The sequence below is a fragment of the Crocodylus siamensis genome, chromosome 4 (assembly GCF_052110815.1).
Source record: "Crocodylus siamensis isolate JL-2025a chromosome 4, ASM5211081v1, whole genome shotgun sequence".
NCBI classification, from domain to species: Eukaryota; Metazoa; Chordata; order Crocodylia; family Crocodylidae; genus Crocodylus; species Crocodylus siamensis.
Genome location: NC_143398.1, coordinates 88,186,569 through 88,323,507, shown reverse-complemented (window position 1 = coordinate 88,323,507; position 136,939 = coordinate 88,186,569). Strand labels below are relative to the sequence as shown.

Genomic DNA, 136,939 nt, shown 5'->3' with positions numbered 1-136,939 from the left:
GGTTTGATTCATGTTTTTGCTTTTAGTCTTAAGACCCTGTAGAGCATAATGGTGTCTGTAGTGTTCCCTGAAACTAACAGCTTACGGGTGCTTTCTTGTAACCCCAAGGAGACTCGGTTTCCTTGTTTCGGCTGCATACAGTACTTGCTATGCAGTACTGCACTTCCTCCCTTCCCTCCCCTCACCCCCGTCAAGTAAGAGGCTGGGGTGCTTCACACTTAAATATCGGTGTCTTAACTATTCCTGTGGTTGAGTAGTAGCAGTATGTGTAGTATATGACCTGCCGTGTAAAATATGGGTGATGCGAGGTTTTCCGTTCCTTACGGTTTTATAGGCTAGGAAACACAATGAATGAAACCGCAGGTTTCTAAATTATATGCACCGTGAGCGTATTGTAACGCCCCGGATAGCTTTGGGAGGGGGCAGGAGGACGTGTGGGAGACTCGCGAAATAACCTGTTTGGGAAATGCTGTTTGATCCCCGAATCTGAGAGACTTGCGCTTCAGCCACCAGAGCAAGGACCGCGGCGGTGTCCTTGGCTGCTCTGCTCTCAGCAGCGAAGGCCACTTCGCATCTCCTCCTATATCAGTCCTGGGGTCTAGTACAGGGCGACCAGCCCTGTTTTCACTGCTCACTTTTTTCATCCCTTTCACTTTTTTTGCCTACAGCCACAACTACCAAGCGTTGGGGGTGGAGAGGGTGACGCTGTGTTCCCTGGAGTCACCCGGGACCAATAATTTAAAAAGCAGCTGCAAATTCGAGGCTTTCTTCCCCACTCGCATCGGTTTCCCAAGATGAACAATAAAACTGCTCATCCTGATGAGCCTGATGTGTATACCGTGCTTCCTCAAGGAGGAAAACGCGTCCTATTTAGAAGGTGACACTGAAGGTAATTCCTATATTAAAAAGGAAATGCAGTTTTTTCCGTAGTCGGGATTGTAGCAAATGTTACCTCAGGAGAACTCTTTCTAATCGGGATTTTTATTTGCGTCCTCCGACTCCCTCTGCCCTCCAGTACTTGTAGGTTGTGCAACCCGGTCAGTCATGCATGCTAGTGAGCACGCTAAAACCGTCTTGTGTCGCCGTCTACCATAAAATAACTCTTTTCTGTGAAATTAAGTTAAAAAAAAATCAAGTGCTGCCCCAGGTGCTCTTGTCATGTGAGGGACAGGTTCGGCTGTATTGTAAGTGGTTTAGATTGAAATCTCCCATTAAGAAGCCGTGAGACAATACATGTAACTCGGAATCTGGTTCCTCCATGTTGGTGGCTGACGCACGGGCTTAGGGGCTTGTTGCTGCCGTCTCGATTCAGCTTCTGTTTCAGGTCCCTGCACCAAATTCTGACCAATCAAGTCTCCCGACGCACCATCTTCTTTCTCCATCTTCCTCGTGTAGCCCTCGCCATTTTCTAAAAAGGAGACAGAGAGAGTTAATCTGCAGTGTGAGAGTGTGTGTGTGGGCGGAGCGGGAAGGGAGGGGAGAGGAGGAGGGAAATGAACCCTTTTCAAACAGCCCCTTAGTCTGTGTGATCTAACTGTTTCCTTCTGATCGCTGCAGCATGTGTCTTGATGGCACAACATGACTGTGGATATATGGTTGCAGAAATGAGCACGGACAAAACCAGGTTCGTTATCTGTGTCTGTGAGATCGATCTAATAAAGCATAAACTGATACTGAAAGGGGAGAAAAGGTATGGCAGTGTTTTGATATCTAATGTACATTTACTAACTAAATAAAGGGTAACCTTTTAGGAGGTGGCTGTATGGGCAGCCTCCAGCATTCAAAAGCAACACAGGAATAATTTTGGAAGATTGTGGATTTTGCTGTGTCTTTACTAACTTATAAAATAAGTACAGGGATACCTCGGAGATATGGCGGGTTTGGTTCCAGACCACTGCAATAAAGCAAATATCGCAATAAAGAGAGTCACACACATTTTTTGGTTTCCCAGTGCATATAAAAGTTAATAGACTACAGTATAGTGTAAACATAAGTGTGCAATAGCATTATGTCTAAAAAAACCAATTAGCTAGATCTTCTGGATAACTTGCTGCAGCTTCTACATCAGCACTTGCTGCTTCACCTTGCACTTTTATGTGATGGAGATGGCTTCTTTCCTTAAACCTCATGAACCAACCTCTGCTAGCTTCAAACTTTTCTTCTGCAGCTTCCTCACCTCTCTCAGCCTTCATAGAATTGAAGAGAGTTAGGGCCTTGCTCTGGATTAGGCTTTGGCTTAAGGGAATGTTGTGGCTGGTTTGATCTTCTATCCAGACCTCTAAAACTTTCTCCATATCAGCAATAAGGCTGTTTCGCTTTCTTATCATTCGTGTGTTCACTGGAGTAGCACTTCTAATTTCCTTCAAGAACTTTTCCTTTGCATTCACAACTTGGCTAACTGTTTGGCGCAAGAGGCCTAGCTTTCGGCCTGTCTCGGCTTTCTACATGCCTTCCTCACTAAGCTTAATCATTTCTAGCTTTTGATTTAAAATGAGAGATGTGTGACTCTTCCTTTCACTTGAACACTTAGAGGCCATTGTAGGGTTATTAATTGGCCTAATTTCAATATTGTTGTGTCTCAGGGAATAGGGAGGCCCATGGAGATGGAGAGAGACGGGGGAACGGCCGGTCGGTGGAGCAGTCAGAACACACACAACATTTATCGATTAAGTTTGCCGTCTTATATGGGTGCAGTTCGTGGCGCCCCAAAACAATTACGATAGTAACATCAAAGATCACTGATCACAGATCACCATAACAAATATAATAATAATGAAAAAGTTTGAAATATTGCGAGAATTACCAAATTACCAAAATGTGACACAGAGACACGAAGTGAGCTGTTGGAAAAATGGCGCCGATAGACTTGCTCAACGCAGGGTTGCCACAAACCTTCAATTTGTAAAAAATGCAATATCTGCGAAGCACAATAAAGCGAAGCGCAATAAAACGAGGTATGCCTGTATATAAATACAGGTAACATGTAGGAGGTGGTTGTATGTGCAGGCTCTAGCTTTTTGTATTCAAAAGCAACACACACAATTCTGGAAGATTGTGGATTTTTCTTGGTCTTTGAGCAAGTTCCAAATATACTCCCATAATTATCTATAATAATTAAATTGTTTTGAAAGTCTAAATCACCCCACACTCATGTTCTACAATTATGAAACCCAATTTAAGGGTGAGAGATGCTGAAAATGGAAATGGTGCTGCTTATTGGTGGATGGTGGGGGAACATTTTTTGAGGCTGGCATGTTTTGCACAAAACCCAAAATGCTGGTACCATAATCAGAATTATTCCTATTGAATTGGCCTGGCTTGATTCAGAATGGCCATATTCTAATGTATGAGAAGCAAGGGGTGTTTTTTTTTATATCTTTTAATAGATACTCTTAGGGAAGGGGTTTGACAAACTTGTGTGCCCATTGCCTTCCATTATGTTAGGGAGAAGGCCAGTGGGTGCCCAAATGCTTGTTAAACTTCCCAACTATTATACAGTTGTCTCAATAAAAGATATCTGAGGAGGAAAAAATAAAAACTTTACTTGTATACTTTCTGGACTATCAGGGCTAAAACAATCCAGCTCCATGTAATTTAGTATAGCATTTTTGTTGTTGCTGTCTCTCCATTGGTACGACACATCTTTGTGGCACTGAGATTCAGAAGCTGGAAGGGGAGGCATTCCTCCCTCTGTGCCCCCCCCTTCCTTTTCAGAAACTGTACCTTTCAATTCCCCTTTGCAATTTTGTTTGAATATTGTTCTGTATAGTTCATCATCATCATTTAAAATGTGTATGGTTAGCAGGTGTGGTGGCACTCTTCTAAAGTTTTTACTCATGGTGCTGATCACCTGGTGCCTGCCAAATTTTAACAAAAAGGGAAGATTCCGCCAGGCAAAGTTTGTATTGCTATATAAACAAACCCAAGGTACTCAACACAAACTAGTAAACAAAAATTTAAGATTAAGATTAAGAATTGGCAAGAAACTCATTATGTTATCAAGATCAACAGCATTAATTGGGATCAAGATACCTCATGATCTTGAGCAAACTGCAACTACATAAGTTAAAAATACAAGGGGCCTCTTAACAAGGAAAAGAGCATGTTACAAGCTGCATTTTGGATGGAACAATGCCATGCACTGGTACAGGCTGGGGGCTGACTGGCTGGGCAGCAGCTCTACAGAAAAGGACCTCGGGGTTACAGCGGGCAGCAAACTGAATATGAGCCAGCAGTGTGCCCCTGTTGTGAATAAGGCTAACAGCATACTGGGCTGCATCACCAGGAGTGTTGCCAGCAGATTAAAGGAAGTGATTATTCCCCTCTATTGAGCACTGGTGAGGCCACAGCTGGAGTACTGTACCCAGTTCTGGGGCTCCCACTACAGAAAGAATGTGGGGAAATTAGAAAGGGTCTAACTGGAGGGCAATGAACATGGTGAGGGGGCTGGGGCACATGATTTATGAGAAAAGACTAAGGGAACTGGGCTTATTTAGTCTAGGGAAGAGGAGACTGAGAGGGGATTTAATAGCAACCTTCAACTACCTGAAGGGGGGTTCAAAAGAGGGTGGAGCTAAACTGTTCTCAGTGGTGGCAGACGACAGAACAAGGAAATTAGGTTAGATATTAGGAAGAATTTTCTCACTAGGATGGTAGTAAAGCACTGGGACAGGCTACTCAGAGAGGTGGCAGAATCTCTATCCATGGAGGTTTTTAAGATCCAGCTCAACAAAGCTTTGGCTGGGAGGATCTAGTTGGGAACGATCCTGCTTTGAGCAGTGGGTTAGACTAGATGACCTTCTGAGGTCCCTCCCAACTGTCATTTTCTATGATTCTAAATTTTCTAGCAGCCTAAGAAATGACAAATATGTAAGCAGGTGAGATTGCTCATTGCCATTTGTAGCACAAATGTGAATATATACAGCAGCCATAACTTCTCTAGATCCCCTTGAACCCAGAGTCCAGATGACTTTCCTCCTGTACAAACTGGTACAGAAGTCTGTTGTTGTCATCCATGGTCTGCTCCATATAAAAATATAGCTTCACAGATGCTGTACAACAGTGCTTCTCAAACTATCTGATGTGGTGGACCAGCAATTTTTTTCCCAGTGGGCCAGGGACTGGTGCCCGGGTCAGCCAGTGGCAGCAACTGCATGTAACAGCGCTACACAAATGCACGACTGGCTGTTTCTTTCTCTTTCCTGGCAACTTGCTGTGGACCAGCGACTGGTGGCTCATGGACCGGCACCAGTCTGTGGACCACCACTTTGAGAAGCACTGCTGTACAAGAAACAGGAGGCTACAACCATATATACAGAATGACACTGTCATCCAACCAGCTTTTGCAGCAAGACCGTATTTGCCTCCAGTCTTCTAAACACATTCCACCACTGTTTTACATTTCAGAGTGTAATTGCATGTCTTACTTGGCCCAAATGTTGTTTGGGTGTGTCCTCAAAAGCCATGACAAGAGTAGTTTCATAGTTTCATAGTTGGTAGGGTCAGAAGGGACCTGAGCAGATCATTAAGTCTGACCCCCTGCCATGGCAGGAAAGATTACTGGGTTTAAACGACCCCAGGAAGGTGTACATCCAGCCTCCTCTTAAAGACCCCCAGGGTAGGAGCCAGCACCACTTCTGTTGGAAGTTGGTTGCAGATCCTAGCCACCCTGACAGTGAAGTAGTGCCTCCTGATATCTAGCCTAAATCTACCCTCTGCCAGCTTGTGACTTATTTCTAGTCACTCCTGGTAGTACTCGGGGGAACAGGGACTCTCCCAATGCCTGCTGGTCCCCCCTGACTAGTTTGTAAATAGCCACTAGTTCCCCCCTCAGCCTTTTCTTGTGGAGGCTGAACAGGTTCAGGTCCCTCCTCCTAGGGCTTGTCCTGCTGCCCCCTGATCATGCGAGTGGCCTTCTCTGGGCCCTCTCCATGTTGTCCACATCCCTCTTGAAGAGCGGCGCCCAGAATTGGACACAGTGCTCCAACTGCAGCCTAACCAGTGGGGGAGTATCACCTCCTTGGACCTGCTTGAGATGCATCTGTGGATGCATGACAAGGTACGGTTGGCCTTCCTGACTGCCTCCCCACGCTGCCAGTCCATGTTCATCTTGGTATCAATGATGACTCGAAGATCCTTTTCTGCCTCTGCACTGACAAGAAGAGAGTTCCCCAGCTTGTAGGTATGATGCTGGTTGTTCCTCCCCAGGTGCATCACCTTGCACTTGTCAGTGTTGAATCCCATCCTGTTTTCATCCGCCCACCCCTGTAACCTGTCTAGGTCTGATTGTAGCCTATTCCTCCTTTCTAGCGTGCCAACTTCCCCCCGCATCTTAGTGTCGTCTGTGAATATGAACAGGGTGCTTTTTACACCCCTTGTCCTAGTCACTGATGAAGCTGTTGAACAATGCAGGCCCGAGAACCGAGCCCTGCAGAACCCCACTGCCCACATCCCTCCAGGTCAAAATGACGCATCCACCACCACTCTCTGGGTGTGGCCCTCCAGCCAGTTGGTGACCCATTTGACTGTGTAGGTGTCGACACCACAGTCCCCCAGTTTTTTAATGAGAATGGGGTGAGAGATGGTGTTGAAGGCCTTTCGAAAGTCCAGAAAGACTATGTCCACTGCTACCCCTGCATCCAAGGATTTGGTGACCTGGTCATAGGAAGCCACCAGGTTGGTCTGACAGGACCTGCTGCTAATGAACCTGTGTTGGTTGCCCCTAAGCATAACCTCCCCTGTTGGCCCCTCGCAAACATGTGCCAGGATAATTCTCTCAAAAAGCTTACCCAGGATCAAGGTTAGACTGACTGGCCCATAGTTTCCTGGGTCCTCCTTCCTCCCTTTTTTTGAAAATGGGAACCACATTGGCCATCTTCCAGTCCTCTGGTACCATGCCAGAGCACCATGAGTGCTCATAAAGCTGTGCCAGGGGTCCTGCAATGACCTCTGCTAATTCCCTCAGCACTCTGGGGTGGAGATTTGTGCAGACTTCCAAAATAATCATGGACAGTTGCAGTATATCAGTAACCAGCTTATTGCTGTGGCATGGACAGAGGTTAGTGGTGGGACATAAAAAAGGCAGATCCTCTAGACCTTGAATGTCACAGAACAGTAGTTTTCAACCTTTGGTCCACGGACCTCTGGGGGTCTGCAGACCATGTCTAAGGAGGCTGTGAACAATTACTATAATCAATCAAAAGCGTGTGAATACCCACACTTACAATTCAAAGGGGTTTGCACCTTAATTTAATTTTTTTAGGGGTCTGCAAATTAAAAAAGGTAGAAAACAACTGTTAAAAATCACAGAGAAACAGGGATGGAAAGGAGTCCCAAAGAGCATTCTAGTCTAATCCCCTGTCTGAGGCAGGACCTTTCCTATCTACCATCCTATACAAAATCATAATCTAACCTCTTAGTAAAACTACAGTCAACCCTGATGCAGCACAAGACATGAACTCTCTAACTTACCACAGGCACAGCAGGAGGGGCATGACATCCAACATCCTGCTTGTGTACAAGGTTGTTAATAAGGACTCAAGAGATCCCAGGTAGAGAGAGGGCATGCCTCTTAGTACAGAGCAAGGCAAAAAAAAACAAAAAACACCAACAAAACAAAATAAGCAAAACAAGAAAAACCAATGTAGCAGTGGTACATGTGTTGCAGCTGTTTGTCCCTGGGGAAATGCATGTGCCTGCACATCTGGATCTAGGCCATTACTCATACTCTTTGGATTTTTCTTACCATGTATTTGTTCCCTGGATTCAGACTGGAAGTTACCTGTCACTGTGCATTGGTCTGGCAGAGGCATAGCTAACTATTACTGAGTTCTAGGTGGTGGCAGCATAACATGCAAGGGCAGCAGCTAGAGGTGCACTACTGTCGGGTGTGATGTATCCCCCCATTTTTTTTTTGTACTGACTCATGTGTCAAGTGACTAAAAAATCCATTTATTTTTGCTGGCAAAAATTTCAGTGCATCTTTCCTGTTTCAAACACCTTCAATGATGGAGATTTTGCAACCTCTCTAAGGTAATTTACTACCTTAACTAACTCCATGATTAGAAAGTTCTTCCTAATATCTTAATCTCACTTGCTGGAGTGTATATCCATTATTTCTTGTCCTGTTCCTACAAAGAACACAATGTGAAACTTTAATATAGGAAGAAAGACATTTCAAACAGCCAAATACTGTAATTATGAATCCCCACTCTATCTCTTCCTGTTATTTTAGCATTGGATTTTTTAATATTGATATAACCTTTCCTTCTGAACCAAGGATGTGTGAACATATAGCCCTCATTATTTTCCTGTGTGTTGTGAACCCAGCCTCAATAAACACAATGGTATGTTAAAGGAAGGATAGATAAGCACCTTATAAACTAACCAAAGTGTGTGTGTTCATGTGGGCATGAGCATGCATCATGTTGCACTAGTTTTTGTGGGCTGAAGCTCATTTCATCTGATGTCTTGATATACATATGAAAACAAAGTACCTAGGTGTGAACATTTGTAACATAGAATATCCTCAATGTGTACTTTTGTCTATGCATCCCACATAGGTATAAGAACAACACTATAGTTTATCAAGGCCTTTCCCCTAAAGGTAAGCATGTGTTCTCTTCTAGGTTGGCGGACCTCCTCCGGCAGGCTTTAAACTAGGCTCGTCGGGGGAAGGGAAAGGTAAGGGCAGAGAAAACATCAGACTGCCAGACCAAACAGCACCCACAACTACAGCTCAGCCCAGACCAACAAGCAAAGCGAACAAACAGGTGAGAGAGGGGCCAGGGTAACGCTGGGACTAGGGGGTCAGTACACACACCCACAGGAGGCCTCAAATGCCTCTACACAAACGCTCGTAGCATGGGCAACAAGCAGGAGGAACTCACCCTCCTGCTGGCTGGCACCAGCCCGGACATAGTGGGGATCATGGAAACGTGGTGGGATGAAACTCATGATTGGGCGGTGAATGTCAAGGGCTATAGGCTGTACAGGAGGGACAGGATAGGAAAGAGAGGTGGGGGCGTGGCGCTCTATATTAAGGAGGAATACACGTCCTCGTTAATTAGCAAGGAGTCAGGGGAGGGGCACTCTGAACTGCTTTGGGTTAGAGTAACAGGCAGTCGAGGGGAAAGGGACTTAATGGTGGGAGTCTACTACAGACCTCCCAACCAGGGAGAAGAGCTTGACCAGGAATTCTTGGGTCAGCTCACAGAGGTAGTGAAGGCTAAGGATGTGGTAGTCATGGGGGACCTAAACTTCCCAGACATCTGCTGGGAAGAACAGTCAGCCAGGTCTGAACTCTCACGTAGGTTCTTGGCCAGAGTGCAGGACTTCCATCTAACCCAGGAGGTGCACAGCCCCACCAGGGGAGACGCCTTGTTGGACCTAGTGCTGGCCACGGGTGATGACCTGGTGAGGGGGCTGCGGGAGCTCGACCACCTGGGCGACAGCGATCATCACCTGCTGGAATTCACCATCCAGCGCAAGGTGGCAAAGGCATGCAGTAAGGCAGCAGCCCTAGATTTCAGGAGGGCAACCTTCAACGAGCTAAGGAGGATAGTTGGGGATGCGCTAAGGTCCCAGAGGGGAGGGGAGCCAGATGTCCAAGGACAGTGGTCGCTCCTTAAGGAGGCGATCCTCCAAGCCCAAAGGAAGGTAATCCCAATGAGGATCAAAGGGAGCAGGAGAGCACACAAGCCTCCGTGGCTCACCAAAAGCATCCGGAAATGTCTCCTTGCTAAAAAGGAGGCTTACACCCAATGGAAAGAAGGGGTCATCACCAGGGAGGACTATTCTGTAGTAGCTCGGGGATGTAGGGGGGTAGTTAGGAAGGCCAAGGCAGAGATGGAACTGGGGCTAGCTTCCCAGATTAAGGACAATAAGAAGTCCTTTTTTAAATATGTAGGGGGTAAAAAGAAGGTCCCGGGTAATGTGGGGCCCTTGCAGGACACCATGGGAAACTTGGTTGTCACACCAGACGGCAAAGCTAACATGTTTAACGATTTCTTTGCCTCCGTCTTCCTAAGTAGGGACCAGAACAGCCACCTCCCTGCTGGGCCCCCCTCGGGCCCCGGGGAAGGCACACCTGGGCCATGGGTTAACGAGGATTTAGTTAGGGAGCTTCTGGAGGGGTTGGACGTATTCAAGTCAGCTGGCCCAGATGATCTCCACCCTAGAGTTCTAAAGGAACTGGCCGAGGTCATTGCAAGTCCCCGGCACAACTTTATGAGCACTTGTGGTGCTCTGGTGAGGTACCAGAGGACTGGAAGAGGGCCAACGTGGTCCCCATCTTCAAAAAAGGGAGGAAGGAGGACCCGGGAAACTATAGGCCAGTTAGTCTTACCTCGATCCTAGGCAAGCTGTTTGAGAAAATTATGCTGGCACACATCCATGAGGGACCAGCAGGGGACTGCATGCTTAGAGGCAACCAACACAGGTTCATCAGTGGCAGGTCCTGTCAGCCCAACCTGGTGACCTTTTACAATCAGATCACCAGATCATTAGATGCAGGGGTAGCAGTGGATATAGTCTTCCTGGACTTCCGGAATGCTTTTGACGCTGTCTTTTACCCCATTCTCATTAAGAAACTGGGGGGCTGTGGTGTAGACACCCACACAGTCAAATAGGTCGCCAACTGGCTGGAGGGCCGCACCCAGAGGGTGGTAGTGGATGGGTCCTTCTCATCCTGGAAGGACGTGGGCAGTGGGGTTCCGCAGGGCTCGGTCCTCGGGCCCGCACTGTTCAACATCTTCATCAGTGATTTGGATGAGGAGGTAAAAAGCACCCTGCTCAAATTTGCTGATGACACTAAGATGTGGGGGGACATGGGCACACTGGAAGGATGCAACAGGCTACAATCAGACCTGGACAGGTTACAAGGGTGGGCGGACGAGAATAGGATGGGTTTCAACACAGACAAGTGCAAGGTGATGCACCTGGGGAGGAACAACCGGCACCATACCTACAGGTTAGGGAACTCCCCTCTTGTCAGCACGGAGGCGGAAAGGGATCTGGGGGTCATCACTGACTCCAAGATGAACATGGGCCGGCAGTGTGGGGAGGCAGTCAGGAAGGTCAACCGCACCTTGTCATGCATCCACAGATGCATCTCGAGCAGGTCCAAAGAGGTGATCCTCCCCCTCTATGCGGCACTGGTCGGGCCACAACTGGAGTATTGCATCCAGTTCTGGGCGCCGCACTTCAAGAGGGATGTGGACAGCATGGAGAGGGTCCAGAGGAGGCCACTCGTATGATCAGGGGACAACAGGGCAGGCCCTATGAGGAGAGGCTATGGGACCTGAACCTGTTCAGCCTCCAAAAGAGAAGGCTGAGGGGGTATCTTGTGGCCTGTTATAAACTAGTCAGGGGGGACCAGCAGGCATTGGGGGAGTCACTGTTCCCCCGAGCACCGCCAGGAGTGACCAGGAATAATGGTCACAAGCTGGCAGAGGGTAGGTTCAGGTTAGATATGAGGAGGCGCTACTTTATGGTCAGGGCGGCTACGGCCTGGAACCAGCTTCCAAGAGAAGTGGTGCAGGCTCCTACCCTGGGGGTGTTTAAGAGGAGGTTAGGTGCACATCTTGCTGGGGTCATTTGACCCCAGTATTCTTTCCTGCCATGGCTGGGGGTCGGACTAGATGATCTGCTTAGGTCACTTCCGACCCTAGAAACTATGAAACTATGAGGCCTGCAAAAGAAGTGAGCAATACCCCTTCCTGTTTATACAGCCTTGTAGACAGCAGAAAATGAGCACTGGTGTGTCAACAATAGTCCCACAACCATTTAAGAAACGCATTCCCTAGAACAATGAAATTATTTCAAGAACATTGCCCACCTTCACTGCCTGATTATGTGACATCAAGATTGTTGCTTGGCACACATTGAGATCTAAAGCACCCCATCAGTTGATTTGTTAACAGCTAACTGATTAGCCTTTAGACATTATAGCAGTGACCTTTGGTGGTACCAGCCGCGGGTTCTCCACTGGGTGTGTGGGATGTTTGGTTCTGGCTTTCCTGCTGTTCAAGCAGAAACTCCGTGACTGCCCCCAATCTCCCCAGAGTAACAGCATGAACACACAACTGTCCCTTTATTTATCCATTACTTTTATAACTTTCTCATCCCAAATTGTCGAATCCTCAAGTTCCTTACATCATCTTTTTATATAAGGTACTCCAATCCTATTCAGTTTTTGGATTAATTTCCTTTTAGGGAAACTGATATACCTGGTTCACTGGCTGTACCAGTCACAGCACTCAGTTCTTCCACTGCCTTATAAGGCACTCTGTACAATTGTATTGCTTAGTTCTGGGAAGGCCTAAACTATGGCTAAGAGATTTAGCATAACTCAGGTTGCCTGCTACACTCTTGATTGTTCCATGCATGTGTGATAATGCAACTCATTGGCTTAATGAAATGTAAGACCTCCACATAGATCTAATCAGTTAGGTATTGACAATGAACTGATGGTTTTGAGGGGTCACAAAATGACATTACCCCTCTTTTTTCCCCATGTGTGAAATAGGGATAATGATATAGACCATCTTTGTAAAAGGCTTTAAGGCCTTGTGATTAACTGTGCTATATCAGTCTTTGAATACAGAAAACAGATTCTGCTCAATCTTTTTTTTACGAAGGCAACAGATTTCGCTAACACAATATATTTGGGTCATATATATATATATGTCTAGATGAGGAGGAAGCCATTTCATTATAAATATGTGCTTGAGGAAGGCCTTTGTAACCTTAAACATAGTATGCTCAATCTATCCCATGAACAAAAAACAACCCAGAACTTCAAAGTGATGATCAAGTGTTTGGCATCAGGTAAGATGGATTCCAGGTGATGTGCTCAAAGGGATCATTCAGACCCAAATGTGTGTTTGTAAATAAATGGTTTCTGAGTTAGATATGTACTGCTATAACCCAGCCATTCTTGTCAGATCATCTACTGCCTCAATAAACAAACACCCAAAGCACTTTATCAGGATTTTCAAAGACTAATAACAATATTTTTCATGAATACACCCTAAAGTATTTTACAAAGACAGTGATTAATATGAACCCTATTATGCCCAGGGCCTTGGAAGATATGTTGTTTTGAAATACTCACCTCTACACACTTTCAATGGGAGTGGAAGGGCTGTATTGAACTTTGGGACGTTTCTTTTGGTATTGACCATATTCTTAAGGCTCAAATACAATGCTTCAGCAGACTGACTATTGGAGTTCCAAAGCATGCCCTTTTGACCTCTGGATACTGTTGAAAGATGACAAGTAAGTTATGCTTTTCTCTTTTAAAAATATACATTTTATTGTAAAAGGGAATTAAGACCATACTTCATTATTATTTTCATTAGCACCTAGAAAGGTGCTACAATGAAGAGAGTAATTATTTTTCTGTAGAAGCAGCACAGTACATTCAATAGAATGTTCAACTGAGGCTTTGGTTTTACCCACAGCTGTGCTAGCTTCATGCCACTTCCTTCTCTTCTGTATCTTTCTTGTTTCAAACATTCTGTCCTCCCTACAGTTTAAATAATATTATCTGGCATTTACAGTGCACTTTTCACCAGTCAATCTCAAAACAGTACATGAAAGAAGTCCACACCAGGGAAAATGCGGGGTCCTTGCAGAATGGGACGGGACAGCTGATAACAGACAGTCAGGAGAAAGATAAACTCTTTAATGAATACTTTACATCCATGTTCCTTCATACAAATGGTGGTCGCTCGACTGGTTGGATACTGGGTGGATGCTGGGAAGGGAAGCATTGCCAACCAATGGTCAGTGTCAAACTGGTGAGGGAGCACTTAGAGCAGCTGAATGTCTTTAAGTTAGCAGAACTGGATGGACTACACCTGGGAGTACTGAGGGAATTGGCTGGAGTCATTGTGGAATCATTGGTGAAGGTATTTGAAGACTCATGGTGCTTGGGAAAGGTCCTAGAAGACTGGAAAAAGGCCAATGTGGTGCCACTCTTTAAAAGGGAAGAGGGAGGATCTGGTAATCTATAGGTCAATCAGTTTGACCTCAATACCAGGTACAATTTTGGAAAAAAATTATCAAGAAGCCCATTTGTGAGAGACTGGCCCAACAAAGGTTTTGGAAACAACTGAAGCCCCAGGTGCGGGTGGATGATGTTTGCTGGTAGTAGGGCCACTTATGGTTCTGGACACTTGGATTTGGAATCAATTTTGACTATTTTGTCCGTGGACACAAATTAAATAAAAAATAAAATTGAGAGAGACTGGCAGAAGGCAGGACTATCAAGGATAGCCAGGTTTTGTTGCGGGCAGGTCATGTCTGACCTACCTCGTCTCCTTCTATGATCAAGTAACAAACTGCTTGCATGTGGGAGACAAGGTTGATGTCATATACTTGGATTTGAAAAAGGTATTTGAGATGGACTCCCATGATGATCTTATAAAAGAACTACGGGATTGTGATTGTTGGCTGACAGAGTCCACTGTCAGGTAGGTTGGGAACTGGGTAAGGGGTCAAACCTAGAGTGTGTTAGTGGACGGGTCTGTATCATCTTGGTGGGAGGTGGCCAGTGGTGTCCTGCAGGGTTCAGCTCTTGGCCTTGTACTGGTCAACATCTTTATCAGTTATTTAGATGAGGATGTGGAAAGTTTGCTGGCCAAGTTTGCAGATGATACTAAGTTATGGGGAAAAGCGGTCATGCTAGAGGATATGATATGGTTCCAAGTGGACCTGGACAAGCTGGTAAGGTGGGTGGAGCGGAACCAAATGCAGTTCAATAAGGATAAATACAGGGTGCTTCATCTGGGGAGAAGTAACCAGTGACAAGAATATAGGTTAGGTGGAGATGTCCTGGCCAGCGCAATGACTGAAAGGGATCTCAGGTTATGGTTGATAATGGGATGAACATAAGCTGCCAGTGCAATGCTGTAGTCAACAGAACTTATAGCATACTGAGATGCATTAGCCAATATATCACAAGCAGGGCTAAGGAAGTGATACTTCCTCTCTACTCGGCATTGATGAGACCCCAGCTGGGGTACTGTGTCCAGTTCTAGGTGCCACCCTTCAAAAAAGACATGGAGAATCTTGAAAGGGTCCAGAGAAGGGTCACAAGAATGATTAAGGGCCTGGAGGACAAACCTTATGAGGAAAGACTAAGGGATCTGGGACTGTTCAGCCTGGGGAAGAGAAGACTGAGGGGGAATGGTGGCCACCTGTAAGTATGTAAGTGGTGAATATTGGGAGCTAGGAGAAAAAACTTTTTACTAGGGTGTCCCAGGGGAGGACAAGAAGCAATGGCCATAAACTGTTAGAGGATGGTTTCAGGTTGGCCATAAGGAAGAACTTCTTTACAATAACAGTAACCAGAATCTAGAATAGACTTGCCAAGGAGGTGGTGCAGTCCCTAACCTTGGGCTTCTTCAAGAGGAGACTGGACAGCCACTTTGCTGGGATCATTTGATTTCAGCAGTTTTCCTGCCCAGAGCCTGTGTGTTGGATTCAATCTTTCATGGTCCCTCCCAGCCCTTAATTTCTATGATTCTGAGCAGGGGGTTGGACTTGATGATCTTTTGAGGTTCCTTCCAGGCCTTAGTTTCTATGATCATTATCTCCATTTTACAAAGAAGGAAACAGAGGCCTAAGAGGCAAAGAGCTTTGCTCAAGGCCACCCACCCTAAGCTGGGAATTTCTATCTCTCTGACTGCCATTGCAGTATATTGGTCCATTCATTAGAGATCACGCTCTCTTTTTTTAGGACAAATGTTAAAACTAAACTGTCTCAGCATCATCTAGCATTCTAGTGCAAGTATGCTAGTGCTGCTAGTGCTATATAAAAAGAGTCAACATACACCTATGCAAGTGGAAGATATATAGTTATAGGAAAAGAATATTGTATTATATTTTATATTCCTAAAATAGCCTTTGTTCTGACCCAGGTTTGCCTGTATTTCAATAAGTTATCTTTTAATTATAACCAAATAGTAAATGAGGACACACACTTAAGTCTATGACATTGTATAATAAAACTGAAAGGAACTACCATACATTACTTTTCTTACAATTACATCACATAATAAAGTAACTATAAATACATTTTAAAAGTTAAATTTATTTGTTTCTTTATGTCAACCTGTGGATCAAACACTTTGTGTTGTTGCACTGTGATCACATAATAACAAACACACACACACTGATGTGGCTACTGAATCACTGCAGGAAGCTTATCTTTTTGTTTCCTGTATTTTGCACAATTAAATAAACACCATTACACATATCTTATAAAGTAATTATTTTATATCAGGCATTCTCCCACCCAGCCCATATATTAAATTGGGTTCAGAACAAATGAAAGCTAAGAATATTCACTTTTTATAAAATGCTACTAAGAGACTCCCTGTGCCTGATGAAGGGTGACTGTGCCCAAAAGCTTGCTAAGAACTTTTTTCCAACTACTCAGGTGGTCTAATAAATATCACATCTACTCAAAGAACCTTGCCTGACTAAGAAATACACACATACATATACAGCCTTTGATCTGAAAAAATAAGGCTAAGAATATTCACCTTTTATGAAATGTCACTAAGAAAAATATATTTATATTAATACCAATTCCATTATCTTTGTTTTGTGTGACCTTCTAGTTTTAAAGCAGTGAGGGCCAATCTTTTTGGCAGGTGTGCCTTAAATTGAAGTCCATGGCCTCCTTAGTGCTACTCAGCTTCTCTTCCTCTGCTTTCTGCTTCCTGCTTGATCTACAACAGGCTACACACACTGGCTGCCTGTGATACCATGGCGTGGGTGCAGCAGGCTGCTCCAACTCTCTTGTCAACAGCTTTGTAACACAGAAAATGTATTTAAGCAAGTCTCCTGACTTGGCCATGAGGAAAAACAAGAGCTAGGGCAGTTCATTGTGAAAAAAAGATACAGTGAAGGGCAAAAGAAACTTGCCAGGAACACATCCTTTCTTGCTGCCAAAACTTTATTGTCAGCAGAGCTTAGGGAAAAAGGTCCAATCAGAAAATCATTTGTAATCTCTGGATTCTCGTGGCACCTAATTCAGTTTGGGTTTGAGAGAGACCGGATTAAAAACAGCGGGGGGATCGGTCCCTTGGCCTCGGAAAGGGATTTCTCCAGTCATGTCGAGGAAAGGTCGTTAGCCCCCTCCCCGCACCCTTCCTGAGTGAAGGGGGGCGATGCCGGTCAGGGAGAGCTCTAGCGAGGTTAGCGAGAACGACGAATAAAGCGACTGCTTCCCTGCCCACGCGTGTATCTGTGCGGGGCCGCGGCGCGGAGGGGCACGAGCCTGGTCGGCTTTCAGCAGCGGGCGCCCAGGAGCTGCCTTCAGAAAGGCTGGTCTCGGCCCGGCTGCGTGGCCCGCGACAGGGCTGAGAGCGTCAGTGTGTGACACCGCCCCGGGAGCCCCCACCCACCGCTTCCCAGCACGCGCTGCCTCGCGCGCCAAGGGCGGACACCTCCTCGCCGGCCCAGCCTAGGCCCCACCCCCGAGAACCAGAGGGCGCCGCGGGGACCCGCAGCCCCACGAGAAGTCTCGGCCGCCCCCAGCCGCCCCAGCGAGGCCGAGACGGGCAGCGCGACAGCGGCCCAGGCCTTGACTCCGCTCCGCAGCGAAATGGCGGCGGCCGGGGGGAGGAGAGGGGGAGCGGGGGGGGGGGGCGATGTGGCGAGGCTCCTGATTGGTCCGATTTTGCCGCAGCCTCTCGGTTCCCGGGGAAGCGCCCCCCCCTCCCAACTCCGCACGCACCCCGCCGCTCCCCGCCATAAACGCGCCTCGAAACCCGCTCCCCGCGAGCGGGAAGGCCTGGGACGGGCAGGCCCCGCACACACGAGTAAACCGGGGGACAAAGTCCAGGGCAAGCGGCTCTTAGCTGCACTGGGGAGGAGGGGGTGGCAGGGCGCCCAGGACGGCACGGCGGGCTTCACCTGCCAGAGCCCGGGACAGAGTGAGAGTCGGGCAGCGAGTGGCGCGCGAAGCGTGTCCCAGCTCTCTCTCTCAGTCTGTCTCTTGTCTTCCCCGCGGGGCGCGGGGGGTGGCAGAGTGAAAACCGAGTCGCAAACAAGCAAGGCAGAGCTAGGGGCGGGAGAGGAGGAGCCGCGGGCCTCGCTCTCCCCCCCTCCCGCCGGGCTCGCTCCCGCCCTCTTTTCTTTCTCTCAGTTTTCAATCAGGTCGGCTCCCAGGGAATATACGCACACGTCACCCAGCCAGCAGCACACTCTGTAGCTTGCGCTTTACGTGATCATGTCGGGTCGCGGCAAAGGAGGCAAGGGGCTGGGGAAAGGCGGCGCCAAGCGCCACAGGAAGGTGCTGCGGGACAACATCCAGGGCATCACCAAGCCGGCCATTCGGCGCCTGGCTCGGCGCGGCGGCGTGAAGCGCATCTCCGGCCTCATTTACGAGGAGACCCGCGGGGTGCTCAAGGTCTTCCTGGAGAACGTGATCCGTGACGCCGTCACCTACACGGAGCACGCCAAGCGCAAGACCGTCACCGCCATGGACGTGGTCTACGCGCTCAAGCGCCAGGGCCGCACCCTCTACGGCTTCGGCGGCTGAGCTGCCCGTTCCAAATCCTCAGCAAAACATCTGTATCTAAGGCTCTTTTCAGAGCCACCCACTTTTTCACAATAAGAGCTGTTCCGCATTTTTTTCTTATAAGCAAAAGCCTTACATCAATCTGAAGTTAGAAAAAGAACTTCTACATAGTATTACTGTTCCTGAAAATATACAGGCCTTTATCGATACTCGTTTTATACCAAAATTAATTGGAAATTAACATAACTCTAGTTTAATACAATTAGTTAAAATGTATTATCTTTACCAATTAGTCCATGATTGTTTAAAATAAAAATGAGAAAGTTTTGTGCAATGTCTTTCACTAAATACAAGTGGATGCTAAATCAGCTGAGCAGTGAAAATCTTACCAGATCTTTTGTTCAGGTACAAAGGGGTTTTTCAAATAAGTGCTTCCCCAGTATTGATAGTCAGTCACTGTTCTGGGATACCGGCTTCAAGCAAGGGTGAATGGGAAAACGTCTGTAATGACGCGATTTCTTTTCACCAATGGGAACGCTGAATGTAGAATACCCTAATTTGCATAACACCCATATAAATACAGGAGCAGCTCCTCTTGCTGTCACGTTGTTGTTCAGCAACTGGGAAGTCTTGAAAAAATCTTTGGAATGCCGGAACCGGCAAAATCTGCTCCTGCTCCCAAGAAGGGCTCAAAAAAAGCTGTGACTAAGACCCAGAAGAAGGGCGACAAGAAGCGCAAGAAGAGCCGCAAGGAGAGCTACTCCATCTACGTGTACAAGGTGCTGAAGCAGGTGCACCCGGACACCGGCATCTCGTCCAAGGCCATGGGCATCATGAACTCCTTCGTCAACGACATCTTCGAGCGCATCGCCGGCGAGGCCTCCCGCTTGGCGCACTACAACAAGCGCTCCACCATCACGTCCCGGGAGATCCAGACCGCCGTGCGCCTGCTGCTGCCCGGGGAGCTGGCCAAGCACGCCGTGTCCGAGGGCACCAAGGCTGTCACCAAGTACACCAGCTCTAAGTAGCCACGTTCTATTAGCAGCACTGTTAATACCGAACCAAGTAAAAGGCTCTTTTAAGAGCCACCCAAGACCTCTCTGAAAGGGTGTAATTGCTGATGACAGATCAGACAGAGAGAACTTTGTTCAGGCTCCTAGGTAGTAAAATTTGTGAAAAGCACCTACTATTCACGGAACCATCTGTATTATTTAGAACAGTATTCTCCACTGCGTAAACGTTACGAAATAGTATGTTGGACTAATAATAATAAAATGCCTTCTTAATTAGGAAGCTTATCCTTACACAGAAGTGCTGGCTTGTCTAAAAGCACAACAGTAGTGAACAGCTCTTATTGTGAAGAAGTGGGTGGCTCTGAAAAGAGCCTTAGGTACAGATGTTTTGCTGAGGATTTGGAACGGGCAGCTCAGCCGCCGAAGCCGTAGAGGGTGCGGCCCTGGCGCTTGAGCGCGTAGACCACGTCCATGGCGGTGACGGTCTTGCGCTTGGCGTGCTCCGTGTAGGTGACGGCGTCACGGATCACGTTCTCCAGGAAGACCTTGAGCACCCCGCGGGTCTCCTCGTAGATGAGGCCGGAGATGCGCTTCACGCCGCCGCGCCGAGCCAGGCGCCGAATGGCCGGCTTGGTGATGCCCTGGATGTTGTCCCGCAGCACCTTCCTGTGGCGCTTGGCGCCACCTTTCCCCAGCCCCTTGCCTCCTTTACCGCGACCCGACATGACCACGTAAAGCGCAAGCTACAGAGTGTGCTGCTGGCTGGGTGACGTGTGCGTATATTCCCTGGGAGCCGACCTGATTGAAAACTGAGAGAAAGAAAAGAAGGCGGGAGCGAGCCCGGCGGGAGGGGGGGAGAGCGAGGCCCGCGGCTCCTCCTCTCCCGCCCCTAGCTCGGCCTTGCTTGTTTGCGGCTCGGTTTTCACTCTGCCACCCCCCGCGCCCCGCGGGGAAGACAAGAGACAGACTGAGAGAGAGAGCTGGGACACGCTTCGCGCGCCACTCGCCGCCCGACTCTCACTCTGTCCCGGGCTCTGGCAGGTGAAGCCCACCGTGCCGTCCTGGGCGCCCTGCCACCCCCTCCTCCCCAGTGCAGCTAAGAGCCGCTTGCCCTGGACTTTGTCCCCCGGTTTACTCGTGTGTGCGGGGCCTGCCCGTCCCAGGCCTTCCCGCTCGCGGGGAGCGGGTTTCGAGGCGCGTTTATGGCGGGGAGCGGCGGGGTGCGTGCGGAGTTGGGAGGGGGGGGCGCTTCCCCGGGAACCGAGAGGCTGCGGCAAAATCGGACCAATCAGGAGCCTCGCCACATCGCCCCCCCCCCCCGCTCCCCCTCTCCTCCCCCCGGCCGCCGCCATTTCGCTGCGGAGCGGAGTCAAGGCCTGGGCCGCTGTCGCGCTGCCCGTCTCGGCCTCGCTGGGGCGGCTGGGGGCGGCCGAGACTTCTCGTGGGGCTGCGGATCGTCGCTGCTGGAGTCGCGCTGCGCCGAGCGCCCCCCGCCATTGGCCGGGGCTGTGCGCTGCGGGTCTCGCACGGCGGCTGCCCGACTGGCAGGAGCCTTGAAACGCGGGGCCGGGGGTTAAGCGCCGCAACGGAGCTCCTCTCGTGGCCGCCGCGTGTCGTGGCGCTTGCGGAGTGACCGCTAATAACGGGGATGAGCCTCACGCAGGGGCCGGAGCGGGGCGTCCGGGACCGGAACTGAAACAAAGGCGGGGCGGAGGACCGGGCAGGAGCAGCCGCTGGCCGGTGTTGTCTGCTGCCGCCTGCAGGCCATGGCCGCCGAGCCCCGCTCTCCCGGCTTGTGACCCGCCGGTTGTGGAAGGTGGACATGGTTTAGACCAGCGAGCAGCTTGTTCCCTTTTTATATTTATTATGATTATTCTCAGTATTAATATTAGTAGTAATAGTGGTTCAATATAATAATGCTTTCAGGGTGAGGAGTGGAATGCTATTTTCTGGTCTCGAGAAAAAAAGCAGGGAAATCTGTTATAGTGTCTACAATTAGGAAATGTAATATGTGATGCTTGTAACATAATATAATGTAATACGGTGTACTGTGCTAAGGGAATATATAATGTAGTAGGAATACAAGTCTCTTCCCCTTTGATATATAAACAATGTGCAGTATGTTTGGCATGGTCACTAGTTTCATGTTTAAATGCAGTCAGCCTGTGTTCTGCAGGGCCCTATTTGGACCAGAAAAAGAGTGAGAGAAAAAGGGAAAAAAAAAATGAATTAGTTATTTTTCAATCTGTCATTTAAAAGGTTGTTGGCCTGGCACGGAAATATAATGTTTATGTATAAGCATATCATGAACATAGGATACTTATTTTTATGAAATTCTTGTTGCTGTTTTTTGCCATTCAGATTTCCCTTCCCTGTCTTCCTTGCCCCATTCTACTTCACACATTTAATTATACCATTTTTTATATTTGTGTTTTGATAAATCTTTTCAGCAAAAGGAACACAGTCAAATCCAGGCCCTCCTATCCAATCTTTATCTGTTCTTACTGTTTTCCAGTTTAAGCATTTGTTACATCTACACACACGCACACACACACACCCTGCTGATTTGGCAATCACAGGTAAAATAAATATTCAGCTGAAGAAAGTGATTTGATAATATTTACCTCCTTTCTTGATTTTTCAATTAATTTTTCTTAAATAAATGCATTAACATTTGATACAGGAAGAGAAGCCACTGGACAGCTTCTTGTATCAATTGATCCCTACATGTTTAGTGCATGTTCTTAATTTGCACTTCTGTTGCTGCTTGTACCTTTCTTTCCCTTGCTGCTGAATTCAGTGGGGAGGGACATGAGAACATAAGTGCCATCCTAGGTTAGACCAATGGTCCATCTGGCCCAGTATCCTGTCAGCAACAATGGCATAAGTGGATGCTATACCTACAGGGAGGACACAGAACCTGGTATCTTTGAAGTAATCTACTCTTATTCAATACTTTCCCTAGCATCCACCACCTATTGGGTTATTGCTGCCAGAGGGAACATTTCCAACCATTCCACAGGCAGAAGGAGGAGAAAACCAAACAGTGGCAGTGTTCACCCGCTAGATTCCAGAGCCTTGGAAAGCAAGGGGCTCCAGCCATATCCTGACCAGATCAGCTGGTGAGCTCAGAGCTCACTGCTCATGCAGACTCAGGCAGAAGCCTGTGTGGACCAGGAAGTGGGCTCACACCTCACTGTACATGTGTAGATAAAGTAGTGGGCATCACTCCACCTTGCTTCTTTCTTAGATTCACTACTGCTTTCTTATCAGTTGCCTAATAACCATAGTTTCATAAATTATAGCGTCAGAATGGACCCAATGGATCATTGTGTCCGACACCCTGCCCCTGGCAGGAAAGAGGACCGAGGTCAGACCACCCCAGCCAGGTGATTGTCAAGCCTCCTCTTGAAGACGTCCAAGTTAGGTGACAGCACCACCTCTCTTGGAAGCCCATTCCAGACTCTGGCCACCCTTATTGTAAAAAAATTCTTCCTAATGTCTAACCTAAATCTACTCTCCACTAGTTTGCACCCATTATTCCTAGTTACTCCCTGAGGCGCTCTGGTAAACAGGACACCCCCAATTCCCTGCTGTCCACCCCTGATAAATTTATAGGTGGCCACAAGTTCACCTCTCAGCCGTCTTTTGTATAGGCTGAAGTGATCCAGATGTCTCAACCTCTCCTCATAGGGTGTTTCATGGAGACTACTAATTATGTGGGTGGCCCTCCTCTGAAACCTTTCCATATCCTCCGTGTCTCTTTTCAAGTGCGGTGCCCAAAACTGGACACAGTACTCCAACTGTGGCCTGACTAGTGCTGCATAGAGGGGGAGCATCACCTCCCTCAATCTGTTGGTCATGCATCTGCTAATACATGACAACGTGCGATTGGCTTTGTTGATGGCCTCATTGCACTGTTGGCTCCTGTTCATCTTGGAGTCAACTATGACTCCAAGATCTCTCTCAGCCTCTGAGCTGCTGAGGAGGACACCCCCCAATCTGTAGGTGTGCTGGGGATTCCTCCTTCCTAGGTGGAGTGCCTTGCATTTATCTTTGTTGAATTGCATCCTATTATGTTCCGCCCATTGATCTAACCTGTCCAGGCCGGCTTGTACCTGCTCCCTGCCCTCTGGTGTATTAACTTTGCTCCATAATTTGGTATCATCTGCAAACTTGGAGAGGGTGCTCAACACATCCTCGTCCAAATTGCCGATGAAGATATTAAATAATACAAGCCCAAGGACTGAACCCTGTGGGACCCCACTGACCACCTCCTTCCAGGTTGAAAATGACCCATCCATCACCACTCTCTGGGTGCAGTCCCTAAGCCAGTTGACCACCCACCTGACTGTGTAGGCATGCACTCCACAGCCCATTAGCTTCCCTATGAGAATAGGATGTGAAACTGTGTCGAAGGCCTTCCTAAAATTCAGGTAGATGACATCAGCCTCTTCTCCTGTGTCAAAGCAGTGTGTGACCTGGTCATAAAAGGCTATAAGGTTTGTCAGGCAGGATCTACCTGCGACGAACCCATGCTGGTTTCCATTCAGCATTATTTCCCTTGCTGGGCTTTCACAAATACACTCTTTGATGATTTTTTCTAGTATTTTCCCAGGGATAGAGGTAAGACTGACTGGCCAAAAGTTACCCATCTCCCCTTCTTAAAAATGGGCACCACATTGGCCTTTTTCTGGTCTTCAGAGACCTGTCGGGAGCACCATGAGAGCTCAAACAGCCGTGCCAGCGGCTCAGCAATGACACTGGCCAATTCCTTCAGCACCCGTGGATGGAGGTCATCCAGGCCAGCTGACTTGTTCCCATCCAGTCCTTCCAAGTTCTCTTTAACTAAGTCAGCACTAACCTTTGGCGGTCTGGTGCCTTTTGGACATCTGTCTGTGTTCAAGGTGGAGGGATTGTTTTGGTCAGTATTAAGGAATATGTTGAAGAGCTCTGCCTTTTTGTCTGCATCAACCACCAATTAACCTGATTTGTCCAGTATTGCTTCCTTTCTCTAGCATGACTTTTCTCTCGTTGTGGTTACCTCCTCTTCTTCCCCAGTATGGGTTCTGTGTATTTATTTTGCCTTTGTCCTCGTGTTGATTTCTGAGGGGTTTTATGGAGGGATACAAAAGGCTGTTGCATACCATTCTATACAGTTATATTTGGCCCTAAGGCAGCTATTGGATTATAAGACCCTGGGTGGATGGGAGGCTCACTCAGTTGCAAATAACTGAATTCTCATTCCTATTCTGTTAGGTTTCATTGCAGTGGGAGAGCAAGGCCTGTCATGATGTGCTTTCCTATGTTGGACTCCCAGTGGCTGCTCAGCCTCCAGTGCACTTGGTGAGGTGAGCCAGAAGATAGGCAGGTCTAGATACAAATCACAGGGGCCAGGGACAGACATCACACTTTTACTAGTATAACTGATCAGAGACCAGTTTATACCTGTAATAGAACAGAAGTTTAGCACACAAAGACTGGTTTAAAAATAGCAAAACCCAGTTTAAGATTTCCCTCCCACCCCACCAAAGGGGGAATGTGTGTTCTGTTCTCTTATCTAAATGACACCACTTACAGAAGACTGTATAACTTAGATTGATTTTGCCTTGGACTTCTTGAATGTCTGTACTTAGCCTGGATGTCCCTGATTTCCATCCAGCTAGGCTGCTGGAGGCCTATGTATGGAACTGGGTAGGTGAGGCTTCTTGCTGTGTGCTATCAGAAAGCAGCTTTAATTTGTGTTTTGGCACCTACTGGATTGTAACTGACCTGAGGGGCTCTCTGAATTCCATTGTCCCTCACTGAGTATCAGTCAGTCTAGTTCCCAATAGATTTTCAGTACATGGCCCGTGAATGGGTGAGCCACTCACTCAATTTCTGCAGTAGAAAAGCTGAGAGACCATAAAGCTCCCTCTTTCCTTGCTGTAGAAAAAAACTACAAACTCCTGGTTTCTGTAGTGTGTGAACTTTATCAAATATTTAACATGATTTAAACAAACAATGAAGGAAACATGGAGCTGGGAGAATAGAAAGGGGCAAGTGGAACATGAAAGGCTGAGAGTCTAAATGAAGATGCATGCATGCACAAAACTCCAGGCCTGAAAAATGATGAGAAAACTTCTGACCCAGAATGGAAATGTACCAAGACATAAACTATATAAAGGGCAAAAATCAAATAATAAATAAGGTATATACAAGGCACAGAAAATAACAATAAATAAACTATGTACAACCTGAAATGAGAACCAATACATAAAGTATTTACAAGGAGAAGTCAAACATATGGACTAAGGTAAATGGTAAAACCAAAGCTACAAGTAAGTTAAGTGCCAAGGGAGAGCTCAGAAAACAGGTAATACAAACAGGCCACAAAGAAACAACTCTCTGTGCAACCAAGCAAAACCTGAGCCAGCACACCAGTGGACCTGAACTCATAAATTACAGTGCTCTGGAGGAAAAAGTACTGGGCAAGGATTTGCAGCAAGGGTGCAGGAACGAATAGGCAGAAGCAGAAACGTCTCTCATGGCTTGGCTAAATCACCTTCTGAAGTGACAAGTCCTCCTGGGAAAAGCCTTATTTTGCCTAATACACCCAGCAGGCTGCCACCCTCCCAGGAGTCCCCTCACTACCATGGCTAAAGCTCCTTTCTATGGCAACATCCAGCCAGGGTTGTACTGCAAGCACCACTGTAGGCTTGTGAAAGGATTCTCCCATCAGCAATCCCAACTCTTGAAGCAAGGTGTGGGGCAGGGTGCCCCCTTTCCATCCACTGAGATGGCGAAGGGAAGCTACTCTTCTTCTCCCCCAACTTTATGCCCTAGAGGAGTGCCTTGCATTGAGTAGGCTAGATGTTAGACTTTGAGGTACACTTGCTTTGCAGGGAAAAGAGCTGTTCTGCGCCATTGCCTGCCAAAGCTATGAGAGCTGCACAGAGGACTCCCAGGCATGAAGCACTGAGCTACATGGGGCCAAGTGCCTTGGGTGAATATGAGGCTCCATAATGTTCATTTCAAGGAAGGTGGGGAGGAAAGAACACTACTAGCCAGGAGCTGATCTGAGTAGCCCAAGATGCATGGAATAGACAGGTCTCAAAGCAGGGACCTCAGCAATGACAGGTCAAAAACACTGCCCTGGTAGTACCACCCTGGAATATGCCTTTTTCTTTTTCCCCCTGCCTCAGCAGCCCCCTTTCACTTTGGCCATGACTAGAACAGGGCCTTAAGCTGCCAGGTTATGTCCCTTTAGGTCTGGCAGCTAAGGTTACTGAAGAGTCTTAGTTTGAAGCAAGGCTTAGGGTGGAGGAAAAAGAGAAGGATCCCCTGAGAGGAGGGCCAGTGTGGGGGAGGAGTGACCCTCCAAGATGGAGCACTACTACATGGCCATCCTCCAGGCTGGAAGAGCTGATAGCCTTTGGTCTTAAAGGATTCCTGGAGGAGAGGGACACTATTTCTCTGGCAAAAGGGGACACTGAGCTTCTCAGGAAGAATCTGGGGGAGAGGAAGGTGCAAGCCTACATTTCCCAGGCTCTTCATCTGCCAGAGTCCAGAGAGGCAGCACTTTGTCCTCTCCTTGGCTGTTGGAATTCCCTCAACATTCCCTATGCACCCTCAACAACCTTGTCCCACACATGCCACCTCCCATAGTACTGGGAGAAGTTCTGGGGGGTGGCAGCAGCCTTTGGAAGATCATATTCAATTCTTTCAAACCCCATTGTGGCCTGCTGCTGCAGAGTTCTCGTGCAAATGACCTGGGGTGAGTGGCAGCTACACCACTGAATCTACATGGCTTCCTATCTTTATAGTTTCCTCTTCCCCTAGTTCTTTCCCACTATTTTAAATGGTTTATTATGGGCTTAATTATTCAATAAAAGCAACCATTTATATTCAGCAGGTTTTAATGAACATACCCTCTTACAACATGCATTAGAACAGCGATGGCCCTCTCATTCCTGAGCCCCTTCTTCCTGCTCAAAGTAGTCTGCCAATGCCTCCCTGACAAGAGTCCCCTGTTGGCTGTAGTTTTCAAGAAGTACTGGCTCTGGCTGCTCATAACGCTGAGAAAGTCTCTCAGCCTCCATCACCCACCCAACCCCCAGAGTCTCACCCTTCGTCTCACAGATGTTGTGTAGGATGCAGCAGGCCACCACCATGCTCGAAAGGTAACGTTCAGATGCATCCAAGCGGACATTGAGGGCTCTCCACCTGGCCCTGAGGCGTCCAAATGCATGTTCTACCATCAGCCAGCAGTTGCTTAGACGATGATTGAAAAGTTCTTTCCGGGGATCCAGGTACCCTATGAATGGCTTCATGAGCCATGGTAGGAGGGGGTAAGCTGGGCTACCAATAATCAGTGGAGGGATTGTCACTCCATTGATTTCAATGCTGGAAGCATCCCCAGCAAAATCTCCCCTCCTCATCAGGGGGACAAGGCTAGAATTACGGAAGACCCTAGCATCATGCATTTTGCCAGACCATCCAGCAGTGATGTGTGTGAATCTCCCACAGTGATCCACAAGGCCCTGCAGCCCAATAGAAAAGAAGCCCTTTCTGTTCATATACTCTGAGCTACGGTGGGGAGGGCAAAGGATGGGAATGTGTATGCTGTTGATCACACCAATGCAATTTGGGAACCCCATGTGGGCAAATCCATTGATGACCTCCTGGGGATTGAAGAGCCCAAGGAAACGTGGGGCAAGCACCTTCCTGATTGCTGTGCACACCTCACGAATAGCCGATCCAGCAGTGGATTTGCCCACGCCAAACTGGTTGGCCACAGACCTTTGGCAGTTGGGGGTTGCCAGTTTCCAAATGGCAATTGCCACCCGCTTTTCAACACTCAAAGGGACTCGCATGTTGGTAGTTTGCCTCCTCAGCTCTGGTGTCAGCTCTGCACAGATCTCTAGGAATGTGGCCTTTGACATCCTAAAGTTTTCACGCCACTGTTGATCACCCCATGTCTGCAGCACTATCCTCTCCCACCAGTCTACACTTTTCTCCTGTACCCAGAACCGACGGTCAACAGTCTGAAGACGTTCCCAAAGCAGGCCATCCTTGTTCGTGTCTTCAATATCATCTTCTTCTGGCAGGTCGCAGTCACCTGCTGAGAGCATGCCATACAGTTCAAATGTTCTCCTTGTGAGAGCTTCAGACACTGCAGCCTCGCTTACATGGGTTTGGAAAAGCAAGTCACACAGCTGGGTGATCAGGCTGGTGAGAGTCATGAGGAGATTACGGACTCGCCGCCGTGAGTCCAAGTACATTATAAGGACCTGACGGCGTTGAGCATTCAGTGCCTGCAGGAGCTCTAGGTGGGAGGCATCCATGCTGTATCTTTGCACGGCATGGAAGATCTTCACAACCGTTGGAGTGGTCTTCTGGCCTGACTAGTATCTAAAGGAATGACAACCTGAGACTTCTGAATACCTTGGGGCTAACTTCTCAAAAGATACCGAGGCACATCCTAGAAAGCACAGGGAAGCAGGGCCACAAGGGGAAATGGGATATATGACTCCTCACAGCCTAGTAGAGACAGAGCTTATTCACTGCTTCCCATGAGAGGACTAACCTGGCATACGAAGATGACTACTGAAAGTCTGTTAGCACCTATCATAGTTCAGTTTTACACTGGTATAACAAATTTCTTTAAAGTATACCATTTCTGCCTTTGGCCGTCTTCTCCCCCTGAGTCAGACAAGAGTCAGGATTTCAAGCAGACCATTCTCGCAGATTTGTCTTCTATGGACAGGGCACAGAAAGGGACACAATGAACATACTGACCTGTAGATTATGCAAACAAAATGTGTGTTTTGGTGAATTACACCATAGTTTACAGATTATCATAGTTTTTAAATAAAAAAATCTTTGAAGGATTTATTTTCATTGTCTGTATCACATGCAACTGTACCATTCCTACCTAGAATCACCAAGCAAATAAAAACCCCTTGGAACTTCAGTTCACTTGTTTAGGGACTTACTATTTAGGATTAACTGCTAGGGATTTAGTAAAAAGGCATCTTAGAAGGTGAAGGTTTTCAAAAAGGCACTTACTTATTCAGTAGTGTATTCAATTTACTAATCACCAGTGATCAAGAATGCTGGATGCTACCTTGATCACTGGAAAAGGAGGGTAGTTGGAGACCAGACAACTGGACTAGTCAAGTCACTTCGAAAAACTGAGTGGCACAATGGACAAATGTTGACCTTCTAGTATACCAGCTGACAGCTAGGGTGAGATTCATGGCCGTACTCCAGTGATTCTCAAACAGGGTACCATGTTACCTGTTTGGTGACTTGAGATCCTTTCAAGGGTGCTGTTGGGTGACATGCAAAATTAGCACTGGTAGGTGTGCAAACATGATTCACAAAATAAATCCAGAGATTTCAAATAGGAATCCATAGCGTTAAAAAAATTCTGACCCTCTGTGGTCTGAGTTCTCTGAAACAGAAGGATTGCTCTATTATTTTTCTGTAGTAAAAAAAACTAGGGAAAACCAAGAACTGACAGTTTCTGAAGGGTGCTTCAGCCTAAAAAGGGGTGCCTTGAGTCTAAAAAGGTTGAGAACCATCGTCTTACTTATTAAATTCCAGAGGAATTTAGGAAGCAGTCCCGCCCCCCTAAGTGAATTGAAACTCTTGTTCTATTATTTTCCCAGGGTTAAGGGTATTTGGTAATGCAAGTCTTGAGGGAAGGTTCACCTTGGCATAACTATTTTCTAATATGTTTGAAGTGTTACAAAATATCCTATATACACGTTACACTAGGAGTCCGTGCAAGACGAGCAATAATGTGGACAAAGGGCAGGCCCCAAACTGTTTTAATTTCTGCCAAAAAGAACACTCGCCTCCCCCCACCCCTCAAAAAAGAGACCTAGACAAATGAAAAACGTTGGCTCCCAAAATGTATATTTAAACTGGTGTTATTTTCTTTGTCGATTTAAATTGCCATAAGCAGAAAAAAACAACAGCAAAACCTTTTAAAGTTTGTTTCATTGCATTGATTGATGAATTGGAAAAAAACAGAGGTTTTGCAAGCTCCCGTTAATTAAATTTTTACTGCAATCTCAGCTACCTCTGGCTCAATTTCAGCCACATCTTAAGAAAAAAAATACTTCAGGCACCTTAAGTTCCAGTTTTTTTAAAGGACAAACAATGCATGACCTTCTTCTTACTGTACTTACTTTACATGAAGGCTTCCTGTATGCCTGCAGCGATTCTGGATTACTCAACATGATGAGCGACGACAGTGTTCTGTCAGTCACAGGACTAAACATTCCCCACTTCAATTACAAAAGGAAGTGAAGTATTTCTTGGGAGCCTGAAAATAAGATGAAGTTGTTTTTTGATATGACACAGTCCAAAAGAATTTAATACCACTCTTGATCAATATTTATGTAAGCAACAGAAAATCTTCTACATGAGAGGAAGAAAGTTGGCACCTACTACAAGCATGTACAGCATAAGGAGCCACTGGATCTGAAGCTTGATATATTAAGTCAGGCTACGGTAGGCACAATGATCAATTCAGACATACTCTGTACACATTTCTTCAAAGTGTGGAAAGGAAAATGGAAACAAGTTATACAGGTAACAGTTGTTCTACAGGAAGAAATCAATACAGTAAACAGTAAACATTACCAGCCGGAGTTACTGCTTGTGCTGCCAGTGATTTTGTCTTTATTTAGCAGGTTCAAGGTCCCTTCTAATCAGTATTCTGATTCAAAATGTGTATGCTAGTATTTAGGGGCTTCCAGAGGAGTGAACTTAGGGATCTATACTTTAAAGGAGTTGAAAAGGTTTTTTTCAACTCAATATCATTGTTTGCTTTATTTGGGAAGGCTTGGCTTTCTTGTCATCATTGTCTTCTTCATTATTTTTATTTGTATATTTAGATTTATCTCTCAACCTCTAAAGCTACAGGTTTATTTTCACCACTATCTCTGTGTTTTGTGAATGGAGGAAAGGAAGAGCAAGTAGGAGAGATCTGTGCAAGTATGAACTCCCTTCACTCTTTTTCCAGCAGCACCAGTTGGCTTAGAGTCATCACACTTAGATCACAGAATCATAGGAATCAGAAAATTAGGGTTGGAAGGGACCTTGGGAGGTTATCTAGTTCAACCACTGCTGAATGCAGGACCATTCCCAACTATATCATCCCAGCCAAGTCTTTGTCTATCCAGGTCTTCAAAACCTTTAAGGATGGAGATTTCACAACTTCCCTGGGTAACCTGTTTCCAGTGCTTTACTACCCACCCAGGGATAAAGTTTTTTTCCTGATATCTAAACTAAACTTCCCTTGCCCAACTGCAGGCTCTCCTGCTGTTCTAAGGGCTGTGCCACAAAGTAGCACACTAGCCCCTGGGAAGGGGCAGGAAGTGGAAGCTGGAGGAGGGAAGTGCCGGGAGCCCTGAGACCCTAGCTGCCGCACCCAAACTACTGCAGGGAGATGTGGCTAGGTGAGGGCTGGGGACTGCACACTAACCCCTCATGGGTCACAGGCAGCTTCTTGGCTGCCAGTAGGACAGGTGTGGCAATTATTTGGGCCTGTGGGCCACATAGGGAGTTTTGCTAAGCTGTCATGGGCCAGGTCAGTAGCACCTTTCACCCCACATGTGCAAAGGCCCACAAAAACTCCCTATGTGGCCCGTAGGCAGGCAGAGAGCTGTGTTCAGGAGTAGGACAGGTGGGTGAGGCTGGATCATGGTGCCGGGTCATGGGACAGTGACAGTGTCGGGCTGGGGCTGGAGCAGAGCTGCAATCTGCTGCCTGCACGCCCTGTGACGGGTGCAGATTCCGCAAGCAGGGGCCTGCCTTGGGCTCTGTAGCATGTGGCCCAAGAGCTAAAGCTGGTGTGCTTGGTCTATGGGCTGTGTGGCCCCTTCTGCTGTGACAGTGGGTATGGGGCAGAAGAGCTGGGATGCCTGGGCAGAGGCCCCAGGTCCAATGAAGATGGTGGTCAGAAAGAGACATCCCCACCAGGGGGGAAATGGAGGTCCGCAACCATGTCGGCCCAGGTCTGCTGTGTGCCCGGAGCAAAGAAGCTGGCAGCATGTGCCATGGCCCAGGTTGCCTCTGTGCTTGGGCTGGGCAGGACTGAGGGACCTGCTGCAGGCTGGACAAAATCCCTTGTTGGGCTGAATCTGGCTCATGGCCTGTATTTTGCCCACCCCTGGTCTATATGGTGTCACACTGCTCAATCTTTTACCATTCAGCTTGCAAAAAAGGTCCCGATCACAGATGGGCTCTAGTCTTGCCTTTCTGAACAAAGACTGAATGATCCTGGAGTTTTTTTGCAACATAATGGCTAGTACACTCATGAAATCACCAGTCACTAGGTTTAGGTTTTTGCAGTTCAGAGGTTCTGATTTGTGCCAGTGGATATACTGTTCAGTAGCAGACAGCAATTATTGATCCTTTTTCTTTGGCTCCAGCCCCAGGCATATCTTAGCAGTATTTGGGACCAGCCCCAAATACAGGATGCTTATCAATCAACTAAATTAAAAATGCATAAGGTTTGCAGAATATCATGAAGTTATTGTTTATGAAAGCTTATGCATCTCCAATTTATCCTGCCTTTTGACTAAGATCACTGAAAAGTAGATAGTGCAATGTCACAAAAAACAAACACACAATTAATGAATTAAAAATAAAAAGGTCCAGTGACAATTTTTAGGGGCCTAGAAAATGTTACGGAGAGATTTAAACCTTAATTTAGCACATTTAACAGACAATTAGAACATTTTAAATCACATGTGGTACTTAGCTAGCTGTACTTATTATAAAGTGCATCTATACTTTGCTTTCTAGCTGCTTTTCTGATAGTAATTAGATTTTGTCTAGCAGAAAAAAGCAAACAAACCCCCCAAACCATAAGCTAATTGCTGGGAGCTTAATCTTTATATAGTTAGGATAGAAACAATCTATTTATTTTCTGGAACAGTTTACAAAGGGCTGTAGTGGTTTCTACTACGATGAAAGCAAGATCAAATCTTTTACATTGCACCCTTTGCTTGAACCATTTTTCCTCCACACCAGAGCCCAAAATAAAAGAACAAGTGCAGAGAAATTTTAAAATTGCAAATACTTTATCTGCCACCAGGTGTATGAGTTGGGGGAGGGGAGGGGTGCTTTAAAAGAATAGTGTACATGACAAACCTAGTCCCTAAAGCAGTCCCTAAAATCCAAATGACTTGTTGTGACAAACCTAGAGAAACAGAAGCAATTCAAAGAGCAGACACCTCCCTCCCAAGGCCCCAAAGGTTCTCAGTTGGGACACAAATCCCACTGAGGAGGGTGGAAGGGGTTGTACCGATGGTCTAAATAAAGTTCTATAAGGAACATTCCAGTTTTAATGAGGCTCAAGGGACAGATCCTCCGGCTCAGTCTGAAGAGAGAGCGGTGGCAGGCGGCAGGAAGTTACAATTCACATCAGATCGGCACTCTGGGAGGATGAGCAACCCTCCTCGGAGCTGGAGCAGCGGATGGGGACGGCTTTCCCGGGGAAGCAGGAATGTCCTCCCCCCTAATACCACAGCCAAAGACTGTCCACGTAGACTCAATTTCTCCCCACGAGGCTACTCACCTCCCCGGCTCATGGCGGGAGCGGCGACGGAGAGCGATGCATGGGGGGAGGCCGGGCGCGCTGGGGAAGACCAGGGAGACGATCAGAAGTTAAAGGCCGGGCGAGGGCACGCTGCACACGGGCCCGGACGAGCCACTGGCCCCCGGGGAGGCAGGCACGGCCCCCCCGCTGCGGCAGGCTGCGGCCACCGTGGTTCAGAGGCGCTGCAGGTCACTCTCTCAGACGTGCCAGCGGCGACCACGATCCCGCAGCCGGAGGCAAAGCGAGCGACCCCACGAGCTGTCACGGAGGCGGCCCGGGCAAGCGGCCGCGTCTCTTCGGGGCGGCCGCGAGGAAAGGGCTGAGGGCCCGGGCTGACGATGCCAAGAGAGGGGAAGGGAACATGGCCGATCCCCGGCCGGCGACAACGGCCGCCGGTTTGAAAAACCCGCCCAAAGCTGGGATTTAAGAGCGCTGCAGCTCGTTTCCTCTAGGGGCAGCGGCGCCGCTAGCAGCCTCGCCCAGTCCCCGCGCGGCGCCTCCCTCCTCTCGCTTCCCCGAGTTCGTCTCCCCGCGGCCCGCACAGAGCCCGGCAGCGCCGTGCACCCCAGCCAGGCCGGGCCGGGCCGGGCCCCGGCAGCATCACCCCTCTCCGCTCATCGCCACTCCGTGCCGTTTGCCTCCACGCACCTCGTGCTTCAGGCCCTAAGCAGCGTCCTCCCCCGCCCGGCGCCCCCACGCCCAGCCCAGTCTCGCGCCTCGTCCCCGCGCCCGGCCCGGTCTCGGCGGGAAGGATTCCCCGAAAACCCCCAAGAGCTGCAGAACGAAGGAGGGGAACGGACACCTGTCTCCTTTGTACTGCTCCGGTCCCGCCCACTCCAGGCACCCTCCGAAAGGGAAACAAAACAAGTGCTAATTTACAACCACTGCCAAACACAGGTCAGGCGCCGAAACCGGGTGATCTTTAGGCTAGAACAAAGCAGTATAGGGCGAGCCTTCCTAATTTTTTTGCACGTGAGAAAAACAAAACATGCCAGGAATTAATGAAGTGACGCAAAAGCCCACTTACTTGGGGACGTGATTATTACAAAGTGAACAGCTCTTTTCTGATCATGTGGGTGGCTCTGAAAAGAGCCTTTGGGGTGTGTTTTTCGCAGTTTAGACCTCTCGTTTCTCAGAGGCCATTTTTACTTGCTCTTGGCCTTGTGGCTCTCGGTCTTCTTGGGCAGCAGCACGGCCTGGATGTTGGGCAGGACGCCACCCTGCGCGATCGTCACTTTGCCCAGCAGCTTGTTGAGCTCCTCGTCGTTGCGGATGGCCAGCTGCAGGTGGCGGGGGATGATGCGCGTCTTCTTGTTGTCCCGCGCCGCGTTTCCTGCCAGCTCCAGGATCTCGGCCGTCAGGTACTCCAGCACGGCCGCCATATAAACCGGGGCTCCGGCTCCGACCCGCTCGGCATAATTACCTTTCCGTAGCAACCGATGCACACGGCCTACAGGAAACTGCAGCCCGGCTCGCGAGGAGCGCGACTTGGCCTTGGCCCGCACTTTGCCTCCCTGCTTTCCCCGGCCTGACATAGCAACAGATTTCTTATCACAACCTCCTCCTTCTAAAACAAGACTAAAAAATCGTGCTGACGTAACTATTCTTCCCTTTTTATCCCTTCTCCGGGAGGGCCTGCTGTTTCGTGATTGGCTAAAAACTGTCCCTGTGTTATCAACCAATGGGACGGCGGATCTTACTTTGGCCAATCAGAGGATAAAAGCGCCACAAGGACGGTCCAATAGAGGGACACATTCTAGAGTCCTCTAATTTGCATAAGCACCCTATAAATAAAGGGCACAGCAGCCATTTTAGCGATACTGTCGGTATTGATCTGCGGGAGGTAAGCTGCCAAGATGCCGGAACCCGCCAAATCAGCTCCCGCCCCCAAGAAGGGCTCGAAGAAAGCGGTCACCAAGACGCAGAAGAAGGGCGACAAGAAGCGCAAGAAGAGCCGCAAGGAGAGCTACTCCATCTATGTGTACAAGGTGCTGAAGCAGGTGCACCCAGACACCGGCATCTCGTCCAAGGCCATGGGCATCATGAACTCCTTCGTCAACGACATCTTCGAGCGCATCGCCGGCGAGGCCTCCCGCCTTGCGCACTACAACAAGCGCTCCACCATCACGTCCCGGGAGATCCAGACCGCCGTGCGCCTGCTGCTGCCCGGGGAGCTGGCCAAGCACGCCGTGTCCGAGGGCACCAAGGCTGTCACCAAGTACACCAGCTCCAAGTAAAATATCCCGGTGTTAATATTTTAAATTCAACGGCTCTTTTAAGAGCCACCCACATCCACGACAGAAGAGCTGTATGACTGTCCCATATTAATACAGTCCTTAAATAGAAATGTTTCGAGGGGCGGCGGGAATGTGTAATAGGCGTGACTGGTTATGTTCGCCTAAAATCCTTTTCCAGTTTTTCGCTGCTCAGGCTAAAAGTCAACGGAATAAAAGCTTGTTTTTTCTCAAAAATCAATCGTTAAGTATCGATAATGGGGGTGGGGGGCAGGGAACAAAAATAAGCGGAGAGGAGGGGAGACAAGGTGGTGTGTTTTATGGGATGGGGTTCAAAGAGCATCCAGAGGCTTGCGGCGTGCGAATACCAGAAAGATGGTTGAAAACGAAAAAGAATTGGGAGCGAATGCTGGATAAAATTCCGCACCAGGGAGGCGGGCTTTTCAAAGCCTTGGAGCTGCCCAATGCGCTCTCCCTGTTCACTCTGTAACCAGTCAGGGAAAGGACCCCAGGCAACCGCAGAGGAAAAAGAGAGCAGCTGCAGCAGAAGCCTAGTAGTCTTTTGCCGTGGGCAAAAGAGTTGGCTTTCGAGTTTCTCCGAATAGCGGCCTTACTGCTAAGAAATGCTCGATGCTTACTGGGCCACTATGCCCCTGTGGGAGCTATATATAAATTGCCAGTTCCCATACCTTTCTCGGCCTGAAGATTAGCAGCTGAATGCTCTACTCACCTTTAGAGTTTTGCATAACAATCGAGCCACGTGGGGAGAGCGGGGGAGGACTAAAGACACCCTGATCTTGTAAAGAAAGTAGCTGTTAGGAGCCGGGACTGCAGCCTACCGAGCACAGTCCGGGTAGCAGAGGTATGTAGCCTAGGGCAGCGGGTGAAGGGTGATATTAAACGGGTCTCTGGAGAAATACGACACTTTAAGGATCTCTACTGGCCTATTGCTTTTTTCATTTTCAGTTAAATGCATTCCTTTTAATTCCCCAATTTAAAAGGGACACAAAACAAAATGGTTTTAACAATCGGCACAAGCAGCTTCTCCACAGCTTAATGGGCAAAGTGTAACTAGAAAGACGGCTCCAGGATTGCAGAGCTGCACCAGGTCGCCGCCTGGACTCTTACCTCTTCTCCTATTGAAGCTATTTTAGTCCACTTGCTCCGATGGGCAGTCAAGGAAGAGTCTGTGAAAGCAGGGTATCAGCTCTTTCTGGAAAATGTGGGTGGCTCTTAAAAGAGCCGTTGAGTGCATAGATGCAAGCATCTTCAAATCAGCTTACTTCTTCTTGGGCGCCGCCTTCTTGGCCTTGGCTGCCTTGGGCTTGCTGGGCTTGGCAGCCTTGGGCTTCACCGCCTTGGTCTTGGCCGGGCTCTTGGCGGCCCGCTTGGGCTTGGCCGCCTTGGCCTTCTTGGGGCTCTTGGCCGCGCTCTTCTTGGCCACGGCGGCCGCCGGCTTCTTGGGGCTCTTCTTCACGGCCGCCATGCTGGCGGGCTTCTTGGGCGCCGCCTTCTTGGGCTTGGGCGCCGCCACCGCCTTCTTCTTGGGCGCCTTCTCCTTGGCCTCGCCCGGCTTCTTACCCAGCTTGAAGGAGCCCGAGGCGCCGGTGCCCTTGGTCTGCACCAAGGTGCCTTTACTCACCAAGCTCTTAAGCCCCACTTTGATGCGACTGTTGCTTTTCTCCACATCGTAGCCGCCGGCTGCCAGCACCTTCTTCAGCGCGGCGAGGGACAGCCCCTTGCGCTCCTTGGAGGCGGACACGGCCTGGGTGATCAGCTCGGTCATGCTGGGCCTCGCAAGCTTGCGGGCCTTGGAGCCGCGCGCCGCCTTCTTGGCTGGGGCCTTGGCTCCGGCGGCGGCGGGCGCCACTTCCGACATGGCAGCGGGGGTCCAAAAACCAGAAAAAAAAATGCTAGTGCTACAGTAGGTGTGACGCCGGCTTTATAGAGAAGAGCTGCTCTGTGATTGGCACATTACAGAACCTGCCCACCTGCAAGTCAGGAAGGTCTCTTTCTTCCCTTCTGTTTGTGTTTGTTCAGAGGAGAAAAAAGTGTAAATTTTGCCCAGCGCCTGCCTCCGTCCGTCTCACCCGATTTCTCCTCCGAGCCCAGAGCAAAGCTTGCCTGTTCATTCAGGAGAAGCTTCCCCATGTAAAGACCCGCCATGAGTACAAGAAAGAGGCAATAAAAGCTGCGGGCTCTGTCCGGAGAGAGCTTGGGAGAAGGCAACTTTTCTTTTTCCTCCTAAATTAAAACCATGTCGTCCCCAATCGAAGGGCAAACAATGCGGCACTTTATTCTTTAGAGGGCTTTCTTTTTCTCGGGGGAGAAAGCCAATCACTGGAGTTGATGTTTTCCTCCTAAAATAATTTCATAGGGAAGCAAGTAACACAATCCAGTCCCTCAACTCATTCTTTCAAATGGCGTAAGAACTGGCTCTCATAGCCAAGTGTTTTACCTCTGAAAAGCACTACCTTTTGTTGAAAAATGCATCCTGCGGCATTACAAAGAGGTCATGAGAAGCTCATAGAAGAGTATTTAAGCTCCTGAAATGCAGGTTGAAATAGTTGCCTCGCTGCACTTTTCCAGGTACTGTAGAAAAAAAAGTTTGGTTTTATCCTGTAATTTTTTTTACTCATGCATGTAACTGAAAATTTACAGCAGAACAGCATATTTTTGTTCTTTAAATGCAATAGTGAAGCTACTGTAATGTTTGGGTCTCAAAGGAAACAGATGTGATTTGATACCAGTACATGATATTAAGTGAGAAATTGCCTTTAAGTAAAAAGCATGTAAAATAGAGATCATATATTAAACAGTATAAAACAGCGGATAATATTCTTTTCTTTCTCCATCAAAAATATTATACTGGCTTTGGTTCCATGTACGGGGTAATTGACAAGAAATGTTATTTAGTCTTTTAAGTACAGTATCTTCATTATGCATTGAATGCTTCATGCAACATATACCACTTTTTCTGAATTAAAAAAGGAGCCCTTTAGAAACCTTTAATATATTCTGCAGTAGAAATACAGCATAAAACAGGGAAAAAACATGAGCATCTTATCTAGTGTTTCCCAAATTGTGCAGCGTGAACTACCTGTCATTTAAAACAAGGTATATAGTCCCCAGGTGTCCAAATAAATGTACAAGGTCTTCAAACATTTTCAAATAAAATGTTGGTGCCTAAAGTGCAACATGGTGGCTATTTTGAGGATGGACAGTGGATTGTGAGTCCAAAAAAGTTTTGGAAACAATATTCTAAACCAATGTTTAAAAAAAAAAGGGAAGGAAGAAAAAATGGTTTGTTAGGAAGAGGTGATTAGCACCTATTACAAAATCTTGAAATGGGTGAACACATGAATAGACACAAAAAAGCAAGGAAACAATATATTATTTTTGTTATGTAACAGTAACTAGATGTTGCTTTTGATGACCTTGGGATTAAATGGGATACTTAGGCCCTAAGTAACGTGTGTAAAGAATACCTAGCCTTATATTTGATCAGCATGTTAGTAGGACATTTTTATTATTTAGTATCTCTTTTGATTAATTTGGAAAAGTAGGTTTCCTGCCTCTCACACATACACATAAGAGTGGATAGCTCAACTAGTTAGGATCATGGGAAAGTAGAGCTAGAATAGACCTCTGGGCCATGTCCACATGAACTTGGACATTTGTTTCCCTAGGGGCAAGAAGCAGTGACATACCTTGTACTGCTGCTACTTGACCCTGGGGACTGCCCTCTGGCAAGCAGCAGATTACCCCAGGTGGGGTAGGAGAGGCTGGTCCCAGCAGTCTTACCTGAGATCCTGGGGGCTGGGGAAGCTGCAGCTCTGGTGCTTCTGCAGCTGTGAGCCCAGCCAGCAGCTGGAGCATGGCTCAGGCTGGCCAGGCTCTGGTTGCGGGTGGTGTGCTCTGCCACCACATGTGCTGCCCCAGTTTTTTCAGAGGTCAATCCCCACCCCCCGTGATGCAAGGTAGCAATGTGGGGGATGTCTGAAATCCACATGTTTTTTCTCCAGGCTGAACAGTCCCATAACTATCAGCCTTTCCTCTTATGGCTTGCTCTTCAGGCCTGTGGCCAATGGCTCTGAAATTACTTCAATCAATTTCTTTAGTATGCTAGGGTGCATCCCATCTGACCCTGTTGACTAGAAATAATATTAATCCCCCCGTCCCTCCCATCTCCAAGATCCATGCAGAGAAAGGCATACATCTGTTTTAGTACAGGTCTCGCATTGTTTATATTACAAAAACAAAACAACAGCAAAAAACCCTCTGTGCCATAATAAAATGGGAACTTCTTTCAACAAATGAAACAGTAAATGTAAGCTTTTTTAATTTGCATGTGATGCTGCTTTCATTCTATTTCAGTTGAATGTAATGAAGAGAATGAGATAGAGAGAGAGAAAGAGAGAAAGCAGTAGAGTGGGATAATTCTGAGCTTCGTAATGGGTGATCAAATTGATGGTCACCTTGAAAACAGCTTATTGGGTTACCTCTGGATGCGGCATAAGGGACTGATTATAAAACTGAAATAGAACAAGGGAAATATGCTGGGATGGAAGATGTGGGTTAGCAGAACAATGACTGTTTAGAGCAGGGACTAAAACCAAGCTGGACTCTGTGAGCTAGCTGGAGGCCTGCAGCAAACTAAGGGAGAAGAGAATTCTTAAAGCTGGAAGGGATTCCTGGTAGTTCTCCTTGGATCAACTGTAGATGCAGACCTGGGGACACCATTGCTAGGTCTTTAAAGAAAGAAGTCCCAAAAAGAAATGGTGAGGCCTTCTCCCTTGATTTTGACATATCTAGGTAAGGTGAGACTGCTTTGGCATCAGGGACCTGTTCTCACAGAAGGACCTGTGTTATGAGGGCCCATGCCCGGACTGTCTCCTGAAAGAGCCATAGGGCAAATGTAGGTAGCCCTCTCAGGGTTGAAGCAGCTAGTTAAATAGATATGGTGAGTCTGATCTAGGAGCGTGGCTTACAAACAATTGAAATGTACATGTCTCTGGAGCAGGGATGAGCTGGCTGGTTAATCAGTAGTGGAGGTCCAGGGAATGTAAAGGTCTGTAGAATCAAAATAAAGCTTCTGCCCCAAGAAGAAATAGCTATAACCTGGCTCTGAACACCATTAGAATGGGAAGTGAAAGAAGCTCATAAAGTATTAGAAGAGCAATTTTTTTCTAACAATTTTCTGGTATGGGTAGTAGGATAAAGAAAATGAAACTAGATTTAAGGTGGAGGTTGGTAAATGAGTTGCCAAATTTATGGCCAAAAAGAATTCTTCCACCTAGATTAGATTGGCACAGAATGTAAGGTATGTACTTTCCTCTGTGACATGGGGAATGGTTTCTTTCCTCTGATCATCTGAGCAATATATTAACTATATACATAATTGTTATAGGGTATTCTTGGTCTTTTAGATATTCTTCCTTGCAGCAGGAGTGATGATTCGAAGTGGTGATTTAGGGGATTCCTTTGTTTAACTATAACTGGTGAATGCCAGGGACTGGTTTTACTGGCCCAGGAGCCCCTTCAAGATGATGTTTCTAGATTTATAAATGTGTGACATGGAAGCCTATGTTAACAGTAGAATAGATTCAATAACACAGGAGCACCGTCTCTGTCCGGGGTCATATGTTCCTTTGAAAGACAGAGAATGTATTTTGATTGAAACTATGCACCTTGAAGGAGAATATCCATCAGAGGGCAGTAAAAGATCAAAAGAAAGAGTGAGAGAATTCTTCAGAACTTCTGGAAACCCATTTCAGTCATTTTTATCTGTTCTTGCAAAAATTCCCTTTATTATTAATTTGTGCTATTATATACTTTATAATGCCTACCCCATTACATCCTTGAAGTTTTGCACTTTAATTTCTTTCCTTTCTCCTCCCTTAGCCTTTAATATAATAGGTATTAATTTCCAAATATAAAATGAGTGTTTTTGCCTAGTATTTAAAATATTGTGTCCTGCTCTCTGGAACAACATCTTTTTTGTTTGTTTGTTTTTAATCCCCCTGATAGTTTTAATTTGTAGTTAACCTGGTCAAAAGCCATACTATTCTATATATGCTATAGAAGGTGATGCAATAGTTGATATATAGATATAGATACACACAAACACACACAGATAAGATAGTTTAAAGAATGGAGAAAGGCCTATAGTTTTCAATTCTGTAAGAGGGCTTTGTTTTACTTCAACTTACTTTGTTCAGTTTCATTTACTGGCAATCACACTAACCATCACTATATAAGCTATGGCAAATACTAGCAAGAGTAGGGAGGAGAAATACATGATGATGTGTTAGAAAACCTTATTAGTTGGATTTTGCCACCAACTAATAAATTAAAACTTGGAGGTGATCTATTGAAACCAATGAGCCATGGACCTGACTCAGCACTTTTGGAAAACTCTCAGGAAAAGGAAAAAATAGGACATGATCATGAAAATTGTAGCCTGAAATTTGTTCTGTATTTTGGCCATTAGCTAAGGGATCCCTAATAGGAGGAAAAAAGGGCATCTCATAGACAAAAAATGGCATTCTCTGTGAGCAAATGGTAGTATTTAACCCTGTTGATCTGAAGTCAGGCAGAAGACAGGACACTAAATAAAGGAGACATGCATATGCATTCATGAACCTGGCTGACTTTATTAGATGCCGTGAAAGGATATGCACAGAACAGTATTAAAAATACAAGTAGTTCCTTTCTTGTCAAAAACAACTAGCCGGAGAATTGGACAAGGTGTCTCATATCTGTAAATAACACTCCCCCTCCCCCCCACCGCCGCACCACACACACACTCCTAACGTAGAAACATCAGTAGTATTGCTTGCAAAAGGACTGGGGGAAAGAGAAGAAAGGCATCAAGCCCGAGAGCCCGCCTCTTTCAGGAACCTAGGTCATCACAGGAAGAAAGGCCATGAAAAAAAGAGAAAAAAAACACAATGGAGCCACACCCTACCCTGTTTATGCAGGCAGTTCGCAATCAGGTCGGCCCCTGGCCTATATATACACAACAGGGAGCCCAGCTAGGCACTTGGCAGTTTTGCTTGCTGATCATGTCTGGTCGCGGCAAAGGAGGCAAGGGGCTGGGGAAAGGTGGCGCCAAGCGCCACAGGAAGGTGCTGCGGGACAACATCCAGGGCATCACCAAGCCGGCCATCCGGCGCCTGGCTCGGCGCGGCGGCGTGAAGCGCATCTCCGGCCTCATCTACGAGGAGACCCGCGGGGTGCTCAAGGTCTTCCTGGAGAACGTGATCCGCGACGCCGTCACCTACACGGAGCACGCCAAGCGCAAGACCGTCACCGCCATGGACGTGGTCTACGCGCTCAAGCGCCAGGGCCGCACCCTCTACGGCTTCGGCGGCTGAGCGGCTTCCCATAGCACCGCCTCCTAGAAACTCAAAGGCTCTTTTTAGAGCCACCCACCTTGCCGTGAAAAGAGCAGTCCTTCCGCTTGCAAGTGCAGTTTTGCCGATCCTGACCAGGTGGCAGCATTTTTCTCTTTCAGGGGCTTGATTGTGAACGATGTGATTCTGCAGCAAACCGTAGATGGCTGTACTTGCCAGCATGCGGCTCTGCCTGCCCTGGCGGTAGCTTGTCTGGGTGCTTCCCTATTGTGTGACATGGAAACAGCAGTTTTCTCTTCCAGAGAAACCAGTGTCTGATCGGGGTCGGGAACGGCTGCATTACCGGGAGAAGCCGGGCCACAGCGGGGAAAACCTCTCTCGGAGCTCCGCGCCGCCCGGCGCCTTCTGTCCGCCCGTGCTGATGAGCAAGACCGGGGGAGAAGAGGAAAGGGCTGGGACTGACTGGAAACACGGATCGGGCTTCACCTTCTCGTGGGGCCAGTCCAAGGCGGGAGGGGCAGCCCACCCGAAATGGGGAAGGAAAAGGTGCCTAAATCCGGTGGCTGTCTCTGAGAAGCCCGTGCCTTGTGGGGACTGGTGCGTGGCCAGGACGGGTGTGTAGGGGCTGAAACCAGGTCCTTCCCTCAGTGTCTTCACCCCTTGGAAAGCCGAAATTCTCTCTTTCTCACACACACCTATATCGATATGTGTGAATGCATAATATAGATAGGTTTTCACTTTCCATCTCCTCACGTATTTCTGTAGATGGGGGGGCGCATGACAGCTCAGTAGTTGGGCAAGTTTGAAACAATGTAACCTAAGTCAGTTACATCGTTTTAAAGATCATCCCATCCCTTTCCCAATTCCTGGAGCAAGCTCTGGGGTCCCCTCGGTGTTAGCACTGTTATTTATGCCAGCATGATTCACAAGACAAACCCAGGGATCTGTAGTATGAAAACCATTCTGACCTGCTGCGGTCCTTCTGAGTTCTTTGCAGCAGAAAAGCTGTTCTTATCCTGTAGTCTAAAGCTAGTGACAACAACAACTGGCAATTTCCAAGAGGTGCCTTGAATCTCAAAAGGTTGAGAACCACTGCTATAGGGGGAGGGGGCGCTGGGTGTGGTGGGCGGGGGAGAAAGGATGCTTAGAACAGTGGGCGAAGCACAGGAAGCTGCGAGGAGGTAACTGTGGCAGGAACCTGTTGGCTATTGCAAAGCAAGGGAAGACTGAAAGAGAGAGACCACAGACAATGATAAAGTCTCACATGAAGGGTGTTGAGAGTGGTGAAATTATCCTACCCATCTTCAAGAACTGTTGCTGCCAGACATGCCTAGGGCCCATGAAGTCCTCAAATGTCCCCATGAAAGCGTGATTGAGGCTCCGTGGGTACCCTGTAAGCACTTACCATTTAATTCAGTGTTATTCCGCTGCTGTCCTCCATCTGCATCTCTCAGATGGTCAACAATTATGACGCATCAAAAGTGAAACTAGTTGCAAATCATGTCAACTTCAGCATTATGCTGTAAGTATAAATGGAGGGTAAATTACTTACTGTTCTAGATGAACTAAGACTGATATTTTTGGGCAACTCTTCCTAGACCAGTTCTTCTTAACCTTCTTAGATTCAAGACACCCCTTTGAAAATGTTAGCTCTTATTTTCACTCTTTTCTTGACTACAGAAAAATAACAGCTATTCTTCCTCTGCAAATTGTTGAGAAAGGCCACAATAGGGCAGAATGGTTTGGATACTATGGGTTCTTATTTGAAATCTCCGGGTTTATCCTGTGAATTATGTTCACAGACCTAACAGTGCTACCACTGTGTGGCACCCCTGTGGTACCCTTGAAAACATCTCAAGACACAACAGGTTTCCATAGTACCCCAGTAGAGAATCCCTTTTTAGGACCCTCAATTAAGAGGGTTTTTGGCTACCTAGAACCCTACAAATATCCCCCTGTACTTTGCCGCGAGGACTATAATGATAAAATAGAGCGGGGAAAAGCACACTGAAGTAATTGTGTAATTTAAGGTGAGAGAGCAGCACCATGCCAGAGCATAACTAGCTAGAGGGCCTGGATTTGATGAGGTAAGAGGAGGAGCAAACATACTTTGAGAGCATGATGATAGAAAGCATGCCTACATGTGCCCCTGACTGTGTGCTTGTCACTGTGTAGTCATTTAGTACTTTCTTTAGCGAGTACTAAATGACTGCACAATAACTGTTGTTACTGTGCTGTCCCGGCAGTGCATAGGTCTTTTCCAACCCTACTGTGCAGTAGCAATGAGCTACTGCGCAGTAGCATTAGCACCATGTTTCCTGCACACTGATGATACATTGCTGTAGCTCACCGCTACGATGAGGTAGCATCTTGTGTAGACACTCCTAGAGAGAGGTAGAAGCCATACACACTCTGTGTCCTGCCAAGCTGCACTGGTAGCTCAGAGGATGTGTGTACACTGTGACCAAGACACTTCTCCTTGGCCCAGCCTACAGATCTACTGGCAGTCGATCTTCCTGTACTTTGTATTTTGGAAGACATCTAGAAAGCATGGAAGTTTATTTATTTTTTGCTCCTAGAGAATCTTTTGTTTTCCCCAATGATCAAGAAGATCTAGAGATCATAGCCATGCAGTGGAAAGCAAAATAAATCTTCTCTCATTCACTACCTTTTCCTCACCACATCATATAGACCTAAAGAGATAAGGGGGGGAAGAGAAATAGTTTCATTTCTGTTCATCATCTTTAATTTTCTTAATAGTTTTCTATTTTTTTTTTTCTCTTCTGGAACACAATTTTGTATTGGTTTGTTTTACTTTGTCCATTTACATAATATAGTTTATGTAATAAATTGCTGGGTGGAGCAGGGTCTCTGATCTTTATGTACCAGTTTTCAAATTGTAACCTGTTTATTATCTTAGCTTTTAAACAATCCACATACTTTTTTTTGCATTGAACACTTTTCAGTTTTCTAATTTAATAATGCTCAGTTTTGCTTCTGGCCGGTTTTGCACTCATTCACACTTTTACCATTTCAAATTAAGTTTCCCTTCATGATGCAGAATTCCTTTCACTCTCTCTTTGCTTTGTAAATGTTTAAAGTTTAATACACTGCACCTCACAAAGACAATGAGCATCTGTGTCCCCTGCTTTGCCTTCCACAGAGTGCATGGGCAGTAGCGACAAAGGATGAAAGACAGCATCCTACCAAGGCACATAGATTCATAAACAGGGTATAAGTGGCATGGTGATGCCAGAGCCAGGGGAACCCAATGCCACACTGTGGGGCCTCTTTTGCACAACCTCTCAGTCACCTGATTTAACGTGAAAGGGGCTGCAGGGCAGGGGAGGATGAAGTTGTTTGAGACTGGTACTTTAAAGACTGGTACTGTCCCAATTCTATGAATGTGTCATCTGGGGTCTTGGTTATGGCCATACAACTCATTTACAGTCCACAACAAGACCACAAATAACATTAGGATAGGGAGGGATGTGGTGAAACATTTAGAACTACTAGAAAGCAACACAAGTACAAATAGATAGTTTGAAATGAAAGCTTAGCCACAGCTCAAGCATTGTCACTGGGTCAAAATAATTTCCCATCTTGCTTGAGGAAGGATATTTCAGAAGTTCAAAAACCCTGGCATTTTATATCCTTCTAGAGCAACAGCACTGATGTTAAACCCCACTTTACAGATGAGCTTTGAGTGGCCTAATTTAGTTTAGCTGTAATACCATGTTGGCAGGCCATTTTAAAATCACTAATCTAAAAAGTTGCTAAACTGTTGCTTTTGTAACTTGGATGAGGGGTAAAGTTAGGTGAAATGAACAACAGTGGAAAATGACTGAGATACAGGGTATAAAAATCCGCAATGTATCAAGATTGTTTGGAATCTGTTGAAGATGTAATGGTTTCTGCCACCTAACTGGGGGCGGGGAGGGGAGGAGGGAGTGAAAGTAAAGTCTTCATTTGTTCCACAAGGGACCAGTTCAATGAACTGACTCAGTTTCCTCGCTACTGCTACTCAGTGGGCAAGTCTACATGAGATATTTACTGCAGTTGCCTAATTAGCTCTGCAGTGAATGTCTTGGCATCTAAACTACACATTTACTATTAGGCTGCAGGAAACTAATAAACTCCAAAGCAGAGTAGTACTTGTACAAGTACTATCCTGCTATAGAGTTTTTTACTCTGCAGCAGTGCACGTGTGGACACTGGCGTGGTTGGCTAAGCTAGGGCACAAGGGTGGCTTAGTGTGGGTGTTGCCTGCCAGCTAGCCCTGCTCTGGAACACCCTTATACTCCAGCCAGCCCTGCCACAGCACTTTGAGTCAGTTTGAAGAAGCCCCAGGCTAGTAGGCTGACTCCCAGACCCTCTACCAGTCTGGACTACTCCAACCCAGCCCAATGTGTTGCAGTCCTGGGTGCGCGTATAAATGGCATGCCTGAGAGCAAAAAACTCCAGTGCAGTATGTGGCAGAGTTTATTGTTGTGCATTAATTACATATGTAGATGCTCCTAGTTACTACAAGGAAAGATCTTTACTTTTTCTTCATTCTGCCTTTCAAAAACAAGAGTCATATCATATTCTGGCGTGTGTTGTATGGAAGAAAAACAATGTTTGGAACCGATGATCATGCAAGTATTTGCAATGAAGCACTTTGCTTTAAAAGACTGAGTGGAGTCTCCGCTCTCAATGACACCAAAATTGTCCTGAACAGTATCACATTAAGGTCAGGGGTAAAATTTGTACCTCCCTATATGGACCACCAGAATCTGCAGCACCAGCATTAGTATCCTTTGTGGTGAACGTACCCATGGAATTCTTCAGAAAGGCTCTGCTACAGTTCAGTAAGCTGCCCTCTGAAATCCTGCTACAATTTCATGCATTTCCCTGATACCAATACAAAGGATTGAGAACAGGTGCCAGAAATGGGTGGGCAGGGAGTGGTGTTGGGGTAGGAAAGAGTTTCTTGTATTTGGATATGAGTGGCTATTGGCAGGGAGAGTGAGATGGTTAGAAGGTTTGCTTGTGTGGGATTTTGAGCAGGGACGTGGAAGGAGGGAGTTTTTTTGGGTGTTGTTTAATTTTTTTTTTTTTAAGTGTGAGCCACTCACAGCCTTTTAGATAGGGTGGGATAGACATCTGATAAAATAGAAAACAAAAAACTGTACTTCCTTATGAAAGGGCTGCTCAACCCCTGGCCCATAGAGCCATATCATCTAGCCATATCATTTCCAGTAGTTTTCAACCTTTTTTTAACCAGGACCCATTTGTAAACATCAATGCCAGTTCCTCTCACTCCTGACCCACTGTCCCTTGCCCCCAGGCCTCAGCCCCCCAGTGTATAGGGCAGGGGATGGGTATGTGGGGCAGGAGGGGTGTGTTTGGGTTATGGGGGACCCCAAGCAGCCCCTTGCAGGCTGGAATTTTGCCAGCCTGCAAGATAAAATCCACAGTTTACCAAGTTTTTCTCCTTTAAAGGAGAATCCATTTTTAAAGTTTGTTTATGATCCTTTCATATATTCTTGCGACCCAGTTTTGGGTCATGACTCATGACCCATGTGCTAAGAAATACTGACTGCCCACTGGGTTCCCCCCCAAGTTTGGGAATTTGGTAATGAGGGAACAGTGGCAATTAACATTGCAACCACTTCCCCACCTCCCAAATTGCCAAGCTCCATGCAGCTGGATTGGCTCAGACCTCACATAGCTACATCAAGCCCAGTGCATCTACATGGCAACAACATCAGGCCATAGCCTATTTTTTGTGGCATTATTGGGCCTTGGTCCCACATGGAAGGATCATATCCCAGCCTCATGTGCCCCACATGACCTCAGCCTGGCTGTGCCGTGTGTCTGGACTGGGCCCTAGCTGGGCCAGCACCAAAAACCCAGGGACCACATGTAGCGCACAGACCAGCCTGGCTCTGCTCATTTGGCCAACAGGACAAAGAGGTTAGGCACCACTGCCCTATGATACTGCCCTGCAACCAGCTTGATAGTTGACTTGCCAATGCAGAACTGATCAGCCAGAGATTTGTGTAAGTCTGGGTGTGCAAATTTATGAAGTGAGATAGCCTCTGACTTCTTTATTGATATAGGTCAAATCCTATGTTCATTTTGGCTGGCACAATCTTGAGATATCGCTTTCTTTATGTTTAAGAAATTAGCACAGCAGAGTAGATGGCTTAACGGCTACCAACAGTATGACATCTGGATGGGTTGCATCATGCACAGGTCACTTTTTAGTGCCTCTGGGAGTGCCGAAAAAAGAGGGGGGGGAAGAAGGGGATCCAAACACTACAGTCATGTTTCTAAGCACTTTGAGGTTCCACGCAATTGTACCTAGTTTTCCAGATCCCTTTTTTTTTTTTTTTGCGGGGGGGGGGGGGGCAGGTGGAATTGTATTTTATTTATATATATATATTTTTTTTTTTCCATAGATTTTTCATAGATTTTTTTTCCTAGACATTTGGGCTGGAAGGGACCCCAGAGGTTCATTGAGTCCAGCCCCTTGCCCCAGGGGCAGAAAGTCAGCAGGGATCGTAGGATCCCAGCAAGATAAACATCCAAATGTGTCTTGAAGGCGTTCAAAGTGACTGCCCTTTCTGGCAGCAGTCTGTTCCAAACCTTGGGGGCTTGGACAATAAAGAAGTTCTTCCTTATGTCCAGCCTGAGTTGGTCACGGAGAAGTTTGTGACCATTTGATCTTGTCATCGCTTGGGGTGCTCTGGTGAACAGATGTTTCCCCAGATCCTGGTGAACACACCTGATAAACTTATAGGTGGCCATCAAATCACCCCTGAGCCTGCGCTTTTCCAGGCTGAAGAGTCCCATGGCTCTCAGCCTGTCATCATAATGTCTATTTTCCTGACCCCTGATCATGCATGTGGCTCTTCTCTGCATTCTCTCAAGCTTCTCCACATCCTTTTGGAATTGTGGAGCCCAAAACTGGATGCAGTACTCCAGCTGTGGCCTCACCAAGGCCGAGTACAAGGGGAGAATGACATCCTGGGATTTGCTTGAGAAGCATCTATGGAGCAAGCTAGCGTTTTGCTCACTTTACTAGCCACAGCATCACACCCAAGGCTCATGTTCGTCTTGTGGTCAACCATGACCCCCAAGTCCCTTTCATCTGTAGTGCTAGCCAGCGTAGCACTGCTGAGCCTATAAGCATGGTGCAGGTTTTTCCTCCCAAGGTGGAGAACCTTGTATTTTTTGGGTTAAACACCATCAGGTTCTTATCTGCCCATTTCATGAGGCTGTCAAGATCTGCCTGGGTCACCCTCCTGTCATCAGGTGTGGATGCTTTACCCCAGAGTTTGGTGTTGTTGTTGAAATTGGCCAGTCTGCTTTTGACACCAATGTCCACATCATTGATGTAGATGTTATAAAGTATAGGCCCTAGGACAGAGCCTTGAGGGACCTCACTTGTCACAGCGTACCACAATGATTGACTTCCATCAACCACCACCCTCTGGTGGTGGGGCCAATTCCCCAGCCTTCAGACTGTGGTGAGGTTGAGGCAGCAGTTACCCAGTTTTGCCAAGAGGTGATCATGGGATACCAGATCGAAGGCGGTTTTAAAGTCAAGATATATGACATCAATCTCTTCTCCCTTGTCCAGGTAATAGGTCATCTGGTCATAAAAGGAAATGAGATTGGTCAAGCAAGACCTACTCACAACAAACCCATGCTGGGTATCCCTCAGGACATTGCCGTCAGTTAGTCTGTTAAGGATAGCCTCTTTGATAATCTTTTCCAAGATCTTCCCCAGGATAGAGGTCAGGCTGGTGGGCCTGTAGTTTGCCAGATCTACTTTCCTCCCCTTCCTGAAGACAGGTACCACATTGGCCTTCTTCCAATCTTCGGGCACTTTACCAGAGTGCCAGGAGTTCTCAAAGATCTGTGCCAGGGACTGAGCTATGATGCTTGCCAGCTTCTTGAGTACCCTTGGGTGTAAACCTTTATATACATACACACATACAAAGTATCCTGCATAAGCTTCCCTTTACACACCTTAAAATGCTTTTAAAATCCATGCAGCCCTTACAATAGACTAACCTGCGCGCCCATGCACTCGCACTCCCACACATCTGTCTGTAGTCCTTTCCCTAATACAGTTTCTTACTTCTCATCCTGATGTTGGCATTTACGTTCTCCATTTATTCACTGTCCTTATTGCTTCCACTGCTGCTGACACTGCTGCTGTCACTGTTGCTGTCTCCAGGTCCAGTTGTGTCACGATCATCTTCGTTATTCCTGACCAGTCCCCACAGGCGTCAGAAGGTGGGGGCTAACAGGGCTTAGTCCCCACAAATGCAGGGCAGTGGTAAGGCTGCAAGGTAGCCCAGCCACGGGCTTCTGGTGGCTGCAGCAGGGGTAGGGAGGGAGTGGGGCGGGGGAGGGACAGGCGCTGACCAGTCCGGGTGGGGCAGGGTGGGGCATGAGTCTGAGCTGTGAGCGGCTCATCTGTGGGGGATTTGGCACCTACTGCTACATGCACTTCAGGGGGCATGGGGGGCATGTGCCTCCGGATCTAAGCGGGGTAGGGCAGCCTGTCACTGCAGGCTAGGGACAGGGCAACACCGACCTCTTCCCTGAGGGGTGGAGCTGGGCCAGGCTGTGCTTGGGGCAAGCAGCAGCAGTGCTGGGAGGGAGCTATGGGGGTGGAGGGGCTGCAGCTACCCCAAAATTTACCATAGCCCCCCAACCCCTCCTCCCAGAATTGTTGCTGCTGGCCCTGAGTGCAGTGCAGTTCATCCCCCACTGGGAAGAGCCCAGTGCTGCCCCAGCAACAGCTTGAAGAGGCAGCCTGCTCTGCTCCATGCAGATCTGGGAGCACATGCCCCTCATGCCCTCCCAGGGTGCGTGCAGTGGTAGGAGCTGCTCCCCTCCTTACCATGCCCTCTGGCCCTGCACCCACCCCACCACACCCTGCCCAAGCTGTGCAGGGCCTGCCCCAGCCCCTGCCTCTGCCTGACTCCCTCCCCCCATGGCCCTCTCCCCTCCCGATGCAGACTTAACCTCAGTCCCCCAACCCCCCCAATTTTTTTTCTCTCTCTGCCTATGCCATCCCCTCCCCTCGGAGTGTCTTTGAACAGCCTTTGCCAAGTATCCCTTTGTCAGGTGGAGTTGTCTGCATCATCTCTGTCCTCTCCTACTGATTTCCAGTAGTAGGACTGGAGTTCACTCAGAAACATTTTAACACAATCTGTTTCCTCAACTCTGTGCGTCTGTACATCAGTAGGTTCCATATCCCTTCTGCATAAAATATCAATATGACCTGTCCTATCCATTCACCTACCTGGAATCTCTTGTCCAAACCCATCACATCTCTTGCCTCAGTTAGTATAAGTCTTTTCTCTGGCCTTGACAAAATAGAACCTTGCCAGATAGAAAGCTGCTGCAAACAAGTTTCCAACTCTCTGCTTTGATCATGTACCTCTCCCACAGCCCCCCAGATCCCAGCTTCCCTCTGTCATCAAAAATAAAATAAACTACTTATCTTCAGAATCTCTTCCTGGGCTCCAAAATCAAAACCCTTCACAGCCTATTAGCTACCACTCAGCTGTTGAACTAGCCCCGTCTTCACTCACTTATTATATTTTCCAACAAATACCTTGGTGCTTTCTTTTACAGCCCTAAACTATCTCTCACAATTGGAAAGAACTCCATTTATATCTGTGAAGGTACCTAATTGTTGTCTTTCAAATCTGCCTTTGGGCAGTATCCCATTATGATGACTACCCAGCAATGCTTTGGAACAACTAGGCTAGGAATATTCTGAGTTTATTGCCAGTCACATTCATTTGTATTGACTCTTAATTTTCTAGCATTTCCTTATTTATCTCTATGAATCTTCTGTCTCTTGACTTCTACTTAAACTAAAAAATTAGTGGGAGCCCTCTTGGGGTCTGCAGAAAGCTACAAGCAACATTTTTTTTTTGCAAAAATATTACTCTATATACATCTATACCTCTACAAATCTGTCTTGTGCCCGATATAGTTTACTTGACAGTCCAAACCACACCTTTACAATTATACCATTCTTATTCTTATTACAATGACCATGCTACACATCTGTATGCTCATACATATGCCTGCCCATCCCCTTTACCTTTCACCATCATGAAAAGAACCACCTCATTGTCCACCCTTCTCTCCCTCTACCCCCTCCCTTTTTCTGCCTGTTTCCCCAGTCCTTTTATTCATCCTTGTAATCATCACACTCACTGTCTTCATCTCTGTTATCATCTTCATTCTCTCTAGTTGTGGTCCCACCTCTGAACAGTATGTGCCAGTCCTTTCTCTTTCATACAGTCTCCACCATATCCTTCCTGATGTCTTCTACCATCTTTCTGTAGTATTTGTGCATCTCTCTCAGTCCCATTTTGATGCAGTCATTGACTGAGAGCTTTATGTATTTGTTTATGTATATATAGGTGCTTGCATAATAGCTCAAAATGAAGTCTTACTCATTGTGGGGGGCGTGGGAGGGATGGAAGGGTGGATATGGGGTTTGAGGGGAGATGTGAGCGTGTATGTATGTGGAGTACGGGGGTACGTGTGGATGTGGGTGGGTATGGGTGTTTGTGGTGATGTCTGTGTGTGTATGGGTATGAGGTTTGTGGGGGGTTGTAGGGTGTGTGGAAGGGGAGGGTGGCTAGGGGTGTGTGTGGGGTCAGGTGTGTGCATGTAGCAGTGAGCATGGTTCCCCCCAGAGGCATGCAGGTGTGTGTTCGGGGGGAGGGGTGTGGGGTTTGTTGGGATATGTGAGGACAATGGCAGTAGGTCTAAAAATAGCTCCCTCTGAATGACTGAACCATCAACACCAACACCTGGACCAAGGACCCAGCCCTTGGAACCACCCTCAGCATTCAAGAAACAAAAGATGAGGCAACCCACCATTGTGCCAAGGCTGCACATGCTCAGTAAGAACACCTGGAGCCCTCTGGGACAGGACTGACCTTGCCTGGACAGGCCCTTCCCATAGGAGATCAGAGGTAGTCTGCCCCATAAAAGGGGTAATGAAGACTGACTCCTTGGGATGCCCTCTCCATCTGGACCAGCACCACGCCACACCACGTATCCACCCAGAGGCCCTGCCAGTGACCCCCCTCTGGACAACACCTGCTGGACAAAGACCCCTTTCCAGCCTGGATAGGAAGCTATCACCCCCACCCTCTCTTCAACCAAGAACTTGGACTCTATTTCTCTTCCCTTCCTGGACTCCAGCCTTTCCACTCAGTCTCTTTCTCTTGCTGCCATTGTGAGTGCTTGTGTGTGTGTGTGTGTGTGTGTGTTTATTTATTTGTTTGTGTCTGGGAGTGCTTGTGTGAGTGTGTGTAGAAACCAAGCTGTACAGTGTTCATTTAATAAAACTGTTATTTGGACCCCTGAGTTGGGTTTTGCTTTACTACGGTTCTGGCCCTACTCCAATCTCTACTCCTCATCCCTCTAACTTATGTCTCATTTCTCCCCCTCCTGCTTCTGGCTCACTGCCACCTCCAACACCTGTCCCATGCTCCTGTGGCTCCAGCTGTCCTGAGCTCCTCTCTGCCTGCAAACCCCTGTTTCCTTGCCACTGCCTCATCCCCACTGCCTTTTCCCCCGATCTCTACCACTGTTATTGCCTTCTCCCTACAGCCTTTTCCCCTTATCTCCTAGCTTTCCGCCTCTGTCTCCTGGATGCTTCCTCCTTGCCACCGGGCTTTTTCCCTTGCTTCTACACTGGTACCAGGTGAGCCCAAGTAACCCCAAGCCTCAGTTCCTTAGCCAGCTTCTCTCTAGTCTACTGGTTCTAATCCCAGTTCCAGCATCTTTCACTCCCAATAATCCATGCACATCTGGACACACTCTTTGTCTCCATCACTTTCACTATGTCCAGGCTACAAAGCAGGATGACACATTGCAGTAGAGGCCTGGAAGGAGGAGCTCAAGATGCATGGAAAAACTGTTATATGTTTGCTAGGACCACTCTGAACATTACACTTCCAGTGTTATTTATTCTTCCTTTGTATTTCCTTCACTGTATCCCTTTTTTGTCTTTTGTGCTAAGACTCTAGGGTCCTCAAGATAAAGACTGTTTTTTTTCTTTTATCTTTGTACAGAGTCTAATACAGGGGCAGGAAATTATTTTGGGCAGACAGCCACTTACTGAGTTTTGGCAAGGCATCAAGGGTTGCATGACAGGCAGCCAGGGGCAGATAAATATTAACTTTCTAATTTTTTTAGGGGCTCTGTGAGCCAGATGGAAAGGCCTTGTGGGCCACAACTGGCCAGTGGGCTGGATTTTGCCCACCCCTGATGTAGAATATAAACATTTCTGAGACTGGCAATAAATATCTTAGAACTAATTAATTTTTTAGGGGCTCTGCGGGCCGGATAGAATAGCCTGGCAGGCCGCATCCGGCCTGTGGGCTGCATTTTGCCCACCCCATGTCTAATACATTAAAGACCTAACTGGGCCCTCTACTCACAATACTAGTTAATAACCTTTATGTGGATGATACAAAACTACAAAACATAATGCTCACCAGGGAAGGGAAAGAAAATAAAAAAAGCTTCTGGAAATTGCTTTAAACCACCATGCTTCATTTTTTAAAACTCATCTCTAATTGTTAAAGAGAAGAAGGGACTCCTCCTGTAGAGCAGATTAAACAGAATGCTGTGAGGACCCTTGATTATTTCTGTTAGAGATGGGTTTCTTTTGCTTCTTTTCTTGTCTGTGTGTTTATTTGTACTTAGTGATTTTGAATACTCATGCATTTGTTTACTGCTGCATTTCATATTTGTATTTCTTGTTTTTTACTTATTGAACAAATATATAACATTATAAACATGTGCTAAGAACTGAATATGTGAACTCAGTCTTCAGTACGCAATTCATACCTTCCTCCCTGCTCCTCCTTCTCCCACAAAAATGTCAGAGTTCAGAATAATTAAGTGATTTTTTTCAAAGGAGTCTTGTCTTTGATGATGAATTAATTTGATGAAAGAGGATATGGTGTACCTCTCTGTGATAATATGGTGGTGAACTACGTGACTCAGGAAGTCCCTTCCAGTCTTATGTTCTTAAGTTGTGACATTATTCCCTAACTTGATGTTATGGAGTTTCCTGCATCTTCCTTTGATTCCGCTAACTATGGAAAACAGAATACTTCAAAAAAGAGACTATGGACTGCATTATGTTCACACTGTCACCCCTTTTGACTTAACCAAGATTTGGGTGTTGTAAGTTATTCCACTTAGGAAGGGAAGTCCATGATAGAGTCTCATATTTGTGGTGCAACCCTGCTAATTTACAATATATTTTTTATTTACATTGCTTTTTGGTACACAAGAGTAATCAAACAACCACAGGTTATCTTCACCACAGGCCCTTCTTTAAGCATCTTAACCTATTTTCTTGGCCTTCCCCAGGATTGCACATAGTTCCAGCGATGTCAGGCTTTCTTTTAGAGGTGTATAGGTATTTAAATTTTGACAGATACCCTAGCTGTTTTTAAATTCTCTAGATTGTGTACATTTGCAGACTTATATACCCTGTCAAAAAACAACTGCAGGTTGCACATGCCCTCCTTCTGATTCATGGCTGAATCTCAATGGTTTTCCACCTGCCTACCACATGCACCCTGACCCACAAAAAAATATGTATAGCAGAAGTTCCTCCACCCAGTTTGAATTCCTTGCATTTGAATAACCTTTTATTTGGCTTTTTATGGATAGTAACTTGATTGATAGAGGTTGGTTAACCCTACCCAGTAACAATCCAATAAACCCCGCACTTAGTTTCGTTCATGCTGGCAAAAGGCTGGCTAACACAAGTAAGAAGATGGGAACCTAAATTTCAGGACACCATTTGTTCATCCAACCCAAGGGCCAAACCCCAAATGACACATTTGTCAACAGGACATATTCAACCACCCAAACTGAACAAAAGCTATAACAATCAATGGGCGTGTCTACATGAGATGCTATGGTACAGTCATTACTGCACATTTATTTAAAAAAATGCACAGTAATCAAAGTTACTGTGCAGTAGTGCTGGTGAACATCTTTTAGGTGATGCTACTGCACAGTAGCCTAATAATACTGTGCAACAGAGTATTAGCACTGTCCATGCTGTAACGTGCTACTGCACAGTATTTTCTGGATACTGCATAGCTAGAGAAGCACCCAGGGTAAGGGAAAAGCTGGCTCACACTTTAGCCCGGGAGGACTGCTGCCAGCATTGGCCAGATAACTCACAGCAGGCTCAGCCCAATGCCATCGTAGTCAGAGATCAGGATCCACCTGAAGCTGCAGAAATTCCCTCAAAGCACAGTCTGTGTAAATACTGTTCTATTGACCAATCAGCTTCCTTTGTGAGACCATCTAAGAGCAGTCAAGTTTCTGTCAATAGGCCTCAATCCTCCCCAGAAACTAAACTGCAGCAAGTTCCCCTTAAAGACTTATGCGGTGAAAACTAAACTTTATGCAGTAACACAAACACAATTCCTATCATCTTCTTGATGAAGCCTGAAAGTATACCTACCTTAAACATCTTTCCAGATAGAAAAGGGAAAAAAATACTTTCATAGAACAACACTTATACAGATTTCAGTTTTATATATTTATGTACATCAAAAATTCTCAACTTGTGCGTTATGGTACCTCAGTGTGCCTTGAGATCCCTTCAGGTACCAAAAACTGGTTATTTTTATTTGGCCTAACCTAATATTAATGGCATGGATTAACAGATTCTTTTATTTTCTCAGGTTATTTCTTAAGGTTTAAATGTGAATGTATTCCTTATAATTAAATATCATCTTAAAGAAGTGGTATTTATAATTTACGTTTGTGCTAGATCTGTGTTCTGCAACTGAGTGGTCTATCAATAAGTGGTAACATCTGCAGCCTATATTCCCTTTTCACCAAGTTTTAGATTGTAGTATTTCAGGCAACAGTCTTAGTGGTACTTTGCCTGCTTCCTTTAAGGCCTCTGTGGCCCTGTGCATGTCTCAAAGAAGTCCACCAACTCCTCTAGTATCTCCTCCTGGATCTTTCCTTACATTTCCTCATGTGCTCCATGCGGTGAGCAAATCTCAGAGCATATAGCTTTAAGGTCCCGCAAGCTGCAGATAGCAGCACAGAAAGGAAAGTGGTCGTTGTTCCATCCTGAGTTTCAGAGAACACTGCACAACCTCCCTCCAATTTCTGGGATACCATAGCTAAAGACTATGCCCAAGTTCTGGGAGACCTCAGTGATAAATAGTGCAGCAGCTCCAACTTGGACAGGTGGCTAGACAAAGGGCAGGGAAAGAATGGAAACTGTTTTCCATGCCTTTGGAACTGCCCATCTCAGCCAGCAGCGGGTGAAGGCACTAGGGATAAGGCAGAGAGAGGGCATGATCCTGGATTTTGGGGCTGATGTGTTTTGGGGCCTTTTTCAGGACACAGCAACTTGGAGAACACAATGTTGGGTCAGTTTGACAAAAGCACCTTTTAGGCAAAGCCAAGCGCAACCTGATTAGGTATTGTTTGTAAAATTTAACAGGAAGGTACCATAAAGGCAAACACCCTAAAGGGATGAATAGGTAAAACCACTTCAGAATAGATATGCAGTACAGAGAGTTTAGGTATTACACTTCATCAGTATAGATATTCACCAGCAGTGGTCAGAAAACATGCTGGGTTTTGTACAGCTGTAAGTGTCATTTAGCTGGGGACAGGAGGCTGAGAGCATTTGTGGGCTGGGACCAAGGAGATTGTTTCTGTGTACATTGAAAGAAGCAGAACTCGGTAAAAGACTGGAAGCATAGCCCCCAACAATGAATAAAGAGGTCCAAAGCAGAGATGGCAATGGACAACAGGATCAAAAGAACCCGTATTCCCGGTAGAACAAAATAAGAACCCCTCTCCCCCTTTCCCACCATCAACAAGTGGGAGATGAAACGGGGGTTCGAAATGGATCCACGAATCTGACTTGAAATACAAACAAAAAATATTCCTCAAGGAGGCTTAATTCGTTCTCAGGAAGATGTCCCGCCCCCAAGGCGTGCACAGAGCAGCTCCTCCCCACCCCCGACTGTGGCGGTGCAGTATTTCCCCCCAGTGATTCCCTGCCCGCCTGCCGCAGATCGCCGTGAGTTGACAACTGGCCAATCCTGGCGCAGCGCGGGCTTTTCGAACTCTGAAGCTCCCCCCGCACGTCACAAAGCAAATACTGGGCGTATCGATCGCCGTTTCCTGCTCCGTGCCCCCCTCGCGGCTCCGCTTTGCGCTGGTGCGCTCCGAGCGGTTCATGCCCCCCGGTTTCCGTGAGGGGGTAATCTGTAGTCGGAACGGATTTCCCAGCTGCCTGGAAACTGAATTTTTAAAAACACGATTTAAACAAAGCCCCCTATTGCTGGGTTCCTTGGGGCCGGGAGAGGGAGGGGAGAAGCCAGGGGAAGAAACATGCAAAGTAGTCCCCCCAGGGCCCCACGTTAAGCATAAAATAAAAAGATGTTTCAACTCTTTCTGGAAAATGTGGGTGGCTCTTAAAAGAGCCGTTGGGTGCATAGATGCAAGCATCTTCAAATCAGCTTACTTCTTCTTGGGCGCCGCCTTCTTGGCCTTGGCTGTCTTAGGCTTGCTGGGCTTGGGCTTGGCAGCCTTGGGCTTCACCGCCTTGGCCTTGGCCGGGCTCTTGGCGGCCCGCTTGGGCTTGGCCGCCTTGGCCTTCTTGGGGCTCTTGGCCGCGCTCTTCTTGGCCGCGGCGGCCGCCGGCTTCTTGGCTTTCTTGGGGCTCTTCTTCACGGCCGCCGCCTTCTTGGGCTTCTTGGCCGCGCTGGCGGGCTTCTTGGCCGCCGCCTTCTTGGGCTTGGGCGCCGCCACCGCCTTCTTCTTGGGCGCCTTCTCCTTGGCCTCACCCGGCTTCTTACCCAGCTTGAAGGAGCCCGAGGCGCCGGTGCCCTTGGTCTGCACCAGGGTGCCTTTACTCACCAAACTCTTGAGCCCCACTTTGATGCGACTGTTGCTTTTCTCCACATCGTAGCCGCCGGCTGCCAGGGCTTTTTTCAGCGCGGCGAGGGACAGCCCCTTGCGCTCCTTGGAGGCGGACACGGCCTGGGTGATCAGCTCGGTCACGCTAGGCCCCGCGGGCTTGCGGGCCTTGGAGGCTCCTGCCGCTGCCTTCTTCGTTTTCTTCGCTGGAGCTTTTGCAGCCGGAGCAGCGGCAGCGGGAGGAGCGACAGGAGCGGTCTCAGACATGATCGCAGGAGTTCTTGCTGCACACCAGTAAAACACAATACAGTCAAAGCCGCCTAGTTGCCGCTATTTATAGAGGAGAGCTGTTCTGTGATTGGTTAGTTAAAGACCCCGCCCAGCTGCAAGGGAGAAAGGACCTCTTTCCCCTGCTCTGTTTGTGTTTCTTTTTGGTCCAAAAACCGTGTTTTTGGTCCAATATCTCCCATCAGATCACTGCAGTTCTTAGAGGGGTGAAGGGCAAACTGGGTATTTTTATTCGACAGACTTCACGGGGGCAGAAACAAAAAGTGAGTTCAAGAAAAGGCAATAAACACTGAGGCATGGAACTGCAGAGACCTCGGGGGACAGAAACTTTTGCTTTATCTTAGGGATAAAAGTATGCTATTGACAATGAAATCATAGCTAGAGTGAAGTCATATATATTTTAGAGGGTTTTCTCTACCTCAGGATAGAAAAAAGCGCGTTGTGAATCGATGTTGTCAATGCAAATTGATTTCAAAGTGAAGTAAGTAACACAATCTCCTCCCTGAGTTGTAAATAGAGATTGAGAACTGATTGCCTTATCCAAGACTTTTACCTGCAAAAAACATTTAATTGTTTTGAAATAGTCTGGTCTACACCACCCACACTTTTCTGATTAAGATTATTTTGAGGAATGCTTATACTGTGGAAGTGCCTACGGCAGTACATGTTTTCCTATCTGCTTCTAAATGTTCCAATAGAAGACAAAGATAATGCTTTTGTTTTCATATATTTCAGCTTCACAATTACATTATTTCTGTTTGATTTCATTTTATTCCTATGCAAAGTCATTTCTGGCCTGTTGTGAGGCAGTTTCTAGTTCAGTATTCTATATCTTAGTTTCAAATAAACGAAAAATTAGAGGGGTTATGTGCATCTTTTTCAAGTCATGATTTATTAAAATGTATAGAAAGCCAGAAATAGTGTTTGTCAGGAAAATAAAAAGAAAAGCAATAAAAAACAAACAATTGAACTCTATGGTGAATAAACATTAAAATTCAGTCAAGCACCTAATCTTTCACCTGAATACAATATTGTGCAGAACTGGCTTCTGTGAACTGGATACTGAATGTCAATAATGCAATTACTGTTATGTGTACGGCATCAAGAGCTTCACCACAGCGCTAAATCTGTTCTGAGGTAGCAATACCTGGTTATACAGTGTTTTATTTTGTTTTTAAAGACAAAGGGAGCTATAAATCAGTTCAAACAGAAGGCCAAAGGTCTTGGTGGAACCAGTCACAAATTCAGAGAACAAAAGAATTTCCCATCATTTACCTTACAGTCACATATGCAATATTAGGAAAATGTATACTTTCTTTCTTTTTTGGAATAATAGTTAAGGTTAGTATGGGTTTAATCTGGTGGAAATTAGGCACCAGAAAAACAAAACCAAAAAAACCCAACCAAGACTGATTCACAAAAGAAGATGAGGTCATATAAAACAGAAGAGGAAGACATGTCCTTTTGACTAGTAGTAAGAAAATATCTACTTCCTTTGCTCTCTCTTGGTTATTTAGTAAATATATGAGCTTGTTTACTTGATGTTTACTTATTTTTCCCTGTTTACATATAGTTATATGTGTATATTATACACACATGCATTATGTTGTAAACATGCCTTTGGAATATTGGTTACATGTAACAATAGCTGTATCACAAATAACGCCCCCATGTTAACATAAAAGAATTTAAGGATTTATTTTAGTATGTCTTTTACGGTAGTAACAAATGCAACCACCTACGATGGCTGATAAACCATATAATCCAATAAAATACCCACAGGAAAACTGCAAATATGCAATGAAGTACACTGCATATATGATTCAGAAGTAACATGCATATTTTAATTCTTAAATAGGGAAGTGCATTACCTCTATGATTCAGAAGTAATATACGTAATCTTAATCTTAACTACATAAAAAGGAAGAGGGGGAAGGTTGGAAAATAATGTGTTGTAAGATATGACGGTGAAGCTAAACCTGAGCAAAACCACAGGAAAAATGAATTCAAGGGATTTTACTGAATTTGACTGTAAAACTCAATTAAAGTGGGAGTCATGATTGGAGTGGAAACTATGTTGAAGGTGAAATGCTGAATCACCATCACTGAAAGCTGAATTATAATAATTTTTCCCTGTCAGTTACTTGTGCTCATAATTCAGTGCAAAAGGTCACCAGGAAGTCAAATGTATCTGTCTGAAATGTACTGATGAAAGATGGAGGAAGTAATTTATAACAAATTACCTTCAGGTCCCATAAAGCTAGATGTTGCCTTAAAATTTGCAAGTCCTCCCAAAGAAAACAGGGAGTGAGTCTCTTGTTCCTTACAAACATTTGTGGGTAGATAGTTAAAGATGATTTCATCTTATCATTGCCACCAGTCATTATCTTTGCTGTTACACTTGTGCTTCATAGATATTCATTATTGTCCACATAGACTGCGTATGGGGGATACGAAAACATAATGTCAATCAGGAAATGGCAGAAATGCCAGAAAGAGCGCACACCAACTGCAGATCCTTCCTCAGCCTGATGAAGGGTTTTTAAATCTAAAAGCTTGCTAAGGATTTTTTTCCATCTGTTTAAGTTGGTCTAATAAAAGCTATCAGATTCACCCAAAGAACCTTGTCTCCCTATGTCCTTAGATCAACATGGCTAAAACCTACATCCCCAGATAATTTTATTACTTTAACTAAAGGCAGGTTTAGCAAGACAGGTAGACCTACCTGAAGAATTTATTTTTTCCCAGTGTTTAAGAGTTACTAGTCTGGTACAAGAAGATTGTGGAGAGCAGGGTGGGGGGCAGTGCTTCAGAGGGAATGCAGAGGAAAGGGATTCAGTTTTTATCCCCATGACAAGCATCAATCAAAAAGCTAGTGTGTGTGGGGGTGTGTGTGTGTGTGTGTGTGTGTGTGCACGCACATGTAAATCATGTAGTAGTACTTCTCTTGACTGGCTGTGGCAGGGCACTGTAGGTGCCTGCCAATTTAAGGGCCTGAAACAGCAGCGTGCAGGCGCCTGATGAAGGCAGCCATTTTGGATTCAGGGCTGCCCATGTAAGTAGGGCATTTCGCTGCTGGGAGCCAGGCAACAACATTGCCTGATTGGAGGTATCATCTGGAGGTAAGAGAGGAGCTGTAGGGGATAATCGGGATGCTCCTAGTCCTGGGTATGACCTAAGACTGCACCCTGCCGGGAGTGGGTGGCCTGGTGGGGCTCCCAGTGGTGTGGGAGCTGCCTGGAAATGCCAGGCCAGTTACCACCCTGGTGAAAGGTGGGTAGGGTTGCCTTAACCCCTATCCCCCACAACCAGGTGCGTTACCCTTTTTGTAGGGTCTAGAAGGTGGACCCCAGAGGAAGAGTGTGGGGCCATAGACTTGCACCTGTCTGGACTTCTTCTGACTTGTCAATGCTGGGGCCAGGACCAGAAGGATTGGGGGCCCACTGTGAGGAATGCCCAAGAGCTGAGGGCCTGGAGTTCTACCTGGCCTGGAGGTGGGCCAGGGCTAGTAGCCAAAGGTCCTGGGGGGACCACACCTGGAAGGGGAAGCAGTGCAGGGAGCTATGCTGCCCAGGATGAAAGCGAAATAAGCTGCCAGAGGAGAGGAATCCAGGAGGGGTTCAACAGTAAGATTCTGGGGCGCAGTGAGGGGCCGGTGATTGTGAGAACTATGGATGCCATCTGCAAGGCTTGGGCTGTGGTGTAGGGGAGGAACAGAACCGCAGATGGCACCCGCTGGCACCGGGGCAAGAAAAGGGCAGCCTCCCATTTAATTGACATCTATTTAATTAATTGCCAACAAGGCATGGTGGGTGAGAAGGTGGGCGCTTAGCCCAGAAACAGGTGGGTGGGCCACAGTGGGATCAGCCCCAAGAAGCCCCCCTGTTACACCACAGCAGCCCCCCTATTACACCAGATTGTCTCCATGGTGCTGTCTGTGACCTTCATGCAACAGTTCTGGTGGCCTCCTCACAGGGTCAGACTCTCAAGAGTAACTCACAGGCAGTCTGCCCCAGCTGGAGCTAAGGAGATAAGAACTGGATGATATAGTCTCCTTAGCTGTACCAGAGCAAATTATTGCCTTGGCTATGGGGAGTCACTTTCAGATGGTTAGAGTACAGGACTCAGATTATTAATGATCCTGGTGCTCTTTTTGTTCACTAATTGTGCCTTTTGGGGTTTCCTTTAGTTTGTTTCTCTCCTTAGACCATATCCCTATGTTCCAGCAAACCTGGCACAATTCAGCCATTAGGGAGACAAGACTACAACCTGCCAATAAGGAATCCTTATGATTCCCTTAATTATTACCACCCATATCAGATCAGTGACTCTTCTTCCCCACTGGAGCCAAAATTCACCTTGCCACCCTGTAGCTTTACTTATGATTAGATTGACAAGGACTCCTATACACATGCCCAGTGCCTGCTCTGAACTCTTCTAATTAAAATGTTTTGGAGCAGACTCAAATCATCTGCTTCCATTAGTTAAAAGCATCCTTGCTGCCATTTTGAAGTGCAGGGTGCTGAATGCAAGAGATGCTACAGGCATTTTAATTAGAGAGGATCCCAAGAGTCAGTGGGGCCGCTGAATGCCCCCCTGTAAAACAGTCTATGCCACACCATCTCATGATTCACCACAAAAAGGAAATAAATGCAAGCAAACTCCTACCACACAGGACTTTACCACTTGGGGTACTTGTAAATTGGGTACTGAGAAAAGAAGCAAAATACAGGTTTTATAGATCCGGCTTTTGCTGTTTATGTGCCAAAGCACAAAAGTAAACATTTATAAGAATATCTACCCACAAAAGCATAATACAGATGTTTACCTGAACTAGGTGGGAAGGTTCAGGATGATATACAGACTGACAGGACGTCATTTTAAAATTTCTGGGTTTTCCAGTTTCCTAGTCCCTCTCCCTTCCACCCCCGCTTCCCCCCATCTACACTCAATTTTTATGTATGGCTTGTTTTAATAAACACACTATGATTGGTTTTATTCAAATCTGTTTGCTTCACTGAGCATTTGGGAACTATATAAATCCGTTTTGGATACGAGCTTGGAAAGTGTCAAAGAGCTACAATTTATGACCTTGCAGAAACTGCAGTTTTAGAAGGGGGCATTTTTTAATCTCCTTCCTTCACCATCTTGGATTGCTATTTGTCATTGTTCTGTTTTCTTTTAACTTTAATTTTATGGCCCTCACTGACAAGACTGCTTTGTTTATGCAGTTCCTCAGAAACTTCACAAAAGTACATGTTTATTATAACAAAATTACATTTAATACATGTAATTACATATGTTGCTACTGCTGAAAAAATAAGCTGGGAATGTGATATATTATATTTGGATTATCCGTTGTAAGGTGGTCTTATATAATGGCTAGCCAGCAGGCAGCCTCCACACTGTAGCACCCTCGTGTATATACCTTGGCACCATCATGCCCCTCCACAGCACATTGAGCTGAGTGGAGCAACCCCAGGCTAGCAGGCTGACTCCCAAGGACCACTGCCAGCCAGGACTACTCCAACCAAGTTCAACGTGCTGTGGTCCTGGGTGCACATGAAGATATGGCACCTGGGAACAATAAACTACAGGACAATAAACCCCAGAGTTTATTCATGTGCATTAACTGCATATGTAGACATGCCCATGATGATCTACCTCCAGCCTAATTCCCAGCACCTAAGGAAGGTGACCTGTCAGCAGTGCCGGGGTTGGCAATGTTTTTGGCTAGAGTGCCAAAAACACCTCGACCCTGACTTAAACTGTGAATTGACTTACCAGGGTCTGACTGTGTGAGAGGCTCAAGGAACCTGATTCTCTCATTGCTGGTGGCAGCTACACACATGCCTCAGAGTGGACAGTGGTGGAGGGCAGGGGGTATGCTGCCCCAGGCCCCTGCCCTGCCATCTGACTGGAGGTGTGTGACTACCCGTGGCCACCATGGACCCCAGCCAGGGCTCCAGAACCCAGTGTAGCTGTTTGCAGACTCCAGCCTGTAGCTGGCCTGGGTTCTGGGTAGCTGCTGTCATGCACGGAACCTGGGCTGCTTGCAATAGGGCTTGCAGCCTCCTGGCAGCTTCATGGCTGGCAGCAGCTGCCCAGAGCCTTGGCCAGCTATGACATAAGGAGAAAAATGTCTTGGCTTGGTATGCTCTGATGATGAGCAGCCTACTTTGCTTTGATACCACAGAGGGTGGGGAAGAGGTCATTTTGTGCTTCCTCAGTGTGCAGGGGGTGCTATACACTTTTCACCCTAGAATGCACATTACAAATCATACCAGCACATAGACAGGTAGAATAGTTGTTTCATGTTTTGGCATGGATGGATCCAGGATTGTACCAAGGAAAGCTAAGTTGAGTTTCACATGTACCCAGCTTTAAGTCTGTTTCCCTGTGCAAGGAGCTACCAATAGGGAACATATATGCTAAATGTATTTCCCCAAGGTCTTCCAGTAGGAAGCCAGAAGGAAGGATAACTTAGCAAAGATGTAATTTTATGCTGTATGGCATACAGTGATAAATACAACCAGATAAGCATGGGCATTTGGTTCCCCAGGGACAACTAGCAGGGGAACACCTTGTGCCCCTGCTAGTTGTCCCTGGGGAATGCCTGTGCCATGCACCCTCTGGCATGCAACATGTTACCCTGGGTGGGGAGGAGAGGCTGGGGCCAGCACCATTACCTGCAGCCCTAGGGGCCTCCTGGGGCTGCAGCAGCCTGTTTGGAGCCTGGCTGGCAGCTGGAGTGTGGCTCCAGCCAGCCAGGCTCTGGTTTTGAGCAGCACACGCTGTCCCCGCATGCATCGCTCTGCGTTTTTTTTGTGTGTGAGTTTTTTTGACCCCTTGATATCCTTTCCCCTCTGCACTACTCCCTTACAGTGCAGAAAACAGCTTAATATGTGGTTATGTGGTGCCACAGTCGTGTCTGTGGTGCCACATACCACATTGGCCACATTAATCTGGACATGACCAAAGAGTACACTATGAAGGATTTTTTTCAGAGAAAACAGAGCAGTCCAAATTGATTTGGCCACCATGCTACTAGGTCCAAGGGTAGATAAATGTGTGTTCTTAAGTGTTTTGAAAGTGAAGTGCTTGCAACCACTGGCACTGTTCTTTGCACATTTTATCAGTACTGGGAGAAAGGGCAAAAATGAAGGGGTCTCCCCCTGCTCTAAGCTAAGTATTGCATATTCAGTATTGCATTAGACTTTATTTTAGAAAGGTTTACAATTTAATATGTCTCTTGCTATTTTCTTACTGCCTACTACTATGAGGCCTTCATCAGGTTATGGTAATTAGATGTTATAGTAATCGAGGTGGCAAAAATGTTAACTAATAAAAACATCACCCCCATACACACATACTAACTAGGAAAGGAAAGGGCTGATGGGGGTGTGGGGAGAAGAAGCAGGTAGCGGGTAGAAAAACCTGATGGGTCAGCTTCAGCTGCCGCCGCCTGCAAACCCCGCCATTCAGAGGCGCGCAGAAACCACACCACCCCCTCCGCGTCCCGGCCGGGCCCTGTCGTCCGCAGTGTGCCCCGGGAGGCAGATCAGCGCCCGGGGACACTGGACACGCGTGTCTGGAGCATGCCGGGCGGCGCTGGAGCGGGGGTGCTGGACGCCGCTCTCGTCTTTCTCGGCGGCCCCAGCATTGCTGCTCGGCCTTAGCTCTCGGGCAGCGTGAGCCTCGCATCCCCGCCCACCGGGAGGGGACCGCAACCTCCCAGCTGTCACGCGCGAACAGGGCCGGGGCCATGACGGACTCGGGAGAGGAAACCGCGGGAGCAGGAACCCGCCCCTGTGCTTTCAAAGCGACCAACCGGGAGCGCGGGCGGGACCCGGGCGGAGCCAGGGGGCAGGCAGAGCCCCGCCTCCTCGCCCCCCGCGCTAGTTCTCAATCAGGTCGGACCCCAGGCAATATATACCGCGCTTTTTGTCAGTTTTTACGCACTGAACTAGGCAAGAGGTTTGGAATCATGTCGGGTCGCGGCAAAGGAGGCAAGGGGCTGGGGAAAGGCGGCGCCAAGCGCCACAGGAAGGTGCTGCGGGACAACATCCAGGGCATCACCAAGCCGGCCATCCGGCGCCTGGCTCGGCGCGGCGGCGTGAAGCGCATCTCCGGCCTCATTTACGAGGAGACCCGCGGGGTGCTCAAGGTCTTTCTGGAGAACGTGATCCGCGATGCCGTCACCTACACGGAGCACGCCAAGCGCAAGACCGTCACCGCCATGGACGTGGTCTACGCGCTCAAGCGCCAAGGCCGCACCCTCTACGGCTTCGGTGGCTGAGCGGCTTCCCATAGCACCGCTTCCTAGAAACCAAAAGGCTCTTTTCAGAGCCACCCACTTATGCACAAAAAGAGATGTTTCGGTTTTGCTGTTTTAAGTTGTTTTATGAATCAATTAACGTTTGTATTTCATTACAGTAATTGGTGGTCTGCTGGCAAGTCTTAGTCTAGTTGAAGTAGCTTGTGTACAAGGTTGTTTCCGAAGCTAGAACCGGTGGAGGGATAGAAGGAGCAGAAACACCGGCATAGAGACTGGAAGGGAGAAGTTACGTTCAAACGCACAGCTCTCCGGGGGGAAAAAAAAGCGCGGATAGCCATGGTACGGGGCAAATACTAGGGGGTACAAAGTAACCCTCAACGCTCCCACAACGGACTTCTCCTGTTGATCAGCACTGCTGCTACTTTGGGTTGGGTTGGGTTGGATAAGGAGTTCCACAAAATGCCCACCCTCTTAATGTCTGGTACTTGGCCACGATGTTGTATGATGCTCACTCACCACCCCCCAGTGCTTAAGATAATAGAGCTCTTTCTCGACCACATGTGTGGCTCTGAAAAGAGCCTTTGGGGATTTTCCTCACGCGGCAAATTTCACCTTTCGCCGCCAGGTTTACTTGCTCTTGGCCTTGTGGCTCTCGGTCTTCTTGGGCAGCAGCACGGCCTGGATGTTGGGCAGGACGCCGCCCTGCGCGATCGTCACTTTGCCCAGCAGCTTGTTGAGCTCCTCGTCGTTGCGGATGGCTAGCTGCAGGTGGCGGGGGATGATGCGCGTCTTCTTGTTGTCCCGCGCCGCGTTGCCCGCCAGCTCCAGGATCTCGGCCGTCAGGTACTCCAGCACGGCCGCCAGGTAGACCGGGGCCCCGGCTCCGACCCGTTCCGCATAGTGGCCCTTGCGCAGCAGACGGTGAACGCGGCCCACCGGGAACTGTAGCCCGGCCCTCGAGGAGCGCGACTTGGCCTTGGCTCGCGCCTTCCCTCCCTGCTTGCCGCGGCCTGACATTCTGCTACAAGCTTAGGGTTACACAAGAAAAACTTCGACAATAAGGCTCCCTTCTCCCACTCTTATATTCCTTCTGCATGGCAGCAGAAGCGATTGCTGATAGGCTGAGACATCGGTGCTTTTCACATGAGCCAATGGGGAGACGGATTTAGGTCTGGCCAATGACGGCGCTTGGAACTCGGAGTCAAAGCGTGCCGTGCTGTGCCGTGGTAGCTTTTTAAAACAAGATGTCTCTGAGGAAGCTTTTTGCACCCTTAGATATGGAGTCGAGAAATCTTACAGGGAATTGGAAAATAGAAAGGTTGTGAGGATACTCTCGACATTTGGCTTCGGGGAATTCTCTAGCTAGCAGACCGATTGCCGGCAGCGCTCCTTTGTTTAAGGTTTGCAAGATGGCGGAGAAGACAGCGAGCAAAGGGGCGGGTGCTTTGGGAGAAAAGAGAGAGAAGAGGGAGAGAAGGGTGTGTCTGTGAAACCGGTTGGCCAGATATTGCTGCAGTTTCTTATTTGAAACACAACAGGATGTCCCCGTCCCGTCCCCTGCGCCGAAGACTCGGCGGTGTCTGCCACAAGTGGGTTCACAACGATGGGAAGGGAAAATACGAGTATGACACGCCCACAGTGCACGCGAAAAGGCTCCTGTTCTGTGCTAAGGGGCATCTTGGGGAGAGGTACACCCTGCCGGGAAAAGAGCAGCGGTACTGAGGGCGGTGCCGGCGCTGCCTAGCGGGTATAAAACTTCAAAAGAGGAGATCAGTCCTTCTGACTGAGGCTGAGAGAGGGGATGATGCCCCCCCGCGCCTCACCAAACCGCGGTGGCGCTGCGCCGGAGCCGCCTCGGGCTCACAGGGCAAGGCGGCAAGGGAGTGTGGGGGAGGGGAGAAGCGCCAATCTCGCGCCTTTTTTCTTTCTTCAGTTCTCAATGAGGTCGGACCGCAGGCAATATATACCGCGCTGTCCGCCAGAGTCCCCCAACACACTGAGCTAATAAACACTTTAGGAAAATGTCTGGTCGTGGGAAAGGAGGTAAGGGGCTGGGGAAAGGCGGCGCCAAGCGCCACAGGAAGGTGCTGCGGGACAACATCCAGGGCATCACCAAGCCGGCCATCCGGCGCCTGGCTCGGCGCGGCGGCGTGAAGCGCATCTCCGGCCTCATCTACGAGGAGACCCGCGGGGTGCTCAAGGTCTTCCTGGAGAACGTGATCCGCGACGCCGTCACCTACACGGAGCACGCCAAGCGCAAGACCGTCACCGCCATGGACGTGGTCTACGCGCTTAAGCGCCAGGGCCGTACTCTTTACGGCTTTGGGGGTTAAACGGAGATGAAAAAAACACTAACTACATCAATCACAAAGGTTCTTTTCAGAGCCACCCACGTTTTCACTGAAAGTGCTGTTAATTCTAATTGCGCCTTCAAGATATTTTAGGAACGTAATTCAACATTGGGCTTTACGAGGTTTTATACTTTTTTTTTTCCCCGGCCTTGCCTAGCTGGGATTCACTGGTCCCCGCACTACGAACCCTTTCTGCCACAAACAAGGAGACGCCTATTTTAAATGTTAACGCAGTTTTAACAACTCATTTTATCGAGAATGTGGTGGCTCTGAAAAGAGCCTTTCTGTTTTCGGCAGCTATGGGAATGAATGCAGCCTTGTGAGAGTCTCTAGGCCCTCTCTCCGCGGATGCGGCGGGCCAGCTGGATGTCCTTGGGCATGATGGTGACGCGCTTGGCGTGGATGGCGCACAGGTTGGTGTCCTCGAAGAGCCCCACCAGGTAGGCCTCGCTCGCCTCCTGCAGCGCCATGACGGCCGAGCTCTGGAAGCGCAGGTCTGTCTTGAAGTCCTGCGCGATCTCGCGCACCAGGCGCTGGAAGGGCAGCTTGCGGATCAGCAGCTCTGTCGACTTCTGGTAGCGCCGGATCTCGCGCAGCGCCACGGTGCCGGGCCGGTAGCGGTGCGGCTTCTTCACGCCGCCCGTGGCGGGCGCGCTCTTGCGGGCCGCCTTGGTAGCCAGCTGCTTGCGGGGCGCTTTGCCGCCGGTCGACTTACGCGCTGTCTGCTTCGTACGGGCCATAGTTGGAGAAAAGGTGATGCGAGCTGGAGTTAAACCGGATCTCAACTGCAAAAAAAAATCAGCAAACAGTGAAGACAGGCGGTATTTATAGCCGCTTTTCCTGTCTGATTGGCTGGTTGTGAAAGGCCGAATACTATTGGATAGTTTGAAATCTCCTCACTAGAGACAAAGCAAAAGCCCTCAGAGTGGCCAGTTTCCCGCTCTTTGGTCTTTTGCTGGGTTTTTTGAACAGGGCAGCCCAGGATCGCGCGGCTCCCTTGCACCTATATTCCTACTCTCCCACGCAGCCCACATCCATGTTAGAGATTTGCTGTTTTGCTATTGCTATTTCAAAAATAATCAATTACTTCTCCTGGATATAATTCCCCACCTTTAAGAAATGAACAACAATAACAGACAGAAAGTCTCAGACACAGGAGGGAGTTTCAGTTGCATCCCAGCATGAATGTGCTTGATTCCCGCTCCCCCCCCCCCCCCCAAACAAAACAAACTTCCTTTTCGGGTTTAGTTTGTGGTTTCGCAGACGGGGGAAAGGCATACGAGCCCTTTCCTTTCCTTTTCTCAGACAGACGGGCACCCCTCCCTCAGAAAAGGCATCTTTATTCTTCTTTACTGCTCTTTGAAACCTAAAGAGACGAGCGATAGCTTGAGATCTTAAACAGCCATTTTAAACTGCAGTGTTCAGTATTTAGCTCAGGAGGCAGATTGCTTTCCTTCATTATTCTAAAATACTCTCTGTATTAGTATACGTTCACCCTTAAAACTATTTCATGTTCGTACGTCTTAAAACTCTTCTTTCACAAAGAAGTCCCCTTTTGCCAATGACCAGCGAATCCCGCACCTGTCTCTTTGTCGCTAAGATCAGCTTCAAAGAAAAGTCACGTCCAAACGTTACTTCTGAATAGCGTCATTTTTGCCTTCTCTTTGAATCCCCGGTTTTGAATTTCAAGCATTTTCCCGCCGAAAGAAACCTGACCAATCGGCTTTCCTGACACATCCGTTTCTTCCTCTCCAGTCTGGGCGGTGGGAGAGCGCAGCGAGGGGAGCCGGGCGCTGTAACGTGGAGCGTGCCCGTTTCTTTCCTCTTCCAGCAATTAAAATAATGCATATGGAGATATCTTTCTTTTTATTATTGCTAAGTATTGCTTATTGCTCCGTGCTTCATATACAGAGTGGGAATGCATTTGTGTGTCCTTAGCCCTTTCTCATTCCAGAGCAAGAGGCTTCCTAATCCTGTACTGCCCTCTGGTGGGTATGAGTATCCATAGGTGCAGACTTTTGGACAGATGTCATGTCAGTGTTTGCTGTGACATACTAGAGAAAGTCTCCCTGGATATATAAAGCAGGGCTGGCCCAATTGCAGCACATGTGAGGCACAAGCAACCTCTTTGTGTGGCATGGAGCAGATGGGAGAGGGACCAGAAAGCAGAAGAAAAGCATGGTAGAGCCGTGGATGAGTAGCTATAGTCTTAGTATTGGGCTGTGACTGTAGAAATTCCTGCTCCAGATCTTTAAGTTGTTCATTCTAGTCGGTGGGACCAGAGCAGATCCGGCTGTCAGGTAGAGCTTGGCCTATATACACCCCAGGAAACTATGCACAGGCAAATTAAAAATCATGCACAGAAAAACTCAATTACTTCTATGTATGTTTTACAAATTAAACTAAATATAACGTGATTTGAAACTTTTTTAGAAATATATGCAGGTACTTTGTATGGGTGTGGGTGTGTATGGTGGGTTTTGTGGGGAAAGTGAGTATGGGAGTACGTGGGGGTGGTGGGTGGGTGTGGGGTGTCTGGGGGAGCTGTGAAGGGGTCTGGGCCCCCCACCATGATGCACAGTCCCCACCGCTGGCAGCTCAGCACCAGTGGTGGTGGGCCCTCAGGGTGCTCATGGCCTCAACAGGCAGAGCCCCCAGCTGCATGCACCTCTGGCTGAGTCCCAGGGCCTGCACATACTGGCACGGAGTCAGCTTAGCCTGCTGGCACACACCTTCACACCAGACTAGGCTGGCTCCATGCCAGCACGTGGGGCTCATGGCACTGCAGGAGGGAGCTGAGTGCCATCGGGTTGGGCAGGCTCCATGTCTCCATGTGCGGCTGCCCACTAGAGTGCTGGAAGCCCCACATGGAGGTACAGAGCTGATCCGCCCAGCCTGATGGCATGTGGCCCATAGCCATCCACAAACCCCACACCTATCCACACACTCCCTCACAAGCCTCATGCTCCCCCTCCCCCCACAGGCAGGAGCTCCCCTTCCCACTTACCTCGCAGTCCAGCCCCATGGCTCTGTGCCTCCAGGTCATGGACGTGGAGGCACAGAGTCCCTCACAGTTAAATTATGAAAAATAATGCAACTATGCACAGTTATTCCTTTTATGCACATAATTGCGCACGATCATATTTGAATAATTCCCCAGGGTTTAACTATAGATAATGGATATAGCAGTAAGCTTAGGGTGAATGCTGGTCATGTCATGGTCAGGTGGTTTCCAACACAACATTGTAGTGATGTGCCTGTTGCACACTTTCATGATGGTGTCTAGGAAACCAATTTGCTGCATGAAGTATTCTAGAGTTAGCTTGATAGAGAAGTTCTGAAGGTCTTGGTGAAATTTCTTTAGAGTTTCCTTTACATGTGTCCATATTATGAAGATACCATTGAAGTACCTGAGGTATGCCAAAGGTGTGGGGGGCAGCTGTGGAGGAAACTAGAACCGGCGAAGGGATAAAGGAAGGAGGAGCAGAAACACCAGCATAGAGATGAAAGGGGAGAGGTTGCATTCAAACGCACAACTCTCCGGGGAAAGGAAAAGCAAGCACGGATAGCCATGGTAAGGGGCAATAATAGGGGGTACAAAGTAACCCTCAACGGTTCCCCAAAGCATGTCCCAGATTCTGCCAATGGTCAGCACTCCTGCTGCTTTGGGTTGGGTAAGGGGGTTCCACAAAATGCCCACCCCCTGTTATTCAAATATCTTAAATGGTTCTGGCTACTCGGCCATGACTTTGTGTGATGTTCACTCACCACCCCACAGCGCTTAAGATAATCGAGCTCTTTCTCGGCCTTGTGTGTGGCTATGAAAAGAGCCTTTTGGGTTTTTCCTCACGCGGTAGATTTCACCTTTCACGAACTTGATTCAGAAAGCCCAAAGCAGCCAGCACTTTGATTCTGACATGCTGATTCAGGATCCGAATCTTCAGAATCTTTTCCAAATCCAAAGCACGGTCCGAAGCTTTGCACACCTCTAGTCATTATATTTTCAAAAAGCTTCTTTGGGGCCCACATCGCCACTAGACTCAATTGTTACCTCTTTTTCTAGTCATGACCTCCCAAGATGTATACATCCCGCAGGGATTGCACAGTCCGATAAACAGACTTAATTTGTGATTGGGAAAAGAGAGCCCTCCTGCCATCCTAATATACACACACTAAAACTACTGTATCACTGATAGGTAAACCACTGGCTACTGAAAATTAAAAACCTTCTACTGTAAGGAAAAATAAAACCCTTCTATGCTGTGACTTTCAATACCGTTTTGTGCTAGCTATTTTGGGATAAAGGTGTCAATTTAGTGGACTATGTGGAGTGCTTCCTCTGTTACTGTCCTTCAGTGAAATCTTTGAGGAGTTAAAGCTCAAGTTGTTCATTAGTTCCTCCCGGCCTGCTGGGCTTAAAATTCATACATAACAGAGGACAGATGCAAAGTGTGGCCCTGTACCACAGAAGTCATGGTGGGCAGGGGGGAGGGTGTCCATTCTTAACAATAATAAAAGAAACTAACGGCGAAGAAGACATAATGAATGAATCATAGAATCACTGAAAAATTAAGGTTGGAAGGGACCTCAGGAGGTCATCTAGGCCAACCCCCCTGCACAAAGCAGGACCGTCCCCAACTATTTCATTCCAGCCAGAATGAATGATCTGTCTGTATTCTCCTGAAAGCACTCACAGACCTGATGGTCTATCCTTGACCCTGAGGACAAGGCAAAACAACCTGAAGGAAGTACACAGTGGGCACGTCTACATGTGCTGCTATGGAGCCGTTTTTACTGTGCAGTCATTTAGTACTTCCTTTTAGAAGTACTAAATGATGGTGCGGTACCAGCCTGTACTGCACCATGCGTGCTGCACATGATTACTTGTAGGGATTATGCCACTGTAGCAACACGCTACAGTGGAACATGTCACTACAGCGACATAGCTGCAGCATCACGATTTTTGCCTGCAAATGCTACACTGTCATTGCGCATTGCTATGGCGACATAGTGTCACGTGTAAATGCACCCTGTGGGCACATGTGGTAAGAAATGTAGAGAAGAGGCAGTGAATTAGAAAAACAAATGGTGCAGTGAAAGAAGCACAAATAGGAAGGGAGAACAGATGGTAAGAGCATGTGTTTTGGAAAGGGAAACTGCAGAGTGGGAGAGGGACTTTGAATTATTGTTCCCAGTGGTGCTCAACACACATGAACACTAAGACCCAAGCATCCATGGGCAGTTCGAGGATTTTGGAAGGGGAGTGCACATGGTGAGGTGCATCACTACATAAAACAGATTTTCTCTAGGTAAAAAGTGACCAACAGTATTTACTAAAATGCATTCAGTTTAAGAGTCATGCTAAGACAAATAAAATGTTATTGGAATTAAAAAAGCAGTCTGTGAAATAGGAGCTACATTACCAGGAGCAGCTAATGGACAGCAGGGTTGCAAAAAAAGCCTAGCTTTGTTAGTGGAACTTCACTATCATTAAAAAGGAGAGGGGTTCATTAGCATGTGTGGAATAAAGAAGGAATCGAGTAGATTTCACTGAGCCATGAAGTCTCTGCTGCCTGAATAGAAATTTTGCTGTCACTGCCAGACAGTTGGTTATACACTTTGGGTAGAGCAGAAATCACAGCAGGGTGAAACTGCACAAGTGCACCCTTCTTGGATCCACCCCTGCAGGCATTGTCAGGAACAAAGTCTCATTCCCATGTATGCACATGCACACTAGGTTGCTGTGCAGGCTCGAATCACACTACTCCAAGTACTCAACAGTCCACTTCAGGAGATGCAGAAGACCATAAACCTGGGAGAAGCAATCCCTTCTCACCCCATGCCTGTACCTTCTTGCATCTCTCAGGCAAGAAAAGGCAGGAGAGGACAAGAAAACCACTACCTGCATCTTAACGTTACATTTCTATTAGCTGATGTTCAGTGCATTTCCCTCTATTTGTTCTATTTGTACTTCTTTGATTCAAACTGGTTTAATTACCTCTTTGACTATTGGTTTTAATTTATTTTCTGTTATTCAATCCTCTTATTGTCGCAACTGTTTATACACACAAACACACACACACATATAATATATATATAGATTCTTTGCTGCTGGCCTATCAGCCCACAGCCATGTCAAGTTATTCCTGTTTTCAAGGTCAATTAAATTGTTGTTGAAGTTTTTACCCTCCCTGTGTACCCTAGACACCCTAACTGCAAGCTTCATTCTGATGAAATTGTTAAACAGGGTAGGCCCCAGGACTAAGCCCTTGGGGACCCCACTATTCACATCCCACCAGGTTGAGTAAGACCTGTCCACCATCACTCTGTGGCTGCGCCCCATCAGCCAATTTTTGACCCATCCAACTGTGTAGGTATCAGTGCCACAGTCGCTCAATTTATTAATGAGAATAGGGTGAGAGACAGTGTGAAAGGTCTTGTTGAGAGTCCAGAAAGACTACGTCCATGGCGACACCATCATCCAGGGATTTAGTTACCTAGTCATAAAAGGCTATCAGGTTGGTCGGGCAGGACGTGCCTTTGATGAGCCCATGTTGATTTCCCCTGGGTATGATCTCCCTTGCTGGCCCCTCACAGGTGTGATCCTGGATAATTTTTTCAAGGATCTTCCCCAAGACCGAAGTGAGGTTTATAGGCCAATCGTTTCTTCTTTCTCCCTTTCTAAAACGGGGACCACTTTAGCTAGTTTCCAATCTCAGGGCACCTGGCCCATGGACCATGATCACTTGTACAGCTGGGCCAAGGGCACAGCAATGACCTGTGCCAGCTCTCAACACCCATAGGTGGAGGGCATCAGGGCCTGCAGATTTGAAAACATCCAACTCTTCCAGAAGATCCTTAACTAGTTTATAACATTGTTTCGTATGAGAAAATTGGTTCCGAGTTACAACGTTTTGACTTAATATGCCATTTTCAGAAACCAATTGTGTTGTAAGTCTGAGGACTGCCTGTATATATGATTTTGGGGGAAGGGTCTCTCTCTTGTGAACCCCTTGCTCAATCTCATATTTGAACCATTAGTGGGAGACTGAGTCCCAGTGAGGCCCAGTAATATTCAAGGCAACTTTTCATTCATATATTGCATGCTGTCTGCTTCCTGCGGCTATACTCTGAAGGCATTTTTTTTTTTTTAATTTTTTGCACCGATCCTGGAAGCAGTGCAATACCAGGTCAATGCATGGAGTGGATGGAGCACTCTCCGGTTCCACCACCCAATACCAAAATGAATCTGCTCAAAATAGATCGGAATGCAGGAAGAGGCTGCAGGGCCTGCCCGGTCCCTCCTTCATCGCCCCTGCAAGATCTCCTTGGGAAGTTATGCTCTGAAGGCATATACTTCCGCTGTCAACACACCGACCGGCACTGCCAGCACGCTTCTCATTCTGGGGTTAGTTAAAGCTATACCCTTCATTATGATTGGCCGACATTAAATTGTTCACTCTCATTGGATAATTTGAAAGCAGAATTCCCGCCTTGAACACAAAGGAGTCAGATCCGACTACTCCTTCAGGCCCCGCCCTTCCCCTCAAATTTAGAGGCTTTGAATGTTTTTTACATCTCCCAATTAGTTTAAAACAGACAAGTAAGGGGTTTTTTTGAGCATACTCTATTAGAGAACCTCATCTTATATTTTTTTGCACTTTAGCCCTAGAAGAGATACTTTTACAGGTGTCCTAGCATATACAAACTGAATTATGTGTATGTATATTAACCCGTCACATCATTTAGTTCTTTTGATTCCATATAAAGTAGTTCAATTAATTATTTAGGAATCTCCATTATCTCCTTACTTTTTCAACCCCCCCACCCCAGCACAGGGGTAAAAAGCAGTTTTAAAGTTTTGCTTTTTAAGAAACGGGATATGGATCCCCACTCAAGTCCCTGGCTGAGTAACTATCCAATACCGACAAACGAATGACAACATAAAAAGCCACTAATATATTTACTTATCCTTAAAAAAATAAAAAATGTTGTGCTTGAGCACTGCAAGTAATTCCTGATTTTAAACACACAGACATATGCCACTATACTGATATTTACACTGTACTTACTACCTTGAGTTTGTCTAATAAAAGATACCGGATTTACCCAAAACCTTGTCTGTTTATGGCCTAAGACCAACGTGGCTACAGCCAATACCCCTGAGCGAGCACAGGACGCTTTGTCTCCGAATTCCAAGCGCCGGCATTGGCCAGACCTAGATCCGTCTTCCTATTGGCTCATTTAAAAAGCACTGATGTCTCAGCCTATGAGCAATCGCTTCTGCTGCCGCACAGAAGGAATATAAGAGCGGGAGCATGGGAGGGGCGAGCATTCTGCTTTGTTTTTATTTCTTTTAAGTGAGTCTGAGTAAAGCTTGTAGCAGGATGTCAGGCCGCGGCAAACAAGGCGGGAAAGCGCGGGCCAAGGCCAAGTCTCGCTCCTCGCGGGCTGGGCTGCAGTTCCCGGTGGGCCGCGTTCATCGTCTCTTGCGCAAAGGCAACTATGCGGAACGGGTCGGAGCCGGGGCCCCGGTCTACCTGGCGGCCGTGCTGGAGTACCTGACGGCCGAGATCCTGGAGCTGGCGGGCAACGCGGCGCGGGACAACAAGAAGACGCGCATCATCCCCCGCCACCTGCAGCTGGCCATCCGCAACGACGAGGAGCTCAACAAGCTGCTGGGCAAAGTGACGATCGCGCAGGGCGGCGTCCTGCCCAACATCCAGGCCGTGCTGCTGCCCAAGAAGACCGAGAGCCACAAGGCTAAAGCCAAGTAAGCCCAGCGGCGGAAAAAAGCCAAAATTTGCCGCATGAGGAAAAACCCCCAAAGGCTCTTTTCAGAGCCACACACGCAGTCGAGAAAGGGCGTGACTATCTCTAAGCTCCGGAGGTGGGAGTGAGCACAAACAGTGGCCGGGACCAGTTTATAAAGCGCTTGGATACGGGGAGATGGGTCGGGGGTGGGGTGGGGTGGGGTGGGGTGGGGCGGGGGGAAAGAGGAATATTTGGCGCCCAGTCATCAACGCATAGCAGCAGCAGGCTTTGGAGAAAGATGACGGTTTCACTTAGGGGTCTTAGTATCACTGTCACTAATGTCTTAACCGTAGAAGACCACGCCTTCCCTTTCCCCGGAGTGAGTGCCGCGCGGATTGAAGGTAAGCGCAAAGGGCAGGCTTCTCGAATGCACTCGCCGTTTCCACCTTTCCCTAGGAGACGGCAGAAGCTCCCGCTCTGGGGTCCGTCTCTTCGCTTCCCTTTTCCAGTTGCTCCTAGAAGTTTATATATATATATGCGTTTCACGCAATCATACCACCTACCCCCTGCTGCTTTCCGTGCGTTTGTTTCTCCTCACCCACGTACCTAACTGAAGGGCTCTGAGGCCTTTAGTTGCAGTTCTGCAAACAAACAGGGAACCATATGCTAGCATAACATAAAAAACACAACCCGCATCCCCAACATCTTATTGTCCAACTTAAACTGTTACAGCTCTTTTTGGGCCAAAGTGGGTGGCTCTGAAAAGAGCCTTTGGGTTACTTCCTTGTTTTGTATAAGTCTTTATTTAACCGCCGAAACCATAGAGGGTGCGGCCCTGGCGCTTGAGCGCGTAGACCACGTCCATGGCGGTGACGGTTTTGCGCTTGGCGTGCTCTGTGTAGGTGACGGCGTCGCGGATCACGTTCTCCAGGAAGACCTTGAGCACCCCGCGGGTCTCCTCGTAAATGAGGCCGGAGATGCGCTTTACGCCGCCGCGCCGAGCCAGGCGCCGGATGGCCGGCTTGGTGATGCCCTGGATGTTGTCCCGCAGCACCTTCCTGTGGCGCTTGGCGCCGCCTTTCCCCAGCCCCTTACCACCTTTTCCACGACCAGACATAATTCCAAACCTCTTGCCCAGTTCAGTGTGTAAAAACTGACAAAAAGCGCGGTATATATTGCCTGGGGTCCGACCTGATTGAGAACTAGCGCGGGGGGCGAGGAGGCGGGGCTCTGCCTGCCCCCTGGCTCCGCCCGGGCCCCGCCCGCGCTCCCGGTTGGTCGCTTTGAAAGCACAGGGGCGGGTTCCTGCTCCCGCGGTTTCCTCTCCCGAGTCCGTCATGGCCCCGGCCCTGTTCGCGCGTGACAGCTGGGAGGTTGCGGTCCCCTCCCGGTGGGCGGGGATGCGAGGCTCACGCTGCCCGAGAGCTAAGGCCGAGCAGCAATGCTGGGGCCGCCGAGAAAGACGAGAGCGGCGTCCAGCACCCCCGCTCCAGCGCCGCCCGGCATGCTCCAGACACGCGTGTCCAGTGTCCCCGGGCGCTGATCTGCCTCCCGGGGCACACTGCGGACGACAGGGCCCGGCCGGGACGCGGAGGGGGTGGTGTGGTTTCTGCGCGCCTCTGAATGGCGGGGTTTGCAGGCGGCGGCAGCAACATCGGACTCACCATGTGGTTTCTCTACGCGCCCCCTTTTTAAGGCGCTGGTCGCCCTACCCAATGGCGGCCCCTACTCCTCGCGGTTTTAGGCTTTTACCCTTTTAAACCTTTTTTAACAACTAAAAAAACGACCGCGACGACATCGGCAGCGCCGAGCACCTGGAGAATCCCCGTCCACTCATCTCGGTGATGTCTTCATGCGTTGGTCGTCCTTTGCCCCGGAAAAGCAGCAGCGGCGACGACGACCAGCGGGACACTCCCCTTCGGGGGTGTTTTTAACATCAGATCCCTCCCCCGATGGGGTGCGGGGTGCACATTCACCGCCGGCCGCCATCCGCGGGCGGCCCACAGGGACTGGCGGTTCACGCCGCGTGACTGTGAGGACATCAAATAGTCCCCTGCTTCTCCTCCCCTCTCCCCTGCCTTCAGCCCTTTACTCCATCTAGTCGCTGCTGTTTCCCGCCGCTTGCGCGGGAGCGCAGTGAGGTGGCTGCTGTGGCGGGGCGGTGTTGTTTGTCTCTGAGCCTGTGCTCGGTGTCCGGCAGCAGCAGCTTCTTTTCCAAGAGGTTCAAGCTGGTTCCAGCTCCCGGGATCCAGTTTCCCCAGGGGCTGGGCTCTGTTGCTCCGCCTCTGGGCCGCCCGGGCCGCGGAGTGACCAACTGCTTTCGCGAGCGGCAGCGGGATTCACTCAGGCGAAATAAAGCTCCTTTCCCCTGGGCTCATCTCCGCGGACGGGAGGCAGATGCGTGGCGCGCAGGAGCACCGAGGAGACAAGGCGCCTGAGTCTCAGGAGCCGCGTAGTCAACTCTGCGGGTTCGTCCTCTGCTGCCTCCTACCGAGCGGAGTGCTCTTTTCACCAAGCAGATCTTTCCTTTTCTCGTCACTGGTTACCACCGACCAACAGCCGCAAACAACCAGCAAACACCACGCTAGAAAGTAACTGCCATTAATATATATGTCTGAGCAGCTCTCCTACACTGGTCTCTAAGTAGGATCTGTTTAACCTTGAATACCAAAGTCCATGGGACACTCCAAGTCACAACAAATGAAATACTGAAAATAAAAACCCTGGTGTACATGTTATACCACTTAACAAAAAGTGTTTATATCTTTTACATTTGTTACACATAGTTTACAATTTTGGGTATGTAAAATATATACGTGTGTGCACGTATATATCAATATACATTCAACTATTGGTTTACACCTGTATATAAACCAGCTAATTTAGTATAGTTTCAATTATATAAAATAATTAGCCTGTTAGTAGTAGTAGTCATCAATCTTTCCCTCTTCATTCTATTAACAACTAGCTACCATACTCAGATCAAGGCCTCCTAATTATAGACACTGCAAAAATAGATAGCAGGAGACAGACCAGTTGAACACCTTTCTAAAATAGAATCTGATGCAACACAGAAACTAGAGCTTGGGGTGTAGAGGGATAAATAGATACCTACTCTTACTTCTGTAGGCTCTGGACATGGTCAATGACTGACAAACCACAGCAACTCGTGGTGCTCTGGTGTGGTGCCAGAGGACTGGAAAAGAGCCAATGTGGTTCCCATTTTCCAAAAAGGGAGGAAGGAGGACTCAGGAAACTACAGGCCAGTTAGTCTTACCTTGATCCTGGGTAAGTTTTTTGAGATAATTATCCTGGCATGTATCCACGAGAGGCTAGCGGGGGAGATTATGCTTAGGGGCAACCAACATGGGTTCATTAGCGGCAGGTCCTGTCAGACCAACCTGGTGGCCTTCTACAACCAGGTCACCAAATCCTTAGATGCAGGTGTAGCAGTGGACATAATCTTTCTGGACTTTCGGAAGGCCTTCAACACTGTCTTTCATCCTGTTCTCGTTAAAAAACTGGGGGACTGTGGCATCAACACCTACACAGTCAAATGGGTCGCCAACTGGCTGGAGGGCCGCACCCAGAGAGTGGTGGTGGATGCGTCATTTTGACCTGGAGGGATGTGGGCAGTGAGGTCCCCCAGGGCTTGGTCCTCGGGCCCGCACTGTTCAACATCTTCATCAGTGATTTGGACGGGGGCAGCACCCTGTTCAAATTTGCTGATGACACTAAGATGTGGGGTGAAGTGGGCATGCTAGAAGGGAGGAATAGGCTGCAATTGGACCTAGACAGGTTACAGGGGTGGGCGGATGAGAATAGGAAAGGATTCAACACTGACAAGTGCAAGATGATGCACCTGGGGAGGAACAACCGGCACCATACCTATAGGCTTGGGAACTCCCTTCTTGTCAGTGCAGAGGCAGAAAAGGATCTTGGAGTCATCATTGATGCCAAGATGAACATGGGCCGGCAGCGTGGGGAGGCAGTCAGGAAGGCCAACTGCACCTTGTCATGGATCCACAGATGCATCTCAAGCAGGTCCAAGGTGGTGATACTGCCCCTCTATACGGCACTGGTCAGGCCTCACCTGGAGTACTGCATCCAGTTCTGGGCGCCGCACTTCAAGAGGGATGTGGACAACATGGAGAGGGCCCAGAGGAGGGCAACTCGCATGATCAGGGGGCAGCAGGGCAGGCCCTATGAGGAGAGGCTCAGGGACCTGAACCTGTTCAGCCTCCACAAGAGAAGGCTGAGGGGGGATCTAGTGGCCTGTTACAAACCAGTCAGAGGGGACCAGCAGGCATTGGGGGAGTCCCTGTTCCCCCAAGCACTGCCAGGAGTGACTAGAAATAACGGTTATAAGCTGGCAGATGGGAGATTCAGGCTAGATATCAGGAGGCGCTACTTCACTGTCAGGGCAGCTAAGATCTGGAACCAACTTCCAAGCGAAGTGATGCTGGCTTCTACCCTGGTGGTCTTTAAGAGGAGATTAGACGAACACCTTGCTGGGGTCGTTTGACCCCGGTACTTTTTCCTGCCGTGGCAGGCGGTTGGTCTTGATGGTCTGCTCAGGTCTCTTCCAACCCTACCAACTATGAAACTATGAAACCTGTGCAGGCTACTGGTCTAGCAAAAGCCCAAGTTGTGAAGTCTGGCTAAAACTGAAAGCCACAAACTGTGTTCCAGAGTGAACCTTTGTAGATGTTGCAACTGGCTTAGCAAAGTAAAAGAAAAAGAACTTGGCAAGTAGCATTCCCGGATAGTGAGAGAAAAAGATAAGTTCTTTTTCCAAGAATTGTACTTTTCACAAGGACAGACGCCAGCTAATTGCCAGGTTCACAGAAAAAAATGATTAAGTCCATTTCCCAGAGTCTCAGGGTGACAAAGTTATTTTAATAACACCTATCAGAATATTTATTTACATAAGACACATAAATACTGGGTGTAAATAGGGGGAATTTGGGAAAAGACTCAGCAAATTTGGGAAAAGACTCAGCTGTCTGCCTGCATGCCAGCATTCTCCTTTTGCCTGTTTCTCCTCCAGTCCTCATAGAAGAGAAACTGTATTGTGCAGTTACAGGTAGCTAGATAGGCATGCAGACAAGTGCCTTTTCTTGTGCTTTGGGATATCATCAATAAATCTGAGACCTGTCTCTTGCTTCTATTTGACTTGGGTGATGATAATCCTTACTTGCTAAGAAGGAACGGAGGATCATTGGTAAATGTGACTGCATCGTGATCTGGCATACAAAAAGAGTAATCAGTAAGGGAATTGTAATTGGTGCTTAATTTTTTTCTAGGATTGCAAAAGAGTCCTGATAATAGACAAGCAGAATGGTACCAGGCTTTTGGTAACATTTTAGTAACACCAGGTTTTTGGTAACACTTTAGTATTTTTCTGTGTATTATTTTGATATGCAGTTCATAATACTTATCACCAAAAACCTACTAAATGTGAAATATGGGTTATGTTAACACCATTAGAATGTTATGGAGTTAATACCACAGTTTGTCCTGCCTAGAGTTGATATCCTTAAGATGCTTTACCATGAATGAAGGCCTTTAATCCTTCTTATTAAATATTCAGAATCTCTACTATTAGTACCTTGGAAGGATATGTAATACCAAGTGGCTAAGTGGCTTGATTAAATACAGTATATTAATACATGTAATCAAGCCTCTTACTATTATGTATCAGTATACTTATAAACCCATATATATATATATTTACATATCTCTTTCTGTCCATCCATCTGTCTGTCTGTCTATCTATGCCAATATGTAATATCAAGTGTCTTGATATTCTTGTATAATATTCAGCATAGGATACAATTCTTTAATGGGGAAAATCATGAAAATATTTTTGTGCATCCCACACTATGTTTATATTCTTTCTCTAACCATTTAGAAGTGACAGAAAGACATAAAGGGTCCTGGCTATATAAATGACAAATTTCATTTTCAAAGGAACCCTGCCTCATTCAGTGTTCTTATTGATGATGATCACTCAAATAGAAGTATTTTGAAGCCTTCTTTATCTCATGTTTCAGTATGTGTTCCCCAGCCTTGTCCATTGCATGCGATTCAACTTTGTTTTGAATTGAGACCTACTCAGATCTTGCTACACTTTTTCTATGGAATTTCCCATTGCAGTAGTGCAATGCTTCACAGCAGTTAATTAAGTCAGTGTCTCAACACTCTTGGAAATTGAAGGAGTGTTATTATCCTGAGCTGACACATGGGCCGCGTCCAGATGAGAGTGGTTGTGCGGTATGTGGCATCACACATGTAGGTGTCCCCCACGCTGCTACCTTGCAGCACAGGAGGTTTTCTTGACTGTGGCAGATCTCAGGATAAAAAAAATCCATGCCAAACAAAAGTGGAGTGGCACACGTGACAGCAGTGCACACCACCCACAGTTGGAGCCTGGTCAGCCCAAGCCACACACTGGTTGTTGGTCACGCTTCCAGCTGCAGGACTGCTGTGGCTGCAGCTTCCCCAGCCCGCAGGACCCCACCTGGGGTAACCTGCCATGTGCCAGAGTGCATACGGCACAGGTATTCCTTGAGGACAAGTAGCAGGCAGCAGTACAAGGCATGCCATTGCTACTTGTCCCCAGGGAAGCAAAGGTTGTTTGGATGCAGCCATGGGGAACTAAGTCACAAAGGAGCTAAGTTAGACAAGGATTTATTCAGAAGATTCATCCTAAAAGCCAAAGTGCCACTTTTAGATCAAGACTTGGGGATACATTTCTGTATCATTTCATTGATTGAAAAACCTGGTAATAATATGTATGTAACTGTGCAACATAGGCATGCCCTGATTAGAAGGATTTATTTTAATCTTCCCTCCCAACACTTTCCTCTGCACACAACATTATTGTTGTCTAGTCTAATGTCATGAATATTAAAACAACTTTACTATATAACAGCAGCTTTTATCAGTGTACATTTACTCAAGACTGCTTTGAAAATTACTGACTCCTTAGAATCCAAGGTAAGGTTTAGGGTCTGCATTTGAGTTTGATTAAGGAAGAGGGAAGGGTATCTTAACATAACCTCCCCTCAAATTGCATGATATGTTAAGAATATTTCCCCTAGACACACTCACATGAACTTGAAAACTATATCTCTGCTCCTCCCCAAATTATAACATCCACTTGGGATTTATATCGAGTGACATCTGGCACCCATTGCCCCTTTGGGGAGGGGGTAATTTAAATGATTTGGTGTAAAATTTTATTTTAAATGTCACTTGAACCAAAGTGATGGGAGAAAATCATTCGCCAATCCATGGCTGGACTTGGCCTGTGTTGAAAGACAAGATTATAGTTTCTCTGTAGCCTAATCCTAAATTGGGCCTTCATAATTTAATCATCTCCCTTTTGCCTAACCCAGAATAAGATAACCATGTTACATATCCAAGACTCATACCCCAGGTTTCACATCTTATGTCCACATTAACACTAAACCCATTAATGGGAAAGAGACATAGTAGTTCATCCTGCCAGAAATTGTTGTATAACTCTGTGGTCATTTTGTTTTAGGGAATTTTGGAACAACTCATCTGCCTGTTTTGGTGGTTGCTGGAATACATAGTATAATAGCCTTGTGATCAATTCTTATTGTGGAATCTAAATTGGTGTGTAAAGTTGTACTGGACATGCATGGCTGGATTATATAGATGGGGGAATTTTTAGCCAACTATCTCTAGGCCTAAAAGACTCTCTCAAAGTTGATATCTCATTATTTTACCTTGCAGTCATGGTACAGGTATTCTGCCAATCTCTCCTTTCATCTTCAGTTTGATTTGCTTCCCATGCCAAGTCTTTTCTTTACTTTTCAGCCATCCCAGAATCAATCGATTAAGGCATAGGCTCCATTTCATACTTCTGGATTTACAGCCTAAGGTAGTATTTACGGCATCTTCAGCAATAAGTTTCTTTTTCTTCTCCCTCAGCCTTGAGTCTGCCACCTTTGGTCTGCAAAGAGTAGTCTCAATGGCATTTCCTTACCATCCTACACCAAAGAATGAATAAAGAAATAAAAAGAAAATAAACGCACCTTGAGTGACCATGGGGTTTTATAGATTCATAAATGCTAGGGGCTAGAAGGAACCTCAGAGATCCTCAGGCCCAGCCTGCCTTCTCAAAGCAGTCTTCCCCTGAGGTGCCTTGGTGAACTCATGTACTCCTGTCCCCTGATGTTTGCACCTTACATACTTAAAGGCTGCCACCAAGTCCCCTCTGAGTCTCCTCTTCTCCAGGTTGAATAGTCCCAAATCCCTCAGCCTCTCCTCGTATGGTCTATTCTCCAGGTACTAATCATTCGTGTGGCTCTCCTTTGGACTCTTTCCAGCTTCTCCACATCCCCTTGAACTGCGGCACCCAGATCTGGATGCAGTATTCCAGCTGCGGCCTCACTGATGCTGAGTATAGCTGGAAGATGACATGTTTGGTCTTACTTGTCATGCTTCCGTTAATACATGCCAGAGTGTTGTTGGCTTTGCTGGCTATATCATCTCACTGGTGGCTCACATTCATTTTATGGTCAATCATGACCCCTCAGGTCTCTTTCGATTGTGGTGCTGGCTAATGTAGCACCACTGAGCCTGTAAGTAGATTGTACTTTATTTCTCCCTAGATGGAGCACTTTACATTTATCAGTGTTAAACAATATCGGGTTTAGACGCGCTCACTTTACAAGTCTATCCAGGTCAGCTGGCATCCTCATTCTTCCTTCCAGCATGACCACACTTCCCTATAACCTGGTGTCATCCACAAACTTTGCCAGTAACGCTTTCCAAACCCATGTCCAAATCGTTTCTTCTACTTCTATGCAGCTGCAACCCAAGTTGTCATGTTTTTATTCCAAAAGCCATTTCTTTTATGGCATTGCTGAATAAGCTGTGCTGTTATTTTAGATTCTTAACTACTGAGCTAACAGAAAAATTTCACTCCCCCTAAATATCACTTTGAGGGGAAAAGATATGTTTGTCTTGAGAGACTGGTAGGGGTGTGGAAGAAGTTCAGTCCTAGTGAAAAAAAACAGTGTTGGTGAGTAATTAAATCCACTCCAGACAGTTGTGCCTGTAAAAGGCCTGGTCCTATTAGCTGCCTCAGACTGAAAGAGAGAAGTTGGTATTATGGTCCAAGGGTATAGACATTCTAGTTAATGTGAAAAAAAGCTCTTTAAAGCCATAATGATGAGCATTCCTAGTTGCTAATTAACCAGCTATCACTTCATTTGCATTCAGTGGCTGTTTTTTCAAATAGTTGCTGGTTTCTTCCTATGCAATACCAGGATTCCTAGCAAAGAGGCAGGAGATTCCACCACCCTCCTAGCTGATCACTGAAGGACAGCAATCCACCAATATGATGCAACATCTAAGATTTAACAATATACAGCAAATGTCTAGCCACACAGTAAGTTATTTAAACACTGAAGCCAATAAGATCATCAACAGATATTTTCAACTTAGAGCCAACTTCCTGTCCCAAACATTCTGGGTTTAGTTCTTTGCTGATCTTTATTATCTGTGGCTACCTGTACTATAACATCCTTCTATTTGATTTTAACTACAGAAGGTATCTGGTAGTGACATGCAGATCTGGGATGATCAATAATGTCGTCCAAATCTTTGAATGAAGGAGGCCACATTTCCAGTTTGTTGGGTGAGGGAGGAGGAAGTAGGGGAAGTTAAGAAAACACCAGAGCTAGTAATATTGTCTCTACCTTTCTTTCTGTCTCTACCTCTGAGTGATTCAACTGGTACTAGGTACTGCCATTAACACATTTATGTGTTGGTCAACTTCCTGCATTAAAGCAAAGCAAAACAAAACACACCTTTTATTGTTTACACCCCAAGACACAAGAATAAACACCTATTCCAGTGTCTATCTCATTACCTACAACCATACAATATAGATTCTCAACTATACTGACTGTGAAGGCTCAGGAGTGAGGAGGGTGGTCCACAGACTGGCAGCAAGTTTTCTTGAGTTTGCTGAGTTCTCCAATATTCCCTCCAGCCTAGTCCTTATATTCATACATGTCTTATTCTAATAAACATTCCTTGATTTATTTTAGTCTAATTTATTTGTTTCACTGAGAATATGGGAACAAGACTGAACCAGTTTTTCTAATGATGTTGAAGATACCAATTAGTTAGGATTTTTGTCCTTGTAAAAATTAGAATTTTGAAAGGGAGGATTTATCTTCTTTCATCATTTTGCAGCGAACCTTAATACCACCCTGTTCTCTTTTCACCTCTTGTCCACTGGCAAGATTGCTTTGTTTTTACAACTTATTTAATAAACAATGCAAATATATCTGTTCAAGAAAAACTGCATCAAATATATTTGGTTAAATCAGTCACTATCAGTGACAATTTTAAGCTAAAGCTATGCTATACTGTATTTGAATTGTTTATTGTAAGTCCTCTTTGTATAAAGTTTTCTTTCAAGCCTTTTGCTCTCTTTTATTTGATCTCATTACTGGTTTAGCTGGATGTGTTGATTGCTTTCTTTACTTTGCTGACCAGACTATTGTAGTTGTAATGTATACAAAAGTTCAATCTGTGATCATTCAGAAACAGTCTGGGGGGCCTTCTGCTTCAGTCTCACTTCTGCAGCTTGATGTAACCCCCTTGAAGCTGGCTAAATTTGGTGACATCAGGGAGGATAGTACATTAAAAACATAAGAACTGCCATTTCCTGGGTCAGACCATAGGTCCATCTTGCCCTGTAAACTGCTTGTCACAGTGGCAGAGAGTGGATGCTGAAAGGGAGAGTGAACTGGGTATGAGCAGGGTTTTTTCCTTGGAAAATTTGAACCTGTCAGTACAATAGTTATTTGTGGAGGAAACCAATACTAATACTGAAGGACTGAGGATGCAGGACAGTGGAAGGCATATACTGTAAATGGTGCAGTCTTCGCACTAGCATTCTGCTGATACTTGTCTGTTATTTGAAGACTTCAGTCATTTGGGCAGTTGGTGCTAGCAGTTTGACAGAAACACGGGGTTTTGCAAGCTTACATTAAACTATCTGTGGACACATAGTATCATAGAAAATTAGGGTCGGAAGCGACCACAGGAGTTCATTTTGTCTAACCTCCTACTCAAAGCAAGACCATCCTCAACTGTATCATCCCAATCAAGGCTTTGTCTGCCCAGGTCTTAAAAAACCTGTGAGGATGAAGATTCCACAGCCTTTCTGAGTAGCCAGTTCCAGTGCTTTACTACCTTCCTAGTGCCAGAGTTTTTCCTAATATCTAACCTAAACTTCCCTTACTGTAAGCAAACCTACAGAAAGAAAACTCAGGATATACGCTATAGATACCACCAATTTGCCAGTAAAACTGTAAATGTGCCCATACTTGCTGTTTCCATATAGTGCAAAACCCCCTTATTCTACCACCAGAATAACCCTTGCTCTGTAAGTAACAGGCAACTTCTGCAGCTGCAGATAAGCCACCAAAAAGTCCTGAGTCATCCTGGGTATAACCTAGTTATAGGCTGTACACACACTGTTATACATGTGTTATGTTATACCTGTTATGTTAGACACATGCACATTTAACATGTGTTATACACATATAACATGTATACATGCTGTGTTAAACACGTCCTATACCCATGTCACACAGTGACAACATTTTCTGGCAGAAGGCATGTATAGTGTACAAGCCCCCAGTTTAGCTTCCATTTTCTGCAGTATAAGATTGTTCACAAGAGCAATTCTCATGGAGCACCTGACATGGTAAGACATGGCCCCTCTTATTCTACAGTAAATTGTTTATAGGTCCATACTCTTATAGGAACATAAGAACTGCCATTTACTGGGTGCTTCTACAGAGACGCTTTACTGTGCATTAGACTAACCTAATGCACAGTAAAGCATCACATGTGCACTGTACTTACCAGGCACTAAATTAGTCAAATGTGCCATTTGCTAGTACCAACACATACAGGGAAATTTTATATATGTATGCACCGCAGCACCAGGTGCTTTGAAAACCTCCCAGCACTGTAATGCCTACACTTGTATAAGTGGTGAAATGCATGTCAGAGCGCAGAAAATGGCAGCGATGCACTTTTGAACAAAAACACATTCAAGGTGTTTTTGTTCAAAAGTGCACCGCTGCCATTTTCTCCATGCTGGCATTCATTTCAAAACTTATACAACTGCAAACGATGCAGCGTGGTGCACATCAGCTTGCTTGCAAAGCAGACTTGATTAATTGAATTTGGTCATTCACCAATGTGCTGGATTTCCAGCATGCTGCAGCATGAAAAAGTATGTATTAGATAAATAATGCTTTGGTAGTGTGCAGTAGTGCATGTTTTGATACTGATTAAGACCAATTTTACTTTAGGTCGGCCCAGGGGACCTCTCCTACCTGGCTAAGCCCTGATGCAGAGGGAGCTTTGCTGGCTGCAGGGGGCTCTCTCCCAGCCCCACACACATCAGGACAGGGCCAGGAGAGCTGTTCCGGCTTCAGAGGCAGCTGTCTCCTAGTCCCATGCACATTGGAATGAACTCCCATGTCTCCTGGCAGCCCCTGGGCTGCTGCATGGAGGCAGAGCAGGGCAGGAACAGCCCTGGGCCAGGCTGCTCCCACTGGGTGCAACTTTGTGCCCGACAGGGTGCATGTATAGATGCATTCCTGGCCACATCTTACTGCGCATTATTGTACTGCATAGTAACCTAACTGCACCTTAATTGCTTATGTAGATACACCCACTTGGTCAGACAATAATGTCATCTTGCCCAGTATCCTGTGCCCCAGTGGCAGAGAGTATATGTTGAAAGGGAAATTGAACAGGGGAATGAGCAGGATTTTTTCCACTGCTCTTCTCTCACTTCCAGCTTCCAGCATTTAAAGTTTAGGAAGTTCTGATTCAGAAGCTGTACCCCTAACTCCCATGCAGAATAGCTGCTGATGCCCTTTTTCTGATGCACAGGCCTAGACATGCTGACATTGTATCAATGGAGGAACGTTTCTATTTGCTAATATTGTAGTAATGGAGGAATAGGAACATCTACTGAAATGATACCTGAGCCTTCACACCTCTTGGGCCTGTTGTTTCAGGCACGCTCCAGGAGACACTCACAGACAACTAAGAGGAGTGGACCAGTGCACACCTTTGTAAATCTCTTATGCTGCATATGACTGTGTAGGGTTTCTTCTCCATACATAATGGCCAAATTAGAGTGGGAACTCTAGGTCTTCCCTCCCCTGGCTCTCCGTGCCTCCAGCCAGTATATGTACTCTTCACAAACCCACTATTTTCTTTCTTTTCCAAGTTTCCTAGGAGCCTGGGCTAGCGAGCAGAAGGGGATGGTCTTGAAGGTTTGTGTGTATGTGCATGCACACACGCGCATATTTGCACATTCAGATGCATACATGTGTGAATGATCAAAATACTCAAGAGCAGAAGAGTGGGGGTAGTTTAGAGCAATGGACAGGGTGAAGTGAATAGTGAAGGGACAGAGCAACGTAAGATATTAGCATTGATAAAGAAGTTTGCAGTAGCAGAGCAGGTTCCAGGGCGCCTTAAGAATGAGGTAGATATAAAACATGTCTCTCCAATTTTGTAACTTCTTTTCAAACAATCATTTATCGAGTCATGGGCCATCTTTATCTGTTGACTTATAAATACAGATAACTTAAAGATGAAAATTGATTCAACTTTTGCTTTCAGATTTCCTGTTTAATAATATTTTCTTCAGAACTCCTTCCCTTCTCATTTTGATGTCACACCCCGTGTCACTTGTGCTGTAGTTTTGCAATCCATCCTCTCAAATCACGTTCTGGTGTGCCTTCCTTAGTAATTCAATACATTACAGAAACCTGGTGTAGCTCATTCAGCATGTCTTTTTTCTTGTTTGCTGCTTTCTTCCTTTTCTTTAGTACAAAACAAAAAGAAAGGTATGGCTGAGATGGTGTAGACATTAACAGTGAGCAGATATTCTGAAGAGGACTGTCATTGAGAGATGGGGTTTATTGGATTAGAACTAGAAAGAACATCTCTGAGCTTTGGCTAGAGTCTAGCCAACCTAGTAAATAGAGTTTTAAGCTAGGTTCCACAGAAGATCGTGAACAAAACCCTCCAGCAACAAGACAAATAATCCAAAGAGAGGACTGGAAAAAGAAGTGCAACTCAGGGAAAGGGTCAGAAAACTACAGGACAGCAAAAAGGGATGTAAAAGGGAAATAAATAGGTCAAAATACAAAATACTTCTGATGTATGTATACAAATGGGAGAAGTACAGCTAACAAACAAGATGAGCTGAAAGCCACGGCCTGTGAAAGAAACCATAATCTGACTGGTATCACAGAGACCTGGCAGGCTAGTTCTTTATAACTTGAGTATCAGCACTGAATTGTGCACAAGTTTCAGGAGAGAAGAGTTGGAAGAATAGGTGGTGATGTCAGAAATGTATACACTTGTTCCCTGGTTCAGGGGGAATAATATAGCAGATCAGAATGTATCTGGAAAAGGTGAAAAATAAAGTAGTGATATGATCACAAGGATTTATTACAGCCCACCAAATCAGGAAGAAGTGGGTGAAGCACTCTTCAAACAGGTGACAAAATTATTCATAAGTTACAAAATGTTTGTACTAAATAGTTGCATTTTTTTTTTCTTTGCAAGCTTACAAAGCCCGAAAGCTTGCAAGAAAAACATTTTTTGGAACTATTTAGTAGGTCTGATAAAAGATATCACTTTTACCCCAAGTTTTGTCTGCCTTGGATAAGGAAGAGGAACTTTTGACTGGCCAGAATGAATTCAAGTCAGTATGACCTGATGAATTTCATCCTTGAACCCTGAAGAAACTGGCAGAAGAGATCTCAGAGCTTTTGACAATGATATTTATAAAGTTGTGGGAGACAAGCAAGGTACCAAAGGTCTGCAAAAGGGCCAGAATAGTGTCCCTTTTTAAAAAAGTTAAAAAAGGAAGACCTGGATGGTTATAGAGCAGTTAGGCACATCTCTATACCTGGGGAGTTCCTGGAGCATATCATAAGGAAGTCCATTTGCAAGCATCTGAAGAAGTAAATGCTGATCATAAGCAGCCAGCATGAATTTCCTAAAAATAAATCATGCCAAACAAATGTAATCTCTTTCTTCAGCAAAATAATTACCTGGGTAGATTAAGGGAATGCAATGGATATAGTGTATCTGGACTTGACAAAGTCCCACATGACCTTCTCATAAACAAACTGTAGAAATGTGAGATAGATAAAACCATTATAAAGTGAATTGGCAACTGGCTCAATAGCTGCAAGCTATTTATAAATGGATCCATGTCAGAATGGCACGCGGTTTTAAGTGGAGTGCCACAGAGGCCTGTCCTAGGCCCAGTGCTGTTCAATGTATTTATTAATTATTTGCATACTGGAATAGAGAGTTTCTTAAGCAAATCTTCAGACAACGTAAACTGGGAAGGAGTAAGAACACACAGGAATTAAATTCAGAAGAATCATGGATAGACTGGAAAGCTGGGCCAGAGCCAACAGGATGAAGTTCAGTGCTGATAAATGCAAAGTCCTGCACCTCAGGAAAAATAATCAAAACCACAAGTACAAAATGGGTGATGACTATTTTGATGGCAGCACTGTGGAGAAGGATCTAGGAGTCTTGGTAGATCATACACTCAATATGAGACTGCAGTATGACACAGATGCACAAAAGCAAAGATGGTTTTGAGCTACATCAATAGGAACATTGGATTCTTAGAGATGTGGAATGAAAACCCAATCCAAATGGTGCTTTACTTTCAGCTTGGTGCATCTTTGATCCAAGTGTAGTTCATGCCCAGAAGAGTCATTGCCTTAGTTTGACCCAGCTCACCCGAAATCTGTATAGATCACATGCTTCAGTGAGTCTTTTTGGTTCTTTTATCTAATAGCTGGTTGAATCAGCTTTTGATAAAAGTGCCAAAAAGCCCCACTGAAGCACCCAAATTATACAGATGTTGGGGAGCTGGGTCAAACTGATGTGCTTCCTCTTTCAGTAAAGCGCTGTTTTATTTTTTTTTTCATGTCTGTCCGAGGCCATTATGTATAAGACACAGGAGGTGATAGAGGCCTCTTTACTTGGCACTGGTTGGTTAGGCCTCCATCTGGTATATTGTATGAAGTTTGGGGCTCCACATTTTAAAAAGGACATGGAGAAGTTAGAGAGGGTCTAAAGTGGGTGACAAAAATCAATAAAGGCCTTGGAATGCAAGTCATATGAAGAGATGCTGAAAGAAATAGGCATGTTCAGGTTGCAGAAAGGCAGTTAAGAGGGGACATGATAGCAGGTTTCAAATATCTGAAAGGCTTTCATACAAATGAGAAAAAGAGGGAGAACTACTTTCTGTCTCTTGCAGAAAGCAGAACATGGACCAATGTCTTGAGGTTGCAGTAAAGCAGGTTTACGTTGGATATTGGGGGGAAAAAAAACTTCTTCATTGTTAGAACATTAAGGCAATAAAATAGTGTGCCTAGGGAAATGATGAAATCTCCATCATTAGAGGCATTCAAGAGACTGGATAAGCATTATATAAAATAGAATCCTTTTAGTTTTTATTATAATAGATTTAATAGGCCTTTAGTTTGGTTAAGTTTAATTTAGGCTAAGTTAGCATAGTATAAGTGAGGCCAAAGGAAGTAGTGTAAAATGAAATCATAGGCAACAGTAACTTCTCGAAAAGACTACCCTGTATTAGGACATCACATCTTGATTAAGGTTCTGACTTGACCAACAGGATGACACAGAGTTTCTCTTTTCTGGCCATGTTTGTTGAAGCTGCTATGAAGTAATGGAAAACTTTGTTTGAATGGGGGGGGGGGGCAGGGAGGGGGCTCAGTGGTCTGAGGTGGTTTCCTCTGGCATCCTCTGTTGAGGTTCCTATCTGCAGATGTAATGAAGATCCAATGCCTCTTAGAACTTAGTCTCCAAATTTGGGTAAGATTTCCCTAACAGGACAGCCACTTGTTAGAATTTTTTAGGATATTAAGTTGTGAAACTGCTTATTTCTGATTAAATCATGAAAGTATATCTTGATATATATTGTGGTCTTCTTTACTTGCTAGCAATATTTATAACTGGAGAATACTAATACAGTTAGTTTTTTAATTTACTGGATTGGAGCACTTATTTTGAATGAAAAAAGGGGGAGCCAGAAGAAACTCTTAGACCCCTAAATCTACTCTTGAAGTCAACAATCTATCAGGGATAGTATAGAAGTAGCTATGCCTGAAGTGCTCTGTAAGGAGCAAGAATTAGAAGTCCAGGAGCACCATCCCCTCTCACTCTTCCCTTCCCTCCCTTCCCCCCCCCTCCCCCCCCCCCCCCCCCCCCCGCCACAATCCTGGGAGATAATGAGAAAAGTTCTGTAGCCTAAAGCAAGTGAGTATTGGAGATGACCATACACAGCAGAAAGAGAATGAATTAGAATTTCACAACTTGCCTAGGAAGGAGGTTAAAGGAACTGGGATAAGATTATGGAGGAGATACATGAAGGGGAGGTTTGACTGTCCAGTAAAAGCTGTGATATGTGGAATTATGCTTGTTATCCCCTGGATGCAGAGCAGTATGGCCAACATATAATTTTCCCAAGCTGCTGGGCTTTCCAGCAATTTGTCTGTCTCTTCTTATGGCTGCAGCTAAGATTGGGATTTTAGTGGGGCCTGTTGATGCTTCTGCTGCCATTAAAACCTAGAGGCTCCAGGACAGAGGATCTCAAAATTGCACTGACAGGAGTGTGTGACACAATTGCACATATACACACACAAAAATCACTAGGTGTGCATGCGTGCATGCGCACACACACACACACACTACCAACACAGACACATACACATCCAAGATTACCAGTCTAAGCACATGCACACCTATCACCAATTCAAGCACCTACACACTATACACACCAAAAGTTAGACAAAAATCAGTTGTCAATACCCGCATACCCAATACACATACACAGATTACTAATTTGTATACCACACACAATGACATATATATGGGGCTGTGCTGTGGCGGCAGCAGCTGCAGCACTGACACTTGCTGCGCTGGGTAGCGTTTGCTGCTGCTGCCCACCCGGAGCTCCCACACTGGGCAGCACAGAGGCGGCAGTAGCAGCCACATTGCAGCCTACTGTGGCGAGTACTCTGGGTGGGCACCAGCAGCAAACACTGCCCAGCGTGGTAAGCAGGGGGCTGCTTTCCTCTGGGCTGAGCAGCTGCTGCTGCCGCAGTGCAGCCCCAATGGGCAAGCCTGGAGCCAGTGCAGGGCAGGTTACAATCTGGTGCTGAGCATGGAGAAAAGCCCCCACCCCATGGCTGGCACCCCACGCTGCAGCCACTCACCGCCCACATGGGGCTACCTATGCCTGCTCAGGATAGCCTCGTGTGGGCTGCAAGTGGCTGCACCAGGGAGTGCTGGCCACGGGGCCACTTTTCCCCTGCTCTCAGCACCAGTTTGTAACCTGCTGATGAGCGCAGGGCCAGGGCTGCATGCTGCCCCCTGCCTGTACCATGGGGCTGAGGTGGACACTGGGAGCGAGCAGGTGCGGCAGCCAGTGGGAGCGCGGGGGCCACACCAGTGTCCCAGGGCCAGCACTGGCAGGGCCCAGAGTAGGGCGGCAGGAGTACAGGGTCTCGTCTGGTAGGGGCTCTATGGAGCTGGGCCAGCTCCCCCCCTCTCTGCTGGTGCAGCACAGCCTGGCTCCACAGACCCCTGCCAGCCTGTGCTCCACTCTGGGCCCTGCCTCGCCCTGGCCCTGCGACATTGTTCCCAAGACATTGGGACATTGGTCCCAAGATGTTGACCAGGGGCAGGGCACCTGTCAAGGGGCAGGGCTACCCATGCGGCCCTCCACAGCCTGCCAAAATTGGGTAAATGGCCCTCCACCTAAAATAATGGCCCGCCCCTGCCCTAGTGGCAGGGGCATGCCCAGGCAAGGATCAGCCATGGCGTACTGAGCATGTGCACTCTAGGCGAGGACATGCAGTTCCAGGTGTCTGTGTTGCAATAGTGAGTTGGCTGATTTCTGTAAGGTCTTTGTCTTTCAAATGATCTGTCCCTTGCTCCTGGATGAGTCAATGGTCCAGTCGTTGAGGTGATGATCTAGTCCTTGAGTTGATTATTCCGTAGAGGCTTGCTACCATTGTATCTCAAGCACCCTCATTCATCCCCATTCATTTAGGAACCAATTTACATGAGACTGGTTAGACATGAGTCATACCTTACACGGGGCAGAGGACACAAGATGGAGGCTTGACTTTCAAAATGGAAACTTGACATAACTTGACATTACTTATGCTAATTTACACATGTAGGCCTAAATCATATAGCATCAATTTAAAACAACAGTAAAAATCAGTAAAACGGTAATCACTCAGTAAAAATCAATATAAACATAATAATTATGCAATATAAAATATAAAATAGTGGGTCAAAGAAGGAGAGAGAAAAGAAAAAAAACTTGCTACAAAAATGCTAACGCTTATCCTAAGTCTTAGCTTAAACATACTTATCTATAGGGAATAGAGAGGGAGAGAAGTCAGAAATAGTTGGGGAAGAGAAGGAATGTATGTTAAAACAAAATAAAAGGAAACAAAAGAAAAACTGGGGGTTTTGCTACAATGAGGAGTTTGACCCTCTTCCTTGGATCTCTCAAGCACATTTTATAAACTCTTGCAGCAGCAGTACATTTCCCCCCCATTTTACCTATGACAGGTTCAGGTGTTATGCCTTTTGGTTATGTAACCACGTTGATTGTGCAGTTTTAGTAACAGTTTGGTGGGGGAGACAAAAAAGCCTTCCTGTGGAGTAAAGGTAAGTACCAAGGTTCTGGGGTCCCTATGGCTGGGGTCCACGTACCAGGACCAATCCAGTATGCTATTCTGGGGTTGTGTCACAGGGCCAGCTATATAAAGTGTTAGGACTGGGACCCAATTCAGCACACTGCACTAAAGACCATGTGCCAGATCTGATACTGAGCACTGGCTTCAGACCCAAACTCCAAGTCCAGAACTACAGGGTGGCTCTGGAGCTATGTGCCAGGTTGCAAATGGCATGCCTGGTCTGTCCGTGGACCAATCCCACCTGCCATCCTAATCCAGAGTGTGGTTGGAAAAGGCTCCCCATGGGTCCACAAATGTGTAGGCTGGGGGTGAGAAGGGAGAAAGCGGGTGTAAGGAGAGGTTGCAGAATTAATTGTGGCAGCTCCCAGAGTTCAAACAATTAGTGCTGCCCGCATTCTGAACCCCTCCCCCACCAAATTTCCAGACCCAGGAAGAGCCCTTTTCCTTTTCCCTTTGCAAGGAAAAACATATAACTCACACCCCAGTTTACCTCAGCTGATTTGGGGGGGAAGGTGTCAGTTATATGCAAGAAAATATGGTATATCATCCATCAAAAATCCACTTCTGTGGTTCCCAAGGAGATAATTGCTCCCTTGTTTACACCTAGTTAATCATAAGATCACTTCAACCAACTTCTTACCATTGTTGTGGAAAGGAAAGACATTATAACAATTCCTCACCCTCTTAGCATTGTAAAATAAATTAATTTAACTCTTTCTGAATGTTTTATTAGCTCTAAGGAATTACTGGGGATGAGTGCCAATTGATGTGAACCTTCCACTACCTGCAGAGAGAAAACAAAACACAGAATCAAAAATAACTAGTGACTTTAAAAAGACAGATATTCTAACACAATCCTTTAAATGCGTTTCATCCCATATTGTTTAGAATCACTTTTAGAATATTATTTCTTATTGAAACAGATTAAACAAACAATGCCATAAATACTTCTACTGTGTTTTTGGTCTCAGATTAAAATACTATAATAGCAAAATAATTTGTTTGCTACATTTGAAGGACAGTGGATGCTATTTAGTAAAATCATTCAAACAGCAAGAAAGTTACTTTAAAATGAGGAAAACTCTAAAACAACCAGCTCATTTGTCATTAGTATGTTCTATTGTAACATCTGGAGAGGCAAAGTATGTTCTAGACTTTCATATAGAAGTAAAGGTTATAAATACTACTCTACAGATGTTTAATCATTCCCATGTAATGCTGTATAAGGCACTATTTCAACAAAATTAAATGTTTTTAGGATGTAAATAACACAGTTAAGGCAGCCAATTCTCCATCCATATCCAAAGCTTAGATAGCAAATTGTGTTACTTCCTTCTCTTCAAAAACACTTTACACAGAAAAAAATCCATTCAAATCACTTGCTTTTCATTCTGACTTGAAGAAAACACTCTCAGGAATAAAATGCACGTGTCGACCCGGCGTTGTCTTGAAAGGTATATTTTTATTTTGCAAGGAAAAACAAAACTTTCTCACTTCAGAGCTTCCTTCAGCACCTGAATGCAGAGTTTCTGGGTTCCTCCTAAATCCGTCTTTCGCCTCTCCCCCTGGATATTTCACCGAACGAAAGCACTCTCTGTTCCCTTCTCACGGGAAAGAAATGGGGTGATTTGGGGACGGATATTGAGGCGAAAATGCACTTTTTTAACTCCAAAGAAACACAAACTGAGCAGGCAGAAGAGCTGCTTTGCTTTGCAGCTGGGCGGGCTCTTTAACGCACCAATCAGAGAGCAGCTCTCCTCTAAAAATACCAGGCATCTGACCTACTCCAGCCCAATTGTTTTCTTCTGTCTAGTGGAAAGCGTCTGTCACCAGCGATGTCGGAAACAGCACCCGCAGCCGCGCCGGATGCCTCTGCCCCCGCCGCCAAGGCCCCCGCCAAGAAGGCGAAGAAGGCGGCGGCCGGCTCCAAGGCCCGCAAGCCCGCGGGGCCCAGCGTGACCGAGCTGATCACCCAGGCCGTGTCCGCCTCCAAGGAGCGCAAAGGGCTGTCCCTTGCCGCGCTGAAAAAGATGCTGGCAGCCGGCGGCTACGATGTGGAGAAGAACAACAGCCGCATCAAGCTCGGACTCCGGAGTCTGGTGAACAAGGGCACCCTGGTGCAGACCAAGGGCACCGGCGCCTCGGGCTCCTTCAAGCTGAATAAAAAGCCAGGCGAGGCCAAGGAGAAGGCGCCCAAGAAGAAGGCGGTGGCGGCGCCCAAGCCCAAGAAGGCGGCTGCCAAGAAGCCCGCCAGCGCGGCCAAGAAGCCCAAGAAGGCGGCGGCCGTGAAGAAGAGCCCCAAGAAAGCCAAGAAGCCGGCGGCCGCCGCGGCCAAGAAGAGCGCGGCCAAGAGCCCCAAGAAGGCCAAGGCGGCCAAGCCCAAGCGGGCCGCCAAGAGCCCGGCCAAGGCCAAGGCGGTGAAGCCCAAGGCTGCCAAGCCCAAGCCCAGCAAGCCCAAGGCAGCCAAGGCCAAGAAGGCGGCGCCCAAGAAGAAGTAGAGCGAGCGGAGGAAGATGCTTGTTGTGCAAACAACCCCAACGGCTCTTTTAAGAGCCACCCACCCCTTCCTGAAGGGAGCTGTAACTCTGGGATGGCTGAGAAATCCCCGCTGGACTTTTTAAATGAAGTTTTTCTCTCTCCGCTCCCCCGCTTTGTCTCTGCTTTTTCTTAAATAGACAAGAAAAGCAAGGAGCCTCCTGCCACGGAAAGCGTGCGCCCTGTACCTTTCTGGCTGTGACTTTCTGTTTTTTGCAAGCAGGACTGGAGAAGCAGCTCGCAATCGCAGCTTCTTTTACTCCGGAATGGACTCCGTGGAGGGAAGGCAGAGGGGGCAGCTTCCAGGCGAGTCGGAGCCGCCAGAGGCCGGCTTTTCCCTGGGAAAGCCCGCGGTTGAGCAATGATGGCTCCAGTCCCGAGAGCTGGAAGGGAGGAGGCGGGCGGGAGGAGAGAAGGGGCAGAAAGGGTGGTCGCTTATCAGCTGCGTCCTCTACTGCGCTGGTTGGGGCGGGATCGATTCGGGAGGGTGGGGAAGGGCGGGGGAGAGAGATTGTTGCTGCCGGTGATGACGAGTGTGGACAATAAATTTTTTTTAAAACTTCCTGCTTGTCTCGGGTTTGATTCGTTTTCTCTGTTTTGAAAAGCCCGCGCTGCGCTGGGATTCGCCCCCGCCAACCCGCCCCGCTTTTCAGCGTCCTAATATTTGGGAAGGAGCCTGGGAGGCGGAGCTGGGAGGAGGAGGGCGGAAGACGACTGGGCTTACAGGGGGAGCTCCCGTCTGGTCGGAAACCTACCCGCGCGGGCAAAATCCCCATCAGCCGCCAATATCCCCTGCCCAGTTGAGTTAGAACTGCAAATAAAATGGCATTTCCTACTTGTAACTGACCCCAGCGATAACCAAGCCTCTTTTCTGACGAGGGAGGTGGCTCTGAAAAGAGCCTTTGGGGTAACTTTTCCGAGGCCGAATGCCTGCACGGCTGGGTTTACTTGGCCTTGGCCTTGTGGCTCTCGGTCTTCTTGGGCAGCAGCACGGCCTGGATGTTGGGCAGGACGCCGCCCTGCGCGATCGTCACTTTGCCCAGCAGCTTGTTGAGCTCCTCGTCGTTGCGGATGGCCAGCTGCAGGTGGCGGGGGATGATGCGCGTCTTCTTGTTGTCCCGCGCCGCGTTGCCCGCCAGCTCCAGGATCTCGGCCGTCAGGTACTCCAGCACGGCCGCCAGGTAGACCGGGGCCCCGGCTCCGACCCGCTCGGCATAATTACCTTTGCGGAGTAACCGATGCACCCGGCCCACCGGGAACTGTAGCCCGGCCCGCGAGGAGCGCGACTTGGCCTTGGCCCGCGCCTTCCCGCCCTGCTTGCCGCGGCCTGACATAGCTGCACTAAGTGACAAGTTAAAACGAGTAGCTATGCAGAGAAACCTCCAGTAAAAAAAAAAACAACCGGTTTTGCATTCAGTATTTATACCGCTTCTCAAGCGGCTTGATTGCTGATAGGCTGGAAAGTAAGTTTTGCACCAGCAGCCAATGGGGGGACGTATCTTATTCTGACCAATCGCGCTTCTCTTATGATGTCATCTGAATAGTTCAGCCAGTTAAAATTTAGGAAAAAGATTAGCTAGTTACCGAAGCTCTCTATAAATACGTGGGGATTTGGGTTGTGCTGTTTTACAGTGCTTTGATTGTTCTTTCGAGACGGAAAAGAGGTCTGCTAGAATGCCTGAGCCCGCCAAGTCCGCTCCCGCCCCCAAGAAGGGCTCCAAGAAAGCGGTCACCAAGACGCAGAAGAAGGGCGACAAGAAGCGCAAGAAGAGCCGCAAGGAGAGCTACTCCATCTACGTGTACAAGGTGCTGAAACAGGTGCACCCGGACACCGGCATCTCGTCCAAGGCCATGGGCATCATGAACTCCTTCGTCAACGACATCTTCGAGCGCATCGCCGGCGAGGCCTCCCGCCTGGCGCACTACAACAAGCGCTCCACCATCACGTCCCGGGAGATCCAGACCGCCGTGCGCCTGCTGCTGCCCGGGGAGCTGGCCAAGCACGCCGTGTCCGAGGGCACCAAGGCTGTCACCAAGTACACCAGCTCCAAGTAAACGGCTTCCTCGCAGGTTTCCTGCATCGTTTCACCCAAAGGCTCTTTTAAGAGCCACCCACTTCTTCATTAAAAGAGTTTAAGTATCACTGTTTTTTCCTTTGCATTCTAAACTCTTCAACCATCACTTTCTATTGTTTGATCAATGAAACTGATTATCTGAGTTTGCAGTGCTAAGAATATGATTTAGTTCCAGGAAAAAGGTTCCAGTATTAAGTGTTTGTCTTGTGTGTTTAAGAAAAAAAAATTCCTGAAATCAAGGTGAGGGAAATAAATGCACTATAGTAGAAAAAACAATGCAATTGTTTTCCAAGTTGGGTCTCAAGTTATTTTTTTCTGGAAAGTAAAGTTTAGGGAGAAGTACAGTTCTTGCCCTGGTTTCTACTGCCCAACATAGTTGTACTAAGCATCGAAGTTTATCAGAAGGCAGAGATGGGTGAGTTAAATATTTCAGAGCAGCATAAGGAACAGACATTTTATTGGGCCATTCAGGGGTGGGGTGGGGAAGACATGCTGAAAGAGAAAGCACTGCTCCCTTTTCTACCTAGTAATTTAGTGGTTAGGTTACTTGCAGAGAATTACTGCATTTTTTCTCAAAAATACACACTTTCCTTCCCTCCCCACCCCAAGCAATTTTTTATTTTCTTTTTAATAAGCAAATAATGTTACCTGGTTTTCAGACAGTTTGCTCTTGTTATGCGTGGCTTTCATCTATTATTCCTCTTTAGGTAGCCAGAATAGTGGGTATTATGGAATTAAAATGATGTAATTATATTTCCTGGAAATGAAAGTTGTTTTTTATTTATTGGGCAGTATTATTCAGATGCACGTTATGCATTTATTCAAAGGGAAGAGGAAGCACACAGCATTTTACATGATGGATGTCATGGGTTAAGGTTTGTTTCTCAAGGAGACTTCATGAGCACACATCATTTCAACTCTTGTTCTGTGCTCTTGTTCTGCCTTTTGGTTTCCCTGAAATGACTACAGGGAAAATACATTTGATAAGCACCAGCAGGGAACTTATTAATTGGAGGCATCACAGGGGAAAGGAGTGCACGCTGTTGATTAGATTTCTGGGGCTACCACTGAGGGAGATGGGCCTGTACACATTTGTACAACATAGGCACAGACTTGTGAAACATTCCATTCATCTCAACCACATGCTTTCAACAACATCAGAAACCCCATGGAGAGGCATACAAGCTGACCCTACACGGAAAAAAAAACTAACCCACTGTAAGGCTGACATTTTATTTTCCACCCTCTCAAAGACCATGCCTTCCCTGGAAAATGCCAGTTTTCAGACATTCCTTAGAAATATATTTTAGAATACTTAGGACAGCAATAAAAAATATTAACACCACCGACTATGCAGTCTTTAAAAAATAAAAAAAGGAGCCTTTGTGGTAACAATATAGAGGAATTGTGGTGGGACACTTACAGCATCTTGTTATACCTCCAAAGGCATGGGCCTTTCTCTGGATTCATGCCAGAGGCTTCTTTCAGATGACCCAGATGTTATTTGCACTGGGAACTCAAAGATGGCAAGGTGTGATGTTATCCATATTATTCCATTGTATATTGTTGAGTACAAAAACTAACATGCCTATTTCTCTCTGTCCTTCTGTACCACTAGATGGTAGAGAAGTCTCCACCTCTTTTTATCTGGTGTCAGTTCTTGATTTCTTATGTAAATCAACCCCTTTGTTTCCTATTTACTTGCTCAGATTTCCTGCTTTGCCTTGATTATTTGCCATATATCTCTGAACTCCTTATTCATAAAATGCTTTTTCAAGATAGGACATAACAGTCCAAACCACTGATTCATCCTGGCTAGCCCAGCATGTTGGGGAGACATACTATGGTGATATTTTCAAACTTTTGCACTGGAGGCAGAGTTTTTGCTTAAGGATTTACATTTTGAAATGTAATATAATTTACATACATAATCAAACATCACAGAAAATACATTTTCAGAACTCAGGCCTAGTAGTAATATTAAAGGGGCAAGTTTAGGGTCACTTGGTGAAAGAACCTCCATAAATAGTTAAATTGTGCTAAATTAGGGGTGTAAAAAATATGGCCTGCAGACTAAATCTGGACCGCAGACCTCTATGATTTAGCCTACCATGCTGCCCGTGGGGCTCAGAGGTAATTCACAGGCAGTATGCCAGTCACTAGATGGTCTGGCATGCAGTGCCTGCTCCAGCATGGGTATCAGAGCAGCCTCTACATGCAGCTTAGCTCCAGAACAAGACCATGCCACACATTGTGCCTGCTCCATCAAGTCATTTGGTAGATTTGGCATATGGGGTTGGTTTGTCTGTCTGATCTGGCCCAGGGACCAGCCCCATGATGTTGATCTAGTCCACAGTGCTGAATGAGTTTGGACCCCTGGTCTAAAACTGCAATGCACCACAACTGTTTTGAAAATTGGTGTGATACAAAAAGAACTATGATCAATGAAGTGACACAGGTGTTGCTATTTTCAAGGACAATTCTTCCAGCATCTGGTGGGTATAAACCAAATAGCCTTTATTAAAACTATAAAGGGAGGGGGGAGATGAATGTCATGGTGCGCAAATCCAAAGTTCCCCTGAAAACGTGTCTTTATACAAATGCATGTATATGTACTCTTGTTGAACTATCCAATTATAAGTTAACATATACAGCCAAATAACACCTTACTACTTATTTCTCTTGCATTTTAGTACATTCCTATTTCAATCTATAGTCTACCTCCTTTGATTATCTTGTCAACTTCCAAGTTAACCAGGAATATAGATCCCGATTCAGTTTTTCTTTTGTTCAATATCTTTATCAACAATCTGGAAGATGGCATAAAGTGGGCCCTCAGCAAGTTTGCAGATGATGCCAAGATGGAGAGAGTAGTAGATATGCTGGAGGCCAGGGCTAGGATTCAAAGAGACCTTGGTAAATTGGGCCAAAAAAAATCTCATGAAGTTCAATAAGGACAAATGTGTAGTCCCACACTTTGTCTGGAAAAATTGCACACACCACTAAAGGCTGGGGACCAACTAGCTAAGCAGCAGCTCTGCAGAAAAGGACCTAGGCATTACAGTAGACAGTAAGCTGAATTATGAACCAACAGTGTGCCCTTGTTACAAAAAGGCTAATGACATTTTGGGCTGCACTAGTAAGACCATTGCCAGTAGAATGAGGGAAGTGATTCTTCCCCTCTACTGAGCACAGGTGAGGTCACATCTGGAGTACTGTATAGAATTTTGGGTCCCCCACTACATCAAGGAAGTGGACAAATTGGAAAGTCTGGCAGAGGGCAACAGTACTGGTGAGGGGAATGGGGGACATGACTTATGAGAAAAGGCTAAGGGAATTGGGAGAAGAGAAGACTGAGAGGGGATTTAATAGAAGCCTTCAACTACCTGAAGGGTAGTTACAAAGAGGATGGAGCTAGGCTGTTATCAGTGGTGGCAGATGACAGAACAAGGAGCAATGGTCTCAAGGTTCAGCAACGGAAGAATAGGTTACATATAAGAAGAAAAACTTTCATACCAGGAAGGTAGTAAAGCAAACAGGATACCCAAAGAGTTGGTAGAATCTTGATCCTTGGAGGTTTTTAAGACCAACGCCCGGAGTGGGATGATCTAGTTAGAAATGGTCCTGCTTTGAGTAGAGGGACTGGACTCACTAGATGACCACCTGAGGTCCCTTCCAACACTAATTTTCTACGATTCCATGTTAAGATTTGAAGAGAAACTCAATAAAGAATATAGAAGGTTACCACATTAATTAACCACATTTATTCTAAACCACTCAATCCTTTCAGGCAACTCCTAGGTTGTTCACTGTCTTGTTAGATTCCAGAGTGGCAATGAACACCAAGCGAGTCTTAAATTGGGCAATTTAAAAGAGTTAATCCTTTTCTACCACCCTAAAGAGGACTAGCTTGTGTCTCAGCCATCAATAGTTTTGGTACTATGTGATCAAGACATGGCTAAGAGAGTGTTGATTGCACACTAACACCCTCAAAACATGGGCTACTAATTTATTATGTGTTTAATTTTTTTATATGGAGTTGTGTGTGTTTTTGGTGGATGGGATATGTCAGGTTCTGACACTGTTTGCAGAAGTCTCACTAATAAGGAGATGGGAAACAAACTTGGAACATGGTTTATTTCCCCAGTGCAGGGACCAAGTTCCAAATAACACAACTGTAAAAGGAAAATTTCAGCCAGTCAGACATCACCAAATCTGCAACAGTCAGTGTGAGGGAAACCATGCACACACCTTAATCTAGTAAGACTGGCCCCAAATACTAGCCAAATACCTCACCGAGAAGCCAGACAGGAAGTGTACACTTTAGCTAATAACATTCCCTCACAGCACAGTCTGTTTAAATGCTGCAGCTGTGGACTAATCTAAGCAGTTTAATTCACCTGCTCTTTGGTAGACCAATTGAGTCCTTGTTGATAGGCCACACTTTTCAGTCTGTCCTCCTTCCCCAGAGCTTAAATTGCCCTTTGTGGACTAGCCCATTATAGAAGCACAAAATACAGTCCCTGGGTTACAGATGCTCAAAATCCTGAATTGCCCTGAGATCAGCTGACACCAAGGAGTAGTCTAGAAACACACATGTGAGTACTAAATACAACATCAAAAATTGTCATGATCTCTGCTTAAAACAGAGTTTATCTTCTTGCCAAAATACGAAATTCAATGTTATAGATTGGGGCTGTGCTGCGGGGGTAATTCCAGGAGCAGAATTATGTTCCAAGGATGGACAGGAGACCCATCATCTGAAATACTGGGGGGCGTTAACACTTGATTTTATTCTTTTTTTCCTAGCTACTGCTGTGAAACACTATAGGTCTATATGGATTTAAGTATATAGTTTCTTTTAGGCCTATTCTAGGTCTATAGTCCATACCTATAAATTACTGACCATAGGTGTAGATTATAGAAGAAGGAATCTCAGTATGTGGTTGAGAAAAATGGGCTTAAAAAAAGGAATCTAGTTTCTTACGTGCTGAAGATTCAGAGGAAGGGGAACAAATAGGAAAAGGATGGGCTGCAGCTTAAATCAGATGTTATGTAAATGATTTTTGGGCAAATGTTTAAAGTTGGGGAAAAACTGAAGGAGCCTAAAGAGTAAATTGCCAATAAAACTTGGGTAAAGATTTCAGTAATACAACAGTGTCTGTGAATCTAACATTAAAAATGGGAACAGACTACAAGAGGGAAAGCACAGCAAACAGCAGCAAAATGTCTAAAATCAGCAGGACATTTAGGTTAAGTAAATACACTCATCTTGCCAAAATGAAAAACTGAACAAACTGAAGAAAAGAACTATGATGCTTTGCAATAAAATATAAATATAATGTAATAAGAATTATACAGACTTGGTAGAATAACAAAAGAAAGACACCGTTTTCTGATTATCAAGTACACAGGAGAGTTGAGACTGAAGTGGTCTGGGTAGTGGCTTTATCTGCAGAATCCTATCTAGTGTAAAAAAATCAAGTGGTGATGAACATGCAGTTGAATCACTGTGAATAGGTCACAACCTGTAATATTCTGAATATATTTAATGAACTACAGTTGTTGGTGTATGGGAAGGGGCGGCCATAGGGACAGGTGAAGCATGTTGTAGTAACAATGTATTTGCCTTTTGTACTAGTTTAAAAAAAGGGACACTAAAAAAACCCAAAAAACCTATACACTATACAAAAAAGTCTACCCATTTTACTAGTGTATCCCAAGAATTAAGTGAACAAGACAGTCTAATAAAGTTGCTTTTATCACGAGGTATGCAAGGTATTTCTTTAGAACACCTAAAAGCAGTTATTACACTTCAACTAGTCATGTCCCAGCTCTTTTCAGTGAAATTGGAGGGGCTCTAAAAAGAGCCTTTGGGTTTCAGAATGTTAGGTGGGGGCGACCATTGGCTTTTATGCCCTCTCTCCGCGGATGCGGCGGGCCAGCTGGATGTCCTTGGGCATGATGGTGACGCGCTTGGCGTGGATGGCGCACAGGTTGGTGTCCTCGAAGAGCCCCACCAGGTAGGCCTCGCTCGCCTCCTGCAGCGCCATGACGGCCGAGCTCTGGAAGCGCAGGTCTGTCTTGAAGTCCTGCGCGATCTCGCGCACCAGGCGCTGGAAGGGCAGCTTGCGGATCAGCAGCTCTGTCGACTTCTGGTAGCGCCGGATCTCGCGCAGCGCCACAGTGCCGGGCCGGTAGCGGTGCGGCTTCTTCACGCCGCCCGTGGCGGGCGCGCTCTTGCGGGCCGCCTTGGTAGCCAGCTGCTTGCGGGGCGCTTTGCCGCCGGTCGACTTACGAGCCGTCTGCTTCGTACGGGCCATTCTTAATCACAGCAACTCTCCAAGAAAAGCTCAAGTACGTGACAAACAGCAATGTAAAAATCCCGGCTCTTACAGTGGTATTTATACCCACCTCCCTTCTCTGATTGGTTAATGGAAGCCGACCAACTGTCATTGGATAGTTTGAAAATTTGAAAATCCCGCGCTTGGAACAACGAAAACTGGTTCTACCCGCCGGCCTCCAAGCTCACTAGCGATTGTGTGTGCGTCCGCGCGCGCTTTGGGTTTAATTTGGAGGCGGGAGCGGGGAGAGGTGGACTTGTTTCCTCTCCCTGCCTTTCTTTCTTGTTCTGTCTTACCCATGTACTGGATTACTAAAATTCAAGACCTTTTTTTATTTTTAAAAGTGAACAATCATCTTGAGCGCTACTCTGAAGGATAACAGAGGGTATGGAGTCCCCCTCAGTCCCCGAAAGGATGAGACCTCAGGGGTCTGCATAGTGATCTATCCCTTACAATATGTACATTGACCAAAGATTTAAAAATGTGCATCTTTTTTTACAGCCCGACCTATTTTATCTTTCAAGAATATATTTGCCTTTAAAAAGGCAAAGGGACAGCATGGGATAAAGTTTATTAAAACATAACTTCTCTCCCTCACCTCTCTCCTGCCTCACCTTCTTCAAAATAATAATAATGAGCGACGTTTTCGTTGGATGAAACTGCACTGCCTACAAAACTCTTTTTAAGTCTTTGCCTATACGCTGCAAACACCGCCCTACAAGCACCTCCCCCACTCTTCTTTTTGAATAGGATCCTATTTTCAGATTTATAATTGCAAATTAATCTCCGTATTGTTTTGCGAATATGCTTGGAAGTGAAGTAGAGCATCGTAGAGGAGACGATCTCGCACTGAGTGAAGATTTAAACATTCTCGATCAGGCAGACAGAGATTTGCGCGCGACTTGTCTTTGCCTATTGTTTCAGCGAGACTATGGAGCCGGGTTGTCACTAGCCAATCTCTGGGCAACGCGGGCTTTTCAAAAGCAAAGCAATTGTTCAGTCTTCCGGGCAAATACTCAAACTGGGCTGGAAAGAAAGAGAACAGTTTTCAGGAAATTTGTTTTTAAGGAGGAAAAGACGAACATCTTCGTTCTCATATAGTTAGCAGTACTGAACAATACAGACAACTTCCCATTGCTAGGAGACTTGGTAGACTGAGTGATCTAGAACGGTGCACATTTTTACATAGAAGCCCCCCCCCCCCATATTTTAAATGGAAAAGTACTGTTGGAGCACAGCTCTTGAAGTGAAAGAGTAGGTGGTTCTGAAGAAATGTTTAGCTGTGAAGTTAAAGAAAAACAAAGGGGGAGGGGGAGAGGCTTAGTCATCAAACCTGTACAAAGCACGACCCTAGCTTTTGTAAGCATAGACGATACCCCTGGGTGTCACCATTTGGCATGTTAAGAACAGTTTAGATCACATTCTCCAAGAAACACTTAACATCCTACATGTCTCTTCATAGGTCATTGCAGAGATTTGCTTTACACAGCCACAAGGGCCGAGTATTACCACAGTGTCTTTTGGATAGCCTTAAAAACTGTTTATCAAGCCCCCTAAGCCCTTTGCTCACTTAGGTGTTCTAAAAGTAATTGGAAAACCAATTAGCCACGTTATATAGGAAGTCCCTGAAGGTTTTGGACATGTCTGAAAACCTGAAGCAAGCAAGCCAAAAAAAAGGTGGGGGGGTGGAAGGGGGGGTTGCCTCTCCTGTGTCTTATTATCTTGTGATTCTCTGTTGCTGGACATGGGGTGGGCAGAGGGAACAGGTGAGTTTTGGGCTCTGCTTGCCCTCCCTACACCAACCACTTTTGTTTTTATGCAGACAGGGGAAAAAATCCGCATAGAGGTTGTGATTATCAAGATATATATTTAGGCATATTTCTATGTTGATTCTTTATAGTCCAGATGCATTTTCTAGTTCTATATGCAGTTATAATTTGAAATTTCCATCAATATCTCTGTAAGTTGCATAACATAAGAGGCTTTAGAATTTCAAACTTGATTTCTCAGTGTAAGTGCCTGTGTGTCTCTCCCGTGTATGTGTTCCACAATTCGCCTTTGATTTTAAAATACTCTTCCCCTGCAATTGTACTGGAACCAGTAGTAAAGTCTGTCTAATCATGCTTCCAAGAAAATATCCATTGTTAGGTGTTTATCCTTTTCTGGGCACCAGATAGAATAAGGCAGGGTCTGATCTGCAGATGTACTGAAACCTGAATAGGAATAGTAAATACCAGGCGAGCAGAAGTTATACATTACTGTGTACCATCCTGCATTTGACTTGAGGATTCATTAACATTCTCAAAAAGCTATGGAGAAAATGAACGTATGACTAAAACATTACTGTTCCTGTGAGGAGAAGCCACTTTCCCAAGTGTCATTTAAATGGTGAAACAAATGCGGGATTTTGGTTTTCAGTTAGGCTTTCTGTAACCTTTATGCTTTTTTCAACAAGATTGTTTCTGATTTATTATACATTTTAATACCTCCTTGTAAACTGCCTTCAAATGTCAGTTAAGACTCAGATGCAGATTACTATTGGAAGAACACTTTCAGTATATAGAACCCTCCTCCCCCCCGAATTTCTCAAATTCTCAAATAACAGTAAAATACATCCATATCCTAAAAAGGCAGCTTTTTAAATTCTGCTATTGAATTGGCTAGAAATGTACAAAATAGGAGATAATCCGAAAATAATTTTGTAGGCTATAAAAATACTCCAACAAGCCTTTAAATTATCTCCTAATGTTTTGGGGCGAGGGAATTCTTTAAAAGAATTAAGTGTTGTTAAAATCTATAAACTTTGGTTTATGGCTTCAAACCTCAATGTCTTAATAGAGTTGTGTTACTTCTGCCTCTTCGCTGTTCATCCATGCTCCCCACATTGACACACACCAATACCTTTAGGCACTAGAGTAGAGAAAATCATCTAAAATATAAGGTGCTGCTGTGGTTGTGTCCATATAAGAGAAAAAACACTTTGAATTAAGAAGGAAAGATCAAATCTTTCCTTCCGCTGAGGTCTCTCTGATTTCTAGAACCAGATTTTAGTGGCTCATCTTTAACTTCCACGTCGCCTTTCCAGATGGAGGCTCTACAGAAGAAAAATACCATGGTGCCCCATCACCCAGCTAAGAAACTAGCTGAATATTGTAACATATATGACAAGAAATCCCACTTTTTTAACTCTGAAGAAACACAGATTGAGCCGAGAAAAGTTTTCTGTCTGTTACCCCGGGCGGTCTCCTTAACGCACCAATCACAGAGCAGCACTTCTGTATAAATACGAGACAGGAAACCCCGTGGCAATTGTTTTCTTTTACTTCAGACAGACAGTTTGGTAACATGGCCGAGACCGCGCCCGTAGCTTCTCCCGCTGTCGCTTCACTTGCGGCAAAAGCCCACGCCAAGAAGGTGAAAAAGGCGGCGGGCGGCTCTAAAGCGAAGAAGCCCGCGGGTCCTAGCGTGACCGAGCTGATCACTCAGGCTGTGTCCGCTTCGCAGGATCGCAAGGGGCTGTCGCTGGCCGCTCTGAAAAAGGTGCTGGCAGCCGGCGGCTACGATGTGGAGAAAAGCAACAGCCGCATCAAGCTGGGACTCAAGAGCCTGGTGAACAAGGGCATCTTGGTGCAGACCAAAGGTACCGGTGCTTCCGGTTCTTTCAAGCTGGGCAAGAAACCGGGTGAAACCAAGGCGCCCAAGAGAGTAGCGGCGGCAGCCAAGTCCAAGAAGCCCGTAGCTAAGAAGCCCAAGATCCCACCAGCTGTGAAGAAAAGCCCCAAGAAAGCCAAGAAGCCAGTAGCCAGCGCAGCCAAAAAAGCACCAGCTAAGAGCCCGAAAAAAGCCAAGCCTGTTAAAGCGAAGAAAGTCGTGAAGAGTCCCGCTAAGGCTAAGGCGGTGAAGCCCAAGGTTGCTAAGCCGAAGGCAAAGAAGGCAGCGCCCAAGAAGAAGTAAAATGGCTTCAAGCAGATTCTTGTTGCGTGAATAAACCCAACGGCTCTTTTAAGAGCCACTCACCCATTCGGGAAAGGAGCTGAAACGCCAAAGCAATTTCCAATTATATTGTGTTGTGCTTACCTCTTTCCTGGTAGGTTAAGAGTTGTGTAACAGCCCCCGCCCTGAAATGAAGTACATAATGTGTGGTGGGAGGGGGGTGAAAGTTTCCTACCTTAAATTACACACTGTTCTGTTACCGGTGCTTAAACGTCTAGGAAAGTTTAACTAGCTTTTTGTGGCAATACATTGACACTTACCTTAACACTAGCCAATTACCACAAACAAATAACTTTCCTGGAAGAAAAGGAAAGGAGACGGTCGTCTACTTCCTTTTTCTGTCAGTGTCTTGGCGGTAGGGGGGAGAGGGAGACGAACTAAAAACTTTACCTAAATTGTTAATTTAGCGCGTCTTGTATAACACCAGACCAAACGGAAAGTTTCCCAGATCTAACTTTTCAGGGGAAATCAGTAAAAAAAAGGTAAAAAACAAACTATAATTTAGGGAAGAGTGCTGGGGGGTGAAGAGTTTTGACGTCTGTGTCCATACATCATCTTACCCAGGCAGAGTGGAAAAGTGGGTTTCTGTTTTAGGGTTGAAGTCAAAATGTTTACCCGTTCGAACACGTTTACTCTGTAATCTTACATTAAAACCACACGAAAGCCATTATTTCTGATTTTTCTTCTGCTTTTGTTTGATTCATGCATGATTTCTTGCTATACACCCTCACCCTTGTACAAGTCATTTTATCCCTTCCCCCTTGGCTGTGCTTTGACTTTTTTTTAACCAATGCCAAAAAAACCTAAGCAAAAAACAACAGAAAAACCTTGTCATTCTGTAGCCTGTCATTGAACTACTTTCAGTGTGATACTTTAGAAAAGCCTAGTCCAAGGGTCTCTTAGAAACGCATCAATTAAAATGACTGAAATAATTAAGATATATATCAATATAAAGGAACAGGGTTTCTCCCTAAATATAAGTACATCTGTCACTTCATTCCAGCAGAATATTCCAAAATGTACATTTTCAGACAAAAACGATTTTTTTTTCACTGTATCCAGTGTAAGGACAGACTGCTCATGATAAAAGTCACCCGGCCAATAATAAAGGAAAATTATTAAACCAAGTATTGAATCAGTATCTTGTATCAGCCTCGGCCATGGCATCAGGAATAGAATCCACCGCAAAAGGAACAAACGTTTCTTGTTCATGGTTCATTGTGGAGGCAATTAAGTTCAGTGACTTGGAACAGCAGACTCAAGATCGACTCGGTAGTTTATAGTCTGTGCTATGGCCCTAGTCTCCTTAACAGCAGAAAGGAAAGACACCCACTTCCCTCTCTTTTAATTTCCGTGTTGTGTGAAACGAGAGGAATTACAGGCTTTGGTGTGTACTTATACATACTAACACCAAACGCGTCAAAAGAAAACATACAAATTAAATAAATAAATGTTAAAACATCCCTTCCCAAGTTGATCTTCCTGGATAATCGAGCCTCCCGCCCCCTTTTTTTGTGAAGATATAAGCGGCTCTGAAAAGAGCCTTTGGGGTAACTTTTCCGAGGCCGAATGCCTGCACGGCTGGGTTTACTTGGCCTTGGCCTTGTGGCTCTCGGTCTTCTTGGGCAGCAGCACGGCCTGGATGTTGGGCAGGACGCCGCCCTGCGCGATCGTCACTTTGCCCAGCAGCTTGTTGAGCTCCTCGTCGTTGCGGATGGCCAGCTGCAGGTGGCGGGGGATGATGCGCGTCTTCTTGTTGTCCCGCGCCGCGTTGCCCGCCAGCTCCAGGATCTCGGCCGTCAGGTACTCCAGCACGGCCGCCAGGTAGACCGGGGCCCCGGCTCCAACCCGCTCTGCGTAGTGGCCTTTGCGCAGCAGACGGTGAACGCGGCCCACCGGGAACTGCAGCCCGGCCCGCGAGGAGCGCGACTTGGCCTTGGCCCGCGCCTTCCCGCCCTGCTTGACGCGGCCCGACAAGATTCAAACTACTGCCGACTCTTCGGTGCCAAAGAAGATAACATCATCCAGCAGCTTTTTCCCTTTCAAACAGTTATTGAGCGATTGGTGGCAAGTTGAGACGTTCACTGCCACAGCAGCCAATGGAGAGGCGAATCCAACCCCTGACCAATGGCAAAGGATGCCATGTGGCAATGACGTCTCTTGTTTCTCTCGTCCAGTGAAAACCGACTAAACGGAATCCGCTTATTTGCATAGGGACCCTACAAATAGAGGACTGGGACGTTCAACTGTCACTTTTTCAAACATTTTGGAGAAGAGCTTCAAAATCTGTTAGGATGCCTGAGCCTGCCAAGTCTGCTCCCGCCCCCAAGAAGGGCTCCAAGAAAGCCGTGACTAAGACCCAGAAGAAGGGGGATAAGAAGCGGAAGAGAACCAGAAAGGAGAGCTACTCCATCTACGTGTACAAGGTGCTGAAGCAGGTGCACCCGGACACCGGCATCTCGTCCAAGGCCATGGGCATCATGAACTCCTTCGTCAACGACATCTTCGAGCGCATCGCCGGCGAGGCCTCCCGCCTGGCGCACTACAACAAGCGCTCCACCATCACGTCCCGGGAGATCCAGACCGCCGTGCGCCTGCTGCTGCCCGGGGAGCTGGCCAAGCACGCCGTGTCCGAGGGCACCAAGGCTGTCACCAAGTACACCAGCTCCAAGTAAACGGGCTCCTTGCATCGTTTCACCCAAAGGCTCTTTTAAGAGCCACCCACTTCATCCTTTAAAGAGCTGTGGGAGCTCTGCTTTCAGTTTTCAACTCTCCCGCATAGGCTGGGGGTAGGAGAGACAGGGACTTCCTTCGGTCTCTCTAATAACCGTCACAACCCCCTGATGTTTAACTTTTTGTCATTGTGTATCTTCACTCTCCCCTCCCTCCTCCAAGTCTCGCTTTTCTCCGAAGTGACGGGAAGTTTCGTCCAGTCACCCTCGCTAGGTTTTCATCCCGTCTCCCCCAACCCCACATTTTGACAGCGGTACAAATTTAGACATACAAATGTTGTCAGAAAGATGGCAACAAAACAGTTGCTTCACCCTAGTGTTATGGAAACCTGTAAGAAAGTGTTTCAGCACCTTTGAGTGAGGATTGAGCGGCTCTGAAAAGAGCCTTTGGATTAATGAACGGTTTCCGAGCGATCAAGACGAGAGGCGCTGCATCTCCTCAGGCCCTCTCTCCGCGGATGCGGCGGGCCAGCTGGATGTCCTTGGGCATGATGGTGACGCGCTTGGCGTGGATGGCGCACAGGTTGGTGTCCTCGAAGAGCCCCACCAGGTAGGCCTCGCTCGCCTCCTGCAGCGCCATGACGGCCGAGCTCTGGAAGCGCAGGTCTGTCTTGAAGTCCTGCGCGATCTCGCGCACCAGGCGCTGGAAGGGCAGCTTGCGGATCAGCAGCTCTGTCGACTTCTGGTAGCGCCGGATCTCGCGCAGCGCCACGGTGCCGGGCCGGTAGCGGTGCGGCTTCTTCACGCCGCCCGTGGCGGGCGCGCTCTTGCGGGCCGCCTTGGTAGCCAGCTGCTTGCGGGGCGCTTTGCCGCCGGTCGACTTACGCGCTGTCTGCTTCGTACGGGCCATAGTTGGAGAAAAGGTGATGCGAGCTGGAGTTAAACCGGATCTCAACTGCAAAAAAAAATCAGCAAACAGTGAAGACAGGCGGTATTTATAGCCGCTTTTCCTGTCTGATTGGCTGGTTGTGAAAGGCCGAATACTATTGGATAGTTTGAAATCTCCTCACTAGAGACAAAGCAAAAGCCCTCAGAGTGGCCAGTTTCCCGCTCTTTGGTCTTTTGCTGGGTTTTTTGAACAGGGCAGCCCAGGATCGCGCGGCTCCCTTGCACCTATATTCCTACTCTCCCACGCAGCCCACATCCATGTTAGAGATTTGCTGTTTTGCTATTGCTATTTCAAAAATAATCAATTACTTCTCCTGGATATAATTCCCCACCTTTAAGAAATGAACAACAATAACAGACAGAAAGTCTCAGACACAGGAGGGAGTTTCAGTTGCATCCCAGCATGAATGTGCTTGATTCCCGCTCCCCCCCCCCCCCAAACAAAACAAACTTCCTTTTCGGGTTTAGTTTGTGGTTTCGCAGACGGGGGAAAGGCATACGAGCCCTTTCCTTTCCTTTTCTCAGACAGACGGGCACCCCTCCCTCAGAAAAGGCATCTTTATTCTTCTTTACTGCTCTTTGAAACCTAAAGAGACGAGCGATAGCTTGAGATCTTAAACAGCCATTTTAAACTGCAGTGTTCAGTATTTAGCTCAGGAGGCAGATTGCTTTCCTTCATTATTCTAAAATACTCTCTGTATTAGTATACGTTCACCCTTAAAACTATTTCATGTTCGTACGTCTTAAAACTCTTCTTTCACAAAGAAGTCCCCTTTTGCCAATGACCAGCGAATCCCGCACCTGTCCCTTTGTCGCTAAGATCAGCTTCAAAGAAAAGTCACGTCCAAACGTTACTTCTGAATAGCGTCATTTTTGCCTTCTCTTTGAATCCCCGGTTTTGAATTTCAAGCATTTTCCCGCCGAAAGAAACCTGACCAATCGGCTTTCCTGACACATCCGTTTCTTCCTCTCCAGTCTGGGCGGTGGGAGAGCGCAGCGAGGGGAGCCGGGCGCTGTAACGTGGAGCGTGCCCGTTTCTTTCCTCTTCCAGCAATTAAAATAATGCATATGGAGATATCTTTCTTTTTATTATTGCTAAGTATTGCTTATTGCTCCGTGCTTCATATACAGAGTGGGAATGCATTTGTGTGTCCTTAGCCCTTTCTCATTCCAGAGCAAGAGGCTTCCTAATCCTGTACTGCCCTCTGGTGGGTATGAGTATCCATAGGTGCAGACTTTTGGACAGATGTCATGTCAGTGTTTGCTGTGACATACTAGAGAAAGTCTCCCTGGATATATAAAGCAGGGCTGGCCCAATTGCAGCACATGTGAGGCACAAGCAACCTCTTTGTGTGGCATGGAGCAGATGGGAGAGGGACCAGAAAGCAGAAGAAAAGCATGGTAGAGCCGTGGATGAGTAGCTATAGTCTTAGTATTGGGCTGTGACTGTAGAAATTCCTGCTCCAGATCTTTAAGTTGTTCATTCTAGTCGGTGGGACCAGAGCAGATCCGGCTGTCAGGTAGAGCTTGGCCTATATACACCCCAGGAAACTATGCACAGGCAAATTAAAAATCATGCACAGAAAAACTCAATTACTTCTATGTATGTTTTACAAATTAAACTAAATATAACGTGATTTGAAACTTTTTTAGAAATATATGCAGGTACTTTGTATGGGTGTGGGTGTGTATGGTGGGTTTTGTGGGGAAAGTGAGTATGGGAGTACGTGGGGGTGGTGGGTGGGTGTGGGGTGTCTGGGGGAGCTGTGAAGGGGTCTGGGCCCCCCACCATGATGCACAGTCCCCACCGCTGGCAGCTCAGCACCAGTGGTGGTGGGCCCTCAGGGTGCTCATGGCCTCAACAGGCAGAGCCCCCAGCTGCATGCACCTCTGGCTGAGTCCCAGGGCCTGCACATACTGGCACGGAGTCAGCTTAGCCTGCTGGCACACACCTTCACACCAGACTAGGCTGGCTCCATGCCAGCACGTGGGGCTCATGGCACTGCAGGAGGGAGCTGAGTGCCATCGGGTTGGGCAGGCTCCATGTCTCCATGTGCGGCTGCCCACTAGAGTGCTGGAAGCCCCACATGGAGGTACAGAGCTGATCCGCCCAGCCTGATGGCATGTGGCCCATAGCCATCCACAAACCCCACACCTATCCACACACTCCCTCACAAGCCTCATGCTCCCCCTCCCCCCACAGGCAGGAGCTCCCCTTCCCACTTACCCCGCAGTCCAGCCTCATGGCTCTATGCCTCCAGGTCATGGATGTGGAGGCACAGAGTCCCTCACAGTTAAATTATGCAAAATTATACAATTATTCACAGTCATGCCATAATTGTGCAGGATCATATTTGCATAATTCCCCAGGGTTTAACTATAGATAATGGGTATAGCAGTAAGCTTAGGGTGAATGCTGGTCAGGTGGTTTCCGACACAACATTGTGGTGATGTGCCTGTTGCACACTTTCATGGTGCTGTCTAGGAAATCAATTTGCTGCATGAAGTATTCTAGAGTTAGCTTGATAGAGAAGTTCTGAAGGTCTTGGTGAAATTTCTTTAGAGTTTCCTTTACATGTGTTCACATTATGAAGATACCATTGAAGTACCTGAGGTATGCCAAGGGGGTGGGGGGCAGCTGTGGAGGAAACTAACTTTGATGTCCATCATAAATATGTTGGCATATTTGGTGGCCATACATGTGCACATGGCAGTGCCATTCATTTCTAGGTACAGGGAGTCCACAAACTTGAAACTGTTGAACACAAAGGCAGAGCGAGTGAGTGTAATGGAACAAGAAGAAATCAGAACTCATGGTAGAGGTAATAGCTTTTATTAGACCACCTATATATTTGCAAAAAAAAAGTCTTTATTTGCAAACTTTTGAGCGCACACACCCTTCCTCTGGCATAGAAGAATGCAAAAGTTATAGAAACGGAAGCAATTTTCTCATTAGTCTTAGGGTGCTCTGGTGTTCTCCTGAGCCTGGCAGTGCCAAAAGACTGAGCAACCCTGGCTCCACATTTAATTTAAGGTGCAATGGAATCAGTCAAAATTATTGCACATATTTTTCTGTAATAACTTTATGGCTTATTCATTGTTTTATTCACCATTAATTGCACAAACATGTAGCTGGGTTACTACTAAAAACATGATTAACTGGTTAATTATATCTTACGAGTAATGCCTGCCAGGGTTCTTACTGGTTCCTTGAACCTTTTCAGAATAATAGAGCCATAAAACCAAAGAACTGAAATACCTCAAGGGTCATCTAGTCCAACTACATGGACAGATACAGGGTTTGCTATTTCTAAATCATTCCAGACAGGTGCTATACAGCTGTCACCTCATATCCTGCTCTCTATGATAAGGGAAAATATTTTTTCCTGTCTTTTTAGGGAACCTGTATGCAGAACACCAGTTAAATTTAAATTTCCTAGAACCTGTTTAGGAAGAGTAAAATTATCTTAAAGCTCATCAATTTGGGAAAATCACAGTTAAGGTAATGTTTCTGACACCAGTTCCCACCTTGCCCCTTTGAGGTTGACAATAGTCAATGGGACAAGAGTGAACCTCGCCTATTCTCAGTAACATCTGTTATTTTCTGTGTTATGCCCTACACAATGATACACAGTCATTCCTTTTCATATTCTCCTAGTGCCCATCACTGTGATCATATGATAAAGAAATTAATTTTTTTAAAAATATCCAGGGTTTTTAGTGAACTCTGATGAGATGTGTATCTTTCAGAAGGGAATCAGGGATCCTTGATTTCTTGGTTATGTGATGCAGGACGCCAATTAGATTATCCGAGTGCTACAAGCTTCTCTGGTTTGCATTTAAAAAATATTGGGAGTTTTAGGGAAGCTACAATAGCTATTTTTGCCACCAAAACTGAATATTTTTGCACTAATAATTTAAAGAAAATGCAGAATATAAGGGAGCTTCCATTCTTGCTAAAGTCTGGTCAGCAGCAATAAAGGTTTGCCTGTACAATGATAATACCAAAGGCCCCTAGCTGAGGCAAGATTTATGCCAGCAAGAGTCAGCAACCACTTAAACCAACTTTGCAATCAAAGCATGCTGTCACAAACCTAGGTTCTGTTCAGCACCTCGTACCCAATATACAGTCCTTCAGCTGCTGACATCCAGATCAGAACAGTTATCCTTATCAATAGTGACTAAACATTCAAACCTCTAGCTGAGTCCCACTCAGACATTTTTTTTTGTATGTTTGTTTTTCCCCCAAGGTTATTTTCCCAACTTTCTTGTGGCATTTTAGTGCCAGCCAGGGCTCTGGGTCATCCTAGTCCCTAATAAAACCAACCCAGTCAACAATAAGCACCCTCACCCCTCGCCACCGTTTTCTCCCCAAAATATTGCCATTGTACTATATGGGGGTCGTCCTTAGGCCTGTGAGAATAAGGAACTATTTGATTCAGGTTCGAATATGGCCGATTTGGATGCCAGCAATTTGATTTTGAGCTCCAAATCAGTTTCTTGCTTCGATTCAGCTGAATCGGCTCCAAAACTTCAGAACTGATTCAGAGATTCAGCCACAGGGTATAATGGGGAATCAATGAAATAGCTATAACGTTGTTGTTTTTTGCCTGAATTGGATGAAACTTCCAGGGCTGGTAGCCTATTCTGAGAGAAACTCTTGACCTAGATGACCCTGTGTGTTAAGGCGCAGCAGGGTGAAAACTGCAGGGGTGGTGGCCCCTGCTGAGGCCACGAAGCCTGCCAAGTTTCAAGGTGATAGGTACAGGGTTTTGGAGGAAACTGCACCTCAAGCTGCTGACAGGCAAAACTCGTGACATAGGTGCTTGTGTAACTGTGTCTGTCCTGGGGCAAGGGGGCACGAAATCTACTGCAGGCCTGGGTGCTAGGCCCTGCCAGGCCACAAAGCCTGGCAGCTGTGAAAGAGAGTGGTGCAGGGGAGTCTGGCTTCCGGGGCTGTGCACCTATGGCTGCTAACAGGCAATACTCATGATGTGGGTGGGTGATACTGTGTGTGTTAAGGTGCACCCTTCCTGGTGCTGGGGCCTCTGCACAACACGGCAGTGTGCCCCAATGAGGTCTCCTCCTCCCCTACAGACTAAGGTCCAGTCTACCACTTTACATGACAACAAGTAAAATAACTTAGTGACTGACTGACTGACTGAGGTAGCACCACCAGCATCTCAGCTAGCCAAACTGTCAGAGAGCCCTTCTTTCCTCTCAGGTAGGAGTTGCTTCTTCTAAAGTGTCTGTAGCAGCACAGGAGAAGCAGAGAGGTACCTAGGGACTCACATGTCCGGCAGGTTGCAGTATGCCAGAATTCCACTGTCTAATCTACATTGAGTCCATGAGTTTCTGTAGCTACCAACGAAGATGATGAAGTGCAGTTCATAGGCTCAGCTCTGAAATATGGTTTGTACATTCAAACAAACACCTAACCTCGTCACCAGAACTGAAGCCAACTTCCTACAGCTCAAAAGACAAAACCTGCCAGCTACCTCCAGTACCCCCACAAATTGCACACCAGAATCTATCAAAGACAACAATAACCAACTACCTGTGGGGGCACATTCCTCACCAAAAAAACACTCTGCCTTCAGTCTCTCAGGCCTGATCCTGAGAGGGAACTAATTCTACAATGCAAACCACTTCTCAGAGCAAGGCCAATGAACTGCACTTTATCAGCCTCCTAGGTACTAGGTACAGAAACTCATGGACTCAATATACGCAGTGGAGTTCTGCTACACTGCAACCTGCCGGACATCTGACACCCCACGCACCTCTGCACTTTTACCTGGGCTGCTACATCCCCCTTTCTCCCCTACCCCCACCCCAGCCTGTCCCTCACCCCCTGACACATCCATTTCCATTTTCACTGACTGGCTTTCTTGCCTGTATTGCAAGCCAGGCCAGCCTCTGGCTTCTTTACTATTCCTTCTACCCAGGACCAACTGCAGGTACTTCCTTAGGCCTGACAAAGGGGTTTTCAGCACAAAAGCTGGCATCCTGGGCAGATCAGCTGAGCTCACTGGGAGCCTCACAACTGCACTGCAAGCAGCAAGTGTCAGGCCTGTCAAAGACGTCACAGGTCTGGATGTTCCCCAGCTAGGACTGTGTGCGTGCACGCATTAGCTGGAGGTTATAGAGCCTCCCACCCGCCTTTCACCAGGGGACGGTTGCTCCTGGAATTCATGGGGCTGCCGTACCACCAGGCCTCCCTACCTTGGCAGGGTGCAGTTTTAGTGGTCATGCCCAGGACCTGGGGCCTCCTCCTTCCCCATAGCCCCAATCCCATACCTCCAAGTTTGTCTTGACAGAGGAACGAGCTCAGCAGGGACATGTTCTTCCCCTGCTGGCTAGTGATGCAGTTAGTGCCCCCTCTAGCTGAGAGCAGAACATTACTCAGCTTTTCAAAAACTCAAAAAAGGAAATTGGTGCAGTCAGAGTGAGGGGGGTGGCACTTAGTCCATCTGCAGGTGGAGCTTGGGGCACCTCGGCAGAGGGAGGTTCACCTTCAAGAACACCGGCTGCTCCACCAAAGCAGGTGCAGTGGGGTGTCACAACATCCCCAGCAATGCTGAACACCCTCTTGCTTTGAACACTGATTGGTGGACAAGACAGGTAATGCCAGGCAACCATGGCTAGATCCTGCCACATCTGGCTGCAGCTTGCCCAGTAGGCCAAGGGGTTGCAGTCCAGGGGCTCCACATCCTCAGTGACATAGGTAGCCACCGAAGCCTTGGCGCTACCTGCCCAAGGCTGGGATCGGTTGCATACGGACCCACGTTGGCAGTGGCTGGTATGGAGGAGACTGGCTGGTGCTGGTGCTGGGAGTGCTGTCACCGGAAAGTGGACACCCTCTTCCACATCTCCTCGCCTCTGCACTTCGGCCTTCCTGACTTTGTTGACTAGCACCTGAGTCCAGTGGTCAAGGGTTTTGGTGCTGCCAGTGCACATGCTCCCCTTCACCCTCAGGTCACACATGCCCACCATCACATGGACCGTACTGGACTGCAAAGGATCCAGCCGTCTCCTGATGCCCTCCTTCAGCCTCCTCACCAGTGCCTTTATGTCTGGTGACAGAGGCCTGCCCCAGCCAGGAACACTGATCCCCTGGAACTTCTCCATTTGGTTCTCCAGTTCCCTCACTAGGGGGATCACCTGTCTGAGGAGGGCATCACCAGTGCTAAGGGTCTCAGTGGCCTCGAGGAAGAGCTTGAGGACCACCGAGATCTGGGAGATAGTACCCCACTCAGCTCTGTTCAGGGGGCCACTGATCCCAACCTCCCCAAGCAAGGCCATCTCATGGATGGCCTTCTGTTGCTCCACCAGCCTCTAGAGCATCAGGTATGTGGAGTTTCATTGAATCTCCACATCCTGCATGACTGTGTGCTGCGGGATGCTCAGCTCTGCCTGTTTCTCCTATAGCATCTTGCCCCGCTTGATGCTGTGGTGGAAGTAGCCTGCCACCTTCCTGCATTTCAAAATCACTTGGCTTGTAGCAGTAGTGGTGGTGACATTATAACCAGCAGCCCTGTCCCCCTCCAAGGCATCCCTCACTATGAGGTGCAGTGCCCTATAAGGTGCAGTGCACTATGAGGTGCACCAGTGCCCTGTGAGGGAGAGGTAAGCATGATCGCCACACTGGTTGCTCTAGTTGTCAGAGGTGAATTGCAAGGCTACCTGCAGCCCTGCCTTGCACAGCTCCTCCCTCAAGTACTTCTTGCATGCCTCATACAGGGAGGGCACCACCATTCTGCTAAAGGTCGTGTATGCTGGCACTTTGTAAGATGAGGCCAGAAGTGCTATGAGCCACTTGAACCCTGGCCGCTCAACTACGGAGAAGCGCCGGTTATCCAGAGTAAACATCTGCCCAATGGTCTGGGTGATCTCGCTCGCCTTGGAAACGTGCCCTCCTTTCTGTCCACCTTTCCCCCACTGGTCCAGGGTGGCCTGCCTCTGCTTTGGGGGAAAGGGGGCTTTGGAACGAGCGGGGAACTTCCCTTTTGGCACACTCGCACTGGTGCCAGGCTAAGCAGGAAGAAGGGCAAGGGTGTGGTGCCTCCTCAGATACAGCAGCATCGCTGTGGTGGAAAAGTGTCTCACATCCTTGCTATGGCTCATGTGCCTTTGGCAGTTCTGGCAGATGGCAAACCTGGGATCATCTGCTACCTCAAAATTATCCCGCACTATGCTACTGCCCTGCTTCTGGATTGAGAGTGAGGATACTGCCTTGTCCCACTCCTCAGCAGGCTGAGGCTCAACAGCAGGAGGAGCTACCTCAGCTGAGGCACTTGCCTCCACAACCTTAGTGTCCTCTGAGGTGCTGCTTTCCGGAGTAGATCTGGGTCTAGGGGAAACTTGAGGAGTGTGAAGCACAAACTCTGATTCCCCCTCTGTCCCCAGAATTGCTTGAACCAGCGTGCTCTGTGGCAGAAAGCCACTTTGGTTTCTCCCCAAAAATCTCTGTCCTGTGACACTGTGACTAAAATCTCTGGGCTGCAACCATTTGATTAGGGTGGGCCCTGCACACAGGGGACCGCACCCTCAGCCTGTCTATTTAGGTAAGTTGAGCTGGCTGCATTCCCGAGGGAGGGGGGAAACCTGCTCCCTCTGCCTACCTGACTTGCATCAATTACCTGGGTAAGCGGTTTCTACCTGGGGAGCTGGAATCTGCCCAGTAACAGGTGATGTATTTCAAATTGGTTGCCTGACAGCCAACTGGGGCTGACCTCCACTGGACCAGGTGAATGAGGTCACAGGGGCTATATAAGTTAGCGGGGGAAGGAGGCGGGCTCTCTCTTCGGCCATGAGGTGAAGCAGCAGCCATGCGGGGCAGGGGAAGCAGCGTGACCACGTAGGCGAGCTCCCCAGGGCGGATAATTGTCTCTGATATGTCCTCCATAGGAGGTCTATATTGAGCAGATTCTTTTTGGTATTGGGTGGTGGAACTGGAGCATGCTCCATCCACTCCATGCATTGACCTGGTATTGCAGTGCTTCCAGGACCGGTGCAAAAAAACAGAAAAAGAAAAAAAAAAAAAAAAGGGACACAGAGAAGCCTTACCATCTGAAACTGGCTCTCTCTCACCCCAGAACTCATGAGCAAGAAACCGCCTGCCTCCAAAGGGAAACTTCACCTGTCTTTGGAAGATGCTTGAGAGTAAGCTACTCAATCTGATTAGACATTTAGCTGGCAGTAACACAGATGCGTAATCAAAAGGCTACCTCAGCCACACTGTTTGCTCTTTAGGATTTCTAAGATATTGCTCAATCCTGTACCCTAGTTTACCCTACCCCTTGTAATCAATAAAGTTCTCGTTTTTGACTGGTGTGGGAGACTTATTGAGGGGTGGGTCTAAATTATGCCTAAGAGACCCCTTAGGTCTGCGGACTCAGGGAGACTTTACTTTTTGCCCCCTATTAGGCCTGTGTTTCCCCAAGGACACAGGGCTGAGACAGTCCCTTCTTGGGGTGGTGGCGGCGATGTTACCACTAGACTAGTGAGTGTGCTCCAGGAGAGGAGTCGGGCAAGCATAAGGCGCCCCTAGGGAGGCATTCAGAGCCTGGAAGGTGGTTGGGCAGGGAGGTGGGCAGCTCAACGCAGAAGCGCCCCCTACTGGCCCGCCGCATGCTCAGCACTCCTGGTTTCAGCTCCAGCTCCTCCTCTGGCAGTGGGAGGCTCATGCTGACACCTGAAATTGGAGTGGAGGAGACAGTGATTCCACTGCTGGTGCCCACTTCTGGACTGAGCGGAGATGGTGCAGGTGCAGCGATGTCAGGTACAGACACTGCTCCCACCTCCTGGCTTCCACTGGCAGCACTGATGTCATGGCTGCTTGGAAAGACACTGCGTCTGTGTTTGGAGGGCGGGGGAGGGGACTGTAGCTCTCCCCCTACCCCCTCTCCCTCCCCTGCCAGCAGACCTGGCACCTGTCTTTCCAGCACACTTCATACTAATCTTTCCTGTGCTGCAAAAGATGTGTGTCACTCCTTTAGTGTTGTGTTTTATTCCCTCTGTGTTGCGTGTGTGCACTGCACTTTTCTTTGATTGTTTGATTCAGTAATAATAAGTGTTAAGAGCTAGGTAATAATGAGTGCTATATGTCTGTCTTCTTCTCCGCTGTGAAGTGTTTATTTATCATAAATTATAAATGTGAAGTGTGACTCTGTTGTCTGTTTTGTCCCTCTGCTTTATTCCCTCTGTGTTGCATGCATGCACTGGACTCTTCTTTGATTATTAATAACTATACATGGTGTCTCTTTCTGTGATGTTCTATTAATACGAATGTGTGACTACTACTGTACTTCTTGTTCTTCTTCGGTGTTGTAACTTGTACCTAAAATGATACGTTCTCCTTCTTCTAAGATGCTGAGTTCTGTGTTAGTCTCAATCTGAATCTGACTTCTCTGTTGTCTTCAGTCTCTATGTGAACTAACTATAATAATATTAATAACTAATAGCTACTATATATAATCTGACTCTTCTATGAAATCTGTTTTTTCTTCTTCCCTTTGTGCATGTATGTTATAAGTGTGTGTGTATTTGTGTGTGTGTATGCATGTAATCTATGTGCCTCTCTGCACAGTGATGGATCAAGCTGGCAGGGAAATCACGGCTTTCTTTTTTCAAAGTTTGCACAAAAAAGAGAGCAAATATAAATTGAAATAAATGAATTGAACAGGAGTAACAGGTGCTAAGCTAAGCTAAATCCTCCCAATCCTTTCTAACAACAAAAAGGAGCAGGCAAGTTCAACTGCTGACTAAAGCAAGCCGGGCAGTGCTGCCACACAGTACCTTTCTGGCACTGTTACTCAGACAGAACTAGCTCACAAAAGGCACAGCAGGCCTGCAAACAGAGGCTTTTATGCTGTTTCTATGTTCCTCCCCCCAGCCACTGTAATTGGAAAGGCAACCTTCTCACTGGCCACCTAGACATGTCAGTTTTTCTCTCCCCCGCTCCCCCTGCCTCTTCTGAGTTTCTGTTTCCCCATGCAGACAGCCCTCCGAAGCTCCAAATTGACGAATCTTTTCTGAATCTATTTGGATGCTCCGAATCGATTTGGAAAACCCAAAGCAGCCAGCACTTTGATTCCGACATGCTGATTCAGCATCCAAATAGTCCGAATCTTTTCCGAATCCAAAGTACGGTCCGAAGCTTCGCACAGCTCTAGTCGTCATATTTTCAAAAAGTTTCTTTGGGGCCCACATCCCCACTAGACTCAGTTGTTATCTTTTTTTCTAGTCACAACCCACCACCATATATACATCCTGGAGGGATTGCACAGTCCAATAAGCAGACTTAATTCATGATTGGGAAAACAGAGCCCTCCTGCCATCCTAATATACACACACTAACACTACTGTATCACTGACAGGTAAACCACTGGCTACTGAAAATTAAAAACCCTCTCCTGCATGGAAAAAAAAAATCCTTCTATGCTGTGACTTTCAATACTCTTGTGCTAGCTATTTTGGGATAAAGGTGAGTCAATTTAGTGGACTATGTGGAGTGCTTCCTCTGTTACTGTCCTTCAGTGAAATCTTTGAGGAGTTGAAGCTCAGGTTGTTCATTAGTTCCTCCTGGCCTGCTGAGCTTAAAATTCAGGAAGGATTACATAACAGAGGACAGATGCAAAGTGTGGCCCTGTACCACAGAAGTCATGGTGGGCAGGGGGGAGGGTGTCCATTCTTAACAATAATAAAAGAAACTAACGGCGAAGAAGACATAATGAATGAATCATAGAATCACTGAAAAATTAAGGTTGGAAGGGACCTCAGGAGGTCATCTAGGCCAACCCCCCTGCACAAAGCAGGACCGTCCCCAACTATTTCATTCCAGCCAGAATGAATGATCTGTCTGTATTCTCCTGAAAGCACTCACAGACCTGATGGTCTATCCTTGACCCTGAGGACAAGGCAAAACAACCTGAAGGAAGTACACAGTGGGCACGTCTACATGTGCTGCTATGGAGCCGTTTTTACTGTGCAGTCATTTAGTACTTCCTTTTAGAAGTACTAAATGATGGTGCGGTACCAGCCTGTACTGCACCATGCGTGCTGCACATGATTACTTGTAGAGACTATGTCACTGTAACAACATGCTACAGTGGAACATGTCACTACAGCGACATAGCTGCAGCATCACGATTTTTGCCTGCAAATGCTACACTGTCATTGCGCATTGCTATGGCGCATAGTGTCACGTGTAAATGCACCCTGTGGGCACATGTGGTAAGAGATGTAGAGAAGAGGCAGTGAATTAGAAAAACAAATGGTGCAGTGAAAGAAGCACAAATAGGAAGAGAGAACAGATGGTAAGAGCATGTGTTTTGGAAAGGGAAACTGCAGAGTGGGAGAGGGACTTTGAATTATTGTTCCCAGTGGTGCTCAACACATATGAGCACTAAGACCCAAGCATCCATAGGCAGTTCAAGGATTTTGGAAGGGGAGTGCACATGGTGAGGTGCATCACTACATAAAACAGATTTTCTCTAGGTAAAAAGAGACCAACAGTATTTACTAAAATGCTAGCGGCATTCAGTTTAAGAGTCATGCTAAAACAAATAAAATGTTATTGGAATTAAAAAAGCAGTCTGTGAAATAAGAGCTACATTACCAGGAGCAGCTAATGGACAGCAGGGTTGCAAAAAAAGCCTAGCTTTGTTAGTGGAACATCACTATCATTAAAAAGGAGAGGGGGTCATTAGCACGTGTGGAATAAAGAAGGAATCGGGTAGATTTCACTGAGCCATGAAGTCCGATGACTCAGTCTCTGCTGCCTGAATAGAAATTTTGCTGTCACTGCCAGACAGTTGGTTATACACTTTGGGTAGAGCAGAAATCACAGCAGGGTGAAACTGCACAAGTGCACCCTTCTTGGATCCACCCCTGCAGGCATTGTCAGGAACAAAGTCTCATTCCCATGTATGCACATGCACACTAGGTTGCTGTGCAGGCTCGAATCACACTACTCCAAGTACTCAACAGTCCACTTCAGGAGATGCAGAAGACCATAAACCTGGGAGAAGCAATCCCTTCTCACCCCATGCCTGTACCTTCTTGCATCTCTCAGGCAAGAAGGGGCAGGAGAGGAAAAGAAAATCACTACCTGCATCTTAACTTTACATTTCTATTAGCTGATGTTCAGTGCATTTCCCTCTATTTGTTCTATTTGTACTTCTTTGATTCAAACTGGTTTAATTACCTCTTTGACTATTGGTTTTAATTTATTTTCTGTTATTCAGTCCTCATATTGTTGCAACTGTTTCACACACACACACACACACACACTCACACTCACACACACACAATATATATATATATATATACACACAGATTCCTTGCTGCTGGCCTATCAGCCCACAGCCATGTCAAGTTATTCCTGTTTTCAAGGTCAATTAAATTGCTGTTGAAATTGTTACCCTCCCTCTGTACCCTACACACCCTAACTGCAAGCTTCATCCTTGTCAAAAAGATGTTACGGAAGCATGAGAGTGCACTCCACCTGGTTTGCTACATTAACACATCATTATTCCAACAGAACTAACATAAAAGGCAGAATTAAATCAACAATGCAATATTGCAAACAAAGCATCCACTTCCCTCTGACTAAATCTATTCAATTCATCAGATTATTTTAAAAGCCCCCATGCACATTGGCAGCTATTTCACCTATGAGGCTCAGAAAATGATTACAAAAGGCCATACCAAATCTTGCTATCTTTTGGCAATGTGCAAAATAACTCATTGGTTAGTAGGTGATTACTCATTTGGACATCCTATATGGTATGACTACAAGTACATATATTATGCCTAATTTCCCTGTCTGTCCTTTACCTATGATCCATACTCCTCATCAGAATGGTTTTGGCTATAGGAATTGACTAGAGGCCATCAGTGTCTGGATTCCATTCCACGTGCAATGTCTGTGAAACTAGAGGCTGATATTTTCACAGAGCACAGTAGGCCACAGTAATAGATGCAATGTTTTGTATGTTGACACATAAATGATAGAGGTGGTAGCTGTGTCTTGCCCTCCAAGTGCAAACTCCAACATTCTGAAACTGCTTGGAGTATAATTTATACATTTTGTCTGACACTATGTTCTTCTGGTACAGCTTCATAAGCTACAGTAGCAGAAAATAAGCTGTGTCCCCCAAAATAGAGAGAGAGCACTCATGATCCAATTCATGATTCTGTCATTAAGGCAGAAAATACCTCAGTGGCTGCATTTACACACTCATTAATGCACAGTGGTTACTGTGCATTTAATTTAGTACTTGTATAATCAAGTACTAAATGAATGTGCAGCAACTGGTGCACAGCTTTTTAGTGACACCACTGCGCAGAAACCTACTGAGCTACTGCGCAGTATTATTAAGCTACTCTGCAGTTAGCATCTCATGCAGACACTCCCATTTTGTCCAAGAACCCCAGTGTCATAACAAGTTAGTGCTTCTTATATTTGTCCACCAGGTATTACAGAACCAGAGAGTAGTACCCCTTGTAGTAATCATACTCACCTGTTCAGGGAACAGACAATGTGCACGTGTATGCCCATCAGTTCCTCCAGATGGAAACATAAGTAGTTGGAAATGCCAGCTGGAAACATGTTTGATTCCCACAAGACACCTGTAAACAAATGTCATAATAGCATTGCAAACATCCGGCACTACCACTGGTTTGCCAACATACAACTGGTTAGTCATGGATCAGTAATAGTCTGATGTAATCAATTTCCAGACAGTGATCTTAGCCTGTTTCTGCATCTGTATGGGCTTCTTTGCACTTCTTCCCTTATGTAACTGGATTGGGACAAGCTCCTTGCCCAGATCCTTGAATGTCTGCTTCCTCATACCAAAGTCCTAGAGCAATGGTTCATCAGCCAGTGACTGCCAAATGATATGATCCCACCACTCAACATTATTTTTTCTGCTCCAGAAATGCCACCATATGCTTGGGATTAGATTGAGAATGGCATCTTGCAGAAGTCAATCACATTTGCTTTGTATTCTCCCAAATACATTTTGGCTGATTGTTCACTGCCCATTGTATCCCTGGACTTGGTGATTCCTCAAAGGCCTCTCAGCTTCTCTCTCCATAGGTGTCCTACAGCAAAAGCAACTGGGATTCAGTTGTGAGAAGACCCTGGCCCAGATTCTGGGACACAACTTTACTTTAAGCATATTTAATTGAACACTTTTCCCAGTGGCAGCAATGCCTTCCACCTCTCAAAGTCACACATGAAGGTCAGCTGCAGTAACTTCTATTTAGGGCATACCCAAGTGCCATTTTCATAGCTGTGTATATGTTATGCATGGATAGAACAGATATGTGTTTCAATAAAAAATGTGGGCAAGGGATGAGTGGATAACATGGCATGGGTTTTTAGGATGTACTGTGGAACACATGAACACTTTGGAGTATAGATATATCCTAGATTTACCTTACTGACACTGCTCAAATCCCTGTTGCATGCTTGAGTACAGCTCTCTTCACCCAGCTCACAGATACCACTTCCTCCTTGTCCCTCCATGACACTGGCAAGTTTTGAGGGGACTGTGGGGGCCAAGTAGAAGAAGGTAGTGCTAAGAAAGTAGTGCATGCATCAGCAGGAGAAAGGAGAGTTGAAGAGAATGAGGAGAATCTCTATTCCAAATCTCCAACTTGTGCCTTGGAAATTAACTCCACACAAAGGTCTGTAGCATGAAAACTTAATATTCCTGTGTAAACAAGTACTCCTTTCATTTCCACAGTTGTTCTCACCAGCTTTGTTTTATCTCAGTGAATGTGTGTTTGTGTATGCTTGTTCTCACATCTTCACCACAGTTTTAATATTTTCTGCTCAGTCTTGCACCATACATAAAAGTTCTAAGTACCTGGCATGTATCCATCACACTTATTTGAACTTAGGAATAATTAATTGTGTTTTTTTCAGTAGAAAAATAATGTATCCTGGTTGGGATTTGTTTCCCTGTCAAGTGTCTTTTTTAGTAGCCAATCCTGTCATCTCCATCTGCCCCCCCCTTGCCCCTGCCCTTAAATGCCTCATATAGCAAAAGTCAGCACCTGGCAGAGATATCCAAGTTAGATCAGCACACAGTAACTGCAGAACTGGAAATAATATAGCTATATTAGTACAGCAGAGCACCCAGGTGAGGTTGTACCTAGGGAGCTCCTTGACAAACATCTCCTGATTTGTATCCCAGGTGTCAAGAGAATATCCAATATTCAAAACGTTCAGCAAAGTCACTTCAAATAAGTCCTTCCAAATCAATATGTTTGCTATTTACAATATAAATACATTAATGTAGCTATATTACTCATCTATAATTGATCTGGTACAAAATTTGGGGGTATTTCTGGTGAAAATGGGGTATCGGGCCTTGGTTCAGTTTCATAGTTTCATAGTAGTTTGGGGTCAGAAGAGACCTGAACAGATCATCTAGTCTGACCCCCTGCCACTGGTAGGAGCACACGCTGGGATCACATGACCACAGACAGGTGTTCGTCCAACCTCTTTTTGAATTTACCCAAAGTAGGAGCGAGGACCACTTCCCTAGGAAGTTGGTTCCAGATCCTAGCCACCCTAACAGTGAATAGTGCCTCCTAATCTCTAATCTGAACCTATTCTCCAGCAGCTTCTGGCCATTGTTCCTTGTCACCCCAGGTGCTGCTGTGGGGAACAGGGCCCTTCCTATTTGCTGCTGATCTCCCCTAACGAGTTTGTAGGCAGCCACCAAATCCCCCCTCAGCCTCTGCTTGCTGAGGCTGAACAGGTTCAGGTGCCCCAGCCTCTCCTCATACGGCCTGTCCTGTTGCCCTCCAACCAAGCGGGTGGCCCTCCTCTGAACCCTCTCAAGGCAGGCCACATCCTTCTTAAAGTGCGGTGCCCAGGACCGGATGCAGTACTCCAATTGTGGCCTGACCAGTGTCACGTAGCAGGGGAGTATCCCCTCTCTGGACCGGCTTGAGATGCATCTTTGGTTGACTTTGCTGGCTGCAGTCTGGCATTGGTGGCTCATGTTCATCTTGGAATCAATAATGAGTCCAGGTTCCATTTCTGCCTCTGTGCTCACAAGGGGGGAGCTCCCCAGCTTGTATGTATGCTGTGGATTCCTTCTCCCCAGGTGCAGCACCCTGCATTTATCTACATTGAACCCCATCCTGTTACCATCCGCCCACTTCTGTAGTCTGTCTAAATCTAATTGCAGCCTCTCTCTCCCTTTGAGTGTGCCTACCTCTCCCCACATCTTAGTGTCAGTGGCAAACTTGGACACGTGTTTTCTACCCTCTCGTCCAATTTGCTGATGAAGATGTTGAACAGTGTAAGCCCCAGGACCAAGCCCTTGGAGACCCCACTATTCAACTATTCACATCCCGTCAGGTCAAGTATGACCCATCCACTACCACTCTCTGTCAGTCGCTCAATTTATTAATGAGAATGGGGTGAGACACAGTGTCAAAGGCCTTCTTAAAGTCCAGAAAGACTATGACCACGGCGACAACATCATCCAGGGATTTAGTTACTTGGTCATAAAAGGCCATCAGGTTGGTCTGGCAGGACCTGCCTTTGATGAACCCATGTTGATTTCCCCTGGATATGATCTCCCCTGCTGGCCCCTCACAGATGTGATCCTTGATAATTTTTTCAAGGATTTTCCCCAAGACCAATGTGAGGATTATGGGCTTATAGTTTCCTGGGTTCTTCTTTCTCCCTTTCTTATAAATGGGGACCACGTTAGCTAGTTTCCAATCTCTGGGCACCTGGCCCGTGGACCACGATCACTTATACAGCTTGGCCAAGGCCACAGCAATGACCCCCACCAGCCCTCTCAACACCTGTAGGTGGAAGGCATCAGGGCCCACAGATTTGAAAACATCCAACCCTTCCAGAAGATCCCTAACTCCCTAGTTCATAACACTGTTAATCCCTAGTTTATAACATTGTTTTTTTTGAGAAAATTGGTTCTGAGTTGCAACGTTTTGACTTAATATGCGGTTTTCAGAAACCAATTGTGTTGTAAGTCTGAGGACTGTCTGTAAAGTTTCATAGTTTCATAGTTTCTACGGTCAGAAGGGACCTGAGGAGATCATCTAGTCCGACCC

General features: G+C 46.8%; 24 protein-coding genes and 1 pseudogene across 26 annotated transcripts in view; 13 read left to right on the top strand and 12 right to left on the bottom strand.

Moving 5' to 3' along the window:
* The window catches only part of LOC149866013 (histone H3), a 3,260-nt gene extending 701 nt beyond the window's left edge, over window positions 1–2,559 (top strand). Inside the window, exon 1 of the mRNA XM_090042787.1 lies at window positions 1–2,559. This exon is cut by the window's left edge and continues 701 nt beyond it. The gene's annotated coding sequence lies outside the window, so the exon portion shown is untranslated.
* Window positions 2,560–17,546: 14,987 nt separating this feature from the next.
* LOC149866012 (histone H4) lies at window positions 17,547–18,919 on the top strand. Its single transcript, XM_090042790.1, has one exon. The coding sequence runs from the start codon at window positions 18,248–18,250 to the stop codon at window positions 18,557–18,559; it is 312 nt and encodes a 103-aa protein (XP_089898916.1). The 5' UTR covers window positions 17,547–18,247; the 3' UTR covers window positions 18,560–18,919.
* A 23-nt stretch (window positions 18,920–18,942) lies between these two features.
* Window positions 18,943–19,582, top strand: LOC149866011 (histone H2B 1/2/3/4/6). Its single transcript, XM_090042786.1, has one exon. It carries the CDS (start codon window positions 19,186–19,188, stop codon window positions 19,564–19,566), a length of 381 nt encoding a protein of 126 aa, XP_089898912.1. The 5' UTR covers window positions 18,943–19,185; the 3' UTR covers window positions 19,567–19,582.
* Window positions 19,583–19,946: 364 nt separating this feature from the next.
* On the bottom strand, window positions 19,947–22,260 carry LOC149866010 (histone H4). Its single transcript, XM_090042785.1, has one exon. It carries the CDS (start codon window positions 20,274–20,276, stop codon window positions 19,965–19,967), a length of 312 nt encoding a protein of 103 aa, XP_089898911.1. The 5' UTR covers window positions 20,277–22,260; the 3' UTR covers window positions 19,947–19,964.
* Window positions 22,261–25,503: 3,243 nt separating this feature from the next.
* LOC149866009 (uncharacterized) lies at window positions 25,504–34,789 on the bottom strand. Of its 2 annotated transcripts, none has more exons than XM_090042784.1 (3): window positions 34,133–34,789; window positions 30,732–30,868; window positions 25,504–29,331 (listed from the first exon to the last, which is right to left on the bottom strand). In XM_090042784.1, the coding sequence occupies exon 3, from the start codon at window positions 28,875–28,877 to the stop codon at window positions 27,498–27,500; it is 1,380 nt and encodes a 459-aa protein (XP_089898910.1). In that variant the 5' UTR covers window positions 28,878–29,331; window positions 30,732–30,868; window positions 34,133–34,789; the 3' UTR covers window positions 25,504–27,497. The 2 variants fall into 2 exon arrangements, with proteins under 2 accessions (XP_089898910.1, XP_089898909.1); XM_090042783.1 differs by having other exon boundaries at window positions 25,504–29,289.
* A 362-nt stretch (window positions 34,790–35,151) lies between these two features.
* Window positions 35,152–35,813, bottom strand: LOC149866008 (histone H2A.J). The gene has a single exon (XM_090042781.1). It carries the CDS (start codon window positions 35,686–35,688, stop codon window positions 35,299–35,301), a length of 390 nt encoding a protein of 129 aa, XP_089898907.1. The 5' UTR covers window positions 35,689–35,813; the 3' UTR covers window positions 35,152–35,298.
* Window positions 35,814–35,888: 75 nt separating this feature from the next.
* On the top strand, window positions 35,889–36,615 carry LOC149866007 (histone H2B 1/2/3/4/6). Its single transcript, XM_090042782.1, has one exon. It carries the CDS (start codon window positions 36,010–36,012, stop codon window positions 36,388–36,390), a length of 381 nt encoding a protein of 126 aa, XP_089898908.1. The 5' UTR covers window positions 35,889–36,009; the 3' UTR covers window positions 36,391–36,615.
* A 700-nt stretch (window positions 36,616–37,315) lies between these two features.
* On the bottom strand, window positions 37,316–39,204 carry LOC149866006 (histone H1.01-like). Its single transcript, XM_090041044.1, has one exon. The coding sequence runs from the start codon at window positions 38,264–38,266 to the stop codon at window positions 37,667–37,669; it is 600 nt and encodes a 199-aa protein (XP_089897170.1). The 5' UTR covers window positions 38,267–39,204; the 3' UTR covers window positions 37,316–37,666.
* A 3,888-nt stretch (window positions 39,205–43,092) lies between these two features.
* LOC149866005 (histone H4-like) lies at window positions 43,093–44,812 on the top strand. The gene has a single exon (XM_090041043.1). The coding sequence runs from the start codon at window positions 43,341–43,343 to the stop codon at window positions 43,764–43,766; it is 426 nt and encodes a 141-aa protein (XP_089897169.1). The 5' UTR covers window positions 43,093–43,340; the 3' UTR covers window positions 43,767–44,812.
* Window positions 44,813–59,916: 15,104 nt separating this feature from the next.
* Window positions 59,917–60,997, bottom strand: LOC149866004 (histone H1.01-like). Its single transcript, XM_090041042.1, has one exon. The coding sequence runs from the start codon at window positions 60,984–60,986 to the stop codon at window positions 60,321–60,323; it is 666 nt and encodes a 221-aa protein (XP_089897168.1). The 5' UTR covers window positions 60,987–60,997; the 3' UTR covers window positions 59,917–60,320.
* Window positions 60,998–68,485: 7,488 nt separating this feature from the next.
* LOC149866003 (histone H4-like) lies at window positions 68,486–69,443 on the top strand. Its single transcript, XM_090041040.1, has one exon. It carries the CDS (start codon window positions 68,773–68,775, stop codon window positions 69,304–69,306), a length of 534 nt encoding a protein of 177 aa, XP_089897166.1. The 5' UTR covers window positions 68,486–68,772; the 3' UTR covers window positions 69,307–69,443.
* Window positions 69,444–69,555: 112 nt separating this feature from the next.
* LOC149866002 (histone H2A type 2-C-like) lies at window positions 69,556–70,387 on the bottom strand. The gene has a single exon (XM_090041041.1). It carries the CDS (start codon window positions 70,300–70,302, stop codon window positions 69,913–69,915), a length of 390 nt encoding a protein of 129 aa, XP_089897167.1. The 5' UTR covers window positions 70,303–70,387; the 3' UTR covers window positions 69,556–69,912.
* Window positions 70,388–70,718: 331 nt separating this feature from the next.
* Window positions 70,719–71,888, top strand: LOC149866001 (histone H4). The gene has a single exon (XM_090041039.1). The coding sequence runs from the start codon at window positions 71,307–71,309 to the stop codon at window positions 71,616–71,618; it is 312 nt and encodes a 103-aa protein (XP_089897165.1). The 5' UTR covers window positions 70,719–71,306; the 3' UTR covers window positions 71,619–71,888.
* Window positions 71,889–71,897: 9 nt separating this feature from the next.
* Window positions 71,898–72,761, bottom strand: LOC149866000 (histone H3). Its single transcript, XM_090041037.1, has one exon. The coding sequence runs from the start codon at window positions 72,374–72,376 to the stop codon at window positions 71,966–71,968; it is 411 nt and encodes a 136-aa protein (XP_089897163.1). The 5' UTR covers window positions 72,377–72,761; the 3' UTR covers window positions 71,898–71,965.
* A 7,181-nt stretch (window positions 72,762–79,942) lies between these two features.
* Window positions 79,943–80,575, top strand: LOC149865999 (histone H2A-IV). Its single transcript, XM_090042779.1, has one exon. The coding sequence runs from the start codon at window positions 80,024–80,026 to the stop codon at window positions 80,411–80,413; it is 390 nt and encodes a 129-aa protein (XP_089898905.1). The 5' UTR covers window positions 79,943–80,023; the 3' UTR covers window positions 80,414–80,575.
* Window positions 80,576–80,643: 68 nt separating this feature from the next.
* Window positions 80,644–83,240, bottom strand: LOC149865998 (histone H4-like). Its single transcript, XM_090042778.1, has one exon. The coding sequence runs from the start codon at window positions 81,727–81,729 to the stop codon at window positions 81,196–81,198; it is 534 nt and encodes a 177-aa protein (XP_089898904.1). The 5' UTR covers window positions 81,730–83,240; the 3' UTR covers window positions 80,644–81,195.
* A 120-nt stretch (window positions 83,241–83,360) lies between these two features.
* Window positions 83,361–104,933, top strand: LOC149865995 (histone H2B 1/2/3/4/6). Of its 2 annotated transcripts, none has more exons than XM_090041036.1 (2): window positions 83,361–83,678; window positions 104,450–104,933. In XM_090041036.1, exon 2 carries the CDS (start codon window positions 104,471–104,473, stop codon window positions 104,849–104,851), a length of 381 nt encoding a protein of 126 aa, XP_089897162.1. In that variant the 5' UTR covers window positions 83,361–83,678; window positions 104,450–104,470; the 3' UTR covers window positions 104,852–104,933. The 2 variants fall into 2 exon arrangements, with proteins under 2 accessions (XP_089897162.1, XP_089897161.1); XM_090041035.1 differs by having other exon boundaries at window positions 83,362–83,678; window positions 104,429–104,933.
* LOC149865997 (histone H1.01-like) lies at window positions 102,055–102,904 on the top strand. The gene has a single exon (XM_090042777.1). It carries the CDS (start codon window positions 102,097–102,099, stop codon window positions 102,757–102,759), a length of 663 nt encoding a protein of 220 aa, XP_089898903.1. The 5' UTR covers window positions 102,055–102,096; the 3' UTR covers window positions 102,760–102,904.
* LOC149865996 (histone H2A-IV) lies at window positions 103,705–104,155 on the bottom strand. Its single transcript, XM_090041034.1, has one exon. The coding sequence runs from the start codon at window positions 104,128–104,130 to the stop codon at window positions 103,741–103,743; it is 390 nt and encodes a 129-aa protein (XP_089897160.1). The 5' UTR covers window positions 104,131–104,155; the 3' UTR covers window positions 103,705–103,740.
* Window positions 104,934–110,312: 5,379 nt separating the features above from the next.
* On the bottom strand, window positions 110,313–112,236 carry LOC149865994 (histone H3). Its single transcript, XM_090041033.1, has one exon. The coding sequence runs from the start codon at window positions 111,192–111,194 to the stop codon at window positions 110,784–110,786; it is 411 nt and encodes a 136-aa protein (XP_089897159.1). The 5' UTR covers window positions 111,195–112,236; the 3' UTR covers window positions 110,313–110,783.
* A 2,070-nt stretch (window positions 112,237–114,306) lies between these two features.
* LOC149865993 (histone H1.01-like) lies at window positions 114,307–116,724 on the top strand. The gene has a single exon (XM_090042774.1). The coding sequence runs from the start codon at window positions 114,561–114,563 to the stop codon at window positions 115,167–115,169; it is 609 nt and encodes a 202-aa protein (XP_089898900.1). The 5' UTR covers window positions 114,307–114,560; the 3' UTR covers window positions 115,170–116,724.
* Window positions 116,725–116,795: 71 nt separating this feature from the next.
* On the bottom strand, window positions 116,796–117,185 carry LOC149865992 (histone H2A-IV-like; the record flags this gene model as incomplete). Its single annotated transcript, XM_090041586.1, has 1 exon — window positions 116,796–117,185. A coding segment is annotated over one exon (390 nt), but the record flags the coding sequence as incomplete, so codon positions are not given.
* LOC149865991 (histone H2B 8-like) lies at window positions 117,179–117,913 on the top strand. The gene has a single exon (XM_090042776.1). It carries the CDS (start codon window positions 117,503–117,505, stop codon window positions 117,881–117,883), a length of 381 nt encoding a protein of 126 aa, XP_089898902.1. The 5' UTR covers window positions 117,179–117,502; the 3' UTR covers window positions 117,884–117,913.
* A 358-nt stretch (window positions 117,914–118,271) lies between these two features.
* LOC149865990 (histone H3) lies at window positions 118,272–120,312 on the bottom strand. The gene has a single exon (XM_090042775.1). It carries the CDS (start codon window positions 118,788–118,790, stop codon window positions 118,380–118,382), a length of 411 nt encoding a protein of 136 aa, XP_089898901.1. The 5' UTR covers window positions 118,791–120,312; the 3' UTR covers window positions 118,272–118,379.
* A 7,408-nt stretch (window positions 120,313–127,720) lies between these two features.
* On the top strand, window positions 127,721–127,849 carry LOC149865989 (U2 spliceosomal RNA; annotated as a pseudogene).
* The last annotated feature ends 9,090 nt before the right edge of the window (window positions 127,850–136,939 follow it).

What these genes read in the sequence shown, in the direction of transcription:
- LOC149866000 (XM_090041037.1), bottom strand. Translation starts at nt 72,376, where the DNA reads ATGGCCCGTACGAAGCAGACAGCGCGTAAGTCGACCGGCGGCAAAGCG.
- LOC149866001 (XM_090041039.1), top strand. Translation starts at nt 71,307, where the DNA reads ATGTCTGGTCGTGGGAAAGGAGGTAAGGGGCTGGGGAAAGGCGGCGCC.
- LOC149865990 (XM_090042775.1), bottom strand. Translation starts at nt 118,790, where the DNA reads ATGGCCCGTACGAAGCAGACAGCGCGTAAGTCGACCGGCGGCAAAGCG.
- LOC149866010 (XM_090042785.1), bottom strand. Translation starts at nt 20,276, where the DNA reads ATGTCGGGTCGCGGTAAAGGAGGCAAGGGGCTGGGGAAAGGTGGCGCC.
- LOC149866003 (XM_090041040.1), top strand. Translation starts at nt 68,773, where the DNA reads ATGACGGACTCGGGAGAGGAAACCGCGGGAGCAGGAACCCGCCCCTGT.
- LOC149866007 (XM_090042782.1), top strand. Translation starts at nt 36,010, where the DNA reads ATGCCGGAACCCGCCAAATCAGCTCCCGCCCCCAAGAAGGGCTCGAAG.
- LOC149865994 (XM_090041033.1), bottom strand. Translation starts at nt 111,194, where the DNA reads ATGGCCCGTACGAAGCAGACGGCTCGTAAGTCGACCGGCGGCAAAGCG.
- LOC149866012 (XM_090042790.1), top strand. Translation starts at nt 18,248, where the DNA reads ATGTCGGGTCGCGGCAAAGGAGGCAAGGGGCTGGGGAAAGGCGGCGCC.
- LOC149866011 (XM_090042786.1), top strand. Translation starts at nt 19,186, where the DNA reads ATGCCGGAACCGGCAAAATCTGCTCCTGCTCCCAAGAAGGGCTCAAAA.
- LOC149865997 (XM_090042777.1), top strand. Translation starts at nt 102,097, where the DNA reads ATGTCGGAAACAGCACCCGCAGCCGCGCCGGATGCCTCTGCCCCCGCC.
- LOC149865995 (XM_090041036.1), top strand. Translation starts at nt 104,471, where the DNA reads ATGCCTGAGCCCGCCAAGTCCGCTCCCGCCCCCAAGAAGGGCTCCAAG.
- LOC149865999 (XM_090042779.1), top strand. Translation starts at nt 80,024, where the DNA reads ATGTCAGGCCGCGGCAAACAAGGCGGGAAAGCGCGGGCCAAGGCCAAG.
- LOC149865998 (XM_090042778.1), bottom strand. Translation starts at nt 81,729, where the DNA reads ATGACGGACTCGGGAGAGGAAACCGCGGGAGCAGGAACCCGCCCCTGT.
- LOC149866008 (XM_090042781.1), bottom strand. Translation starts at nt 35,688, where the DNA reads ATGTCAGGCCGGGGAAAGCAGGGAGGCAAAGTGCGGGCCAAGGCCAAG.
- LOC149865996 (XM_090041034.1), bottom strand. Translation starts at nt 104,130, where the DNA reads ATGTCAGGCCGCGGCAAGCAGGGCGGGAAGGCGCGGGCCAAGGCCAAG.
- LOC149865991 (XM_090042776.1), top strand. Translation starts at nt 117,503, where the DNA reads ATGCCTGAGCCTGCCAAGTCTGCTCCCGCCCCCAAGAAGGGCTCCAAG.
- LOC149865993 (XM_090042774.1), top strand. Translation starts at nt 114,561, where the DNA reads ATGGCCGAGACCGCGCCCGTAGCTTCTCCCGCTGTCGCTTCACTTGCG.
- LOC149866009 (XM_090042784.1), bottom strand. Translation starts at nt 28,877, where the DNA reads ATGGATGCCTCCCACCTAGAGCTCCTGCAGGCACTGAATGCTCAACGC.
- LOC149866002 (XM_090041041.1), bottom strand. Translation starts at nt 70,302, where the DNA reads ATGTCAGGCCGCGGCAAGCAGGGAGGGAAGGCGCGAGCCAAGGCCAAG.
- LOC149866006 (XM_090041044.1), bottom strand. Translation starts at nt 38,266, where the DNA reads ATGTCGGAAGTGGCGCCCGCCGCCGCCGGAGCCAAGGCCCCAGCCAAG.
- LOC149866004 (XM_090041042.1), bottom strand. Translation starts at nt 60,986, where the DNA reads ATGTCTGAGACCGCTCCTGTCGCTCCTCCCGCTGCCGCTGCTCCGGCT.
- LOC149866005 (XM_090041043.1), top strand. Translation starts at nt 43,341, where the DNA reads ATGGAGCCACACCCTACCCTGTTTATGCAGGCAGTTCGCAATCAGGTC.